At 34.7% G+C, this 144,179-nt stretch overlaps 1 protein-coding gene and 2 pseudogenes across 1 annotated transcript; all 3 read left to right on the top strand.

Moving 5' to 3' along the window:
- Positions 1-13,652: 13,652 nt before the first annotated feature.
- LOC148956756 (phosducin-like protein 3 pseudogene) lies at positions 13,653-13,982 on the top strand (annotated as a pseudogene).
- A 322-nt stretch (positions 13,983-14,304) lies between these two features.
- LOC148956755 (phosducin-like protein 2 pseudogene) lies at positions 14,305-15,118 on the top strand (annotated as a pseudogene).
- Positions 15,119-64,460: 49,342 nt separating this feature from the next.
- On the top strand, positions 64,461-131,713 carry LOC148956754 (mitochondrial tRNA-specific 2-thiouridylase 1). Its single transcript, XM_089096263.1, has 7 exons — positions 64,461-64,608; positions 77,066-77,231; positions 87,788-87,972; positions 91,923-92,149; positions 98,217-98,384; positions 112,381-112,605; positions 131,439-131,713. Exons 1-7 carry the CDS (start codon positions 64,530-64,532, stop codon positions 131,559-131,561), a joined length of 1,173 nt encoding a protein of 390 aa, XP_088952389.1. The 5' UTR covers positions 64,461-64,529; the 3' UTR covers positions 131,562-131,713.
- Positions 131,714-144,179: the final 12,466 nt, after the last annotated feature.

Raw genomic sequence — 144,179 nt, 5'->3', positions numbered from 1 at the left:
ATTAAGAAATACAAGAAGATGGCAAAAATGCAGGCTGATCTTTGTAAATTGAGAAACATTTTACGCATGTTTTATCGGGATCACGAAAAGTATTCAAAATTACAGATTAAAATTCTCTTTGAAAGAGCGGATGCTGTTGAAAAGTCGGCTAGAAATTCCTTGGCAAAGCTTCATAGTAATATCCAAATATAATAAAAAACGACCTCTTGCCTATACTAAATTTTATACGCCACTTAATTATAGTATAGGTTAGTAATTCCACAGATAGCTTGGCACTGAAACATCGTAGAGAGTTGTCTAATGGCTCATTTTAAAGCAAATTAATGGGGTTAAAAACTTTTTGTAGTTATAAAACAAATTATTTTTAAATAGAATCATTTTTCTTACGAAATTACATTAAAAGAAGATCATTACAATAACAAACCATTGCATACATTGGACTTAGTTAGCTACTTGATTGTTTGAGGTTCGTTTCTTGCTATTTCACAGAAGAAAAAGCCGTGGGCTTTTTCCTGTTTGTAATTCGGGTTGCAGTGGTAGCTAGCAACTTAGTCCAGGTTGCAGCGTTACATTAAAGAACGATCTCTCACCAATAGTATCCGGGTTGCAGCGGTAGCTAGCAACCTAGTAAGAGACGATCACGTCCAATGTTAAGAAATATAAAAACCCATAGTGCCTAACAGAGGAGTCAGATCAAAACAAAAAGTACACCATTAGAACCGCCTTGTCCGAAACCCCTGTATAGGAAACTTTCTGTCCCTTGGATTGAACAGCAAGGGGAATATATTGGCTTGAAAATCAAGAAAAGTGGCAGCTACTACAACATTCTGCCTAAACGGGATATTTTTTTCTTTTTTTTTACAATAAAGAACGACCTCTTGCCTATACTAATTACAGTAAAGAACGACATGACCATGCTAACTGAAATAATCCATTTTACATTAAAAGACGATCATTAGAATAATATTTTACATTAAAAGACGATCACTGAAATAACAAACTATTCCATACATTGGACTTAGTTAGCTACTTGATTGTTTGAGTTTCGTCTCTTACTATTGAAAAGAAGAAAAAGCCGTAGGCTTTTTCCTGTTTGTATTTATAGTTAAAAAACGAACTCAAGTTCAAAGAAACTGAACACTGTGGTTCATTCATATTATCTTCATTATTTTAGCTAGAATGTAAATAAACAAGTTTCTTTTTTAAATTTTAATTTGAAAAGATAGTGCTTTTAATTCAACATATTAAAAGTTCTCCCCAACGGGGAATCGAACCCCTTCTCCCAGGTAACAAGTGGGCATACTTACCATTAGACTATCGAAGACTTATAAAATAAAAGTTACATATAAGATATGATAATAATTTTTTAATCCGAGTTACATAAAGGCTCGATCATCGAATTTTCCGGGTTGCAGCGGTATCTAGCAACCTAGTAAGAGACGATCACGTCCAATGTTAAGAAATATAAAAACCCATAGCTCCTAACAGAGGAGTCAGATCAAATTAAAAAGTACACCATTAGAACCGCCTTGTCCGAAACCCCTGTATAAGAAACTTTCTGTCCCTTGGCTTGAACAGCAAGGGAAATATATTGGCATGAAAATCAAGAAAATTGACTTTAACCACGTTATTCTCCCCAAACGGGATATTTTTTTCTTTTTTCTTTTTTCTTTTTCTTTTCCACAGATAGCTTGGCACTGGAACATCGGAGAGGGTTGTTCAATAGCTCATTTTAAAGGACATTAATTGGGTTAAAAACCTTTTGTAACTAAAATAAATTATTTCTAAAAGAGAATAAATTTTTCCACCAAAAACTGCATTTTTGATGTCTTTTCACACTGCAGTCTTTCAAACATAATCGTATAACAGCGGTAAGATTTGAACCAACGCCTCCGAAGAGACTGTTGGCTAACACCAGTGTCTTGGACCACTCGGCCAGGCTGCCTCTCATAAATAAATATATATGTGAATTTGGGTTGCAGCAGTAGCTAGCAACCTAGTAAGAGACGATCAGTCCCATGCTAAGAAATATAACAAAACTCCTAAAAATAGAGTAAGATCAAAACAAAAGTACATCATTAGAACTACCTTGTCTGAAACCCTACTAGATAAATAATGAATGTCGTAGCTTTATATTAGAGCTATGAAGTGAATAGAAAAACACGAAATTATATTGTTGTTTCTGATGACGTCATGAATTAATATCATTGCGCCTTGACGTCAACAATAAAATCATTACGCTGTGACGTCATAATTACTATATAGGAAGCGTCAGAACTGTAAATTTTCACATTCATAATTACATAATGGTTTCAGTCAAGCAAGCTGCACGCAAATTGAAAAAACAGTACTACACAAACAACAGAGATAGTATCTTTAAAAGATAAAATAAAATTTATACAACCTACCAGGCGAATCTATAATTAAAAATTTAGATATAAAAACAAAGGTATTCAACCGACCAGGCTTATCGAGAAGTAATAATTGAGAGAGAAAAACAAAGGTATTCAACCGACCAGGTGCATCGAGAAGTAAAAATTGAGAGAGCAAAACAAAGGTATTCAACCGACCAGGCGTATCGAGAAGTAATAATTGAGAGAGCAAAACAAAACAGCAAGATGTGTTATCACAATTACAGCTAAGAACGATCTCTCGCCAATAGTAACTGATATACGGTGGCTCCTTGGGTAGCTAAATCCGGGTTGCAGCGGTAGCTAGCTACCTAGTCATCCGGGTTGCAGCGGTAGCTAGCAACATAGAAAGAGACGATCACGTCCAATGTTAAGATAGTATAATAAAGAACGACCTCTTGCCTATACTAAATTTTATACGCCACTTAATTATTGTTTAGGTTAGTAATTCAACAGATAGCATGGCATTGGAACATCGTAGAGAATTGTTCAATGGGTCATTTTAAAGGAAATTAATGGGGTTAAAAACTTTTTGTAATTAATATAATAAAGATCGAACTCTTCGCTATACTAACTTGCATACGCAACTTCACTATAGTTAAGATTACAGTATTTATATTTTTACATTAAAAGACGATCACTGAAATAACAAACCATTCCATACATTGGACTTAGTTAGCTACTTGATTGTTTGAGTTTCGTCTCTTACTATTTAAAAGAAGAAAAAGCCGTAGGCTTTTTCCTGTTTGTATTTATAGTTAAAAAACGAATTATAATAAAGATCGAACTCTCGCTAATACTAATTCAAATCTTTAATATATTTTGGGTTGCAATGGTAGTTACATTAAAAGACAATCGTTGGAATATTAGAAATAGAATCGATGCCACCGGGATACAATAACTGATTACAAACGATGTATTTTTTAGCATAAGATTAGCAAGGAGCAATATACATATAATGGTAGCAGTAGTAGCTGCAACCAAGTAAAGATCGAAACACACCCCATACTAACCAAAAGTGGAAAACTGCTTTTTGAGAAAAAATTGCCATTTGACATTGATTCAGGAATGATAACTTTTACTTATATTTCTATTGTTACATTAAAGAACGAATTTTTGTCCATAGTAACTGAAGCTATATTAAAAGACAATCATTAGGAGATCATACATAAGGGATAAATACTTTAAATTAGAATTTTGTAAGTATCATGGGTATGATGGTTTTGTTGATAGCTGAATTACAAACTAAAAGAAATGGACCCCGAGTGGCTTTGAACCACTAGCCACTAGACTAATTAGGATATATTTACTTTAACGGCCAATCGTGCTAGTACTTGCACTATGTCATCATTAATTAAAGTTGTAAAATTAACAATATGATGCAGCGTCATAATCGTTGGTAGTAACCATATATAAAGTAATAAGTGAATGCAATATTAATACGCGGTTTGATTTCGACAAGATAATATAAGACATACATATTGGATCAATATACTTCATTATAAATGGGGAGTATGGAAATCTCAACGCATATTCGGGATGCAGCCGTAGCTAGCAACCTAGTATGAGAGAATCAAGTCCAATATTTAAAGTAAAGAACGAACCTTAGCTCATAGCAACATTCTATTAATAGACTATCATTAGAAGAACAAACCATTGCACACATTGGATTTAGTTATCTGTCTGATTCTTTGAGAGTCGTTTCTTACTACTCCAAAGAACCGGTTTTTAATCAAGGTTTAAATAACCTAGTTTTTTAAACAGTTTGTGGTAATAAACTGTATACTAAGAGTGACTCGTCTCAATAGTAATCATATTAAGGCACGAACTCCAACCCCTAGTAACTGAAGTAATAAAAGGAACCCTTATAATTCCCATACCGGGAATCAAACTTGAGCCAACTGGGTGATAGTCGGCTATCCCAACCACTAGACTATTTAGGATATATTTACATTAAGTAGCAAACTGTAGCCCACAGTAACTGAAGTAATCCGGGTTGCAGCGGTAGCTAGCAATCCGGGTTGCAGCGGTAGCTAGCAACTTAGTAAGAGATAATAAAGAACGACCTCTTACCTATACTAAATTTTATACGCCACTTAATTATAGTATAGGCTAGTACAGTTATATTTAAGACCAATATATTAATATTTTCCATTAAAAGACGACCATTGGAATGAAAACCCATTACATACATTTGATTTAGTTAGCTATTTGATTGCTTAAGGCTAGTCTCTTACTTTAACCAAGAAGAAAAAGCCGTAGGCTTTTTCCCGTTTGTAATCAATTTGAAAGATTTATAATAAAGAATAGACTCTAGCCAATAGTAACTTAAATATTTTATATAAAGATATAATAAAGAACGACCTCTTGCCTATGCTATATTTTATACGCCACTTAACTATAGTATAGGTTAGTAATTCAACAGATAGCATGGCACTGGAACATCGTAGAGAGTTGTTCAATGGCTCATTTTAAAGGAAATTAGTGGGGTTAAAAACCTTTTGTAATTGAAACAAATTATTTTTATTACATTAAGACATTTTAATTATGTTCCTTAAGAAATCATCATAAGTAAAAAATTTCCCATACATTACATTAAAAGACGATCATTGGAATAGCATACCGCTGCATACATTAGACTTAGTTAGCTACTTGATTGCTTGAGGTTCGTCTCTTACTATTTCAAAGAAGAAAAAGCCGTAGGCTTTTTCCTGTTTGTAATGATATAGCATAAAACGGAACCCAAGTTGAAATCCGGGTTGCAGCGGTAGCTAGCAACTTAGTAAGAGACGATCACGTCCAATGTTAAGAAATATAAAAACCCATAGTTCCTAACAGAGGAGTCAGATCAAATTAAAAAGTACACCATTAGAACCGCCTTGTCCGAAACCCCTGTATAAGAAACTTTCTGTCCCTTGGCTTGAACAGCAAGGGAAATATATTGGCATGAAAATCAAGAAAATTGACTTTAACCACGTTATTCTCCCCAAACGGGATATTTTTTTCTTTTTTCTTTTTTCGTTTTCTTTTCCACAGATAGCTTGGCACTGGAACATCGTAGAGGGTTGTTCAATAGCTCATTTTAAAGGAAATTAATTGGGTTAAAAACCTTTTGTAACTAAAATAAATTATTTCTAAAAGAGAATAAATTTTTCCACCAAAAACTGCATTTTTGATGTCTTTTCACACTGCAGTCTTTCAAACATAATCGTATACCAGCGGTAAGATTTGAACCCACTCCTCCGAAGAGACTGGTGGCTAACACCAGTGTCTTGGACCACTCGGCCAGGCTGCCTCTCATAAATAAATATATATGTGAATTTGGGTTGCAGCAGTAGCTAGCAACCTAGTAAGAGACGATCAGTCCCATGCTAAGAAATATAACAAAACTCCTAAAAATAGAGTAAGATCAAAACAAAAGTACATCATTAGAATTACCTTGTCTGAAACCCTACTAGATAAATAATGAATGTCGTAGCTTTATATTAGAGCTATGAAGTGAATAGAAAAACACGAAATTATATTGTTGTTTCTGATGACGTCATGAAATAATATCATTGCGCCTTGACGTCAACAATAAAATCATTACGCTGTGACGTCATAATTACTATATAGGAAGCGTCAGAACTGTAAATTTTCACATTCATAATTACATAATGGTTTCAGTCAAGCAAGCTGCACGCAAATTGAAAAAACAGTACTACACAAACAACAGAGATAGTATCTTGAAAAGAGAAAAGCAAAGGTATTCAACCGACCAGGCGCATCGAGAAGTAAAAATTGAGAGAGCAAAACAAAGGTATTCAACCGACCAGGCGTATCGAGAAGTAATAATTGAGAGAGAAAAACAAAGGTATTCAACCGACCAGGTGCATCGAGAAGTAAAAATTGAGAGAGCAAAACAAAGGTATTCAACCGACCAGGCGTATCGAGAAGTAATAATTGAGAGAGCAAAACAAAACAGCAAGATGTGTTATCACAATGATGAAGATTATAGACATGCAAAAATTGAGACAGCCAAACAAAAGATCAAGGAGAGTTATCACAATGATGAAGATTACCGCATCAAATATAAGAAAAACCAAAAGCAAAGGTATTCAACCGTCCAGGTGTATCGAGAAGTAAAAATTGAGACAGCAAAACAAAAGATCAAGGAGCGTTACTGGGGTGACAAAATCTATAATGAAAAAATTAAATTCTCTGCGATTACATTAAAGAACGAACTTTAGTCCATAGTTTATATTAAAGGACGATCATTAGAAAAGCACACCATTGCATATATTGGATTGAGTTAGTTTTTCAGTTTCATAATAAAGAACGAACGCTTGCCTATATTAAGATGGATATACAACTTAACTATGCTTAATAATTAGACTTTTTTAGCTGCCCGATTCATCTCTTACTATTCCAAATAAAAAAAAGCCATAGGCTTTTTCCTGTTCCGGGTTGCAGCGGTAGCTAGCAACCTAGTAAGAGACGATCACCTCCAATGTCAAGAATTTACAGTAAAGAACGATCTCTCTCCCATAGTAACTGATGTGTTACATTAAAAGACGATCATTGGAATAAAACGTTATTGCATGCATTGGACTTAGTTAGCTACTTGATCGTTTGAGGTTCGTCTCTTACTATTTCAAAGAAGAAAAAGCCGTAGGCTTTTTCCTGTTTGTAATCCGGGTTGCAGCGGTAGCTAGCAACCTAGTAAGAGACGATCACGTCCAATGTTAAGAAATATAAAAACCCATAGTTCCAAAAAAGGGAGTCAGATCAAAACAAAAATTAAACCATTAGAACTGCCTTGTCCGAAACCTCTGTATAGTAAACTTTCTGTCCCTTGGCTTGAACAGCAAGGGAAATATATTTGCTTGAAAATCAAGAAAAGTGGCAGCTACTACTACATTCTGCCTAAACGAGATATTTTTTCTTTGTATCCAGAGATAGCTTGGCACTGGAACATCGAAGATAGTTGTTCAATGGCTCATTTTAAAGGAAATTAATTGGGTTAAAAATCTATAGTAACTAAAATAAATTATTTCTAAAGGAGAATACATTTTTCCACCAAAAACTGCATTTTTAATGTCTTTTCACTCTGCAGTCTTTCAAACATAATCCAGCGGTAAGATTTGAACCCACGCCTCCGAAGAGACTGGTGGCTAACACCAGTGCCTTGGACCACTCGGCCAGGCTGCCTCTCATAAATAAATATATATGTGAATTTGGGTTGCAGCAGTAGCTAGGAACCTAGTAAGAGATGATCAGTCCAATGCTAAGAAATATAAAAACCAAAAACTCCTAAAAATAGAGTCAGATCAAAACAAATCCGGGTTGCAGCGGTAGCTAGCAACCTAGTAAGAGACGATCACCTCCAATGTTAAGAAATATAAAAACCCGTAGCTCCTAAAAAAAGAGTCAGATCAAAACAAAAAGTACACCATTAGAACCGCCTTGTCCAAATCCTCCATAAAGGAAACTTACCGCCCTTTGGCTTGAATAACAAAGAAAATATATTGGCTTGAAAATCAAGAAAATAGACTTTTACCACGTTATTCTCCCCAAACGGGATATTTTTTTCTTTTTTCTTTTCCACAGATAGCTTGGCACTGGAACATCGTAGAGGGTTGTTCAATAGCTCATTTTAAAGGAAATTAATTGGGTTAAAAATCTATAGTAGCTAAAATAAATTATTTCTAAAAGAGAATAAATTTTTCCATTAAAAACTGTATTTTTGATGCAGTGACGTCATAATTACTATATAAGAAACGTCAAAACTGCAAATGGTCTCATTCATGAATACATAATGGTTAGGTCAAAGCAAGCTGCACGCAAGTTAAAAAATCAGTACTAAAAAATCAAGAAATACAATAAAGAACGACACCTTGCCCATGTTAACTAAAACATAAATAGGGATTATGTAATTTCCAATAGTATCATGGCTGTAGAGATGGCTGAAACCTAGTTACAATAAAAAACGATCATTGGAATAACAAAAATTGCATACCTTTGGAATTAGCTAGCTACTTGATTATTTGAGACTCGTCTCTTACTATTTAAAAGAAGAAAAAGCCGTAGGCTTTTTCCTGTGTGTAATCAGTTTATTATCATAGGCAGCGCGCTATCACTGCCTGAGTAAAAAACGATGTTTATAATAAAGAACGAATATTTTACCGATTATCTACTTATAACCATATATGACGTAATAAGTGACATGTCGTAATATCTAAAACCTATTGTGTATTAATAACCATATATGCCTTAATGAGCGACGTGACGTAAAAATTGAAAAAATTAATTTTTATTTTATTTTCGTTTTTAGTTCAGAATCGCTAAAGTTATAAACTGCAAAAATATTTATGGTGTCAGAACAATAGTTTTAATCTTTTAATTTAGACTAGAAAAATACCTGAAAATTTAAAAATTAGTTTAATTTTTTGTTAGGTTCTTTATACTTGATACGTGACATAAAAATTCAACTAATGGTTACATAATGGTTTCAATCAAGCAAGCTACACGCAAGTTAAAAAAAGAGTACTACCAAAAAAACAGAGATAGCATCTTGAAAAGAGAAAAGCAAAGGTATTCAACCGACCAGGCGTATCGAGATGTGAAAATTGATAGTGACAAACAGCGTTATTATAATGATGTAGTTTATAGACATCCGGGTTGCAGCGGTAGCTAGCAACCTAGTAAGAGACGATCACCTCCAATGTCAAGAAATATAAAACCCCCCAACTCCTAAAAAAAGAGTCAGATCAAAACAAAAAGTACACCATTAGAACCGCCTTGTCCGAATCCTCTATAAAGGAAACTTACCTCCCTTTGGCTTGAATAACAAAGAAAATATATTGGCTTGAAAATCAAGAAAATTGACTTTTACCACGTTATTCTCCACAAACGGGATATTTTTTTCTTTCCGCTTTTTCTTTCTGCTCAGCTAGCTGGGCACTGGAAAATCATAGAGAGCTGTATAATAGCTCATTTTAAAGGAAATTGCAACATCTAGTCACTTTTGTATTTAAAAATAAAATACTTTTTAAAGTAGAATCAATTTTGTCAAAAAAATTGCATTTTTGATGTATTTTCATACTGCAGTCTTTTCAAAGATATTTGAATTTTGAAGCAATAAAACAGTCCATGTAATGAACTCTATAGTAATAATAGCTACTTGTCTCAATAGTAACCGAAACTCCTGGAACCAAAATTTTCTTTTTTGGCTTAATCGCTAAAATTATTATGTAAACTGCAAAAATATTTATGATGCCTAATCAGTAATAGTAATTTTTTAATTTAAACAACAAAAATACATGAAAATTCTAAAATTAGTTTTGCTTTTTGTCTCCTGGAAGAAATTTTTTTTTCATCTCAGTTCAAATTTATTATTGTATCCTGTAACCCGTAAAGTACATATCTCCATATTATTGTCTCATAATTGCAATTATTTTAGTTTTCAGTCCAGAATCACTAAACTTATTATTTAAACTGCAAAAATATTTATGGTGTCTAACCAATAATACTAATTTTGTAATTCAAACAAGATAAATACCTGAAAATTTTAAAATTAGTTTTGTTTTATGCTAGGTTTTAGATACTCGACACGGGATTTTGTGTGCTTAATAATTTTAAATCTTGAAAAAATATGGTCTCACGCGAGTGGAAAAAAAGAAAGAATAACCAAAAACAATATCAAAATAGAACAATCCAAATTTCTACTAATAGAAAACTTTACTACACAAAAAATAAAGCTAACATCCTGAAATATAAGAAAAGTTTATTTATATAATAAAGATCGAACTCTTCCCTATACTAACTTGCATACGCAACTTCACTATAGTTAAGATTACAGTATTTATATTATGCATCATTATAAATTATAAAAGGTTCAAATGTTCGAAGATTATAGAGTTATCCCACACCGGGAATCGAACCCAAGCCTGTTAAGTGAAAGTTAACTATCCTAGCCGCTAGACCATATGGAGCCATAAACAAGTATGATTTAAGAGCCATATGCATATTATTAATTCACCATACCAATTATAATAAGGCCAAAACAAAATCGTCGACTTGCAAATTTTCCACTAAAAGACGGTCATTGGAATAAAAACCCAATACATATATTTGATTTAGTTAGCTACTTGATTGTTTGAGGCTATTTTCTTACTATTTCAAAGAAGAAAAAGCCGTCGGCTTTTTCCTGTTTGTAATCAATTAGAAAGAGTTCTACCTTTAAAATGAGTTACGTAGTTTCCGGGTTGCAGCGGTAGTTATAGTAAAGAACGAACTCTTGCCCTTAGTTACCTACTATGTCATGTCAAATTAGCTAATTAATGTCATCTAATTTTGTTTAAAAATAATTCCCACACCGGGTACAATAAAGAACGAACTCTTGCCTATACAAACTTGTATAGTGGGACATAAGGATTGATCATAATTGGTGTTAGTCAAGAGGATCTCATCCGGGTTGCAGCGGTAGCTATCAACCTATTAAGAGACGATCACGTCCAAAGTTAAGAAATATAAAAACCCCTAACTCCTAAGAAAAGAGTCAGATCAAAACAAAAATTACACCATTAGAACCACCTTGTCCAAAACCCCTATTAAGGAAACTTATCACTCTTTGGCTTGAATAACAAAGAAAATATATTGGCTTGAAACTCAAGAAAATTGACTTTAACCAAGTTTATTATAATAAAGAACGACCTGTTGCCTATACTAAATTTTATAAGCCACTTAACTATAGTATAGGCTAGTACAGCTATATTTAAGGTCAAGATATTAAAATTTTTCATTAAAAGACGATCATTGGAATAAAAACCAATTACATACATTTGATTTAGTTAGATACTTGATTGTTAGAGGCTTGTCTCTTACTGTTTCAAAGAACAAAATCCGGGTTGCAGCGGTAGCTAGCAACCTAGTAAGAGACGATCAGGTCCAATGTTAAGAAATATAAAAACCCCTAACTCCTAAAAACAGAGTCAGATCAAAACAAAAAGTACACCATGAGAACCGCCTTGTCCGAAACCCTTATAAAGGAAACTTACCGCCGTGCGGCTTGAATAACAAAGAAAATAGATTGGCTTGATAATCAAGAAAATTGACTTTAACCACGTTATTCTACACCAACGGGATATTTTTTTCTTTCTTTTCCACAAATAGCTTGGCACTGGAACATCGTAGAGAGTTGTTCAATGGCTCATTTTAAAGGAAATCTCTAGATCTAGCGCTATGTGTACTTGATTTTTTTTTAAATTAATTTTTTTTTACGAAAAACTTAATTTTTTATATACAATATTAATCAATGACGTCATAGTCTTTTATAATAAAGATCGAACTCTTCCCTATACTAACTTGCATACGCAACTTCACTATAGTTAAGATTACAGTATTTATAGTTAAGATTACAGTATTTATATTATACATCATTATAGATTATAAAAGGTTCAAATGTTCGAAGATTATAGAGTTAAAAATTTTCCCACACCGGGAATCGAACCCGAGCCTGTTAAATGAAAGTTAACTATCCTAGCCACTAGACCATATGGAACCATAAAGAAGTATGATTTAAGAGCCATATGCATATTATTATTTCACCATACCAATTATAATAAGGTTACAATAAAGAACGAACTCTTGCCTATGCTAGCTTGCATAGGCAACTTAATCCGGGTTACAGCGGTAGCTAGCAACCTAGTAAGAGACGATCACGTCCAATGTTAAGAAATATAAAAACCCATAGTTCCTAAAAAAAGAGTCAGATCAAAACAAAAAGTACACCATTAGAACCGCCTTGTCCGAAACCCCTGTATAGTAAAATTTCTGTCCCTTGGCTTGAACAGCAAGGGAAATATATTGGCTTGAAAATCAAGAAAAGTGGAAGCTACTACAACATTCTGCCTAAACGGGATTTTTTTTTTTTCTTTTTTTATTTTTCTTTTTTCTTTTCCACAGATAGCTTGGCACTGGAACATCGTAGAGGGTTGTTCAATAGCTCATTTTAAAGGAAATTAATTGGGTTAAAAATCCGGGTTGTAGCGGTAGCTAGCAACCTAGTAAGAGACGATCACCTCCAATGTTAAGAAATATAAAACCCCCCAACTCCTAAAAAAAGAGTCAGATCAAAACAAAAAGTACACCATTAGAACCGCCTTGTCCGAATCCTCTATAAAGGAAACTTACCGCCCTTTGGCTTAAATAACAAAGAAAATATATTAGCTTGAAAATCAAGAAAATAGACTTTTACCACGTTATTCTCCACAAACGGGATATTTTTTTCTTTCCACTTTTTTTTTCTGCTCAGCTAGCTGGGCACTTGAAAATCATAGAGAGTTGTATAATAGTTCATTTTAAAGGCAATTGCAACATCTAGTAACTTTTGTAATTAAAAATAAAATAATTTTTAAAGTAGAATCAATTTTGTAAAAAAAATTGCATTTTTGATGTATTTTCATACTGCAGTCTTTTCAAAGATATTTGAATTTTGAAGCAATAAAACAGTTCATGGTAATGAACTCTATAGTAATAATAGCTACTTGTCTCAATATAATAAAGATCAAACTCTTCCCTATACTAACTTGCATACGCAACTTCACTATAGTTAAGATTACAATAAAGAAAGAACTCTTGCCTATACTAAATTGTTTTACAGGAAGGACCAAAATCTATCTCATAGTAACCGATGCAAGGGAGAATCCGGGTTGCAGCGGTAGCTAGCAACCTAGTAAGAGACGTAATAAAGAACAAACTCTTGTCTATACTAAACTGTATTACAGGAAGGACCAAAGTTTATCTCATAGTAACCGATGCAAGGGAGAAAGAATCAAACAGTTCGTGGTAACGAAAAGTATAGTAAGAGCGACTCGTCTCAATAGTAGCCAAAACTCTAAAAAACGGTATTTTGGTACCAATAGATACATAAGAAATCAAATTTTTATGCTGATTCTAACCAATAATAATATTTTTTTAATTCAAACTAGAAAAATACCACAAAATTTTTAAATTAGTTATGTTTTTGTCTCCTGGAACCAAAGTTTTTTCAAACAGTAAAGACCAAAGTCTATCTCATAGTAAGTGATGCAACAAAGAAAAGAAAGAGGTTTGTGGTATATATGGCGTAATACGAGGTTACATTTTTCCAGGTTTCAGAGGTAGGTAGTAACCTAGTAATATAAAGAAGAAGTGAATAATGCAGGGGAAGAAGTCTGGGTGGTTTTGCATCTCTATCAACATAGCGTGCCCCTCTGCAAAATGATGAATCATCATCTAAATACTTTAGCTAAAAAATTTCCTACCACAAAGTTTCTTAAGAGTGTTGCTACAAACTGTATTCCTAACTATCCAGAACGTCATGTCCCAACTATATTTATTTACAACAATGGACAAATGAAAAGACAATTTATTGGACCACAGGAATTTAGAAGAAATAGCATCATCTGTGGTGAGTTGGAATGGCTGCTCTCAGAAGTTGGTGCAGTAAAAACAACCTTGGAGTCGAACCCTAGACCCAAAATACAAGATGCTCTGTTTTCACAGCTAGGAAGAAGTAATAGAAGTGACGAAGACAATAATGATTGGTGAAATACTTTAAAAGTCTCCCGAGAAAGAAAAATTGAGATTTTTTGTGCCTTTATTTCTTTTTGCTTTAGATGTTTTTAAAGTTTGAACTAACCTATTCATTTCTTTCAATAAAAAAAAAAAACAATAACAATTTTTTTTTAATCAAAATTAGAGAAATACCTGAAAATTTTAAGATTAGTTTGGTTTTTGGTTAGGTTTTAGCTACTTGAAACGTGATTGATTTTGTATATTTAAACATTGAAATAATTGCAAAAGTTATTAGAATCACAAAACTGCAAAATTATTTATGGTGGGTAACCAATAACACTGGAAGAGGAATTTTGTTAAGTTAATATTCCAAATAAATAAAAAAGGTAGCCTACCTGAAGTCCGACAAGCCACCCAAAAACAGTATTTACAACCAAAGCAACTGCCTTCTAACCATGCAGGATACAAATCAAGATACTGAGTGGAGTGATGCTCTAAGGAAATATGGTATCATATCTCAGAAAAAGGAGGCTGAAGTCACTGAAGACCAGATTGTCAACTTAATTGACCAAGCAGCATCCAAACATTCAAATGGCCAAAGCAATATGTCTCATTTAGGTTTAGACGAGCTTGACCTTCTTGAAGACGAAGAAGATGAAAGAATACTTTTGGAATATAGGAACAAGAGAATGGCTGAAATCAAAGCATTAATGGCAAAATCAAAGTTTGGTGATGTCAAAGAAATATCTGCACCAGAATATAAAGAAGAAGTGAATAATGCAGGGGAAGAAGTCTGGGTGGTTTTGCATCTCTATTAACATAGCGTGCCCCTCTGCAAAATGATGAATCATCATCTAAATACTTTAGCTAAAAAATTTCCTACCACAAAGTTTCTTAAGAGTGCTGCTACAAACTGTATTCCTAACTATCCAGAACGTCATGTCCCAACTATATTTATTTACAACAATGGACAAATGAAAAGACAATTTATTGGACCACAGGAATTTGGAAGAAATAGCATCATCTGTGGTGAGTTGGAATGGCTGCTCTCAGAAGTTGGTGCAGTAAAAACAACCTTGGAGTCGAACCCTAGACCCAAAATACAAGATGCTCTGTTTTCACAGCTAGGAAGAAGTAATAGAAGTGACGAAGACAATAATGATTGGTGAAATACTTTAAAAGTCTCCCGAGAAAGAAAAATTGAGATTTTTTGTGCCTTTATTTCTTTTTGCTTTAGATGTTTTTAAAGTTTGAACTAACCTAGTCATTTCTTTCAATAAAAAAAAAAACCAATAAAACTTTTTTTTTAATCAAAATTAGAGAAATAACTGAAAATTTTAAGATTAGTTTGGTTTTTGGTTAGGTTTTAGCTACTTGAAACGTGATTGATTTTGTATATTTAAACATTGAAATAATTGCAAAAGTTATTAGAATCACAAAACTGCAAAATTATTTATGGTGGGTAACCAATAACACTGGAAGAGGAATTTTGTTAAGTTAATATTCCAAATAAATAAAAAAGGTAGCCTACCTGAAGTCCGACAAGCCACCCAAAAACAGTATTTACAACCAAAGCAACTGCCTTCTAACCATGCAGGATACAAATCAAGATACTGAGTGGAGTTTACATTAAAAGACGATCACTGAAATAAGAAACCATTCCATACATTGGACTTAGTTAGCTACTTGATTGTTTGAGTTTCGTCTCTTACTATTTAAAAGAAGAAAAAGCCGTAGGCTTTTTCCTGTTTGTATTTATAGTTGAAAAACGAACTCAAGTCCAAAGAAACTGAACACTGTGGTTCATTCATATTATCTTCATTATTTTAGCTAGAATGTAAATAAACAAGTTTCTTTTTTTAATTTTAAATTGAAAAGATAGCGCTTTTAATTCAACATATTAAAAGTTCAACCCGACGGGGAATCGAACCCCCATCTCCCAGGTAACAAGTGGACATACTTACCATTAGACTATCGAAGACTTATAAAATAAAAGTTACATATAAGATATGATAATAATTTTTTAATCCGGGTTACATAAAGGCTCGATCATCGAATCCGGGTTGCAGCGGTAGCTAGCAATCCGGGTTGCAGCGGTAGCTAGCAACCTAGTAAGAGACGATCACGTCCAATGTTAAGAAATATAAAACCCCCCAACTCCTAAAAACAGAGTCAGATCAGAACGAAAAGTACACCATTAGAACCGCCTTGTCCGAAACCCCTATAAAGGAAACTTACCGCCCTGCGGCTTGAATAACAAAGAAAATATATTGGCTTGATAATCAAGAAAATTGACTTTAACCACGTTATTCTCCACAAACGGGATATTTTTTTCTTTCTTTTCCACAGATAGCTTAGCACTGGAACATCGTAGAGAGTTGTTCAATGGCTCATTTTAAAGGAAATCTCTAGATCTAGCGCTATTTGTACTTAATTTTTTTTTTAATTAATTTTTTTACGAAAAACTTAATTTTTTATATACAATATTAAACAATGACGTCATAGTCTTTGGATGTAGTTAGTACATAAAGTCTGGATCATCGAATTAAAGCTGAAACTAAGTAAAGAACAATTATGCCTCCATATATTCACAGTGATCTATAAAATTTCCCATTACATCTATAAACTGTTCCACAGTTGCCAGTTCATACCTTGGAAGCTTTTCATTAAACATGCAACATTTCTTTTGGATATTACTATGAAGTTTTGCGAAAGCATCTCTAGCTGACTTTTCAACAAAATCCATTCTTTCAGAGATAATTTTAATCTTTAATTTTGAATATTTTTTGTAATCCTGGTAAAAAATTCGTAAAATTTTTCTAAATTTACTAAGATCAGCCAGCATTGTTGCCATGTTTTTGGACTTCTGAATATAATTTTTAATTTTGCCCTTATGCGTTCTTTGCAGCTTGTGTAAACTGCAAAATATCCATGGTATCCAAGCAATAGTTTGAATATTTCAATTCAAGCTAGAAAAATACCTGAAAATGTTAAAATTAGTTTTATTTTTAGTTAGGTTCTAACTACCCGATGTGGAATTTGCTATGTATTTTCAGACCAAAAAATTCAATTTTTTAATATATTTCATTTTTCAGTTTAGAATCGCTAAAGTTATTATGTAAACTGCAAAAATATTTATGATATATGAGCAATAATTTTAATCTTTTAATTCAAACTAACAAAATACCTGAAAATTTAAAAATTATTTAAATTTTTTGTTAGGTTATGGGTACATGATACGAGTCTTAAAAAGTTTCAATTAGATAATAATATTATTTCTTGTTTTGTAATAAGATGCGTTCTAATAGAGTTATACGTAATTTAAAAAAACATTACTATACAAAAAACAGAGACAAAATCTTGAAAAGAGAAAAGCAAGGTATTCAACCCACAAGGCGTATCGAGATGCGAAAATTGAGAGAGCCAAACAAAAGAGTAAGGAACGGTATGATAACGATAAAGATTACCGAAACAAACATAAGAAAAAAGTTGCTACCAGAATAATGGGTAGATACTGGGGTGACAAAAGCTATAAGAAAAAATTAAATTCTCTGCGAGGTTGTACCGAAGAACGCATAAGGACAAAGGAAATAATTACATTCAGAAATACAAGAAGATGGCAAAAATGAAGGCTGATCTTTGTAAATTGAGAAACATTTTACGCATGTTTTATCGGGATCATGAAAAGTATTCAAAATTACAGATTAAAATTCTCTTTGAAAGAGCGGATGCTGTTGAAAAGTCGGCTAGAAATTCTTTGGCAAAGCTTCATAGTAATATCCAAAAGAAATGTTGTCAGTTTAACGAAAAGCTTCCAAGGTATGGATTGGCAACTGCGGAACAGTTTATAGATGCAATGGAAAATGTTCGACAACACAGTGAATATACGGAGGCGTACTTCTTAGAAAATTCGTATATTAATTTTGGAAGGAGCAATTGCAGTTTATGTAGCAGCAATAAAAATATATATACAAGCATACCTATCAACAGCGAAGAAAAAGCAATGTTTTTCAATTATGGCGAAAACGAGCCTGTTAGGGTTATTAGTAAATGTGTTTGTAAGACTAATGATTTAGAACAAATTCCTGGAACACCGACTCAAGAAAAAAGCATTTCTAACTGTGTTTTAAACAGTTCGTTTATTTCTACTGAATATTTGTCAAAAAATTATCTGTGTAGTAGAACAAACTGTCCTGAAAAGTACGAGACAACTATTGAAAAATGCTCTAAAACTAGATCTGACAAGGAAATTATGATGGCTGAAGTCACATATAAAAATCTGAGTAAACATTCAAAACCAAAAATTGGGCAGCAGGTTACTTGGCAATGTCACCCTGATATCTGCAAGCTGTATCCGACGGATATTGAATTATGTCAAATTCTTTTTGATATCCTTGAAAATAATATAGCATTAAAATTTTCAACTGACAAAGCGGTTAATTTCTACCTTGGCGGCTTGGATTATTGTGAAATCAATTACAGGGACACAAGAAAGCATGGGCATTCGTTATACTGTAGCCCAAATGAGGGATGTCAGAGCTATTTGCGTTCTCTAAGGGCACTAGCTCCACATTTTCCTGTCTTGAACTGTTTCATTAATAGCGTATATAAGGCAGTATCAAAATGTAAGATTATACAACATATTAATCTACTAAAAGTCGAGGGTTCGTACAAGGAACTAAGTCATTACATAGAAGAAGTGTCAAGTAGACTCTGTCGTAATAATAGTCAAGACTTCATTTACGGTGATAGCAATATTAGAGTTTCTGTGGATGAAAATACAAAAATAAAACTATTTGGTGAGAGCCTTGATAAGTTAGCTAACATCAGGGATGTATACCCCACAATGCATTGTGACAGTTGTGAGCAGATAAAGACAAAATACCAATTGAAGAGTCTAAGATCCCTTTCAAATAGGAAAGGTTTTGATGTAATGATGGCCACGATTTTAGAACACCTACAACAGGACATACCCAAAGATGACAGAGAACAACTAATTCAATGTACAGGTTGGAAAGAGGACGTCATAGATTCATTCTTTGTCTGTGACTACTGTGCTGGGAAAATGTTGAAAAGTCAGGAGAATGTCCGATCAGTATTAAATAACCTTCATATAGACTGTACACCGGAATGTATAAAGTGTTTAAATAATTTTGAAATGGCAATGATTTGATTTGTAATGCCTTGTCTTACGATCGTCAGATTAGGGCAAGTAACTGCATTGAAGAGACCTAGAACTGAACTTGTTGACGCTCTTAAGGGGAGAATAGTATATCTACCTGTTCATGTGCAAGCAAATGCAGATATTCAGCCTGAAAAACTTCTTAACATTGATAGTTTTGTAGTCATTGTCAATGGTCAGCCTACTTACAACAAGAATGTTTGGACTGCACTAATAGATCTGAGAAAAGTCCATGAAGCACTGTTGTGGTTAAGAGAGAACAACAGTCTCTATAAAACAATACATGCATACACCCTAGAAGATTTAAATAAAATACTCGAAGAACGTCTTGCTGAAAAAGCGGTTGGTGTTGATAATTTACCTGAAATACCGGAAACTGCAATCCTTCAGAAACTGACAGAAAGCGCAAAATCTACATTGGTTGAACATTTTTCTGTCCAGCCTCTCAATTCAGCGATTCCAAAAGACTTCATTGAAGATTTTAAGCAGATGAAAGATCTTGGTACTGACCAATTTCAAATCAAGAAACTAAAAGGTGAGAGCGAAGACTTATTTCAGGAAGAACTTGATCTAAAAGTGTTTCCAAATCTTTTCCCGAAAGGCAAATATGGCTTGCGTGACAAGGCAAGACCATTTCGGATTAGGAATGCAGAATATTTTAAATCAAGGCTTCTTAGCAGACATACTAAGTTTCGTCTTGACAAACAGTTTCTTTTTCACAGCATCCAATTGCAAGAATTCTCTTCCATGTGTAATAGCCTCGGTCATATGTTGTGGACTGTGAAACCAAATCAAAATGCTCGCCAATTTATAGACAGGCTTCAATCCCGTGATGGAGAGATGGAAGCGACTTTGTTTTCTGTTCAATCAAAAATCAGAGGATCTCAGCAGTATTTTCAATCTCTTTCCTATAAAGTAAAGTCAATGATTGAGCAATTGGGTCCACCGACTTTGTTTCTGACAGTTTCATGTGCTGAGTGGTACTCTCCTGAATTTATTGACTATTTACGGACTGTCCATAAGAACTTACCTGGTGTGGCAAAAATGACCCCAGCAGAGTTGACGTGTCTAGATCCAATTGCAGTTTCCATGCACTTTGACAAAAAATGGACACCTATATTTAATGAGCTGATTTGTTCAAAGACAAATCCTTTGTTTGGTAAAATTAAGGATCATTTCTGGCGTATCGAGTATCAGAAACGAGGTACGCCTCATGTACACTGTGTGTTGTGGATTGAAGATGCTCCTATTATTGGGAAATCAACAGCGTCTGAAGTGATTAAGTATATCAATAGTATTATAACTTGTGAAATACCAAATAGATAGACTAGTCCAACTCTTCACAAACTGGTCAAAGACCATCAAGTGCACCGCTGTAATAAATACTGTCAAAGAAAGTATAAGAGAAAAAGAGGAAGGTGGGTTACGTATTGTAAGTTTGGCTTTCCTCGTCCTACAAAGGAACGAACAGAATTATATGACATCCTTGACTGCTTGGCTCATGGTACAAACCGTAAAAAGCCAAGGAAAAGAATATATCATCTGCTTCGAAGAGATGACGAGCGTTATATAAATGACTATTCTCCTGCGTTACTTATTGCTAATCAAGCAAACATTGATGTTCAATATATTGGCCATTTGGGCTCTAAATTACCGTATTACATTACCGATTACATGACAAAAGCAGAGAGTGTCGAAATAGAAGCAATGTGGGAGGAAGTGAATAATGCATGCAAAAGTCTTGGTCAACGAACTATGTCCTACTTGTTGAAGTCCATAAAAACCCGTCAAGTTGGAGCAGTTGAAGCTGCTGATAGGCTTCTTGGTACTAAATTGTATAGTATTTCTAGGCAATTTAGATATATTGACCTTGCGAAAAAGAGCGAGGTGAAGAGGACACTGAGAAGGTATGAGGAGCTTGAAAAGCTTGCTAAAAACGATCCACAGAGTAGTGATTTGTACATTGCCCATTGGGTTATTGATATCTACCCTAAAAGACCGGAACATATGGAAAATATCAGTCTTTTTCAGTTATTGTCTTGGTATGAACGGGAGCGTAATGATACTGATGATAATATGGTATTAACTGAAGGGTCCTTCTACCTCAGAAAAAGGCTTTTTAAACCGTATATCATACAGCACAGAAAGGTAAACCCATTTGAAACTGACGAGAAGAAAAATGCTTACTATGGAGATCTTTTAAAATTGTTTAAACCTTGGAGAAATGAAAATGAACTAGTAGTAAGTGGAAATAGCAACTACGAAACCTACTGTGTTGAAAGTGTAAACTATCCCGACATGGTAGCTTACCATGAAAAATTTGTTGTTAAGAGGAAAAGCGATATAGAATTTGAAGAAAGGGTCCGAGAACGTGCAAAAGAAATTCTGAAGGCAGAAAATATTGATGAAAACATTGAAGATGACCCAGAAAATGCAATTCAGGGAGGAGTCATTGACAGAGCAGCAGATGCTATGGAGGATTTGTTAGACGCAAACAAACAGATTTTAAATGATGACACCGAAGACAGGTTGAAAAATGATTATGAGTCGCTCAATATTGATCAAAAGAGAGTTGTTGACAAAATTTTATACTCAGTTACCAAGCGCAATGGTGCAACATCTTTGAAGTTGATTGTATCTGGATGTGGGGGTACAGGAAAATCTAGGGTTATCAGTGTCGTGAGAAGACTACTTTGCAACAAGTTCAAGAATGAAGATTGTCCCGTTGTAGTTATGGCACCTACTGGTATTACTGCACATAGCATAAATGGTTTAACAATACATAGTTGTTTAAGTTTAGCTATTGATCAGGAAAACACCACAAAATACACACCTCTCTCCACTGAAAAACTTCTCACTTTGAGAAAGACACTTAAGGAGACAAGAGTTTTTATTATTGATGAAATTAGTATGGCTTCGTCTCTTCTTTTAACCTACATTCATTTAATATTAGAAAAAAGATTGGCAGGTGATTTACCTATGTGCAATGCTAAATATCTGTTTCTGTAAGATTTTCTTGAATTAAGACAAGTAAGTTGCAATCCTCCTTATATACCTCTCAGACAACTAGAAGTAAGAAACAGGATCGGGTCAGTTGGTATGTTTAACCTCTGGCATCTATTTGAGTATGAGGAACAAAGCATAAATGTGAGACAAAAGATGGATAAGAGTTATGCTAATACACTTTCTGAAATTAGACAAGGGTTTTGCACTGGTGAAAATTTGAATAGTCTTTACAAGAGAAAAATTGGGAGCTCCTACAGAGCTTCAAATGACAAAATAATAGATCTTTACTCAAAATTGTATGAAGAGGGAAATAGACCTGTCATTCTTATGCCCACCAATGAAAATTGTATGGTAGCTAACGATTTACTTCTTACAAAAAGCTGCTCAGACTACGTTAAACTTTCTGCAGTTGATCGACTCTCTTCAGTTGTTGACGACAAACGAATCGAACATAAAGCAGCAAACACTGTTTTAAACTTTGGCAACGACAGAAAAAGAACAGCCGGTTCTTTCATGAGCTTTTTGCTTGCAGTAGGTGCACATGTAATACTCCAAAGAAATATTTGTGTTGCTAAGGGGCTAGTAAATGGATCAATTGGAACAGTAACAAGCTTCAAGTTGCTACCAAACGGAGAAATAATTTGAGTTTTTGTAAAATTTGATGGACTGGAACTTCCGGTTGAAATTGGCAGAGAAACCGTGCGCTTTGAAGTTTTGAAGCAAGTCTTTTTACGCGAAGACAGTTTCCTCTTCAACTGGCCTTTGCCATTACAATACACAAGTCCCAAGGACTAAGTTTACAGTGTGCAATTGTTGACGCAGGTAATCGTTGCTTCGGTCCAGGTATGTTGTACGTTGCTCTTTCCCGTGTGACCACTAGTGCTGGTTTACATCTAGTAGAATTTGATAAGACAAAGATTTATTGCGATGTTGATGCTTTAATTGAGTACAACCGTTTGAGACAAATTTATAGAACAGATCTTCCATTGTTTGAGTTCCCAGAAAGGCAACTCAGAGGTACACCAGATGAAGTAAGTATAACAAATGAAGTAAACTCTAAAGGATAACAGACTCAAGGAAAAAAAATTTCCATTGTTGAAGGTCCCAGAAAAAGAATGAGAAGCCCTTCAGTTGAAGAACCCTTATTAATAGAAATTTATCCCAAAAATAGGAAAAGGATAACTAGTGTCGGACCGGTGGTGTCAATAAAAGAGAAAAAATTAGATATTAATGCGAAACTTGATAATAGTGATATATTTCGTGTCATTCAACCGGTCCAAGATCGTCAAGAACAACACAAAAATGCTAATAATGCAAATGCACCAGCAAGTGCATATGTTACTCTTGATAGTAATAGAAAGGTATCAAGAATTTATAATAAGGAACGAACTCTTTCCTATACTAAATAAGCCACTATTTTTATTAAGGTTATATGACTTTTAGGGGTTGCTTCCCCCTTTTTTCGGTGATGGTATAATAAAGAACGACCTCTTGCCTATACTAAATTTATAGACCACTGAACTATAGTATAGGTTAGAAAGGTTTACATAAACGACTGATCCGGGTTGCAGCGGTAGCTAGAAACCTAGTAAGAGATATAAAAACCCATAATTCCTAAAAAAGGAGTCAGATCAAAACAAAATGTACACCATTAGAACTGCCTTGTCCGAAACCTCTACAAAGGAAACTTACCGCCCTTTGGCTTGAATAACAAAGAAAATATATTGGCTTGAAAATCAAGAAAAATGGCAGCTACTATAACATTCTGCCTAAACGGGGTATATTTTTCTTTTTTCTTTCTTTTCCAGGGATAGCTTTGCACTGGAACATCGTAGATAGTTGTTCAGTGGCTCATTGTAAAGGAAATTAATTGGGTTAAAAATCTATAGTAACTAAAATAAATTATTTCTAAAAGAGAATAAATTTTTCCACCAAAAACTGCATTTTTGATGTCTTTCCTTACTGCAGTCTTTCAAACATATCAGGGTTGCAGCGGTAGCTAGCAACCTAGTAAGAGACGATCACATCCAATGTTAAGAAATATAAAAACCCCTAACTCCTAAGAAAAGAGTCAGATTAAAACACAAATTACACCATTAGAACCACCTTGTCTGAAACTTCCTTATAGTTAAATTTCTATCCCTTGGCTTGAATAACAAAGAAAATATATTGGCTTGAAAATCAAGAAAAATGGCAGCTACTACAACATTCTGCCTAAACGGGATATTTTTTTCTTTCCGCTTGATTTTCCTCCTCAAATAGCTGGGCACTGGAAAATCATAGAGAGCTGTATAATAGCTCATTTTAAAGGATATTGCAACATCTAGTCACTTTTGTAATTAAAAATAAAATAATTTTTAAAGTAGAATCAATTTTGTCAAAAAAATTGCATTTTTGATGTATTTTCATACTGCAGTCATTTCAAAGATATTTGAATTTTGAAGCAATCAAACAGTTCATGGTAATGAAATCTATAGTAATAATAACTATTTGTCTCAATAGTAACCGACACTCTAAAGAACAAAATTTTGATTGTCTCAATAGTAACCGAAACTCTAAAGAACGAAATTTTGGTACCAATAGATACATAAAAGCAAACAGTTCGTTATAACGAACTATATGTTGTATAGTAAAAGCGACTCGTCTCAATAGTAAAACTTGCTACATCTAGTACCTTCTGTGATTAAAGATAAAATATTTTTTAATAGTTCCGGTTTGCAGCGGTAGCTAGGAACCTAATTAAAAGAGATCATTCGAAGAACATACCATTGTATATATTAAACTTAGTTAGCTGCTCGATTCCTTGAAGAAAAAAATCTTATTTGTCAACTGAAACTAGAATAATTCCTGAAAATTTAAAAAAATATAATTTTATTTAGCTGCAAAGTGCAAAAATACTCGTATTTACGGTGTCTGAACAATAATTTCCATTTTTTAATTCAAACCAGAAAAAAACCTGAAAATTTAAAAATTAGTTTGGTTTTCCTTTTGCTTCAATTGACTCGCTACACCATTTTATACGCCATTAATTTTATATCATCTTAGTTCAAATTATTTGGCTTAACCCGTAAATTACGTATCTCTGTATTGTTGTCCTATATTTTTAATGAGAAATATTAATTTTTTTTATTTTAGTTTTGAGTTCAGAATCTCTTAAGTTATTATGTAAACTGCAAAAAATATTTATTATGTCTAACCAATAATACTAATTTTTTAATTCAAACTAGAGCAATACCTGACAATTTTTAATTAGTTTTGTTTTTTGTCTCCTGGAACCAAAATTTTCTTTTTTGGCTTAATCGCTAAAGTTATTATGTAAACTGCAAAAATAATTATGATGTCTAACCAGTAATAGTAATTTCTTAATTTAAACTACAAAAATACATGAGAATTTTATAATTAGTTTTACTTTTTGTCTCCTGGAACCAAAATTTTTTTCATCTAAGTTCAAAGTTATTATTGTATCCTGGAACCAAATTTTTTTTTGGTTTGTAACCCGTAAAGTACGTATCTCAATATTATTGTCTTATAATCTGGGCTGCAGCGGTAGCTAGCAATCCGGGTTGCAGCAGTAGCTAGCAACCTAGTAAGAGACGATCACCTCCAATGTTAAGAAATATAAAAACCCCTAAATCCTAAGAAAAGAGTCAGATCAAAACAAAAATTACACCATTAGAACCACCTTGTCTGAAACTTCCCTATAGTTAACTTTCTGTCCCTTGGCTTGAATAACAAAGAAATTATATTGGCTTGAAAATCAAGAAAAATGGCAGCTACTACAACATTCTGCCTAAACGGGAAATTTTTTTCTTTCTGCTTGATTTTCCTCCTCAACTAGCTGGGCACTGGAAAATCATAGAGAGCTTCATAATAGCTCATTTTAAAGGAAATTGCAACATCTAGTCACTTTTGTAATTATAAATAAAATACTTTTTAAAGTAGAATCAATTTTGTCAAAAAAATTGCATTTTTAATGTATTTTCATACTACAGTCTTTTCAAAGATATTTGAATTTTGAAGCAATCAAACAGTTCATGGTAATGAAATCTACAGTAATAATAGCTACTTGTCTCAATAGTAACCGACACTCTAAAGAACAAAATTTTGATTGTCTCAATAGTAACCGAAACTCTAAAGAACGAAATTTTGGTACCAATAGATACATCAAAGCAAACAGTTCGTGATAACGAACTATATTTTGTATAGTAAGAGTGAAACCACAAATCAGCATCGATAAATAAATGAAACCCAAAACGAACAGAAATTACAATAAATAACCCAGTCAAACTCAAAACGAGCAGAAAAGGCCAGAACATAGCCCAAAGGATTTCCAAGGCCAGAACATAATTTGCCCTTTACTGAAAAAACTACAAATCAAGGTGCATTGTCAGTTTAATATACATATACTGATATTTAGTAATCAAAATGCAATTTTGTTTGATTTATTAAAGTCCTAAGAGTAAAAACATTTTAAAACGGTAAATTCCGTTTTTTTCTGCTGACTTGTGGACCTGCTACGTATAGGATTGCTAGGAAGAAAAGATTTCCTTGTAAACCCATTAATATTCTGCTTAGGAGCAACAAGTTATGTGCACAGGAAATAAAACTGAGATCCAGACGCTCTTGAAAAAAAATGTCCCTCGTCCCTCGTAAGAGTCTATATTATGGAATGATTTCCAGAGTTGAAGTTGATGGGGCTTAGAGCAGACCCTTGCCGAACTTTCTTGAAAAGCTCAGTGGGTTCAGAAAAATTTTACTTACAGTGTCAACCGATTATTTCCCATCCCAAAACAAGGCGGATATGGTTGTAGGAGCACCAATCATGGAGAACCTGGATAATGTGTTGGTTCACGCAAAAAGTGGCTTATCGACCATAGATGTAGTTATTATTATTGTTTTTAGCAGCTGATAGGTTTGCCCACAGCCCAATACATCCAGAAATCAAGTTTGTTGTCTCCCATTAAAGCATATGAGATAATAAGGGACAGCAATACCTTCTCAAATACCTTTCTGATAATCGACAAAATGGTGATTGGCCTGTAGCTTCTCCAAAGCACTGAATTTCGATACTTCTTCTGGATGTTGTGTGCGGCAACTGTGACAGTTGGTGGGTGCATTCGAAGTCCCTGCTCACTGTACACTTGGATTAGCAATGCTAATTACTCAATCATCTATTAATGTCTCGGAGTAGCCCCATCAAACCACGGAGATTTTTGTTTTCAGTGTCTTCAATTTTAGATCAATCTGCCATTTAAAAATATTGATAGTAGTGTGGTGGGATAGGTTATGTAAATAAAGCATTTCAAAACGTAAGTTTTATAGATAAATCTTTGTAGGAAACTTCTTTATGAAAATTGACCTGTGCAATAGGAAGTCACAAATGAGACCATGGGACCCGCTACTTATCACAGCGACTCCATGGATATGAATATTTTGAACCTCTTTCTATCATAGACAGCCCAAGGGGTTTCGGTGATGGTTTTTGAAAGATGATGTAAGTGTTGTTTTCGCTAAAGACTAAATTTACTTTTGTTTAGTAAGAATAAAAAGTGAAATGTTTGTGTTAGATCCCCCTTCCTAACAGCCCTTCCATTTCTAATCGGCTCGGTAATCAAGTTTGTATCACTTGTATAATTGCTTGTTTTGGCATTTCAATTGTGTCTAACCTTCAATTGACTCGTTTGGCTCTTGTTCAGTATTTTCTCGAAAAGTCCGGTTTTACTTCCACGCCTTTATTGTTTTTTTTTGTTATAAACAAGAGGCTTAAAAAGGTCGGTTAAAAACGTCCTTCAAAAAAGGGCTTAATAACTTTATTTTTCCAAACCCTACGACTCCGTGGATATGAATAAGCGTTGTTTTTGCTAATGACTTTATTTGTTATCACCTTTTCTGAGACATTTTCATTCAAAATATAATTAGAGAATGGTCATATGATTAAATACTATCAAACAGTTCGTGGTAACGAACTGTAAGTAAGGAGCGACCCGGCTCAATGGTAACCGAAACTCTAGAAAACGGGTTTTTGATACCAATAGATATATCAAAAGAATCAGATTTCAATACTGATTTCAAATATATAACTTTCATCAAGTTTAGTACTACCCATCAAAAGTCACGTGCCTGAGAAAATTTGGCTGATTTTTGAAAAAAAGGGGCAAAGACCTCCTACAAGCTATAGAACCTTAATAAAAATCACACCATCATATTCAGCGTATCAGAGAACCCTACTGTAGAGGTTTCAAGCTCCTATCTACAAAAATGTAGAATTTTGCATTTTTTGCCAGAAGAAAGATCACGGATGCGTGTTTATTTGTTTGTTTGTTTGTTTGTTTGTTTTTTCCCCCAGGGGTGATCGTATCGACCCAGTGGTCCTAGAATATCATGGGAGTGCTCATTGGAACGGAAATTAAAAGTTCTAGTGCCCTTTTTAAGTGACAAAAAAATGGAGGGCAACTAGGCCCCCTCCCACGCTTATTTTTTTCCCAAAGTCACCATCCAAATTTTGAGATAGCCATTTTGTTCAGCACGGTCGAAAATATGATAAATATGTCTTTTAGGATGACTTAATTCCCCAAAGTTCCCAGAGGGAGGGCTAAAAGTTATGAACTTTACCCAATGTTAACATATTGTATTGGTTATTCGGAAGTATACAGAAGTTTTCAGGAGGTTTTTTTCTGGTAGTGGGAGGGAAGAGTGGGTCGGGGGCTATGTTGGAGGATCTGTTCATGAAGGAAGTTTTCATGGGGGAAGGGAAATTGCCATGAAGGGGGCACCGGAATTGCCAGCATTATTTATTGGTTATTGGGAAGTATACAACCATTTTCAGGAAGGATTTTTTCTTGAGGGAGGGGGGCTAGAGGAGGGGGTTACTCTGGAGAGTATTTCCGTTGAGGATGTTTCTTTGGGGTGAGGGACATTTCTATGAAGGGGGCGCCGGATTCCCAAGCATTATTTAAAAAACGATCAGAAATTAAATATAAAAAACAAGTTTTTTCAACTGAAATGTAAGAAGGAATATTAGAACTTAAAACGAACAGAAATTATAACTAATGTGAGGGGGTTCTCCCCCAAGTCAATACCTCGCTCTTTACGCTACAGTTTTTTTTAGTGCTTTTAAAAGAGCTATCTATTCTAATTAAACGGCCGTTGTGATTCAGGGGTTTGTGAATCAAATTTTTTTTTTAGTTTTAACGTAAAGAGCGTGGTATTGACTAAGGGGAGAACCCCCTCATATACGTAATAACATATACGTAATAAAAAAAAATAAAAAAAAAACAAGCGATACGGCTCAATAGTAATCGAAACTTTTAAAAACCGAATTTGATGTCAATAAATGTATCAAAAGAATGGGTTTATAATGCTGATTCTAAATATATAAATTTTAGTAAGTTTAGTATTACTCATCAAAGGCTACGAACCTGAAAAAATTTACTCGATTTTTGAAAGAGGGGGGAAAAATCCCTACAAGTGAAAGAATCTTAATGAAAATCACACCATCAGATTCAGCGTATCAGAAAACCCTATTACAAAGGTTTCAAGCTCATATCTACAAAAATCTGCAACTTCGTATTTTTTGCCAGAAGAAAAATATACGAATATAGAAGTTAGTTACGTAAGTTAATTTGTAAAGACATCCATTTAGCAAAAGAAAAATAAAATTTTTATGCAAATAAAAGCTGCATTAACTAAAAACGATCAGAAATTAAATAAAAAAACAAGTTTTTTAAACTGAAAGTAAGGAGCGACATTAAAACTTAAAGCGAACAGAAATTATTCCGTATATGAAAGGGGCTGTCCCCTCCTCAACACCTCGCTCTTTACGCTAAAGTTTGACTCTGTCTCACAACTTTATTTTTTTAAACAATAAAAAACTTTAGCGTAAAGAGCGAGGCGTTGAGGAGGGGACAGCCCCTTTCATATACGGAATAATTTCTGTTCGTTTTAAGTTTTAATGTCGCTCCTTACTTTCAGTTTAAAAAACTTTATTTATTTCATTACAAGGCAATTACATTAATAATTTGACAACAGTATAACTTAAGGGATTTTAGCGTTACAGCAAGTATTGAACCCACAAAAGAATTTTTTTATATTCGCAGAAAGGATTCAGCTCTGCTACTACCATAAATCCTCCGATGGTAGGCGTTTTTCCCTCTAGAAAATGCCAAGTTTGTTTCCGGTTGACTATTATAACTTTAAAGTGAAAGATGAGATATAACTCGTTGAATAAATCAAATTATTGAATTTTTATTTTGAAGTTTTCAGGTATTTTTCTACTTTGAATTAAAAAATTAATATTATTGCTGAGACGCTATATATATTTATGTAGTTTGCATAATAGCCTTAGCAAATCTAAAGGGAAAATATGTAAAAATATAATGATGTAATTATCAATTAGTAAAACTGAACTTTTGTTAAAACATTATATTAAACGAGTTTTTACTTTCATATATTTTATTTGAAAAACTAAAAGTTTCCATGCATTCGACATTTAAGCATAAATAGCAAAAATATTTCGGTAAAAAGTTGCTTAGTAGACAACTTCCTAAGAAACATAGCTAAACTGTTAGTATTTTAACAGTAGCTTAGAATATTATTGCTCAGGTACAACCCATTGATCGCTTAAAACTGCTTTAAAGATGTCTAAATAGAATAAAACCATTTTTAGTAATTATATATGGCAGTTAGTACAGGTTAGAGTTTGTTCACACGTCAAGTAGTTGAAACCTAACAAAAAACAAAATAAATTAAAAAATTTTCAGGCATTTTTCTAGTTTGAATTAAAAAATGAAAATTATAACTCAGACATCATGAATATTTTTGCAGTTTACATAATTACCTTAACGATTATGAACTGAAAATTAAAATAAGAAAATGAATATCTTTTTTATGAAAATATATCAAAAGAAATACGCATTTTAGAAGTTGAGCCAAAATATAGTTTGTTTGCAGGACCTAATAAGAGATGAACGCATCCCATAGTAACGAAACATTAACCCATAATTCCAGATAATGGGATAACTTTTATAATTCTATACAAAATGAAAAACTCTAAGATCATTTAGTTCTCAGATACGAATCTTTAAAGCTATTAGTAAACTGCATAAATATTTATGGTGTCTAAATAGCAATTTAATGTTTTGAATTGAAAGTAGAAACATTACGAAACATTTTTAAATAAGTTTGAATATATTTGTGGTTTAAGTGACTTGTTCCATCATTCTATGACTTGAATCCGTACAATTTCTTAATAATGCTGTATAAAGTAAATATTCTTTACGGAAAACTTGCCATTAGGAGCCAGCCAACATTTGTTAAAGTGAAAGTTGGAAAACGAAAATATACAACTGAATCAGGCACTGATCCTGAAAAACCAATATACGAAACGGAACTGATAATTGAATTAACATCTGAAGACAGAAAAATCAAGTTCCAATTAAGAGAATCAAGCAATTTCACTCGCTGGGGAGGTGGAAAACTTGGGAATAGTAGAAAAGTTAGCTTAAAAGAACTGTGTTTGTCCAAGAATATCCTAAATGAAATTAAGATCTATAAAAAACATCAGATTACAGGTAGTATCTTTGTGAATATAATACCTTTTTTGTATCTTTGTGGTGATAATAGTGGTAGAAGTTGTAAATTAAATATGAACTTAAAGCCTAACAAACCAAAAAAAGAGACAGTTCTCAACCATCAGAGCAAATCAGAAGGGCTGAAGTTTAAAGCCGCAATAACTGGCGGGTTTCAGAGAAACAATGATGCGAAAGAACATGGAGTTTCTACAAACAATGACAGCTCACCTTTTGGAAACAAAGATACACTGAATGCACAAAAGAATAAAAAAAGCTTTTGGGGAAAGTTTAAATGTTTCTTTAAGCAAAAGAAAAAAAATAAAAAGCCGAATGCAGAAGAAACAGAAAAACACTGCTCAGACTCGTACTACAGAAAAGAATTATTTTATGCTGTGACGGAGAATCAATTAGACTTGACTAAATATCTATTAGAGAATGGAGCTGACCCAAATGCAAAGTGTGACAACAAGCAAGAAACAGTCTTACATTGTGCTGTCAGGAAAGGCAATTATGACATATGTCAACTACTAGTTTTAAGTGGTGCAGATATAAATGAGTTAGATTCAGATTGCAGAACAGCTTCAACGGATTCAACGGATGATTCAACGGAGAATCAATCAGACGGAGAATCTTCAGATTGCAGAACACGTTTCTTGCTTGATAACAAGCAAGAAACAGTCTTACATTGTGCTGTCAGAAAAGGCAATTATGACATATGTCAACTACTAGTTTTAAGTGGTGCAGATATAAATGAGTTAGATTCAGATTGCAGAACAGCTTTATCTTACGCTGTGACTGAGAATCAAATAGACTTAGCTAGATATCTCTTAGAGAAAGGAGCCAACCCAAATAAAGGAAGCGGAAAGCCACTCTTACATTATGCAGTTAAGACAGGGAATTATGAAATCTGTCAACTATTAGTTTCAAACGGCTCGTCTATAGATGCCAAGGATAAGAAAGAAAGAACAGCTTTATTCTACGCTGTGACTAGGAATCAAACAGACTTAGCTAGGTATTTATTAGAGAATAGAGCTGACCCAAATGCAAAGTGTGACAACAAGCAAGAAAGAGTCTTACATTGGGCTGTTAGGAAAGGCAATTATGACATGTGTCAACTACTAGTTTTAAATAGTGCAGATATAGACAAGTTAGATTCAGATAACAGAACAGCTTTATCTTACGCTGTGACTGAGAATCAAATAGACCTAGTTAGATATCTGTTGGAGAATCGAGCCAACCCAAACGCAATATATAGAAGGAGTAAAGATACAGTCTTACATTTCGCTGCTAGTAGAGGCAATTTGAAAATTTGTCAACTACTAGTTTCAAAAGGTGCCTGTATAGATACGTTAGATTCGTATGATAGAACAGCCTTATCTTATGCTGTGGAAAAGAATCAATTAGACTTAACTAAATATCTATTAAAGAATGGAGCCGATCCAAATGTTAAAGTTGGCCATGTTCAAAACACAGTCTTACATCGTGCTGTTTGGGAAGGCAATTATGAAATCTGTCAACTATTAGTTTCAGAGGGTGCTTCTATAAATGTTTTAGACAGATTTAATACGACAGCTTTATTGGAAGCTGTGACTAGGAATGAAACAGACTTAGCTAGATATCTATTGGATAATGGAGCCAACCCAAATGAAGGGTTCACACGAAAAACAGGGGCATTTGATTACGATTACGAGGGTGATTTCGAGGGTGATCACGATTACGAGGGTGATTACGAGCGAGATACACCCTTGCACTGTGCTGTTAGGAAAGGTAATTATGAAATGTGTCAACTATTAGTTTCAAATGGTGCATATATAGATGCCTTAGATTCGAACCAAAGAACAGCCTTATATTATGCTGTGTCTGAGAGCCAATTACTCTTGACTAGATATCTGTTAGAGAATGGAGCAAACCCAAATGCAAAATGTAACGTTTGGCAAGGCAAATACTTTATTCAAGAATCAATGATACGTATTGCTGCTAGGAAAGGCAATTCGGACATTTTCCAATTAATATTTTCAATGGGAGCCAATATAAATTTTTTCACTTTAAATAGCGAGGAAGCTTTGTTGATAGCTTTGGAAAATATTATTTCGTCTACAAATCACTGTCCATCCAATTCAGTCATAGCTGAATACTTTTTGAAAAATAAAATATTTTATAATTCCAAATTAACAAAAGATATCAAAGATAAATATAAGGAAGTATTCAAGCAAGTTGTGAGTTCAAAGCACGACTTTCAAAAATTAGAACCGATCAGTAAATGGTATCCAACAATGTGTAAACTTACCTCCGTAGAATCAGACCACTCACTTAAATCAATTTGCCGGGATATAATTTGGGAAAAAATAGATAATGCAAAAATAACTGACATTACTAATGCATTTAATATACCAGAATGTTTGAGAAGATACTTGATTTACGCGGAGGAATTGAGTTTTTTTTTCAAAGATCAAAGATCTATGTCACGCTATGTCTAGGAATAGAATAGAATTGATTAGATATCTATTAGGAAGAGGGGGGGGGGGGTAAGTTTGCCAAAAATGGCTGTTTTTCTTAGGCTCAAAACTCAATAAACCCTTTTGATACCCTTTTTATGTTAGAACTTTTAATATCCGTTTAAATGAGCCCTCTCATGACATTTTAGAACACTGGGTCGATGCAATCACCCCTTGAAAAAAGGCAAATAAACACGCATTCGTGATATTTCCTCTGGCAAGAAGTATCATTGCTCACATTTTTGAAGATAGGAGCTTGAAACCTCTACAATGAAGTTCTCTGATACGCTGATACTGATGGTGTGATTTTTATTAAGATTCTACGAATTTTGATGGGTATGATCATATATATATAGGAAATATAGGGAAAATTTTCCTGGGCTCGTAAGTAGTACCATCATAGGCACTTTAAAGGGCCAAATAGGGATTTTAACATGGAAATTAGTTTTGGATTTCAAAAGGCCAAATAGGGAAATTAACACAGGATTTTTGGATGTTGTTCGATGGTTAAGTTGTTATGTTGATGCTTATGTTGTTAGATGTTATGTTGTCTTTATGTTTTTTCATGGTTATAATATTTTTTGGTTATGATATCTGTTTCTTGGCTATATTGTTGTTTGTTGGTTATGCTGATGTTGGTTATGTTATGTTGATGTTATGTTATGTTGTTACGTCATGTTAATGTTGTTTGATAGTTATTGTTGGCTATGTTATGTTATGTTGATGTTTTCTTGATTGTGTTGTTAGTTATGTTATGTTAAGTTGTTTGATTGTTATTTCTGTTATGTTGATGGTTATATTGTTAGATGTTATGTTATATTGATGTTATGTTTGTTATGTTATGTTGATTTTGTTTGATTGTTATAGTTGTTATAATATGTTGATGCTGTTTTATGGTTAGTTAATGTTGGTTATCTTATGTTGGTTATGTTATGTTGATGTTGTTTGATGGTTATGTTGTTATGTAGATGGTTAACTATAAGGAAGGGACTAACTTAAGGGACTATAAAACAGTTCACTCCCCTTAAGGGACTGTTCTGATATGGGTGTGGGGTTAGCCGACACCCCAGCTAGCTGGTTTGCCTATTAACCGACTCTCAAGGCTTTTGAGTTGTTAGTAAGGAATGCCCGCTTTGCGGGAGGGATGATGTTTATGAATGAAGTAGGAAGTATAGACGGATGAGAGTTCTGCTCGGACACTTTTCCCTAGGCGTAGCTTAGGTTGCGGCCTGGGGACAAATGATAACGCACAAAATAGGCAAATGCCTCGTCATCTAATTAGTGACGCGCACGAATGGATTAACGAGATTCCCACTGTCCCTATACCCATACCATACCAGCAAGGTTTGCTGGTATGGGTATTAGGGGTTTTCTTATAGGGATGACTAGGTTTTTCATGGGCAAAAATTCTTCAAAATCTTCCTCTTCGCTATGGTTCTCAAAGTAGTTTTGTTTGAAATTAAAGGGTTTTAACTCAGCTAACCTTGACTTGGGGAACTCATTTTCCATGTTTGATGAATCTGAAGATGAGGGTCCGGGTGCCCACTTAACGGGGTATTTGGTTCCTTTTATACGGCTAACATGTGCCTTATATGTTCTTCCGTTGTCTGGGTTTATCATTTTAAAAGTAAAATCATTGTCGTATTTTTTGATTATTCTGTAGGGTCCCGAATATTTATTGGAAAGTTTTTCGTCTTCTAGGTTTGCCTCATTTTTTAGATATACACAATCTCCTACTTTAAAAGTTATGTTTCGTTTGATTTTGGACTCATTTCTTAACTCTTGGTTCATCTTACATTTTTCTAACTCTTGTCTAACTATTTTATAGGTTTTTCTCATCTTATTTATAAAATCTTGCTTGAAGTCTTCTGTATTGTTTTAATACTGTCTTGATTCTATAATTTCTTGATAAGGTATTTTAAAATCACGTCCGAACAAAAGAAAAAATGGACTTTCTTTATTCGTTTCTGAATATGCCATATTAATTACATTAGTTAAGTAAGGTAGATATTGATCCCAATCGTTTCGATTGTCCTTTGTATAAATACTCAAGACGTTGGAGAATATTTTGTGCCTATTTTCTATTTTTCCATTAGCTTGGGGATGGTAGGGGGAGGTTAATAATTTCTCGATTTTAATGAAACTAATCAGATCTTTTGTTACTTTAGAAACGAAGTTAGTTCCGTTGTCGCTAATAACTTGGTGAGGAAAACCAAATTTTAAAAATATTTTTGCTAAAGCCTTACTTGTGGCGTATGCGCCTTGATTTTTCAATGCTTTGGCAAAAGTGTAGCCGGTAAAATGGTCTATTACTGAAAGAACGCAAGTATGGCCTCTAGAAGAAACAGGTAATCCTCCAATCGTACCATATAGGTCGAATGAAACGATATCGAAAGGAAATCTCGCTACTGGTATTCTTCCCATCGGGGGATTAGTGTACGTTTGGGGATTTTTCCATAAATTACACGCTTCACATGTATTTATAAAATCCTTAAGTTTTGTTAACGCTGATGGTATATAAAAATATTGTCTTAACTTGTGAAATGTTTTGGCTATTCCCAAATTTCCACCTATCTCAGAATGGAAATATTCAAAGGCAGGTATTATTAAGCGTTGAGGTAGTAGTGGGATTATTAAGGTTTGATTTCTATTTGTTTCGCCTGTTACTATCCTGCAAAGGAGTTCTTCGTCTAAGTCATAATAAAAATTGTCTATTTCCCGTCTCAGGGCTTTCGACTTATCAGGGAGATTATCAGAATTCACAAAATAATTAATGAGAGTCGAACACATTTCATCCTTAACTTGGTTTCTTTTAATGTTAGCTAGGGATAAGGGGCTACGAGTAATTTCGTCCTCTTCTGTTAGGATTTTAGGTTTGTTCTTCTTGTGTTTTCGTTTACTGGAATTAATGGCATTTATTTGTTTAGTTTCAACGTCTGATGAGTTATTCTCAGGTTATCTACTCAGGTAATCGCAGGGAGCATTTTGTTTACCGGTCACATGTTCAAATTCGTAATCCAGATCTTGGATTTTCATTATCCATCTCGCTAAAATTTCGGTTGGATTTTTGAATGTGCTTAGGTACTGTAAGCTTTTATGGTCCCTGCGCAATTTAAATTTTCGGCCTATTATTACAATAAAGAACGACCTCTAATTACATTTTGTAATCATGAAATATAAATATAGTAATATAAAATATTACTAAATAACCATATATGACGTAATGAGCGACTTGACGTAAAAATTTAAAAAATAAATTTTTATTTTATTTTCGTTTTCAGTTCAGAATCGGTAAAGTTATGAACTGCAGAAATACTTATGGTATCTGAGCAATAGTTTTAATCTTTTAATTTAGACTAGAAAAAAACCTAAAAATTTTAAAATTAGTTGAATTTTTGTTAGGTTCTTGGTACTTGATACGTGACTTAAACATTCAGCTAACATTCAAACATTTAACCAATGCGTTTTGAAAACTTTATAATAAAGAACGAACATTTTACCGATTATCTACTAATAACCATATATGACGTAATAAGTGACATGACGTAATATCTAAAACCTATTGTGTACTAATAACCATATATGAATTAATTACCGACGTGACGTAAAAATTGAAAAATTTTATTTTATTTTATTTTCGTTTTTAGTTCAGAATCGCTAAAGTTATAAATTGCAAAAATATTTATGGTGTCTGAACAATAGTTTTAATCTTTTAATTTAGACTAGAAAAATACCTGAAAATTTAAAATTTAGTTTAATTTTTTGTTAGGTTCTTGATACTTGATACGTGACATAAACATTCAACTAATGGTCTAAGTCATTATATACTAATAAAGGATAAAAGATAGTAAAGGATAGACTAATAGAGCAGGAAATTCAAAGGTGGCAGAATCAGAAATCATCCTCGGCGTCTCTGGGGCTGTATGGGCTGGCAAAGGAGGTTTGGGGGGAGGAAGTTTACTTTAAAGCGGGGATGAGTAGTGAGGATTTAAGATGGGTAATTTCGGTTCGTGGTAATTTTTGGGTATTGGAGAAAGGAGGAAATATATTGGGAATTTTAGGATTAAAAATGGTCCTTACCAGTGTCCTATGTGTGGAGAGGAGGAAAATATCATCCATTTTATGGGTACATGCCAGGAGTTAAGAAATTTGAGGAGGGAAGTGTTTTCAACAGATTTTGGAGGGGTGGATTGGCTTTAAAATTTTTTAAAAAGTAGAAATTTTGATGATTTTAGAAGGTTGGGTGAATTTGCAAGAGTGGGTATGGCACATAGAGAAACTTTTTTGATGAACTGTGAGTAATTTATTGTGTTTTTTTTGTATTTATTTTTGTTTTTGTTATTTTGCCATGGCCCGAAAAGGCTTTTGTTGCAATAAATATCTATCTATATCTATCTATAGAAGAAGTGTCAAGTAGACTCTGTCGTAATAATAGTCAAGACTTCATTTACGGTGATAGCAATATTAGAGTTTCTGTGGATGAAAATAAAATAATAAAATTATTTGGTGAGAGCCTTGATAAGGTAGCTAACATCAGGGATGTATACCCCAAAATGCATTGTGACAGTTGTGAGCATATAAAGACAAAATACCAATTGAAGAGTCTAATATCCATTTCTAATAAGAAAGGTTTTTATGTAATGATGGCCACGATTTTAGAACACCTACAACAGGACATACCCAAAGATGACAGAGAACAACTAATTCAATGTACAGGTTGGAAAGAGGATGTCATAGATTCATTCTTTGTCTGTGATTACTGTGCTGGGAAAATGTTGAAAAGTCAGGAGAATGTCCGATCAGTATTAAATAACCTTCATATAGACTGTACACCGGAATGTATAAAGTGTTTAAATAATTCTGAAATGGCAATGATTCGATTTGTAATGCCTTGTATTACAATCGTCAGATTAGGGCAAGTAACTGCATTGAAGAGACCTAAAACAGAACTTGTTGACGCTCTTAAGGGGAGAATAGTATACCTACCTGTTGATGTGCAAGCAAATGCAGATATTCAGCCTGAAAAACTTCTTAACATTGATAGTTTTGTAGTCATTGTCAATGGTCAACCTACTTACAACAAGAATGTTTGGACTGCACTAATAGATCTGAGAAAAGTCCATGAAGCACTGTTGTGGTTAAGAGAGAACAACAGTCTCTATAAAACAATACATGCATACACCCTAGAAGATTTAAATAAAATACTTGAAGCACGTCTTTCTGAAAAAGCGGTTGGTGTTGATAATTTACCTGAAATACCGGAAGCTGCAATCCTTCAGAAACTGACAGAAAGCGCAAAATCTACATTGGTTGAACATTTTTCTGTCCAGCCTCTCAATTCAGCGGTTCCAAAAGACTTCATTGAAGATTTTAAGCAGATGAAAGATCTTGGTACTGACCAATTTCAAATCAAGAAACTAAAAGGTGAGAGCGAAGACTTATTTCAGGAAGAACTTGATCTAAAAGTGTTTCCAAATCTTTTCGCGAAAGGCAAATATGGCTTGCGTGACAAGGCAAGACCATTTCGGATTAGGAATACAGAATATTTTAAATCAAGGCTTCTTAGCAGACATACTAAGTTTCGTCTTGACAAACAGTTTCTTTTTCACAGCATCCAATTGCAAGAATTCTCTTACATGTGTAATAGCCTCGGTCATATGTTGCGGACTGTGAAACCAAATCAAAATGCTCGCCAATTTATAGACAGGCTTCATTCCCGTGATGGAGCGATGGAAGCGACTTTGTTTTCTGTTCAATCAAAAATCAGAGGATCTCAGCAGTATTTTCAATCTCTTACCTATAAAGTAAAGTCAATGATTGAGCAATTGGGTCCACCGACTTTGTTTCTGACAGTTTCATGTGCTGAGTGGTACTCTCCTGAATTTATTGACTATTTACGGACTGTCCATAAGAACTTACCTGGTGTGGCAAAAATGACCCCAGCAGAGTTGACGTGTCTAGATCCAATTGCTGTTTCCATGCACTTTGACAAAAAATGGACACCTATATTTAATGAGCTAATTTGTTCAAATATAATAAAGAACGACCTCTTGCCTATACTAAATTTTATACGCCACTTAATTGTAGTATAGGTTAGTAATTCAACAGATAGCATGGTACTGGAACATCGTAGAGAGTTGCTCAATGGCTCATTTTAAATATAATAAAGAACAAAACCTAGCCCATGTTAACTGAAAGCTTTTTCTTTCTCCTCAGCTAGCTGGGCACTCAAAAATCATAGAGAGCTGTATAATAGCTTATTTTAAAGGAAATTGCTACATCTAGTGCTTTTTGTAATTAAAAATGAAATAGTTTTTAAAGTAGAATAATTTTGTCAAAAAACTGAATTTTTGATGTATTTTGATACTGCATTGTTTTCAAAGATATTTGAATTTTTTACATTAAGGGACGATCATTGCAATAACAAACCATTGCAGACTTTTGACTTAATTAGCTACTTGATTGTTTGAGGTTCGTCTCTTACTATTTCAAAGAAGGAAAAGCCTTAGGCTTTTTCCTGTTTGTAATCATATAGCATAGAATCTGGTTTGCAGCGGTAGCTAGCATTACATATTACATAAAGGACCGATATAGTTAATCATAATCCGGGTTGCAGCGGTAGCTAGAAACCTAGTAAGAGACGATCACGTCCAATGTTAAGAAATATAAAAACCCCAAACTCCTTAAAAAAGAGTCAGATCAAAACAAAAAGTACACCATTAGAACCGCCTTGTCTGAAACCCCTGTATAGGAAACTTACCGCTCTTTGGCTTGAATAATAAAGAAAATATATTGGCTTGAAAATAAAAAAAAATGACTTTAACCACGTTATTCTCCACAAACGGGAAATTTTTTTCTTTCTTCATCTTCTTCTTTTCCACAGATAGCTTGGCATTACAATAAGGGACGATCATTGCAATAACAAACCGTTGCAGACTTTTGACTTAGTTAGCAACTTGATTGTTTGAGGTTCGTCTCTTACTATTTCAAAGAAGAAAAAGCCGTAGGCTTTTTCCTGTTTGTAATCATATAGCATAGAATCTGGTTTACAGCGACAGCTAGCATTAGATATTACATAAAGGACCGATATAGTTAATCGTAATCCGGGTTGCAGCGGTGGCTATCAACCTAGTAAGAGACGATCACGTCCAATGTTAAGAATTATAAAAACCCCTAACTCCTAAAAACAGAGTTAGATCAAAACAAAAAGTACACAATTAGAACCGCCTTGTCCGAAACCCCTATAAAGAAAACTTACCGCCTTTTGGCTTGAATAACAAAGAAAATATATTGGCTTGAAAATCAAGAAAATTGACTTTAACCATGTTATTCTCAACAAACGGGATATTTTTTTCTTACTTTCTTTTCCACAGATAGCTTGGCACTGGAACATCGTAGAGAGTTGTTCAATGGCTCATTTTAAAGGAAATCTCTAGATCTAGCGCTATTTGTACTTAATTTTTTTTATTAATTAATTTTTACGAAAAACTTAATTTTTTATATACATTATTGATCTTCTGCCAGCAACATGCTTAGCTCGACTTTCAAATCTTTCCTTCTCCTTCAGTTTCTTGTTTCTTACTTGTAAAACCATTAAAATAAATTATTTTCTTATGGGAATAAATATTATCATACAGTTTTTGTTTAAGTCACGTATCGAGTACCACGAACCTAGCAAAAAATAAAACTAATTTAAAAATTCTACGGTATTTGTCTAGTTTGAATTAAAAGATCAAAATTATTTCTCAGATACCATAAATATTTTTGCTGTTTATAACTTGAATGATTCTGAACTGAAACTAAAATAAAATAATTATAATAAAGATCGAACTCTTCCCTATACTAACTTGCATACACAACTTCACTATAGTTAAGATTACAGTATTTATATTATACAAAGGTTCAAATGTTTCGAAGATTATAGAGTTAAAAATTTTCCCACACCAGGAATCGAACCCGAGCCTGTTAAGTGATCCGGGTTGCAGCGGTAGCTAGCAACCTAGTAAGAGACGATCACCTCCAATGTTAAGAAATATAAAACCCCCCCACTCCTAAAAAAAGAGTCAGATCAAAACAAAAAGTACACCATTAGAACCGCCTTGTCCGAATCCTCTATAAAGGAAACTTACCGCCCTTTGGCTTGAATAACAAAGAAAATATATTGGCTTGAAAATCAAGAAAATAGACTTTTACCACGTTATTCTCCACAAACGGGATATTTTTTTCTTTCCGCTTTTTTTTTCTGCTCAGCTAGCTGGGCACTGTAAAATCATAGAGAGTTGTATAATAGCTCATTTTAAAGGTAATTGCAACATCTAGTCACTTTTGTAATTAAAAATAAAATACTTTTTAAAGTAGAATCAATTTTGTCAAAAAAATTGCCTTTTTGATGTATTTTCATACTGCAGTCTTTTCAAAGATATTTGAATTTTGAAGCAATAAAACAGTTCATGGTAATGAACTCTATAGTAATAATAGCTACTTGTCTCAATAGTAACCGAAACTCCTGGAACCAAAATTTTCTTTTTTGGCTTAATTATAATAAAGATCAAACTCTTCCCTATACTAACTTGCATACGCAACTTCACTATAGTTAAGATTACAGTATTTATATTATACATCATTATAAATTATAAAAGGTTCAAATGTTCGAAGATTATAGAGTTAAAAATTTTTCCACACCGGGAATCGAACCGGGGCCTGTTAAGTGAAAGTTAACTATCCTAGCCACTAGACCATATGGGACCATAAAGTAGTATGATTTAAGAGCCATATGCATATTATTATTTCACCATACCAATTATAATAAGGCCAAAACAAAATCGCCGACTTGCAACCTTACTTTTGACACATTAGTTAAATCTTCATCAGACTTAAAAAATGTTTTGCTAGTTTTACATGTAAGAACGAACCTTAGCCCATAGTAGCAGAAATAAGAAATCAGGGTTGCAGCGGTAGCTAGCAACCTAGTAAGAGACGATCACGTCCAATGTTAAGAAATGTAAAAACCCATAGTTCCTAACAAAGGAGTCAGATCAAAACAAAAAGTACACCATTAGAACCGCCTTGTCCGAAACCCCTGTAAAGGAAACTTTCTGTCAGTTGGCTTGAACGGCAAGGGAAATATATTGGCTTGAAAATCAAGAAAAGTGGCAGCTACTACAACATTCTGCCTAAACGGGATATTTTTTTCTTTCTTTTTATCCAGAGATAGTTTTGCACTGGAACATCGTAGAAAGTTGTTGAATGGCTCATTTTAAAGGAAATTAATTTGGTTAAAAACATTTTGTAACTAAAACAAATTAAAACAGGATAAATGTTTCTACTAAAAACTGTATTTTTGATGTCTTTCCATACTGCTGTCTTTTCAAAGACATTTGATTTTTGTTTTTGAAGCAATCAAACAGTTCGTGGTAAGGTTGTATTTTAAACTTTATATTCCATAGATAGCTTAGCACTAGAACATCGTAAAGAGTTGTTCAATGGATCATTTTAAATCCGGGTTGCAGCGGTAGCTAGCAACCTAGTAAGAGACGATCACGTCCAATGTTAAGAAATATAAAAACCCATAGTTCCTAACAAAGGAGTCAGATCAAATTCAAAAGTACACCATTAGAACCGCTTTGTCCGAAACCCCTATATAGGAAACTTTCTGTCCCTTGGCTTGAACAGTAAGGGAAATATATTGGCTTGAAAATCAAGAAAAGTGGCAGCTACTACAACATTCTGCCTAAACGGGATATTTTTTTTTTTTTCTTTTTACATAAAAAGACGAAATTCATAATGAACATATACAAGTTTAAGAAATATAAACCCACATTAGAAAACACCCCCATTCCATAGAGTATTGACTTAGTTAGCTGCCTGATTCTTTGAGGTTCGTCTTATATTATTCAAAAGAAGAAAAAGCCTTAGGATTTTTCAGGTTTGCAACCAGGGTTTTTATAAAAAAGTTCCTGGTAAAGAACTGTATTGTAACAGCAGTTCGTGTCAATAGTAACCAAAACTCTAAAAAACAGAATTTTTATATTATTGTGATGATTTTAAACATGTAATAACCATATATGAAGTATTGAGTGATTACGTTAAAATTGAAAAAATCTACTTATATTTTATTTTAGTTTTAGATGAGAATCGATAAAGTCAAAAACTGTAAAAAATTTTATGGTATCTGAGTAATAATTTTAATCTTGTAATTTAAACTGGTATTAAACCTAAAAATTTCAAAATTAGTTTTATTTTTCGATAGGTTTTTTATATTCGATGCGTTACCTAAACACAAAAGGTTAGAAGAAAATTATTTATTGTAATGGTTTCACACGTAAGAACAAGGGAAATTAAGAATAAAGACGAGGCCCTCTTAAAACAGATTAAAGGAAACATGAATTTGAATATTTGCCAAAAACTTCTTAACATTGGAGCCAACCCGAATCTGAAGGACTATGAAGAAAAAACACCTTTACATTATGCTGCTGAAAAAGGTGCACTAGATATTTGTAAGCTACTAGTTTCAAATGGTGCCATGGTAAATGCCCTAGATATTGATAGGACAAGCCCTCTACATTTGGCCCTATCTAAAAATCAAATTGATGTGATTGAATATCTTCTAAAAAACGGAGCTGACTTAAATTTGAAAGTTGGCTTAAGCAACAAAAGACCTCTCCATTATGCTACTGAAAAAAACAAACTGGATATTTGTCAACTGTTGCTTATTAATGGATCTGACACACATGCGAACGGTACCTTGTTTTATAACACAGCTCTCCATATGTCTTCTACATCTTTTATACTGGATATTATTCTTCTGCTGCTTATCTATACATCAGATCATAATGAGACTTACAGCTTTCAGAATAGAACAACTCTCCATGATGCTGATGCCCATGGTCAACTGGATATTTGTCAACTGCTGCTTAGTAATGGAGCCGACCCACATGTCATAAGCACCTATCACAACGAAACAGCTTTGCATGCTGCTGCTGAAAATAGGAAACTAGATATATGTCAGCTACTGCTGAGCAATGGAGCCGACCCAAATGTAATGCGTACAATTCCCACATTTCACATTACAGAAGATGGGCTAAGAAGGATAACTTACAAATGTGAGACAGCCTTAATCATTGCGTTAGAAAACAGTTCATTCGAAGAACATTTTGCATTTTGAACAATTCCTAGAAAACGAGAGAGTTTATCATTCCAAGTTACCATTAGTTGTTAAGAAGAAATACCAGAAATAATCAAGCAATTAGTAAAAAACAGTAATACTTCAGAACTAACACCAAAGAAAAAATGGTTTTGGAAACTCTATAAACTCGCCTTCAATGACTCTGACGGGTCACTCCAGTCATTGTGCCGGGATGTGATCAGGGATCATTTAGATTATAATGATATGGTCAATAAGGTTAAAAGAATAAACATACCAGAAACTTTAAGACAATATCTAATCCCCACCCATTTAATTTAACCACCTAAACAATACAAATTTTATTTCACTCAAGCCCTGCTTAACTTGACCTACATGTAACTCAGCTTCTATTGACTCAACAGCTAATCCAATCAGCCCTAATCAGTTTAAAACTCTTTAGACATACGATATAACGAAAAAACATATTTCAGCCCGCTGTCTCAGAATTAATAAAACTAGCCACAAAATTGATGATGTTTACTCGTAAATCATTATGCTTGTTCTTTGCTGCGTAAATGTTTTGTTTGTTCTTTTTACAGTAAAGAACGATCACTCTCCCATACTAACTGAAATATCGTGGTTCCAGGTATAGTTATAAAAAGGACGAATATAGCTAATCATAAATGGTGTTTATCAATTATTCTGGTTGCAGCGGTAGCTAGCAACCTAGTCCGGATTGCAGCGGTAGTACAATAAAGAGCGTCACCATGCTCATGTTAACTGACACGTAAAGGGGGATTATGTAATTTCTAATAGTATCATGGCTGTAGAGATGGTTCAAAACTAGTAAAAAACAAATCCGGGTTGCAGCGGTAGCTAGCAACCTCGTAAGAGTTACAGTAAAGGTCATTTCATGTTAAAGATTGATCAACGATATCATAATCATAGTTTGTAGCCAGGTCGTCTCTTACTATTCGAATTAAGAAAAAGCTATAGGCTTTTTCCTGTTTGTAATTTAACATCAAACAAAGAAGGGATCAGATTAGACCAAGAATTACATTAAAAGACGATCACTGGAATAACAAGCAATTGCATTCATTGGAATTAGTTAGCTACTTGATTGTTTTAGGTTCGTCTCTTACTATTTCAAAGAAGAAAAAGCCGTAGGCTTTTTCCTGTTTGTAATCAGTTTATTATCCAGGTTGGAGCGGTAGCTAGCAACTTACATAAAGGACCGGTATAGTTCATCGTAAATGGTATTTGTCAATTAGGTTTTATTTATATTATCCGGGTTGCAGTGGTAGCTAGCAACCTAGTAAGAGACGATCACGCCCCATTGTAAAAATAAAGTAACCCATAACTCCTGAGAAATAGATTCAGATTAAAATTAAATCAAAGAACAAACTGTAGTCCATAGTAATTACATTAAAAGACGATCATTGGAATAAAAACCATTGCATAAATTGGACTTAGTTTAATAGTTAAGTACAGCTAAAAAAGTTTATTTCAAGCAAAAATATAGTTTATTCTAAACAAATGGTACCCACAAATGGGTTTATACATACTTAGTTTAGAGGTCTGGCTATCTCTTAATGGCTAAGGACAGCTAAAAATATTTATTTCTACCAAAAAATATAGTTTATCCTAAGCATAGGATACCCACATATGTGTTTTTGGATACTTAATTAGAAGTCAGGCTAACTCATAATGGCTACGGACAGCTAAAAACTTGTATTTATAGTAGAAATTACAATTCATTCTAAACAAATGGTACGCAAAAATGGGTTTATAGATCCTTAATTTACAGGTTTGCACTTTGAATGTGAATATTCACCATGAAGATAAAGAGTTCCACTCTAATTCAGAGTTTTCTCAAAGAAGTGAAGAAAAGTTCAAGTTTTCTTTTGAATTTTCTCAAAGAAAAAAAGCTATACTATGATTGTGAATATTTGCCATGAAGATATATAGTTCCACTTTATTTATGAGTTTTCTCAAAGAAGTGAAGAAAAGTTCAAGTTCTCTTCTGAAGATAAAAAGTTCTACTTTATTTCTGAGTTTTTTCAATAAAGTGAAGAAGAGTTCAAGTTCTCTTCTGAATTTTTACAAAGAAAAAAATAAGTTACAGATCAATTCTAATTTTTCTAGAGAAATGAAAAAGGTTCCACTTCAGTTCTGATTTTTCTCAAAGAGGTAAAAAAATTAAAGTTCTGCTCTAAATTTCTCGTGAAAGATAGAAAAAAGCTATACTTTGGTTGAGAATATTCGACATGAACATTAAGAGTTCCACTTTAAATTTTCTCAAAGAAGTTCAAAAATGTTCAAGTTTTCTTCTGAATTTTCTTAAAGAAGAGAAAAAAGTTAGTTCAATTCTAAATTTTACTGAAGAAGAGAAAAAATTTCCACTTCAGTTCTGAATTTTTTCAAATACGAAAAAAAATATAAATTTCTGTGCTAAATTTATCTGTAGAAGATGAAAAAGAAGTTACAGTTGAATTCTGTATATTCTCCATGAAGATAGAAAAGGTTCCACTTTGATTCTGAGTTTTCTCAGAGAGGTGAAGAAAACTAGAAGTTCTCTCTTCTGAAGATAAATAGTTCCACTTTTAATTCTGATTTTTCTAGAAGAAGTGAAGAAAAGTTCAAGTTCTCTTCAGAAGATGAAAAGTTCCACTTTAATTCTGAGTTTTCTCAATAAAGCGAAGCGAAGTTCAAGTTTTCTTTGGAATTTTCACAAAGAAAGAAATAAGTTGCAGATCAATTCTAATTTTTTCTGGAGAGAATAAAAAGGTTCCACTTCAGTTCTGATTTTTCTCAAAAATGTGAAAAAATTTTTAAAGTTCTGTTCTAAATTTCTTGTGAAAGATAGAAAAAAGTTATACTTTGATTGCGAATATTCGCCATGAAGATAAAGAGTTCCACTTTAATTCAGAGTTTTCTCAAAGAAGTGGAAAAAAGTTCAAGTTCTCTTCTGAATTTCCTTAAAGAAGAGAAAAAAAGTTAGCTCAATTCTAAATTTTACCAAAGAAGAGAAAAAAAAGTTTCACTTCAATTCTGAATTTTCTACTATGATTGTGAAAATTCTCCATGAAGATAAAAAGTTCCTAGCAAAAATGTTCAAGTTCTCATCTGAATTTTCTTAAAGAGGAGAAAAAGTTAGCTCATTTCTGAATTTTACCAAAGAAGAGTTACAGTTCAAATCTAATTTTTCCAATTAGTATAGACTAGGTTACGTGCGTGCACGATCAAAGTATATCTTTTATCTATCTTCTGCGAGAAATTTGGAGCAGAACTTTAAATTTTTTCATCTTTTTGAGAAAAATCTGAACTGAAGTGGAACCTTTTTATTTTCTCTTGAAAAAATAGAATTGATACGTAACTTATTTCTTTTTCATAGAGAAAATTCAGAAGAGAACTTGAACTTTTCTTCACTTCGATGAGAAAACTTTGAATTAAAGTGGAACTTTTTATCTTCATGAAAAATATCCACAATCATAGTATAATTTTTCGTAAATTCTATGGAAAAATTTAGAACAGAGCTTTAAATTTTTTTATGTCTTTGGGAAAAAACAGAACTGAGGTGGAACCTTAGTATTTCTTAGAAAAAATTAGAATTGATCTGTAATTGATTTCTTTTCATTGAGAAAATTCAAAAGAGAACTTGAACATTTTTGCATTTCATTGAGAAAATTTAGAATTAAAGTGGAGCTCCTTATCTTTATTGCGAATATTCACAATCAAGGTATAACTTTTTTCTATCTTCTACGAAACATTTGGAACAAAACTTTAAATTTTTCATCTCTTTGAGAAAAATCAGAACTAAAGTGGAACCTTTTTATTTTCTTTGGAAAAAAATTAGAATTGATCTGTAACTTTTTTCTTTTTCATTGACAAAATTCAGAAGAGAACTTGAACTTTTCTTCACTTCGTTGAAAAAATTTAGAATTAAAGTGGAGCCCCTTATCTTCATTGTGAATATTCACAATCATAGTATAACATTTTCTATCTTCTACGGTAAAATTTAGAACAGAACTTTCTTTTCTTTCTTCTATGGAGAAATTTAGAATAGAAATTAAAAATTTTTGCATATCTGAGAAAGTTCAAAAATAAAGTGGAAATTTTTTCTCCTCTCTGATAATAATTCATAATTGAATGGTAACTTTTTTTATTTGATAAAATTCAGAACGGAAATTGAACTTTCTTCACTTCCTTTAGAAAACTCAGAATTAAAAGTGGAACTATTTATCTTCAGTAGAGAGAACTTGTACTTTTCTTCACCTCTCTGACAAAACTCAGGATTAAAGTGGAACTTTTTCTATCTTCATGGAGAATATACAGAATTCAACTGTAACTTCTTTTCTATCTTCTATGATGAAATTTAGATCAGAAATTTTAAATTTTTTTCATATCTGAGAAAATTCAGAAATGAAGAGGACATTTTTCTCTTCTTTGGTAAAATTCAGAATTGAGCTAACTTTTTTTCTCTTCTTTAAGAAAATTCAGAAGAGAACTTGAACATTTTTGCACTTCTTTGAGAAAAATCTGAATTAAAGTGGAACTATTTATCTTCATGGCGAATATTCACAATAAAGTATAACTTTTTTCTATCTTTTACGATAAATTTAGAACAGAACTTCAAATTTTTTTCACCTCTTTGAGAAAAATCAGAACTGAAGTGGAACCTTTTTATTTTCTCTAGAAAAAATTAGAATTGATCTGTAACTTATTTTTTTCTTTGTGAATTTTCAGCAGAGAACTTGAACTTTTCTTTACTTTATTGTGAAAACTCAGAATTAAAGTGGAACTTTTTTATCTTCAGAAGAGAACTTGAGCTTTTTTGCCTTTCTTTGAGAAAACTCTGAATTAAAGTAGAACTCTTTATCTTCATGGTGAATTTTCGCGACGATAATATGACTTTTTTTTATCTTTTACGATACATTTATAACAAAACTTTAAATTTGTTTCACGTCTTTGAGAGAAAAGGGAAGTGAAGTGAAGCCTCTATATGTACTCGAGAAAAAATTAGAACCGGTTATTAGCTTATTTTTTTCATTGAAAAATTTTAGAATTGAACTTGAACTTTTCTTCACTTATTGAGAAAACTCAGAATTAAAGTGGAACTTTTTATCTTCAGAAGAGAACTTGAACTTTTCTTCACTTGTTTGATAAAACTCAGAATTAAAGTGGAACTATTTATCTTCATAGCGAATAGTCACAATCATAGTATAACTGTTTTCTTTTTTCTTTGAGAAAATTCAGAAGAGAACTTGAAATTTTCTCCACTTCTTTGAGAATACTCTGAATTAAAGTGAAACTCTTTTTCTGCGTGGCGAATATTCACAATCAAAGTGCAGACCTGTAAACTAAGGATCTATAAAACCATTTTTGCGTATTATTTATTAAGAATTAATTATATTTTATGCAACAAATAAACATTTTCAGCTGTCCTTACCCGTTATGAGTTAGCCCGACTTCTAATTAATTATCTATAAACACATATGTGGGTATCATTTGCTTAGAATAAACTATATTTTTTGGCAAAAATAAATATTTTTTAGCTGTCCTTAGCCATTACGAGAAGGCCAGACCTCTAAACTAAGTATATATAAACCCATGTGTGGGTACCATTTGTTTAGAATAAGCTATATTTTTTGCTAGAAATAAACATTTTTAGCAGTCCTTAACCATTACGAGATAGCCAGATCTGTAAATTAGGGGTAAACCCATTTTTGCCTAGCATTTATTTAGAATAAACTTAATTTTTTACTAGAAATAACTATTTTTAGCTGTCCTTAACCATTACGAGATAGCCAGACCTGTAAATTAAGGATCTATAAACCCATTTGTTGGTACCATTTGTTCAGAATTAGCTATATTATTTTGGCAGAAATAAACATTTTTAGCAGTCCTTAGCTATTACGAGAAAGCCAGACGTCTAAATTAAGGATCTATAAACCCATTTTGGCGTAACATTTATTTAGAATAAACTATATTTTTTGCTAGAAATAAACATTTTTAGCTGTCCTTCCCCATTACGAGATTGCCAGACCTGTGAATTAAGTATCTATAAACCCCTATTTCCATACCGTTTATTTAGAATAAACTCTATTTCCTACTAGAACTCAACATTTTTACTGTCCTTAGCCATTAAGATATATCCAGACCTGTAAGTTAAGTATCTGCAAACCCATTTTGGGTACAATTTATTTAGAATTAACTATATTATTTTTGTAGAAATAAACATTTTTAGCAGTCCTTTGCCATTACGTGATAGCCAGACCTGTAAATTATGGATATATTAAACCATTTTTGCGTACCATTTATTTAAAATAAACTATATTTTTTGCTAGAAATAAACATTTTTAGCAGTCCTTACTCATTACATGACAGCCAAACTTTTAAATTAAGGATCAAAAAATCCCTTTGTGGTATATATTGTCTCAGAATTAAATATATTTTTTGCTAAAAGTATACATTGTCATCTGTTCTTATCCATTATAAGATAGAAAAACCTATAAATTAAATATCTATAAACCAATTTTTGGAAAACAGTAGTTCATAATTAACTATAGTATTATGGTAGGAATATACATTTTTAACAATCCTTAGCCATTACGAGATAGCCAGACCTGTGAATTAACGATCTAGAAACCCATTTTTGCGTACCATTTATTTAGAATTAACTATTTTTTTTGCTAGAAATAAATATTTTTAGCTGTCCTTAACCATTACGAGATAGCGAGACCTGTAAGTTAAGTATCTATAAACCCATATTTGCGTATCATTTATTTAGAATTAACTATATTTGCTACTATAAATAAACATTTTTACTGTCTTTAGCCATTACGAAATATCCAGACATGTAAGTTATGTATCTGCAAACACATTTTGTGTAGCATTTATTTAGTATTAACAATATTATTTTTGTAGGAACAAACATTTTTAGTAGTCTTTTACCAATAGGTGATAGCAAAAACTAAAAGTTAAGGATCTATAAACCCATTTTTGCGTACCATTTATTTAGAATAAACTATGTTTTTGGCTAAATATAAACATTTTTAGCTATCCTTACCCATTACGAGATAGCCAGACCTGTAAATTAAGTATCTATAAACCCATTTGTGGGTACCATTTGTTCAGAATTAACTATATTTTTTGCTAGAAATAAACATTTTTAGCTGTCCTTAACCATTACGAGATAGCCAGACCTGTAAATTATATATCTATAAACCCATTTGTGGGTACCATTTGTTCAGAATTAACTATAGTATTTTGGTAGAAATAAACATTTTTAACAATCCTTAGACATTACAAGAGAGCCAGACCTATGAATTAACGATCTAGAAACACATTTTTGCGTAGCATTTATTCAGAATAAACTATTTTTTTTACTAGGAATAGACATTTGTAGCTGTCCTTACTCATTATGACATAGCCAGACCAGTGAATTAAGTATCTATAAACCCATATTTGCGTACCATTTATTTAGAATTAACTATATTTCCTACTAGAAATTAACATTTTTACTGTCTTTAGCCATTACGAGATATCCAGACATGTAAGTTAAGTATCTGTAAACCCATTTTGGGTAGCATTTATTTAGAATTAATTATATTATTTTTGTAGAAATAAACATTTTTAGCAGTCCTTTGCCATTACGTGATAGCCAGACCTGTAAATTAAGGATATATAAACCCATTTTTGCGTACCATTTATTTAGAATAAACTATGTTTTTTGCTATAAATAAACATTTTTAGCTATCCTTACCCATTACAAGATAGCCAGACCTGTAAATTAAGTATCAATAAATCCATTAGTGGGTAACAGTGTTTCAGAATGAACTGTATTTTTTGCTAGAAATAAACATTTTTAGCTGTTGTTAACCATTACGAGACAGCCAGACATATAAATTATATATCTATAAACCCATTTGTGGATACCATTTGTTCATAATTAACTATAGTATTTTGGTAGAAATAAACATTTTTAACAGTCCTTAGACATTACAAGATAGCCAAACCCATGAATTAACGATATAGAAACCCATCTTTGCGTAGCGTTTATTTAGAATGAAATTTATTTTTTGCTAGAAATGAATATTTTTAGCTGTTCTCAGCCATTATGAGATAGCCAGAACCGGGAAATAAAGTATCTATAAACCCATTTTTGCTTACCATTTATTTAGTATGAACTCTAGTTTTTGCTAGAAATAAATATTTTTAGCTCTCCTTATCCATTACGAAATATTCACACCTGTAAATTAAGTATGTATAAACCCATTTTTGCGTACCATTCCTTTAGAATAAACTATATTTCTTGGTAGAAATAAACATTTTTAGCTGTCCTTAGCGATTATGAGATAGTCAGAAAAGTAAATCAAGTATCTATAAACCAATTTTGCGTACCATTTATTTAGAATAAACTATATTTGCTGCTAGAATCAAACATTTTTACTGTCCTTTTCCATTACGAGATATCCTAACCTTTAAATTAAGTATCTACAAACCAATTTGGGGGTACCATTTGTTCAGAATTAACTATATTATTCATATTAGCATTTGAATGAAAGCAAAGGGAAAAAAAAGGCCTACTCTTCTACTTATATCATAAACCATGTGTTGTCTACGTGCCGGAACTGTTACTTGTGTGAAAATAATGTGATAATAGATAGTGAAATAGAAGGAAAAATAAAAAGGGCATTGGCAGATAATATCACTAAGGAATATAAAGATGAATCAATGAAAAACAAAGAGACAACAAACGTTATTAGCATTATTGACAATACAATCAACGAATCTAATAATAGCAAAGATGAAACACATATTTAACCTGTCGGTGACACACCAGTAAAAATCGTGTATGACTCAAAATGGAAAAATGATTTTTCTACTGATTACGAGCTAAGAGAAGACAATAGCTATGTTATTTATTTGTACGTTTTAAATGCAATTTATCAGGATTTTAAGGGGCCGATACCTCAAATTATATCTCGGGTAGGGCCGGGTATGATTTGGAAAACAGCCAGAATTTTTAAAAATACAGAGTAGTTATATTCATTTTTAAACTATTTTTAAACTTGTTCTCTGCTTTAGTTGAAAAACCTTTTCTATTTTTAATTTGTATGTCTCAAGCGTGCTACTTAGGAAAAATAATATTCAACGTCTCATAAACGATTTTTAAACCGTATCTAGCTAGTATACATTTAATTTAACAGATCAGTCAAAAATGTCCTTGAAAATAGATGTTTTTGTCGTTTCTTAATTTTGAAAATGCCGGTAATTTCTTTTCATATGGATTTTATTGGTGAATGTTTGCATAAATAGCTGATTCGCTAAGGTTGGTAAATAGAAAAGTCATCATGAGGAAACATTTAGGACATGGGGGGACTTTAAAAAAAAGATAACATTCTAAATGACATATTTGATAATGCTAGGCAAAAAGTATCAGAATTTGATGTTCAAAGCATTAGCTTGTCTAAGTCCCGAAAGATGAGGTCAGAAATGACGTTCTGATAACTCTTTTCTTACATATTTTTAACATTGAAGGGAGTTTCTATATTGAAAATTGGGGGGATGACAAAAAAAAGTTGGAAGGAAGGGAGGCTCCTTGGAGGCTGGGGAAATGGGACTCTTGGAGGTTGAGTTCATGGAGGAAGGAGCCCCTAGGAGGTTTATACTCATAATCGTCTCACTAGTTGATTTCTAAGGATTAATCTGAATTTCCTTATTAAAATTCATTTCTTGGCATCTACATATTTATAAGTATCAACTTTTAATATTGACAACACTGCTTAAATGGTACTTGTGCATTATACAGAACACAGTCGAGAATCACCCAAATAAAAAAAATAATATGTATCTCTTAATAGAGTTAGCATTCCCTGAGATGCCTTACCTATTTCGTTTCTACTTTCAAATCCCCTAAGATGTCAATTAATCTCTGACTTTTCCTATGTTCTGGCAACTGTGCACAGATGCATTTTAAATTCCCATGAAACCGGTCAAATTTATAAACATGTCTCAAGGTGGAATTGTGTCAAACAGAAATTACGTAAATTCATACTAATGAATTTTCCAGAAGTCTGCTCTGATGTCACCTTGTTATCCCAGTATTTCTAACCGGTGATTGGTCTAGAAAGCGGCACGTGATATTGTTCGTACACGGATTCTAGTCCTCTGATTGCCTGTGATCTTGTTCGTACAGAAATAGTTACCCTCTCCCTACTAATCCTAACGAGCCAAAATGAAAGTGAAGAGCAAAGAAATATGCGGTTAAAAATAAGCAGCAGCGAAAATTACAACAAGTCCAAAACCAAAGTGGAGAACATAGAAGCATGTGGTTACAAGATATGTGTCAAAGAATATCATAGCTAATCCAGTATGAAATTGAAGAGCAAAGAAGGTGTTTTAAGCAGTTTCATAATACCTAAAGAAATAAACGTAGCAATCGCTCAAAATGAACAAAATGAACCATCAACTGAGAAAAGATCAAGAGGAAGACCCGAGAAATGTAAATTCAATGGTAAAAATGAGCAGCCTAGACTGTCAAAAATGACAAGATCAATCAGAGCTGCTAAGATAAAGGACATTGAAAAAGTTTCTGAAGTAAAGATAAACAAAAACGAAGAACAAAGAAATGTGTGGTTAGAAAACTTGTGGTAAAAAAAAAACCAATTACACCGAGTCAAAAATAAAATTGAACAACAAAAAAATATGTGGTTAAGAGATAAGCGACAGCTTAATCTCTAACTAACATGTTTCTCAAAAAAAATTCATAACTTGAACTGATATTTTCTTTGGCTCCATTCAAAGTAAACGATGATATAACCATGAATAGTCATGATATTTTAAGGTTCAAAGTAGCTGGACAAATTTATCACAGAATCAATTTTACGGCACATCCACCACAAACCCTTGCAGGTTATTTTGAACCATCTTCACATAGCTAAATATACTTTTTAGGCCAGACAAAGCTGTTGAAGAACGCCTTGCACATCCTTTTAATTATGGGATGTCTTGTGACCTAATGGATATACGTGAATCATGGCTGCCCAAAGAATGACCTAGGGTTTCTGGTGCAACCAAAAAACCCTAGGACATAGTAAGCAGAAATTTAAAAACGTGTTTAAAAAAAAAACTAATCAAGCGAGGAAGAATCACTATTTGAACCTGATTCAGGAATAGTAAGTATTTTCTCGATTATTTTTAATGATTAAGGTTCATTGCAAAAACAAATCTATGAGAGTTTCAAAAAAACAGGCTAAAACCCTACAACAGAGGCGTCACATCGAAATGAAAACTATAGCATTTGAATTTTGAATAAATCGACGAATGATTTTTATTGCCCATGAAAAAATGAACAGATTTACAAACATGGAGCATGAAGAGAAAAAGAACGAAATAAAAGTAAACATACAACACTAGAAACAAAAGAAAATAGATACTTCGAACAACACAGAACATCAAACTTAGTGTGTCAATAGTAGAGTACTACGGCGCGACACATAGCGTGGTATGGATCTAATGTGAACTTGAATCTGCTAATTCTATTGCTAACCACTACAAAAGGGTCCACTATTTTATATTTTACTTAGACACGCTTGTTCTTCATCCCATAAGGGAGATTCAAAAGGTTTTTTCATACTCGAAGAAGGTTGATCAGGTTGTGCATTTGTCCTTTTCAATCAGAATAATCCAAAAGGAGACACTGTCGTAACATGATGCATTACAAGCGTGACAAAGGCTTGCAAGGACAAGATGATTGTACTATAAACCAGAGTACCTAACCCTTTGTGAATTTCCTCAGAGAAATGCAAGATCAGTAATCTGCGCGTAGAAATGTCATCAGACGAAATCGGTAAGCCAAGATATTTAAGCTGTTCAGCAGAAACAAACTCTGTATCACCAAAACAGCGGTAACCGAAAACGGATCTCTAGCTTTACAGCTAAATACTATAAGATTGCTGTTTGATCCGCTGAAGGCTATGCCAACCGGCTCATTATTCTATGATCAAAATATTAGAATCATCTTCAATTTGCGACACATACCTGCTAATATTAAAGGTTCCGTAGCATAATTTAAGAGCGAGATGCTTATGCATTTTAAAGATGACTATTCTGGTTCAATGTTTCTGTTATTATGTGGTGGGGTGATATAATTGCTCCTTGCAGTATACCCTTACGTAGAGGAATCACTTAGAAACGTAGACACTTTTAAACCTGGACTTCGCGGTACCTTAAATTTTACTGACAGATTCCTATACATCTTTCTAAAAATATTAATTATAGAATTTATGCGTGAGTACCCCAAGCCAAGCACTCATCGATCATCATTTCCCGCAAAATAAAATGTTTTATCCGATTCATAAGAATTAAGAAGAATATTTGCAATAAGGCAATACACATGTTCACGGTTAACAACCTTTTTAAAACCTAACTGAAAATCTAGTGGGCTACAAGTATAAGCAATCCGGTCATTAATAAGAAACTCAAGGAGTTTACAGAAAATCGGTGCAACAGTTTTGGGCTGTCATGAAGAACGGGCAGTGAGATATTTCCCCTTTTTAACCATAGGTGTTATTAGACAACACAGAATACATCGAGCCCTAAACCACCATTAAATATCATCTGATATAACAAGGTCAGGTGTTTGATAAAAAAAATCACTGCCAAAAACTAGGTTCAAGATCACTGCCCATCGAATTTTTCTTTTTCAATTTTTGTACTAAATACCACATCTGCAAAACCAAAACAACAAAGCCTGTATCGCTTGAAGTTCACAGTAATCGGGAACCTAGTTATTGCTCAATTTTATATTCTAGCTCTTGTTTTGGTGGAAAAAATTTGACGCCGAAGCACAAGTTCCACTTACCTTCCGAGGTCTGTTTTCTTCCTGTTTACAATTCTCACTCATTCCCTTATTGATAAACTTCCACACTCTCCATGGGTTGTATTTGAGAATTTGAAAATAATTATCAATTAGATCAGCTCGGTGTTTTGATAAATATTTCGCAAATTTGTGCTTAGTTTCCAGTCTAATAGTATTTATTATACCTTGGCGGGGACGTCCACATTGGTTCCGAATTCGCAACTTTGCAAGATTGCATGCTGCAACCAGATCAGAAATCTGTGTCCAGTTGGGAATCTCACAACATAATCTCACTTGATGGATCGGAACAGCAGCATTTTCAGTGCATCACAGAGCGTGAGTTATTTTTTGCACACTGAGTATTAGGCACAATTTGTATTTAACTTTCTGGAATCGTCAAAGGCTGCATAAAAATACAGCAAAGGAGTTTTGTTTTGTTTAAGATACTATAAAAGACTGACCTGTAAAGCTGGAGATTATTTTTTGGCCAAGTCTGTTTTAACTTTCGAATATGTGTCTAACTCGGGAGCATGGTTTGTAATTTTGGTTATATCCAGAGTGTTCGAGATAGAAAGGTGGTGAGAGACATTTATACTGGTAATGACATAACACGGAATTCTCGTAGCCACACCCGCAGAAGACAAACAATGGGCTTCCACAAATCTTGGTGGTTACAGTTCATATATCCAGCTATAATACAAGATAGATTTGACTTCTGGCAGTTATCAACCATAAACGATAGCTGACTGCAAGCTGTATTGAACTTCTTTTCAGGTTTGAATGTCCCTACAATCAGTTGAAAAGCAAAAAGAGAAAAAATAAAACTGAATCGGCTATTTTAATGCTAATAAAAAGTCCAACTGCTTATAAAGACAGACATTTAAACGACTGCTTGCGAGTATGGTAATTCCACTAGATTGGCCTGTTTCTACCTGTCAGCTTGGCAGGTATACTAAACATACTTGTGACATCATGTAACTGAGGCCGATAAAGGAGCCCTTAATAAGCCTTCTGCTGTCAGGAAGTGTTATTGGAGATAAACTATGTCAAAATCAGACGTCAACTATTCGATACCGCTATTTATATTCCACAAAATAATCTTTAGAACAGGATTTGTCATGAATAGTTAATGACTTTTCGTGCTGCAGAATATTTAAAGCTGTAACAGGGATGCACGCTAGGTGTGCGCATTTTAATAGTCTCTGGCACGGCTTGTCCTTAGTACAAATTTTCCTCATACACAGTATTAGGCAAGCTTCTTATTATACTAAAGAATGATGGTTCACTTATTCTGCCTTTAACTGACGAGTTGACACTCCTAATAGCCTGTGCGATAGACTTGGCTCCGTCTCGATCACTAACAACAAATTTTCATTTACCCTTTTGTTTTTTCAGTTCATCAATATTGATAGACCTGCTCCCATACATTTTAGTTGGATCTTCTATACAGGAGTCTGAATCACTAAGTCCTTTTTGTGGGTTTGTTAGTATAACTGCATATGCTGGAGGGGCTGGGGAATCAACGGGGAAGGCAAAAGTTAATCGTGGCTGGCCCTCTAATTAGATGAAGCTGTCAAACTTGGCTGTAAGTTAGTTATCCGACAGTCTAAACTTTACCGGGAATCGCTGGTACTTCTTTCGATGCAAATATCACGAAGCAAGGCTGAGAAATTTTCTTTTCGCCATATAATTTGACATCTTTTATAATATCAGCCAAATTGTGAGTACCTTTGTTAGGTTGAGACGGCATCATTAACTGGTCAGCCTCGGAACAGATGAGCTTCTTAGCAAGCCAAATATCATATGCATCGAAAATGATACAGCTTTATTCGTAATATCACCACTCTCTTTTTCTGACTTAGGAGCTCACACTGAAAAGTTTAACGCTGCTTTTTGAATTGACTTTTCTTAAGCTCCACTCTCCACGCTTCCCATCATTTTTACAACGCAAGATCCAGATTCACATTCTAGCAAATCAGTCCATGGGTGGATCCAGATTGTAAGATAAACGTCACAGTTCGTAAGAATATTTAAAGTGCTTAGACACCAATAAGCAAGGGGGTCAAACCCCTTCACTCCCCCTACCCCTGAATACGGCCTTGCCACGCGTCAGAGCCCCCGTTGTTCAAGCTGATTAAGTTGCTGCTCTGCTATTGTGGAAGATTTAACTAAAGTCTCTGGAAACCCAGTTTCAGCTTTACAAACGAGTTTATCACAATAGATGCAAATGTTGTCTGAGGGAATGAATGGTAACATAGAGGTAATTAGAAACCAGAGTTGAAAGTATTGGACTTGCATCACAGTTGAAGTGCCACCCCACTAAAATGGAGCAAATAATTCATGACACTCTAAAGATAAAAACAAACACCATAAGAATAAAAATTGGCCACCAAGTTTAGTTTAAGAAAATTAGTACATGACGAAAAGAATAGGGTAAAGCGGAATTCTACCCCTATTAGTTACCGCATCTCTATGACTACGGATGACAGCGTATCTGCACGAACTACTTATGGTCCGTGCAAAGCCAGATGTCTGTTCTTAAATGTGAAACGACTTCCTACCGCTCTCCCTTTTACGATCGAATCAAGGATGACAGGATTTGAGTGAAAAATTTCTAAAATTAATGGAAGAAAAATGAAGCTCATTTTTTAAATATAAGGAACTACGGGTAGATTTCATCGTCTACAGTCTCAGGTAGTGAGATTATACTTTTGTAAAAGCCTGAAATGCTGTTTTAACCCATTATTTACATTTAATGGACCAATATTAAACAAAAATTGGATTTTTAGAAAATATACTTCGATATAATACGTTTTTAAACGTTGAAGATCCAATATTAAAATTAACCCAAAGTCATATTTTTTTAACAGAATTTTAAATTTTTGATCTAATTTCCAGATTTTCAATTCTTCCGTAAATGAATTGCCTAAATAATTTATCCGTAATACCAATCGCTTCGAAGACACTTATAGTCAGGAAAAGAATTTGTTTCTAAAAGTAGAAAAAAGCCACTTACAAATTTTAAGGACAGCCGTTGATACTTTATAAGAAAATGTTTTCTAGTCTCCTATTGTAATTTAATTATCCCATTGGCTCTTCAGTTTAGTTTTTAAAGTAAAATTGTCTGTGCTTAGAGGTCCCTTTGGTGCATGACACTTGCTCTGTAAAGAAAATCCTATTTTGGAAGTTATAATACTTGTAACTTCCAAAGTTATAATAGGGGACAATACTACTGATTAATTTGAGTACAAAACTAATATAATTAAAAGAAAAACCTAAAACTTTAAAATTCGTCCACTCAAAAATAGCTGTGGGCGAATTTTGTAGTGTATAGTCTTACGCAACGTGATTAGACCTTTTCAAAAGTCAGAAATACTGTTTTAGACCTGTTTATGTTTTATTACCTAATTAGTACGTTTTTCACCCAATTATTATTTGCCATAAATTATTGGTGGTAAATTTCAATAGTTAATATTTCTGTTTCCACAAGCTAACAAAAAAAGCTATTGGAAACATTTGGGAGAGCAGAGAACAGGTTTCTTATGGTGGTTTTAAACCACTAATCCGCAACAAAAACTACTTGAATATTGACTAACGGATCTGTGGGTCTTATCACTGCGGTCCTAAAGGATCTGTGGTCCTAGTTCTCATGATTTTAAAAATAGAGCACATAAGTCACAGTATAATAATGTTCTTTGGTGCATTGCTAGTTGCTGTTCAAATAGCTTTTGGACAAAAAAGAAGAAAAACATTTTCTAAACTACTAAAAGAAATTTTATTGGAGTCTTGAAGAAATCTTTGAATAAAAACTTCAACTGTTTGTTATCGGAAAAAATATTACTATTTGTAGATTCCCAACTCCTACCGTATAGACTCCTTCAGTGCCCCGTTACAAACTTAATGATTGTGATGGCATTTTTAAGACACTAATTGATGTAAAATTTTGTATATGTGTTACCTAAACTCTTGGCACATAAAGAATAAAAAAGCTCGTAAGGTTTTGATTCATATTTTTTTCTTTCTCGGTAATGCTATTTTCCAAGTTACTACATTCATTAATAGACAATCTTTCCTTGAGCTAAAATATTAAGTAAATTATTTAAACTAAAACCGATAAATATTTTACAGAATGAATCTGGGAGCATAGAACCACAAAAAGACTAGGGATATTCAAAATAACTGTAAAACCTATTATAGAAATGTGACTCTAGGATAAAAAAACAAGCAGCTGCCAAATACCAGGCCGTAGGCTGTAGCAAGTGGAAGGACTCGATCTCACACCATATTTTAAAGGATTACAAACCGGGGCCCGCTATTTGCAAAAGCCCAAGCGAGCAGAAAAAAGTAGCACGAAGCAAAGGCTTTTTTTAATACCGAACCATAAATACCATTTTTTTTTTATCTTTACTTATTAACTATACTTTCAAAAAAATAAAGCAATCTACTAACTGGATCAGAACTTGCTCTATTAGCACGTTCTGATTGTTCCAAATGTAAATTAACAAAGCAGACCGGCAAGGCAGATTCCTTTATACAATAAATTAAGTCTTAATGTAAAAAGTGACACATGCTCTTGATTAAACTACATTAGGATGATTCCAAAAATAAGGTCTCTGTTCAAAATTCAATAAAAAAAACAAGTTTTTTTCTAACTGAAAGTAAAGAGCGACATTAAAACTTAAAAGGCACAGAAATTATTCCGTATATGAAAGGGGCAGTCCCCTCCTCAATGCCTCGCTCTTTACACTAAAATTTGACTCTATCTCACAAGTTTATTTTTTAAAACAATAAAAACAAGTGTAAAGAGCGAGGCGTTGAGGAGGGGACAACCCTTTTCATATAGGAGTAATTTCTGTTTGTTTTAAGTTTTAATGTCGCTCCTTACTTTCAGTTAAAAAATCTTGTTTTTATTTAATTTCTGAACGTTTTTGAATTAACGCAGCTTTGATTTTGGCCCACGGTAAATGAATAATTAAAACAAAATTTGCTTATTAATTTTACTTTATTTTGGCTAAATGGCTTTCTCGAAATTTTGTTCTGACGTAACTAGCGAATTAGTTTACGTAGCAAACTTCTATATTCATATGTTTTTATTACGTATATTAACAAGTTTGCCCCATAGTCGATACCTCGCTCTTTGCACTAAAGTTCGAATTTTGTTCGAATCACAAATCCTTGAATCACAAAGGCCGGTCAATTAAAATAGATAGCTCTTTTGACAGTTATAAAAAAAAACATTAGCGAAAAGGGCGAGGTGTTGACTAGGGGTTGATCCCCCTCAAATACGTGATAATTTCTGTTCGTTTTAAGTTTTAATTTTGCTCCTTACTTTCAGTTGAAAAAGTTTTTTTTTTTTAATTAATTTCTGATCGTCTTTTTAAATAAGGCTGGGAAATCCGGCACCCCTTCATACAAATGTCCCTTTCCCCAAGGAAAAATCATCTATGGAAGGATACTCCCCTGTAACACCCTCCTCCAACCCCCCTCCACCAGAAAAAATTCGTCCTGAAACGTCTTTATACTTCCCATTAACCAATACTATATGTAAACAAAGGGCAAAGTTCATAACCTCCAGCCCTCCCCCCAGGAACTGTGGGGATTAAATCTTCCTCAAAGACATATTTAATAGATTTTAGACTATGTTGAACAAAATGGCTATCTCAAAATTTTGATTGGGTGACTTTGTGAAAAAAATGAGCTTGGGAGAGTGCCAAGTTGCCCTCCAACTTTTTGTTCCCTTCAAAAGGGCAATAGAACTTTTAATTTCCGATCAAATGAGCCCTCTTACGATATTTTAGGACTACTGGATCAATACGATCACCCCTGGGGAAAAAAATTTAAATAAACACGCATCCGTGATCTTTCTTCTGGCAAAACGTCAGTTTAAAAAAGGTAAATGGCTAAAAAAAGCTGTTGATAAAAGGTAGGTGGCTGAAAGAGTTGAAAATAAACAGCTTAAATGACAGAATAAAAGTCAAACAAGAAGCAATTATCATAATATCTTGGAAAGATTTAGCTCTAATCTAAGAAGATTAATGCTGAAGCTTATTGATGATTTTTGGTGATTACTTATTAATAAAGATTTCACAGGTATGATAGAATTCCTCCTTTCCCCCCTTCCCTTCATCACAGAATCGCTTCCCCCCCCTAGACAAGAAGCTTCATACGCCCATGGTTCTGGCAGATTCGGTTGAGCTCCGTATTTAGCCAATTTATTTGCCACACACACAATTCTTAACAGGCACTGACAATTTTTGAACAATTTTGAATCCAAGACATATGTCTGATAACCTAAATGCTTACACAACCTCTGATCAAGCTAATTACATTGATTGACCATGAAAATAAAGAGAGTTGTTTGTGCAATTTCAGGAGGTGTAGATAGTGCTGCTTCAGCTTTTCTCCTAAAAAGCAGAGGTAAAAAGCCACGCAAAATATCAGTGTAAGGCAATGCCTAGATAAGCCCCAGGCTATAGTCTATGGATTGTTATTGTCAAATTGGGATTATGATCCAACTTTTGATGAGGATATCAGTTTTGTATTCTAAATTTCTTGAAGGAAGCACTAAAGAATTCTGAGTAGCCTACTTCAAAACATTCTAAAATACTAAGGCTAGTCTAAGACTAAGTCATTCCTAACTATTGACATAAAATTTGGTAAATATGCATTTTTCAACATAATTTAGCTCTTTCATAATTCAATAATAACTTCAGTAAAATTCTAGTTTAGCTACTTTTCACAAGGCCTATCTTAGAAAGGGGTTAGGTTAGGAAAATTAAACTTTCCAGGATAAGTGTGCAGTATAAGTTTAGAATTGTGGCTCTTGATAAGGAGACATGTTAAGAAAACAATTCTTACTTTAAAATATGTATATTGATCCTAGTTAACATATTATCCAAGGTGAGAACCTTTATCATTAAGTCTTTCCTCTATAAATCCTTCTTTTTCCAGCTTAAAAGAAATAAATTACAGTATTCTCCATTCTAAAAGAGAATGCTTAATTATTTTGAAATTGCTGCTGTGAGTTGCCAAATAAGTTATTCTATAGCCTAGATAGCATTCTTATTCTGTTTTTTTTTTTTTTTTTTTTAATGAGCATTGGCAAAAATACCCTTTTTTTTAATGAGCAGTGGCAAAAATATGAGCCTGTGATGGCTGGGATAGTGCTATCTATAAAACAATTTGTTTAGGAATTTCTAGCAGCAATTTCAAAAGATTTATGCATTGGATCTCTGCATGGTGGTTTATTGTAAAGTTTTTCTTTTAAGTTGGAAAAAGAAGGATTTTTAGTGGAAAGACTTGATGATAAAGGTTCTCCCCTTGGATAATATGTTAACTAGGATCATTATACACATTTTAAAGTAAGAATTGTTTCCCTAAGAATTATCGGTCGTGCAGACACAGCAGAGAATATCAAGTCAATCCAACTGGACCTTGATACATTCACTCACTGGACTAATATTTGGAGGCTTGAATTCAACACATCAAAATGCAAGACTCTCCACCTTGGGAAGAAAAACCCACACACTCAGTACCATATGGATTGTAGGGATGGGTCCCAAAATGCCATTTCCAGCAGCCATATAGAGAGAGATCTTGGTGTCCTGGTAGACGACGAATTGAAATTTCATATTCATGCACAAGCGACTATTGTGAAGGCTAATCTGACTCTTGGCTTAATCAAAAGAACGTTCACTAGCAGATCTCCAACTGTTATGACCAAGCTATACAAGAGTCTAGTTTAACCAAGACTAGAGTTTGGAATGTGTATTACATGCCCAATCAATTAGACAGACCAAGCAGCTTTAGAATCAGTCCAGAGGAGGACAACGAAATGTATTAGAGACCTCTATGATGTCCCTTATCCATCCCGTCTCCCTAAGCTTAGAATACCATCTCTAACATATTGTCGCAAATAAGGCAATGTGATAACAGCATACAAGCTTCTAAATGCTGAGGATACCATTCCTGGCCTTTTCCAACTAGACAATTCAAACAGAACTTGTGGTCATTCTCAAAAGCTTTTCCAAAAACGAGCCAACACCAGACTAAGGAACAAGTTCTTCTCAAATAGAGTTGTCAGCTTGTGGAACTCCCTTAGTGAAAAAACAGTAACCTCTACCAGTGTGGATGCGTTCAAGTCATGAGTGGATAGGGAGTGGCTCAACAAACCGTGGTGCACCATTTGGGACACACAGATGATGATTAACTATCATCACTGAAGCTGGCGGACACAGGATTTGTCCTATTGCTAGCAAGTGCGATTTAAGGTAATAAGGTAATTTTAAGGTAATTAACATGTCTCCTTATCAAGAGCCACAATTCTAAATTTTTACCATGTCTGCAAACTAAAGTATGGGGTAAGGTTTATAATAACAAACTAATCAGATGGATGAAAAAAAAACATACAACTAGCATCAGAATTTCCTCCTGAGTCCAAATATAACACTCATTTCTGTTGCAAATTATTTTCAAAATTACTTCTAAGGTTCTTTAAGTTTCTTTAATTTTCCTGTTTTTTTCATAGAAATGTTGTGGCAGCAATTCAATTTGAAAAATACAAAATTTTGCTGAAAGCTATGATTTGAATTGAAATATACTAAATCTTGTTGAGTGGTGATTTGACTTCACCCATTGTTTACATACAGTATTGGTTATTGGGTAGTATACAGATGTTTTCAGAGGGATTTTTTCTGGTAAGGGGGGTCCTCCCCCCCCCCTTCCCCCTCACCAGAAAAAATCCCTCTGAAAACATCTGTATACTTCCCAATAACCAATACTGTTCTAAGACATAGTTATCAAATTTTTCAACTATGCTGAAAAAAATGGCTATCTCAATATTTTGATCAGCTGACTTTGGGAAAAAATGAACATGGGAGGGGGCCTAGTTGCCATCAAATTTTCTTGGTTACTTAAAACAGGCACTATAACTTTTAATTTCTGTTTAAATGAGTGCTGTTGCAATATTCTAGGACTACTGACAATCACCCCTGACAAAAAAAAAAATTAAATGTGCATCTATGATCTTTCTGAAGACCAAAAAGAGAAAATTTTGCAGCTATTCAGTATCCAATAGAAAAAGGAGTTTCTTGCATCAGGCCAGGATTAAGCCTCATCAAATCCTGATATTTATAAATCACTTTCTGTTGGATTATTGGGACCATCAAATGGTTATTGAGGAACTCCAGATAAAGTAAAAAAACAAGTATTGACTGGAGGTCCTTTTTGCTCAGAAGTTCTGATGGCTTGGAAAGGAAACCAAGAACCTATAGGAGGGCAGGGTGTTGAAGTTGAAATCAATGAAACTTTAATGGCAAGAAGAAAGTACAACAGGGGAAGCATTTCATGGCAACTTTGGGTATTTGGTGGAATAGAGAGAGAGCAAAAGAAAAATTATTGTACCCCTGACTGAGGGCCAAGAAGACCTCCAAAGAAACAAGGAAACTTTAATTCCTGTTATTAAAAAATATATTAAGCCTGGAAGCACTATTTACACTGATAAATAGGGAGCTTATAATACATTGTCCAGCCATGGATATACTCATTACCAAATCAATCATGGCTGATCCACAGGACTGTTCCATTCATACTCAAAATATAGAAAGTCTGTGAAGATGCTTCAAAAAGCACTCTAAAAGACCAGGGATGCAAAAAGCATACATGGAGCAGTATGTGTTAAACTTCTTATTTCTGCAAAATTTTGAGTAAAAGACCATCTTCATAATTTTTTGATTGAAGCTGCAAAGCTCTATCCACCCTGGAATCAATAGGGCCCCTAGAGCACCAGACAGTAACAGTGGCCAGTGTTTACCCCCCTAAGCTCAGCCATACATTTTGAGAAAATTTCAATTTTTCACAAATTTTTAAAATTTTTTTGGTCACTTGCCAGAGACTCTGGGCGGCTGGGAGCCCCCAAATATTGTCCTAAATTCCTCTCTCAATTTATCACTTGTTCACAGATGCCCACTTTCTCAATAGTATCCATTTATTGCCTCAGCTCAGTTCAGCAATCTGAGCAAATTTCAAGTTTTGGTTCACTTGCCTGAGACTCTGAGCAGGCGGGCGCTTCGAGATATTGTCCTAAATTCCTCTCTTGCCTTAGAACTTATTCATGGATTCCTAAAGCAGTGAATGGTTAGACTGTTTCCCTAGCGGTAACCATGTGTGTTGCAGATGGTTAGCACTTGAGCAACAGTCTAACCATTCACTACCTAAAGCTTCTGTTAACCACTGCTAAGGTGAGAGAAGAATTTGGGACAATTTTTTGGGTGCCCACCTTCCCAGAGTCTTGGGCAAGTGACCCAAAACTTGAAAAATTGAAATTTGCTCAGATTGCAGGGCCAAGCCTAGACAATGCATAGGTACTATTTGGAAGATGATTGGAGAGAGACTAGGCAAAGAGAAGCAAAATAAAAGGGTACAATTATAGAACGCAAAAAATTGGGCTTGTATAATGGAAGCAGCAAATGTGGGCTAGATTGGGACCCCATGTGAAAATGAAAAAATATTGTTGATGTGTGTGCAGTGCATAGTTACCACCTGAGCATTTGTCTAGCCGTTTGTGACTATAAGCTCAGTCCAGCATTCTGAACAAATTTCATTTTTCACTATTTTCAATGCATAGTGACCCCCTCATATGAGGTCTGTGGATTATCGTCAGGGGTTTAGGATGCAAATTTTTAATTAATTATTGGACATTTTTTAGCATTCAGTGTTCAGATTGGAGCGTTGAGGTCTGACTATCTGGGCTTTATTTCTTAAGGCCTGAATGCTAAGGGATGGACACGGGCTAGATTTGGACCCCATGTGAAAATGAAAAAAAATATTGTTGGTATGTGTGTAGCGCATGCAAGGTTACTGCTAGGGAAACAGGCTAGCCGTTCATGGCTTTAGGCATCCGTGAATAAGTTCTAAGGCGAGAGAGGAATTTAGGACAACTTTTGGAGGCGCCCACCAGCCCAGAGTCTCAGGGAAGTGACCCAAAACTTGAAAAAGTTGAAATTTGCTTAGATTACTGAACTGAGCTGGGGCAATGAATAGATGCTATTGGGGAGTGATTGGAGATGGTGGGTATCTGTGAACAAGTTCTAAATTGAGAGAAGAATTTGGAACAATATTTGGGGGCTCCCACCCACTCAGAGTCTACAGCAAGTGAGCCAAAAATTTCAAAAACTGAAATTTTTTCAGAATGTGGGGCTGAACTTAGGAGGGTGTTCACCTAGAACCAACAGTGACACCTCTAGTGCATCAGAAAGTGATGATGAAGAGTTAGATATGTTTGATTAGTTTGTTTACATTAAGTGCTATTTATCTGATATTTATAAAACTATATATGTAGCTGCCATAAAGTGTTTGGATGAAAGAAGTTTTGCTGTTTTTAAAGAAGCTTAGAAGAAATTTTGAAATTAATTTGCAACAGAAATGAATGTCATATTTGGATTCAGGATGAAATTCTGAAGCTAGTGGTAAATTTTTCCAAAAAAAATTAATAATTCAAACTGTTTAGTATTTCTCAAATCAAATCAATGCTCAACAAGATTTAGTATTTTTCATATCAAATCACCGCTCAACAAGATTTAGTATTTTTCAAATTGAATTGCCGCCATGACATTTCTGTGAAAAAAGCAGGAAAATTGAAGAAACTTAAAGAAGCTTAGAAGTAATTTTGAAAATAATTTGCGACAGAAATGAGTGTTATATTTGGACTCAGGATGAAATTCTAATGCTAGTGGTATGTTTTTTTTATCTATCTGATTAGTCTGTTAATATAAACCTTACCCAAAGTATGTCCCAGGAAAGTATTTTGAAGTATATGCCTTGGTAAAAATTTACAATTGTGGCCTTTGATAAAGAGACATGTTAAGAAAACAATTCTTACTTTAAAATCTGTTTAATGATCCCAGTTAACATATTATCCAAAGGGAGAACCTTTATCCTCAAATCTTTCCTCTTTTTTCTTTCTATTTCCAACTTAAAAGAAAAAAAATTAAAATTTTTGCCATGCTTTCAAGAAAATGTTTAAATCTTTTGAAATTGTTGCTATTAGTTTGTTTTTATAGATGACATTGAATCCTGTTATTAAGTTCCATTATTTTAAACAAGATTTTAAAATACACTTTTAAGACATTAAAGAATATCTTAGAACCTATATATTAACAGAATATATACTCCACCCCCTAGTGTGCAAATATATACCCAAAATTACATTTTGAGTCTAAGTATAATCTTCATTTGCATCACATATGAATTTTATCCCCACCTCCATGATGTGAAAATATATACCCTGGTTTGGATATATCTTGGGGTTGAGGTTAAGTTCATTTGGTTGTATTTAGATTCAGAATGAGTTTTTGGGTATAAGTTTGCACATTAGGGGGGTGGGGGTATATATTCTGTTAGTATATAGGTTCTGAGATGCTCTTCAATGTCTTAGAAGTGTATTTTGTAATTTTGTTTTAAAAAATTAATTTAATAACAGGATTCAACATCATCTATATGAACAAATTTATAGCAACAATTTCAAAAGATTTACACATTGCATTGAGAGCATGCAAAAATAGAAATTCCTTTTCTTTTAAGTTTGAAAAAGAAGGAAAAAAGGGTAAAGACTTGAGGATAAAGGTTCTCCCCTTGGAGAATATTTTAACTAGGATTATTATACATATTTTAAAGTAAGAATTGTTTTCATAACATGTCTCTTTATCATAGGCCACAATTGTAAATTTTTACCCATGCCTCCACTCCTTCTGTCTCTTGAGGGCAGTGACTTTTGATGACCTTTAAAAGTCTTTGTTTTATAATAATAAAACATTACAAAATAGATCTTTTGCTTAAATGAATACATAAAAACTGTTTTCAGCTTCACAACTTTGTTGAATCCCAATTTATGAGGTTTCAAAGATCTTCAAATACATTTCCTAAATTTAGAAAAAAAACCATTGATATAGCTTAAAATTTTATTCAAATAACAAGAATTGCATTTTCAGAATGAAAACCAGAGAAAAAGAAACTGGAGATTAAGGTAAAATGTTATTTTGTCAAAATTTCAATAGGTGACCTATCAAGTAGGCAAATTTCTAAGACTTAGAAATCAGAAGAGGGTTAACATGGAAGTTTGGCCATACCTTCCCAGGGTATGTTTTTGGCCCTGGGTTCTTTGCTTAAAGTTTCATTTTCCTAACCCTTTCCAAGATAGCCAAAAGTAGCCAAACTAGAATATTATCATAACTTCTATGGGAAATTACATTTTGAGCACTCAATAAGGCCCTAGTAACCAATAGTTTGAAATGTATTTCTAAAAAATCGCTAGTGAGAAAAAATATCCATTTTTAAGTGATTCAGGGATTGCAATTATTATTTTCACTGATTTTAATAAAAAATATTATTATGAAAACAAATTTGCAGAAACATTAAAAAAGCCATATAACCTTTGAAAATGGAATCTGTTTTGCTTTGATACTTTCTAGCACTTCAAGAATTAGGGTATTTTTTAGCTTCTTTAAGGGCTCAAAATGTAAATTCTTCCCAAAAGGGATTATTGATACGTGAAAGGGCATAAAAAAGGCATCAAGTGTTGAACCCATATTGCAAATCTACTAAATCCAGGTACCAAAATGTACCATGTGAAGGTATTTCTGAGCTACCATATCTACTCTTCTGTTATTTATTGGGTTTAGAAGATTGCAGGGCCTACATGACATGGCTAAGCTTTACCTTATAACAACACATTTTACCTTATTTTTAGTTTTCAATCTCTTTTTTTGTTAGCTCTGGTTTTTTAAAATTCTATTCCTGTTATTTCTATCAAATATTAAACCATATCATGGCTTAAAAATCCTGAATTATAGGTTACTTGAACATACAAGTCTGAGTTCAGTTTTCTCTCTACCCCTCTCCAGTAGCACCAAGGGACACACCCAGAAACTACAAGTCCCCAGAAGCCAATTATGTGTGCATCAGAGCTTCTTCATTGTTTGCTTTGTGCCCTTACTAAATAGTCTCTCAGATGCTACTGTTCAATCCAAGACTGTGCTGAATCCTTCAAGACTGTTGTTAATTAGGACTAGACAAATGTGGAATAAAAGCTAACTTGGGATGCTACCTGATCTTGATGAAGTTAACAGAATCAGCAAGATTTTCTACAGGAGGTTCAACACTGCCTTATCTTGCTAGTCAATGTGATTTAAGGTAGTTCAAGGATATCAAGGTTTTTTTTCTAAATTTAACAGATATATTTACACATCTTTAAAATCTTATAAATTTGGCCATAGCAAAGTATGAGTACTGTTTAATCCAAGACTGCTGAATGATTCAAGACTGCTATTGATTGGGACTGGACAAATGTGGAAAAGAAGCTAACTTGAGATGCTGCCTAATCTTTTTGAAATTCACATCCTCAGCAAGATTCTCTACAGGAGTTCAACTCTACCTTATCTTGCTGGTTACTGTGATTTAAGTTAATTTAGGGCTATCAAGTTTTTTTTCTAAATTTAACAAATATATTTACACATTTTTAAAATCTTATAAATTTGGTCTAAGCAAAGTATAAGGCTGAAAAATACTTTTCTTGTGCCTCATTTGAGCAGAAGATCTGTTGTATAAGGAAAATTGTTGCAAGGGCTAAAATATTGATAAAGGTCATCAAAGGTCAAAGCCCTTTGGAGGAGGAATAGTGGAGGTAGATTCTTCAAAATATCATCCCAGCAAACTATTAAGGCTCAGGATGTATTCCAGAGAGATGCATCCACCTAGTTCAATTACTTACCAATATATCAAAAAGCCTTTAAACTAGAATGTACTAGAAAGAGTCTTAAACAGCAAATACAGCTAATAACAACAGTAATACTACAGAGCTATGGTACTTCTGAAGGAAACATCTTAATAAAATAAAAGTAGCAGCATTGGATTCCTTATTTTATGCTGCTTTCAACATAATAGTTTTTACTTGATAATGCACCACCTCCTCTCCATGCGCCATAGTATTGAAAAATTCAAATGGCAAGTATTGACTTAATAATAAAAAATATAAATGAATATCATGCAGTATAAGTGAAGAATCATTATTCTAATGGTAAATGTCATTAATTAAGGGAAGCAAACTTGTCTAAAGCAATATTATAGTCAAAGTGTTTGGATTTTTCTGGTTGGGTTGCAGTGACTAATAAATCACTAAGCTGCTCATCAATCATAGTTGTTTGGGGCTACATTTTAACCCTCTTAAGCATTGAAAAAAATTGTTCATTTGAGGCAGATGAAACTGGTAATGCTGTGGTAATGTTAAAGGCCTACAAGATGATAGTGAAGGCATCTTTGTTCATACATAGGTAAGCAGGAGATTTGTACAGGACTTTTGGTTCAAGCTCTGTAAATAGTTTTACCAAGGTTAGTTTTAAATAAAGGGTCAACTTGTTGACTGTAAGTGCAGGAAAATCATATAAACGTCTTGAATTAGGTGTGCATTTAAGAACTTTGGCAAGTTTGAGTTGAAGGGTTCCAAGCCTTGAATTACCAAGAAGTTTTCTCCAAACCTTTGTCTCAGATCTGAAGTTACTTAGTTTAGAATGTCCAACTTATGAGTTTGAAAAATGTCACTATTCTTGTTCAATTCTTGTCCAATCTCTTGCTCTGGCACCAATAGTGGTTTCAATGCAAAATTGAGGATATGTCTGCTTATAGCTACCAAACATCTTTGCTTTACTATTTTGATTGGATGCTGCTCATGTAAGCATTAGCCATCTTAAAGTGCTGCTCTTTGGATCAGATCTTAAGAACCTGCTGTCCAACTACCCAAAGCAAAGAGTAAATGCTGAAAAGAACTTGGTTTTTGGACTAGAATTTGCTAGATACAATATCTATTGGACCAAGGATACTGCCCATTATTATTATTATCATTTATTGAAAACCCCTCTTCATACAAAAAGGAAATGATATAAAAGAAGAGAAAGAAAAGAAAAATAAGTCAAAAGCAAAAGAGCACATACAACTATGATAGTGTAAATAGTGTAGAAGGAGTTGGTTTCAAGAATATTTTGAAATCTATTGGTTGTGTTTTTCAATAAGTTTAACAACACCTATAGTAGGATCTGCTTTAGAAGACTATTGATGAGCTTTGAAAAGTATGTCCTAATTGGATATTTCACTAGGTATTTTGCAAAATGGAATAAAGTGGAGTGGATTTTTAATTTATCAGCATTTGTAAGAATCTTCCATAAGGGTGAAGTGAAGAGGATCTGGGTAAGAGCAGCAGTATTGTACAGCCATGACAGATAACAACAATTAAAAAATGATGTGAAAATTGAATTTTTTTTTATAAATTACATTCTTTGCCCTGGTAGCTTTGAGGGGCATTGCAACTATAGAGGAATAATTGCTAGATCTTTTGACAATTTTAAACAAAATAGAATTTCCAAATTTTATGAGTGCTCATGGAGGCGTCCAAAAAGGCAAGATGGAGGGTTGGTTGCCCCCCATCACTCTTCAACATGCCTCAATATTCTCAAATGAATACCATCAGCTGTTCTTTAGATATTGTTCTTACATTCTTTTGGCAATAATCTTAATCATTTTGCATATAGTATGTGTGATTTTGTTCATATTGGCAAATGATTTGTTTTATGGTTGTTAGGTATTTGGTTTTAATTCGTATAATTATTGGCATTTATTAAATTTTATTCTTCTTTTAATTTTTTGGTTTTATCATTGGCTTTTTTTTTTTTTTTTACATTGACTTTCCACGTTTGTTTTGTTGATTTTTCTTCGGCACTTTCCTTGAATATATTATTTCGTTTTGCGCTGAAGAAGAGAGGCGGTTGTCCTCCCGAAATTTATCTTTGATCAGATACGTTTGGGAGATGAGCATGGAAGGAGGGCTGTTTATATTCCAATCACTTTTGGCTCTTTAGAAGGGCATTAGAACTTTCAATTTTCAATTGAATGAGCCTGTTTCAAAGTCTAAAACCACTCCTTCTCCATGAAAGGGACTCTCAGGGAAAAAACAGCAATAAAGAAGAACATGTTGAAACCTTATGGCTCTACTCTAGGTAATACTTGAGCTTTGTCTCTAATGTTGTGAAAACTAAGACGTTGAAGCCTTATAGCTTAACTCTAGGTAATGCTTGAGCTTTGCCTCTGGTGTGGTGGAAACTAAAGAAGAATCACCAAAATGTAAAATCCAGGAACAGATCAATATGGAGAGCACTATTACCAAAAGGCTAATGCTGTTGATATTCATATACAAAACAAAATTAGGAAATATAATTCAGGGTTGGAATTATTTTAAGCTCATCTAATCATCCATCCTTATTCAACCTGTTTAACTAGTACAGTGGTTCCCAACTTTTCTTAAATCCTGTACCCCTTAAAAAAAATGTTCATCATGGAGTACCAACTAAAAAAAAACAAACAAAAAAAAACACTGAAAACAATACTAAACCTAACTTAGATACGCTTTTTTTTTAACATAGTCTCAGATTAACCGAACATTTTCCATTGTTATTTTTTAAACTTTTATAAGCACTTATGAACAGAAAACTTAATACTTCCATGTAAACCTTGCCAAGAAATTGATTCTGCCATTAATGATTTTTTTTCATGTACTTTTATTGTAAAAACAAACTTTTGTACTAAAAATCATATCCTGCAATTTTTGTAATCTAAATTTAAAAATTGCCTTCTCTAAGCTCGGTTTTCAAACTTCTTGTGTTCTTCAAAATTGTGTAAAGGTACAGCCAAAGCTTTATGATTAAAATGTCTGTGCTTGCTGAAGACTGGCTTTTGAATTTTGGCTCTTTAGGTGGATATAAACAGTGGGCTAGCAAGAGTCTGATATCCTATTGCAGCGTTCTGGCACTTTTGGATTGATTCCAGCTCCATGATGAAATTCTAACTGATTTTAGTCTTTAAAACTAAGACCTATTGCCTCCCTTGAAATGTTTAGAATCTCTAAAGTGGTGAAAGAGTGCAAGTGGAGACAGCCCATACACTTTCAATACATTCATTAGTTACCCTCTTTCTCCAGCACACAACTAGAGATAGACCACCTCTGATCTGCAAAAAGCTTTATTTTTTGAAAAGTGATTCATTTGTATATTAAAAGTCCATCATCCTCTCTTGAAAGAAATCAAATACATCCACTCTGCTCAGGATAGAAAAGTTGCCAGTGAAGCATCAGTCAAACTTCTTAGTGAATGATTCAAGTTCTGAAGGTGACTTTGTGTAGCCTGGATTCAGTTGTGACTGATGAATGGTGAGTTTTGGCTTTGCTATCACAACAGAGATTCTCAAAGATTTCTCAAGGACTTACCAATTTTTGGACTTCTTTGGGAATAATTTTTAGTAGAAGAACAGTCAAAAGCAGGATCATTTGAATAAAAATTTTTCATTCCTGGAAAATTTAAATTAACAAGAAGCTTCAGGTCCGAATACTGCTGCAATAATTCTTTTCTGTTTTATCTAAGAGCGTTGCTTTAAAACAGTTAAGTTTGTTGTTAAAAGCTGCTCTAAAAGGAAATTGGTTTCCTCTGCAAAAAAAGAAATTATTTATATGTTTTTGAGGAAAAGTCAAGTCTGCTGGATGAAATTCCTTTCTTTTTTGCCACATATTTTGTACGTATTGTGTTGTTTTTAATGATAGGTTATGATTTTGAGTAATTGGTCTCTCTAAACTTCTCCCATATGATATTCTGGCTCCAACATTGCCCACATGCTTTTGCAAAAACCCATTTTTGAGGATTTAAATATCTTTTCTTTTCATTATTAAACGTAAGTGAGGGAGTTTAAAATTTTGATTTTATTCTTAATACTTTATTGCCATGATAAGTGTAGTCACTGGAATTTATGTCATCTCTTATGATAAATAGATTTTACTCTGTTTTAGGGTATGAAGTTATTGGAGTTTTTATGAAGAATTGGGACATGGCTGATGAAAAAGGCCATTGTACATTGACTGAAGATGCTGAAGATGCCTATAATGTCTGTAGAAAACTCAGTATTCCTTTTAAGGAAGTTTCTTTTGTTAAAGAGTATTGGAATGACGTTTTTCTGTAAGTTTGCTCTACTAATTTGTATATATATATATATATATATATATATATATATATATATATATATATATATATATATATATATATATATATATATATATATATATATATATATATATATATATATATATATATATATATATATATGTATATATATATATATATATGTATATATAAATATGTGATGTAGTCTTTCTAATGTCTCCCTTCTTAAGTTTGATTTTGACTGTTCAATATTTTGCCTAGGGATTATTTGTTCAGTATTTCTAATTTGGCTAATAGGCAGCTTTGCTTTGTTTTTGTTATTATATCTATTGCTTTTATGGGATTTGATTTTGTCATTTCCAATACCCACGTATCAATCCTAATCCAATTCTATATATGCATGTATATACAGTACTGGGAGCCTGGGCTTTGCCCAGGCCCTTGCACTCAGCTTGCGGCAGGCTTGAAGGATATATATTTGATTCTCTAATCTTTAATTGCATAATCTAAGAAATTCTGGGATGAAGTTAATTCCTCCTACCTGTTAATGCATCAAAGAATTATCCATTTTATAGGATTTGTTTTCTTCTCAGACTTGTTGTGATTCTCAATGTTGCTTCTCTTCTAACCATGAATTTCATTTACGATTCCATGTGGTCATCCCTGTGGCTTTTCTTGTAACTACAGATTTTGTTACCCATTATTTTCATTATAGATTCGCAGTAATGCTTGTTGTCACATGTCCTCTAGCTGCAGATCTCATTTACATTTGATTCTCGTGCATCATAACATCATACATTTTCTGATAATTTTTTGCTTTAGCTGTTTGGATTCATTGAAAATCGTTTTCAAAAAAAAAAAAATTATGCCTACATACATACATAAATAAATACACAGTTGATTGTTTAAAGAGAGTATATATATTCTTTAAAATGGGTGCCTGGAGAAATCTGGAGAAGGTAAGCAGGAAGGGAGTGCGAAAGCACAAGATGGCTGGTCCCATCCCCCCATTGTACTTCCTGGGTGAAGGGCCTTGAGACGGAGATCAGCATCGCCGGTTTGGATTTTAAGAGTTTAGTGCCCTATCCTTTACCTTATAGATAGATAGAACGATAGATACATTTTATTTTATAACAAGACAATATGCACACAACAATTCATGAAAAATAAAGAAATAACCAACAGAACAAATTACAAGGTACACATAAGTCTAATACATAACAAACAAATACTTAATGGTAATCGAGCGAGAAAATAATTGTAATTCTATATAATAATTAATTATATAAAGTTTTCCTTCTTTCTAAGCTTTTATCTATGTATTCATCAACACAAAATATTGTGGTTGGATTACTACTTTGTAAAATACCAGGCGCTTCCGGAGAAAATAGTCCAGACCTTCCCCCTCATCTTTACAAAGAGGACACATACTGATCTTCAGGATCAACTATCTTTTTGTCGAACACTTTCTGCCTGTTCTGGATTGGAAGGCAATTCGCTTTAAACTGAATCCATCGACATAAAATCATAGCCGGTAAATTAAATTTAAAATAAATTTCCTCGCCAAAACTAGGTTTAGCCTGATTATATTGTTTCAATGCTGTAGAATTTAACACCAACCCCTGCCAATACTGAATTTCCTGACCCTCTAAGATAAATTGTACATGACTTTTTAAATCTGCTGGTAGATCACGGGAACCAAGATCATCATTCCATAAGTGAGGTATTCCCACTATTTCTAGTAATGACTTAATTTGGGACGGCCACGACGTTTTCAAACAATAATTCAACATCAGATAATAAGCTGCTCTTACTAGTGTACCTTCATTACACCTAATGAGCTTCAACCAAAATCTAAGCATCACAATAGACCTACGTAGTTTTAACGAAAACAGGCCCATATCACCTTTCAGAATCTGTGAATGAGTTGTCAGATTTAACCAAAACAGTCTTTTATAATACTGGAGCTGGACGGACTCCAACTTCTGTGCCGCTTCTCCACCCCAAATCTCTGCTCCATACTCCATAACTGGTAAAACTTTTGTATTAAATATTCTTTTATGCATTTCTAGGTTTTTAATTCCCATTATCGTTGGGATTCTAAAAACTGCCGACGTGGCCACTTTGCCTCTATTAAAATGTTTCATCAACACGACTCTTTAAACTTCCATTTTCCGATAAAACAAATCCTAAATATTTTATTCTTTTACTTACATTCAGTTCCTTATTATTAAATTTAAATCTATAATTATCTTCACCACTTTCTTTCCTTTTTTTTAATAAAAATAACAACATATCTCTTTTCAATATTCAGCCTTAATTTTTTCCTCTGCAAATATTCTTCTATGAGACTCAGAAGCGTCTGCCGATCTTGCGGTGTACTAGCCACCAAAGCAATATGATCTGTAAATAATAAAAATGATAGTTTATGGGTTCCTAGACTAACTTTTGAAGCCCATCTATTATCTAGAAAATCAACAACATCACTAATAAAAATATTAAACAATTTAGGAGAAAGAGTGCTGCCCTGTTTTACTCCCAGCTTAATATTAAAAAGTATAGAAAACCTGTTACCAACTAACAAGATTCCACTTACACAAATATACATACTCACTATCAACCTCACAAACAAATGTGGGAGACCAATTCTAAACAGGGCATCCTTCAATAGCTGTCTGTTGACACTATCGAACGTCTTGTGGAGGTCCAGAAATCCCACATAAAGACAAGTTTTCCCTTTCCATTCTTATCAATTAATGCCTTTAAAATAAATGCTGTATCTACCGTCCCATACACTGTCCTAAAACCTCCTTGTTCTTCATGCATTATATTATTTTTATTGAACCATTTAGAAAGTCTAGTATCTAATATTTTCTCCATTACCTTACTTAAAGCAGGGACAAGCGCTATTAAACAATAAACTCATGCACCTTGGGGTTTCCTCTCTTAAAAAACGGCATAAGCAATGATCTCTTCCAATCACATGGCATTTGTCCAGAAGTTAACACCTTATTACAAAGAAAAACATTTATCAACACAAAAATTTAAGGAAAATTCTTAACTAACGTTATTGGTACACCATCAACACCTGCAGCCGAACCTCCTTTTAAATTCTTGAATACCAGCTTAATCTCATCATTATTCACCATCTCTGGGGTGTGTGCTACCTCTTGTATTTCTACACAATCATCTTCCAAGGTTTCTAGGTAATCAGACCATGAATTTGTGTCTGAAACAACCTGGTTATTTCCATTTCCACTATCCTTCCTTATATAACCCCAAAACTTCTGAAAATCTTTATTTCTAATATCATCTGCAATATCCAGTTTCTTCTTTTTCTCAAACTTTTTTTTTCTTTTTATTAATCTTTTATACTCTCTTCTTTTGTCTTTATATTTGGCCAATCTTAAACTTTGATCTTCAGCGCTATCACATTCTTTTAAACGACTCAATAAATATCACATTTTTTCTTTCATGAACTAACATTCCAGGTCAAAATATTGCTCATTCTTTCTTTCTTTTTTTTTGTCAGGTTACACACACGATTCTGCACAACTGCCCATTATTTCATTTAACTCCATAATTATTCCATGTATACCTTTTCAATCCTCTTCTAACGCTTTCAACTTGTTTGTTACATGCAACTTCTGAAGCTCCCTTTTAAATAGTTCAAAATCATTATCTGTTAAATCATTTCTAATTCGTTTTCCTAAGCCATCTGATCTAAGATCCATAGTACTTAAATTTCTAACTCGAGGACCACCGTCCTGAAACTGCCCAGTCTTCACCTCAAGCTTAAAAGCTCTATGATCAGATCCAACTAAATCTAGTCCGTCCATATTAAACGATTCAGGTGCTAATTGCGTATTAATAAGTGCATAATCCACAACACTTAGAGTTGGGCCCGAAAAGCAAGTAAACTCGCCCCTACCCTTATCATTTCCAAACCTTCCATTCGCAATCATCAGACCATGTTCCTCGGAAAGCGCCAGGAGCTTTCTTCCCCAAACATTTATTTTTCTCTTTTCATCCTCGTTACACCGCCGTATTCTGAAACAAATTGTGACCAAATCTCCCAAATCTGGGATTAATAAATCTGGAATCTCAACCTAAACACCGGTATAAGCATTAAAATCACCCATCAAAACGCACTCCAGACCACTATAACTTTCTTGTGTTAGCGACAATTCATCATCTAAAATTTCCCAAGTATTTTCTCGACTATACAAACTATTCTGTGAAGGGATATACACAACGGTTCTAGGCGTTTACACCCCCTGCGATTACCCCCCGGAAAATACCCTCCCCCTGGAAAATACCCCCCCCCCCCAGATAATCCCCCCTCTCCGTGGAAATTAAGGCTTTCCAAATTTGAGAATTTTATTTGAGTGTTATTTTTTTTATTTCCGTAGGAAGAACGAATTTTGGTACTTGTGCATTATGCGCCACTCACTCAAGTTTACGCTGTGTAAAATTCGAGAACATACCAGTTTTTTCGTTATTTTTTTTCGTTACTTTAGAAATGAATTTGGGCTATAGATTTGCATATAGGGGGAGGGGGGTAAAGTATAGCGGGTCTGCATGCAAAATGTGTTTGGTACAATGATTCCTCATATTAGATAGATGGATAGAGAAGTGTATTTTAAAGCCAAATATACGGCCATGAACATAGTAAAATAACAAATGAAAGGCACAAATAACATAAACTTTGATCAGCGATTATCGTAAAACACTTAAATGAAACACTAGATTGACCTAATAATAGCACTTAATGCTTAGAAAATCGGTCATTGAAAAAAAAAAAACACTTAATGCTTGGAAAAAAACCCTTAAATGAAACCTTACATTTACTTTATACTGGGATTTTTTTTTTTTTTTTTTTTTTTTTTTTTTTTTTTTAGTTAAAAAAAATCCAGATACCTCGCTATTCTTCTGTAATTTTTTAGTGGTAATACCTAGAAGGAATTGTTTTCTGACCTCAAACTGTCCAAATACTTTACCCCCCCCTCCCCTTATGTGCAAATATATAGCCCAAATTATATATTTCCTGTCTATTCTGTCACTTGTCTTTGTCTTGTCTCATTCATTTTATAGGATTTATTTTCTTTTGGTATTTTTTGTGATTCTCACTTTTGCTTCTCTTTAAACCACATATTTCATTTACGATTTGATGTATTCTTTATGATGCTGGCTGACACTTTTCTTCTAGCTGCAGATCTGTCTACGCTTCATTTTCCTGCATCATTACCTCTGACTTTTTACCATGCATTTTACTCTAGCTGCTCGGATTCATTCGAAACAATGTGTAATTTTGCTGATATCATAGTTATCAAAAAAAACTTCTTTTCCAGCTTTTTCCCAGTCGTCATGGTTTTGCTTTAATTCAGTGTTATATAATTCAGTAACAACCAGGAATGTCCCTGTTCAGAGTCATTTATCATCTTTTGTGAACTTGCACATGTCATAGATGCTAAATTTTTATTCCTCCTTCCTGTTTACTGACCATAAACTCACACAAGCTAAACTAAGGCATTTCAATATTCTATTGTAATTTTGCTTTGTCTTCTAACCACACTGAACTAACACATTGCTTTATTCTATTATAATTTTGCTTTGTCTTCTAACAGGATATTTCATTGTGCAACGTTTTTTGTGATTTTTGAACTCAACTCAATGTGATTTTTGGTGCTTCTTGTTCCATGTCTTCTTTTAGCTGTTCAGTGTCATTTGTCATCTTGTTTAATTTTGCAACCTTCATAGATACTAAAAACGATAAGACCATCCCTGGGGGAAAAATGATGAAATTTATGGTCTTGAAATGTATATAAGTATGACATTATTCCCATAATTTTTTTTCCCTCCAAAATTAAGACTCTAAACGATTTTTGTCGAACTCGTAATCAATCTTGATCTTTTTTCAGGCCAGAAAATCTCAGAGTGCTAATTTTTTAAAATACGATATGGAGCCGTTTTCAAGAAAAATTTATACATAAATAAATGAGTGCATATACAGTTGCTTGTTAAAAGGTATAGTACCAGCCACGGCACGGATACGTGACAGGCTTGTATATATTGATTCTCGTTGTCGCTCTTTTTCTAATGGCAGACAATTTGAACTTCTTCTTTATATCATGGCGTCTCCATCGGTTCGATACAACCACCTTGGCAAAAATACGAATTCTTTCTTTAAGTTGTGACTAATTTAGATTGTTTTTGTGGCCAGAAATGTCAAAATGCCTATTTTGTCTAAAGACAGAACTATATAGCCGATTTCAAGGCCGGCCATGGCACTCAGAAAACGGCAGGCTTATATATATTGGTTCTCGTTGCTGCTTGGCTTTTAACGATTTCGAGGCCGGCCCCGGTACTCAGCACACGGCAGGCTTGTATATATTGGTTCTCGTTGTTGCATATCTTCTAACGATTTCGAGGCCGGCCCCGGCACTCAGCTCGCGGCAGGCTTGTATATATTGGTTCTTGTTGTCACTTGTCTTCTAAATGCAGATAATGTGAACTTCTTCTTGATGTTATGGTGTCACGTCTGGTTCGATGCTACCAGCATGGGAAAAAAATACTAAGAATGCATATAATTCTAACAAAAAAGTGTGTTAAATAAATACACATTTGTTCGTTTAAAGGGAGTATATATATTCGTTATTTTTCCGATTTAGGTCATGAGGTGTCGAATAAGCAATAACGATTGAGTTTGAAAAGTCTGGCGTGAATTCAGTTCCCTTTTCCTGTTAATGCATCATAGAATTATCCATTTTATAGGTTTTGTTTTCTTCTGGGAGTCATTTTGATTCTCATCGTTGCTTCTCTTCTATTCTAACCACAGATTTTATTTACGATTTCATGTATTCGTTGTGATACTGTTTGTCAAAAATCTTCTAGCCGCAGATCTCGTTTGTGCTTCATTTTTGGGCATCAGTACCTTCGGCTTTTTTCCATGCCTTTTGCTTTAGCTGTTCAAATTCATTCAAAATTATGTGTTCTGATCCTATGACCTCTGAAATATCCAAAATAAGCATTCGCATAATCATCGTTTTATTCTTTAGTTCCAAGTAACAGGATGGCAAATGAGCAATTTCAGTTGGATTAAGAAGTTATGTTGTGAATTCAATTCCTCCTTCCTGCATATCCTTTATAGACGCTAAAATAAAACATTCTTTATTCAATCATAATTGTTTGAAATATCTAAACTCCACATTAGTATAACTATCGTGTTATTCTTTAGTTTTGTAGATACGTCATATTCTTATTTGGTTAGCATTCTTATATTTACATGTTATTCTTAGCCTCATCGATACTAAAAACGATACGACCATTGGGCGGAAATGATGTAATTTATGCTCTTGAAATGTGGTCATAAATATGACATGTCTTATATGGCTCTAGGTGTTTACCCCCCCCCTCCCGGAAAATTCCCCCTCCCCCCTCCCTCCGAGGAAAATACCCCACCCCCGTGGAAAATAAGTACCAAAATTCCTTCCCCTACGGAAAAAACTAATAAATTCCTCAATTTTGGAAAGCCTTATTTTTTATGGGGAAGGGGGGGGTATTTTCTGCGGGGAGGGGGGAGTAAACGCCGGCCACCGTCTTATAGGATTTTTTATTCAGAATTAAGGCTAAACGAATTTTCTCAGACTCCTAACCTATCTAGATTGTTTTTTTTTTCAGGCCAGAGGATCTAAGGGTGCCAGTTAAAAAAAAAAAAAAAAAAAAAAAAAAAAAAAAAAAAAAAAAAAATATGGAGCTGTTTTCGAAAAAAAATTTATAACTAAATAAATACACAATTTATGCTCGTTTAAAAATATAAGTACAAGAATACCGGCGGCTTCGCCGCCGGTCCTTGGCACGTCTACGCGGCAGGCTTTTATATATTGATTATCATTGTCCCTCGTCTTCTAATCGAGGCTGTTGTCTCAGTGAATCAGTAGGTTGATTTACATCATCCTCGAGTTCTCGCATTTTCATGTAACCTTTGGCATAGTTGTTTTTGTCTCGCAATATTTCTTCTAAGAGATCCATTGGGTTACGAGAGATCCATACTTTAAAGGATGTGCGAGGCGTTCTCCAACATCTTTATTGGGTCTAAAAGACACATTTGGCTCTATTAAGGTGGTTCAAAATTACTTTCAGGGTTTTGTGATGGATGTGGTGCTAAATTGATTTTGTAATAAAGTTGTCCAGCTACTTTGAAGCTGAAAACATTACTGCTATTGAGGGTTTGATCATCGCTTACGTTGAATGAAGCTAAAGCAAAACATGAGCTCAAGTTTTGGATTTGTTTGTTGAGCTTTTTAGAGAGCAAGTGACATCCTATAAAAGGCTGAACCAATTCATTTGGGAGTTCTGGAAGTGGCAGTGCAATTCAATTCAACCAAGAAAGCAGTAACTGTCCAATGAATCACCTTTGTTGGATATTCTTTACTCGGAAACATGGAGGACTCCACAGTGAATACATACAACCTTGGAGGGTCGCTGTCACTTGTAGTTCTTGCTGCTGCTTATCTTTTAACCGCATATGTCTTTGTCCTCTTTGTCGCATATCTTCTAACCCAATTGTCGTTTTCGCAAGTATTTTAACCATATATTTCTTTGTTCTTCATTTTTGTTTACATTTCTTCAGACATTTTTTTAATACCCTTTACATTAGCTGCTCAGATTAGTTTTGTCACATTTGATGGTCTAGTTTGTTCATTTTCAACCGTGAATTTATATTTTTCAGGTCGTCCTCTTGATCTTGTCTCATTTGGTGGTCCAGTTTGTTTATTTTGATGAATTGTTAATTTACATTCTTGTCCTCTAGGTGTTTTGAAACTACTTAAAACGGCTTTTTTTTTCTTTAATTCTATTTTTAATTCGTTCTGATCCTCTTAATGTATATATTTTTTCTTGAAAACGGCTCTACATCTTTTTGGAAAATTGACCTTCTGGGATTTTCTGGCCTTAAAAATCGATCTATATAGGTTAGGGATTTGAGAAAGTTCGTAAAGAGACTTAATGTTTGGAAAAAATCCCGTGAGTGGCGTTATATATATGAGCACATTACTTGAGCTTACATACGCCATTTTTGCCTCAGGAATGGCTTTACCGTTATTAGTGTCTAAGACGCAGAAAAAATTACGCAAGAAACGAAGCCAAGTGAAAAATACCAAGTGTAATGAGTCTGTTTGCAAAAGGTGTTTTCATCAGTTTCATAATACCCAAAGGACAAACCAAACCATGAAGAACAGGTAAATATACGGTTTGGATACTTGCGATAACGACTAGTACAATGAGTCAAAATTGAAAGTGACAAGAAAAGATATATGCATTTGGGAGATAAGTGACAGCGAGAATTAAAACGAGTCAAAAACAAAAGTGAAGAACAAAGAAATATGTGATTATATGACAAGTTATGTCAAAAATGGAGTGACAAACAAAAAATTGTGCTGTTAGAAGACAAGCGACAGCAAAAATAAGAACGATTCAAAAATGAAAGTGAAGAAGAAAGAAAGATTACGTTAGAAGAACAAAGCCATCACAATCTTTAACGCCAATAAAATTTGGCGCAGGCTGCCGCTTGTGCCACAAATTGCAACAAAAGGCTACAGTGACTGCTGTTTTTCATTTTTGTCAAGTGTAACAGAAACGCAGGGACCGGATTTAACAGAGTAAACCATAATGTATGACAACTAACAACAATATCCCGTTATGCAGAATAGTGCAAATCTGTTAATGTTTGAAGGTGCCTCTATCTCATAGTTTAGAGGTTGTTAACTGACCTAATTGAATGGTCATATAAAAATTGCGTATATAAACAGTGTAAACTTTAGTGTAGGATCTGATTATTTTTTTTTCTGGCATATGTGTTGCTAGGAAAAAGAAAACAGTTCATAATCAAATTTTCAGTTTTCAGTTTTTTCACATACTTTCCTTATATTCTCTTAATGAAGGTTTCTTTGAGTTAGGAGAGAATTTCAAGCCTGTTAATGTTTGAAGGTACCTCAACTCTAGGCTTTAGTGACGAATCACTGACCTATTTAAATGGTTGTATAAAAAGGTCATATATGAACACAGTGTAAACTTTGAGGTAGGATCTGCAATTCTTTTCTGAAATCAGCTGTTCATAATCAAATTTTCAGAGTTTTCTGTATTTGAAGATACTTTTTTCAGATTCTGTTAAGGGAAATTTCTCGGACTGTGTGAGACTCATGAGGGGGACGGACTCCAAACCGTATAATATTTGAGAGTTCCTCTACCTCTTAGTTTAGAGGCTAATCACTGACCTAGTTGGTTAGTTGTATAAAAAGGTCACATACGAGCAGAGTTAAAAGGGTAGGATCAGGATAAGATCTGAAAAGCTTTTCTTGTTTGAAGGTACCCAGAAAAAAAGAGAAAGGAAAACAATTATTATTAAATTTTCAGAATTTTTGTTTTTCTGCATATTTTTCTCAGATTCTTTTGAGGGCGGCTTTTTTAACTATCTCAGACTCTTAGGGTGAGGGGAATCCAGATGATAATCAAAATTTTGTGCTCAATTGACCTTCTAGTTTTATTTTTCTGACTTATTTTCTTCTTTCTAGCAATTTCATTAAGGAATATCAGGCAGGCTGGACACCAAATCCCGATGTTTTGTGCAATAAAAGGATCAAATTCAAGGCTTTTTTTGAGCACTGCCAAGATAAAATCGGTTTTGATGCCGTGGCCACAGGGCACTATGCTAAAACTTCTTTTGGCGAAGAATTAGAAACTTTTGATGCTTCAAAGGGTACCAACAACTTATTGTTTTTTAAATAGAATCTCGCTTTTAGCAAAGACTTATTGTATAATAAGTAGTAATGTATCCGTGAATACTACTACTGCTAACAGCTCAAGCCCCCGGAGGCCAATCTATCCTAATCTATTCAAAGCCACTCTTTACGCCCTCCCAGGAAGTTCCCATTTCTCTTAAATCTTTCCTTGCGACATCCTCCCGTCCCAACCAAGGAAAAACTGTTTTCTGTTTAGCCCTAGACGGTTGGCTGAAAAGAGCAGTCTTTGGTAATCTGTCCTCCTTCATCTGTAGAACGTGCCCAAGCCATCTCAAACTTTCTTTCATTATAGCCCTAGAAAGCGGAATTGAACCACACTTTTCGTACAGCCTACTGTTTTGAATTTCCCATTAAATACGGCTTGAGAGTGTATAGTCTCAAACCAAAGGCAATTTAAAGAAATATTTTGAGCTAAATGTGGCTGAACTTTTCAGGAAACTAATAAGCTTATACTAAGCCTTCCTAAACATTGGAAGGATTATCAATACCATGTGATCCGTACCTATGTCAAAAGTTTGATTTCTATATATTACATAGAAATAATTTCACCACTGTTAATTGCTACCAATTATTTCTATCATGATGAATCTCCTACACAATTCAAAAGGAGCTATGTGTCGTTTATTCACTATAGTTTATTTATTAATTTGTTTATTTAATTAGTAATTTATTTGTTTATTTGGCATTAATGTCACATATATGACCTATAATTATGGCATTTTAGTCAAAAAGCTACATGTGACAAAGATTTACACTCCATTCCCTTAAGCAGATCAAGCTCTACTGACTGATTCAATTCATTTTCTTGTTTCGTGCTTGGCTCTTAAGATGTTTAAATATTTCTCATCTTTCCCGAGTTTATTTTTTTTCTCATTCGCAGAAATTCGTAGTTAGAATTTCTTAGGTGATGAAAGAAAAATCAACTTTCCAGACAATTACTTACTTACTTACTTAATCCTCATGCCGGGGTGGCGTTGAGAGCGTCTTCAGTCTTCTCCACATGGGACAGTCTGCAGCAAGGGCCTCTGCATCAGACAGCAAATTTCCAGCTGGGTCCAGGAAATTCCTGAGACTATCCCTCCACTGGAACTTGGGTCTTCCTCTGGGACGCTTCCAGCCACTACTGGATGGTAATAAGTAATTATTAACTGTAAAAAGAGAAACCAACATTGACAAGCAGTAAAAAAATATTTTTTCTGCTGTAAAATTTCTCCTTGTAAGATGCTGCCTTTTGAATCACCTGTTTGAAGCATCAAGTACTGTTCTCCAAACTTTAAGGACTCAAAAACTTCTAGCTTCAAGGACAGCTCCAAACGGGAAGGGTAGAGACAATGTATTGGAACACAGAAATACAAAGCAAAAAAGTTTTAATTTGACAGACAATCTAAAAGAGCAAGAAAGAAGAACTAGCTGTCAAGTGAGGCCTGAGACCTATTTTTCAAATAGGTTACTTAACTGTGAATTTACTAAACTCTCGCTTTGTTCAATTTTAATCAGTTTTTATTTGCATTTCAACTTCACTTTGAATTGTGCTCTGAATTTGTTTCAACCAACAATTTCAAAGGAAAAGGAAACAAAATGACTAGCTAGTAGAAGTAAATGTCAAAAATTCATCCTTAGCTCCAACTAGGCGTCTTTTCAAGAGTGCCCACCAGGAGCTTTTCCCAGGTGGAGGGGCAAGTTCTACCAAAACTTTCGATTTTACTATTACATAAATTGTTTTTTCTCATTCTCCTCTTTTGATTGGCCGACATTTTAACTGTCTTCGTGTTTCTCAAGGGGATGGGGCATCGTCTTTTGCCCTCTGGCATTTCCTGATAGCACCTAAGGTCTTCACTGTGCTAAAGGAGAATAATATTAACGTTCTTCATAAACTGGAATTATTTTCCATTAAAATCACTGATTTGTGCTGCAGAAGTTCTAAACGAGTAAAAACACAAATATGTTTTAAGTATGGTTAAGTGTTTTACCAAAAGTTCTTACGACAGTCGCCAATTGCCAGTTTGTAGAAGTGCTAGTACACTACATTTATGTATTTGTTTTTATATTTTCTTAAAAAAAAAAAACAACCTTTTGAAAATTTCTTTTCTTAAGTTTTTATAATTTTATGCCTTCCAGCCCACTATGTCACTTAGTATTTTACTTTGTATATATCTAGGTTGAAAAGTGTTGGTTTGAATTTTAGTGCTAACTAATTTACCACTCGGCTTATAATAAAACCTCAGGAAAGATGAGAATACAAGCAACGCCAAAAGGGTGACTGAATAAAAAATTCAAGATTAAATGGCTATTTAGAATTTCAAAAGGGAATTCATTTTATATATGTTTTTTTTGAACGCTAAACACTTACCAGGTGTGGTATAATCTATGATCCTATTAAGCGGCGGAATGTGATTTTGTGGAAAAAATAGTACCAAAGATTGGAATTAATAAGTTCACAGTAAATGGAACTTGACAATTTTTTGCTGTACTACTATTAAGGGCAAATTTCTGTGAATATGCCCCTTGATTTCAACTGCCTCCGTGGAAATTTGCACGAGACCTCTAATGGAGTTAATAATGGAGATTTTATCAAACAAAAATGATGTGATGTGGATTATCATAGACATGTTTAGCCAAGACAGAATCAGAACTCTCGGTCCTTTGGCGTAGCTTCTTGGCTTTTTTTTTTTTTGAAGATTTGTGTTCAAATGGCCTCTCTTCTAAGGATTGGATCGGATCCTTCAGGGAACCGGCTGAGGCACTCACCTTTTTATCACTTTTTCATGCTAAGTCACTTCTGACTCTTTTCACAAACTCTTGAAGCAAGAACTGGGTACAGCACTGCTCTCTGGGTTCCACTCTGAATTTTCAGTCTCATTTTGGTCTATCTTACAGCATTTACTGGCAAGCTGCTGCCCAGATTAACCGATGATATATTTAAAAATAAAACCCTTCTAGCTTAAAAATTGTCTGTAATTTTAATTGGAGAAACATACTGGAGAAACAATCAGATTTCAAAAGAGAGACCCATTTGGGTCTCCAAAAATTGCGTTTCCTTGTCACCCTTGATTTTTAATTCAGCATATTCAATTATTTACTACCCAATTAGTTGTTACATTCATTTGGTGACTAGTCGTAGGCAGTACGGTATGAAATGTAAAGTATGAAGCTTACAAAAGCTAAAGTTTTGTGGAGAAAAAAGTTGACGCACCAGGGAAAGAAGGAGGGGGTCCAGTGCCCCCCCCCCAAACAAAAAAAAACTGTTATTACACATCTTGCTTGCTTCAGATATTCTACCATTGAAGTATAAAACTAAACAAAATATTCGCTAAGTGAAGACAAATCCAATTTCTTCCACCGGAATTACTTACGATTGAAGCACTTGGCCTTGGATACGGAATTCTTCGTATTATCCACCCACCATTTTGTTATTAGCATCATTGAAAATGCCTCATCCCCCTCCCTGCCCTTTTTAATTGGGTCTGGTGGAAAACTCCCTGCCCTTTTAATTATAGTCATACGGAAAACTTCTATATTTAAAAATGAAATAAATTCTATTTAAAAGAGCTTATACTTTTTTTTTCTCTCAACATTTTAAGAAATTCTATTAAGTTTTAAAGTTATTTCTCTGATAGTATAAAAGCACTTTTGAGCTTTTGAGTTTTGTCATCATGTAGATAAAAAAAACATGTTTGTTTTCATCTCCCTGCCCTTTTGAATTGGGTCTAGTGTATAGTCATATGGAAAACTTTTATATTTAAAAATGAAGAGAGCTTATACTTTTTTTTCTCTTAACATTTTAAGAGATTCTATTAACTTTTAAAGTTATTCTTCTGATAGTATACAAGCACTTTTGAGCTTTTGAGTTTTGTCATCATGTAAATTAAAAAAAAAAATGGTGGTTTTGAAGTTACTTTAATTTTAGGAGTTCGACTTTTGAAGTCTTTTGACCAATCAAAGGATCAGACATTTTTCTTGTCACAGATACCCCAAGACGCCCTTCAGTTCACAATGTTTCCTGTTGGTGGAATGACTAAGAATATTGTTAAAGAAATAGCAAACTCTGCAGGATTTAGCAAGATTTCCCAGAAAAAAGAAAGCACTGGAATATGTTTTGTTGGCAAAAGGCACTTTCAGGATTTTATTGCAGATGTAATTTATATCCATTTTTTTTCGCTTTTTTTGTTTGAGTATTTCTTGTGTTATTGCTCTGCCTTTGCGTTGAACGTGAGAGAAACAAAGGAATTTCACTTCTTAATGTTAGAGTTTGTAGCTCTGAAATTTGTAACACCGAGAACACGAGAAATATAATCAGGTTCTACTCTTCAAAGTTCTTTGCACTAACTAATATTTGTTCACATAATATGCATAATACAGACTTAGTAGTGAAGTCTTTTACCAGTGTTTGATAACTCTTGTAAGTCTCATCAAAATTCCACTGTGCAAGTTGATGTGTTTTTTTTTTTTTTTTTTTTTTTTTTTTTTTTTTTTTTTTTTGACGAAAATTGCTACAGTTGTTTACTGTAAGGTTGGAAGTAATTCCGTAAAAATCCTGGAGGGGGGCAACTTTGGAATTGATTTTTCAAACTCAAGTGATAATGAGCAGTTTCATATCAAAAATAAAAACAAACAAACATAGAGATTTTTCACTTCAAATTTACAAATTTTTTCACTGCACGATTGACGTTAAGCTTCTTCACCTTTTTGGGCGGGGTAATAATGACCAAAAGGTTACTTAGTCTGTCATCTGCCATAGACGTGTGAAGATATGTTTTTGTGCGTTTCATACAAGAAAAGAATCGTTCGTTTGATGCTAGGAAGTGATAAAATTAGGTCAAACGCATTAAGGACGGTCATAAGCCCTGTTTACTTTTGTTAAAATAAACAGAGCGTCTTGGTTGCTGAACTCTGACACTTCTCTTTATAACAGTTAATACAATCGTTTCCCAGTTGTCATCTGACCTCAGCAGCTGCAGATGCTCCTCAAGAGAATTCAAAAAATCTTTCACTTCCAGATACATGAAAGAATCAGACTGCAGTTGTTTTGAGGCACAATCAGTTGGACCAAGCATCTTAGTCATCGTCTCAAAAATTAGCAGAAACTCGGTGTCTAAAGCAGTGAGCAACCCGAATGCTTTTCTTCTGTCGTCTGCTGTTCCTTCGCCTGATACGGCCAGCAAAGTGTCCATGATCGCTCTTAGTCTTAAAGCAATTGTCTCTGCAGAATTATACCAATAATATCACTTTGTTTCGACGTTCCGCCCTAGTTCTAACGGTTTTTCACCACACTTTTGCTGGACCTTGACAAATAGTTCATTACGCGGCCCGCTTCTTGGCAGGAATACGTAGATGGCTTGACAAGTTGAGAAAAAAGTCTCTGACGTTAAGCTAGTCAGTAATGGACTGAACTAGTACTAGGTTCAAGCAATGGGCACGACAATGAATGTACCTTGCTTGTGGTGCAAATTCCTTCACCAAAGCTTGAGCTCCATTTCAGGCTCCAGTCATGCCGCTGGCTTCCGTCAAAATATTATAATACTTGGCTACACAGTTCTCCCAAGCTAGATCGTGTTTCTTGATTAAAGCCCGAATGGTGGAAGCGAGGCTGCTTGTATTAAGCTTTTCGAAGTATACGCTGTTGAGTGACTCTTTACACACTTCCTCTACACACACTCGACCTTTGGTAAAGGGGTAGCTTGGCAGTTTAGGCCAAAAAGTGGCATCAGTTCTGCCCAATGAAAGGTCCACCTCTGGAGTCGAAGCTGGTAGCCAAGACAGTATCTGTTGTCATCGAGACAGTTGAAACGCTTGGGGCTGCTTAGTCCTAAAAAAAAGAAGTCAAATAATTTATCAAACCATTGAGCGCTTTTTACTGTGCTGTGGAGCAACACTACAGGTATCGTAATTATTTTTTTCTCGTGATCAACGGTCTATAGCTTGGAACAGTAAGAAAAAAAAAACCTTTAAAAACAAAGACAAAAATTCCTGGGGAGCTGCGCAAAATTTCCAGTAGTTTAATCAGAAAGTAATAAAAATCATTTTTTCCTCTTCTACTAAAAACGTTCTATTGTGACAAAAAGAAGCTGTCCTAGCTCCGAAAGTAAACTTCTTAGAGATCAGGTAATGTTGGAATCATGTAAAACATTATCTCTTCGAGAACTTGGGATCTAAATTTTCTATCTCTTCTAGATTTCCGAGAAATAACTGGAAAAGTCGCCACTTTCAATTTTTTTTTTTTTACTTTTTTTCTTCGATTTTCGATTTTAAAGCCTATTGTATTTTTATTTTATCAACTAATACTATGAAAAGTAAACAAAAAGACCTGAACTCTGTAATATACGAAAATGCATCCTAGAATTAGAAATAATTTCTAAAGTTGGTTCCTCGCATCAGTTCTCTTTGACCATCTAGAGGTATTATTTTTTTCTTGAAAAGATTTTTTTTAAGACACATAGAAAGTCTTGTTATTCTAACAACTGGCTTGCATTAGTTTTCCCGAAATAAAATTTCTTTTGTGCTTTTTTCCATTTTGAAATTTTGGTTTTGCGAATTTGTACATTTTGTCTAAGTAAAGCGTTGTTGCTTCGAACGTATCTTTGTAGCTCCCAGATGAGCTCTTCTACAGTTTTGGGAAATAATATCGGAAATCCTGATTTCGAAATACTCATTTCTGATTTTTTGGGTAATATTTTGACTTTAGTGCAAATAATATTTTATCCAAATATTTTATCTTATGAAAAGAAAGCAATGAAAAGAATGAACTCTTCAATATGAGAAAATGAAGCATACAATTAAAAATAAATTCTTTAGTTGTCATAGCTTACACCTAGAAATAATTTATCGAGTTGTCATCCTGCATCTACTGTCTTTGGCATCCCAGAAGTAAGCTTTTTCTGGACATACTAGAATTTTTCTGACAACGGAAATAGAAGAGCATTTAATAGTACAATGAAAACTAAGCAAGACGTAATGAACTTTGCTATATGCTAAATTGCTTCGCTAAGTTATAAATAACAATTTCTGAATTTGTCATTTTGCACCGGTTTTCTCTGACTTACTAGAGCTGACATTTTTTCTAGATAAGCTGTATTTTTTTTTCAGTCCCGATACACAGTTGTTCATCTCCTAAGAACAGGAGTTTACATTAGTTTTCTCGAAATCAGAGATTTTTTTCTATTTCGGTATTCTGATGTTGCAAATTTGCTACATTTTGTTAAAGTAAAAAATATAGCTTTGAAGAATAACCTTTTAAAGACCAAGTTCAGCAAAAATTCCATACCTGGAAAATTTCTGAAAGAGAACATCAGAAATTCTGATTTCGGAAAATCAAGTTATGATTTTTCTTTGTTTTTTTTCAAAACTGTCAATTTTAATGTTTATTATATTTTCGAGTAATACTGAGGAAAGTAAACAGGAAGACGTGAGCTCCTCTTTATGCAAAAATGAAGCGTACATTCTAAAATAATTTCCAAGGTTGTCATCGCACATCAATGGATAAAATGGCATAATTACAAAATTAAGTCTGCCTGTCTGACAACCGCGCCTCGAATTCTGGCGCTTCTAAACATGCAATGGAACATACAAGTTTGTATCTCGTCAGACTAAGACGCATGTTTGGCTCCAAAACTATGACCCTGGGTCAAACGTGTTCCAACATTTCGCCATGTCTTGGCACCGAAGGTCTAGTTCCATTCGTTTTCCTGTTTTACATATCAGCGTTAAAAGACAATTCATAGCGTTGCTGCAGTTTTGCAGATTCCTACCAGAAAAGGTTTTTTTGTCTCCGGTTTTATATTTAACTTCTTTAAACGGCAAATCTCGTATGCGTTTTACGGCACTGAAACACGCTCCCTACTTGTTTTTTGTCGAAGAAAACAAAAAACAAAACACTTCAGTACCGTAAAAGTGGTACAGAAGGTGCTGTCTTACGGTGGTCAAAACAAGGCTTTATCAATCAGAATTTAGTATTTACTTATCTTTGAACAGACACCGTCTTCCTCGGCCCAGAAGCTTTTGCTACTTCGCTGCTTGTCTTAAAAAAAAAATCGGATATTTTTGCTCATCTTCGTTTAAATTGATGCAACACCAAGGGGTATACTGCACTAGGGCCTCATCCGGAAATTCGGTCTGGGGTGGGGCTAGACTGCAACAAAATTGAATGTCAATTAATAGATATGATTTTATTCATCATTACCTAACCATAATTCTTTGGCCTAATACTGATCAAGAATTAGGTTTGGTTTGAAATTTCAGACAAAACCTAAACATTAATCTCCCAAACAGCTTGTTTCTTCAATTGAGTCTACTGAGGCCGTAATGGGTTCAAACGTTGGCCTTGGCCGAATGGTGCGGGCAGGTTAGAATACTGTCATTAACACAGGCAGATTCGGTGGTCTTACAAGTAGTTTGTTGAACACTTCCTATTGGAAGTTTCTTGAAGTGTCTTCGAAGTGCTCCCTAGAGGGTGACCAGACATAAAGCCGAAAAACTAAAACGTAAAAAACAAGTTTTTTTTAACTGAATGTAAGGAGTTAAATTTTAATTTAAAGCAAACATAAATTATTATATAATTAATATATTATATTTTATATTATAATTAATATAATTAATATAAATTATTATATAATTAATATATTATATTTTATATTATAATTAATATAAATTATTATATTAATTTATAATTAATATCATATATTATTATATAATAAATTATTATATAAATTATCCTTCCTTAATCCTCGCTCCTTTTGCTAAAGTTTGACTTTTTGCCATAATTCTCTAAGAAAGACTGCTCCAACATAAGGGCCGTGTAGCTTCAAGGAGAAGTATTTGTATTAACTTTAAAACTTCAGCGTAAAGAGTTAGGGCTGAGGAAGGGGTAGTGCCCCTTTTACATGGAATAATTTCATTTCGTTTTAAGTTTTAAGGGGGCTCCTTACTAGCAGTTGATTTTTTTTTCATCTAGCAGCGATTCGAACGTGTGTCGCAATTTCTTTGTCAGCATGAATTAGGAAAATTATCTTAGAACATTTATAAAATAGCTATTATCCTCCCTTGTAATTTATATATAATATGTGACCCTCCCTGCCTAGGCTCAGTTTTTTAAATGAGAAAAACTGAAGTTTTGAAATAGCTAAAAAGTAAACAATAATTATAAACTAGAATAAAAATTTCGGAACAACAATGACAGAAAAACAATAAAAGCATCATCAACTAGATGCTAAACAAGAATTTTATCCAATGATATGCTATATTTCCTGGTACTTTTATCGCGGTCTGACCAAAAGAACAATTTTATATAGTTTACTTGGCATAACAAACTAATTGACAAATTATTTGCATGTGAGATTATATAGAACAGTCGAACCTACTCTAAAGGTGTGAAAACGGTTGTTTTAATGCGGAAATCAATTGGAATATTGCTATATTAATGAGAGAAAGTAATCTATTCAAGAGTATTATGCGCATGTCATATCGCTAATAAAGTTTCAAGGCTTTTGTGTTCCCATAATACAATAAAGGAAAAGGTATACAAAAGAAAATTGACCTGTTCCTTTTTATACTTGAATTTTGTAGATCTTTCTTAGTTTTGACGAGATTTCCGAAGACGCTAAATTTTGGCTGGGGGGGGGAGTGGAGACTGGTGGACAGATGCCTGTAAAGCTTTCCTAGGCTGTTCGGATATGTCGCTATAGCTTTCCAACATATTCTGAAGTTATGCTTACATTTAATGTTATTTCGCCTGGTTAGCTGTCATCTAGTTTGATCTGAAAACAAACAATTATATTTAGAATAGTGATATTGTAAATTGAGGATTTCTTTAACACGCTCAAAAATTTGGCACAACACTGAAAAATGTAAAAGTAATGTGATCCTATTCATGGACATTTTTGTGAAAGAATTATAGGAATTTGTAGTATAATTCAATGAACTACTTATTATCGAGATTCGATTCAACGCTGGCTTAAAACTAAGAGTACTGACGTTACCGTAAGTCGTATCCCATTTTTCTTTGGGCCTTCGGGTAGTAGTTGTGTAATATGGATGCATTCTCTTACCAAATACATCCGTCTAAAGACCTCCCTATCCTAGAAAAATGGTGTGTAAAGGAAGCTGAAACTAAAAATAAATTTACATTTTGCCTGAAAGATCCTTCCGGAAAAACTGTCTTATACCGTGTTAAATTTTCAATTGTTTCATTCATTCTTTGTCTTTTCAGTACATTTTACCCAATCCTGGTCCCTTTGTCCACATAGAAACCAAGGAAGTAATGGCTCAGCATCAGGGAATCCATAATTGGACTATTGGACAGCGTTGTCATATTGGTGGGGAGAAGGTTAGACACTTCGTAGTGGAAAAGGATCCTGCAACAAAATCAATTTTCGTCGTAAGTACTCGAATGTCCTAGCTTTACAAACAAAGCTGTTAGTTGCCAAAAGTAAAATATGCAATGCCTTTTTTTTCCATTTTTTTCCATTTTAGTCATGTTTTCTTACATGACTAGTCTGCTAATCTAGTTAGTAGGAATAAAAAAGGTAAAAAATGCCTATTAATTATTTGACAATGCGTCGTATAACTTTTCACTGTTGTATAACTTAGAACTTTATTTTATGCAATCTAATGAAGAAAATTTTGTCCCTAACGTAGGCAGTTCTAAGTAAATCAAATTGTATTGGAAAAGCCAAATGCCATAAATCAGTAGGAGCAGTAAATAGAATTTCTGGATGAGAAATCAATAAACTTGAAAATAAATTAGTAAATTTTTCATAGAAAGCGTTTCAAGCGTGATCAGAGCTTGAGTCTCCATCTCTGTTCGGGACTTAATAATTTTGAATAGTTTGTTTACAGTGATTGTGATGATTTTAGACCATGATAATCACGGTTTTTTGAATTTTTGCGTCAACCTACAGAGATTAAAATTAATGTTCCTAATGGTGTAGATTTAATGACCGGCATTCTTGTGATGGAAGCGAAGTCTTGAAACTTAAAAAAATCGATCTTGGTGGCTATGGATCGATACATAAAACCCAATAAATGAATACAAAAAGTTTGGGAGTTTTAAGATTTATGTTCCCTTTGAAACACTGCCGAGACAAGCTTGCCATTGTGAGAATAAGTCAGGCAACTGTTCATTATTTTCAAATTTATATTTTAAATTTATCTTTATAAACCTACAAAATACCTGAATAAGAAAAGCATAATTCAATGTAAGGGGTGGTGCTTTTTTGTCATCATCAGTTTTCTTTTTCAATGGTAGGCTCATCTGTTGTAGCAGCCAGTCGAAGACAGTTGTTCAAATGCTCATCTGTCAACCGCTTCCTGTATTTGATTTGATGTATTTCATGCTAAAATTACTCACAAGTATGTTGAGCTGAACATTAGCTTCACTCGCAACCTGGACCATAATTGAATATTTCTGCTTAAGAACAAAAGGGCGAATATTTTCATTGCTTTAAGTGACGGGTTTTAATGAAATGTCACTTTGAAATAAATCAATTCCACCTCCACTGTAGTGTCGCCTTCTTCAAAATTTTGCATGAAACAAGTAGATAATTCTAGATGAGATGAACACACAGTCGAAGTATTTTTGTAGTCTTGATAGCGTTAATGGAATTGATTTTCAAGTATGAAAGAATTGTAATATGTTCTTTGTTGCCATAAGAGGGCTGTGAAGGTCCTTGTTATGCTTCAAACAAGCGAAGTGTTTGTTTTCACCCCGGTTAAGATTTTTTCCCAAAAGAAAGATTATTTTTTTTATGAATGAGATCATATTTGAAATGGTTCCACCCATTTCTTCATCTTTGCTTTGAAATTGCAAGTTAATAGTATTTAGCGTTTCGTTTGTGTCTACAAGAACTACAGAATCTCGCAATCAAAGCGGATCTTCTAGCTTAGGGAATGATTCATTTCGTTCTTAAAAAAATTCTTCCAAAGCAGGAAGTAACTTTTTGAAACGTTACTAAACCCTGCCCCTGGTAAGGCAGCGAACGTCTGTGTGTAGCAGTAGATCATCACTGGCATTGTAATTGTTCAATTAGAGCCGTTTTCTTTGTGAAATATGAATATCACACAAAATGTTAATCTCGAAACCACTCACAGGGAATGTGCTATAAAATGAAAAGGACGAAGCTTACAAAAACGAAAGTGTTTTTAAAAGATCAAAAACACGGATCATAGCTGCAACACAGTAGCAGCTTCATTGGTAGATTAGACCTGCTTCTTCAAGAGATCTAAAAGTCTTTGGCAACACTAAATTATAGCTTCAATAATGACTTTCTTGCGACATGTCGCTTTAAATTCAGCAATACGTATAGAATAGAATTAATAATAGTGTAAACTCATATAAATGAAATTGCAATAACGTTGATTTTATTCGTATCTGTTTTGGCGTCAAAACAGGTAAAATTTGGTTCTGTTAATCCAGCATCCGGTATCTTGCTTTCCCTAAAGTTATTTTTCTTAAGCCAAAGTTTTCAAGCCAATACGCTATTTGGGGAATTAAGCAAGATTCCTTTATTATTTATTTCTGGCTGAAGCCAGACGTTCTGTGTGAAAACTCAAAATTACCGACTTAGAGAAATTTTGGATTAATAGTGCTATATTTTATAACAAGTACTAATTGCAAATCCGCAGTTGCTGTTAAATAAGTATGAATAAAAAAAAGCAGAAGAGCGACAGTTGCCTGCTGCAAGCGCCGGCGTACCTGCCAGGAGTTTTCTCCTTTAAATTGTAGGGAATAGGTGAGCAGGAACTGACGCTTCCCTTTTAATTATTCACCAAGATTTTTCTGCTGAAACAAGTAGTGTGAGATAATAAGCGACCGATATGCTACATTAAGAAGCGAAAGGTACTACAGCTTAGTGAGAAACGTGATATAACGAACGTAATTATACATATTAATATCCACTAAGGATACGGATTTGTACATAGTGAAATTTTATAAATTTGAATGTTTTACCCAACGTTTTTATCCTGCTGACTGAAATTTAAATTTCAATTTTTACCCAACGTTTTTTTTTATCCTGCTGAACAAATTTCTGCCGCTTTCCACTTTTTAAGGTTGACACTGGCCCATTGAAAGACCAAGACGGCCCCCCTTTTGTCCCTAGTGCATAGCCAATTCACCCCATTAAAACCCTTTACACATCTAGTCGACCATCTGGCCCGAACATAGAAATATGGTGAGGAAAGTGGTAAAAACATCTGGGACTCCTAACTTTTCTCATCTCTGCAAGAAAAAAGTGACTACGAACTCTACGCAATGCTGCGAGTGTGAGAAATCCAAAAAATTTGCCGCTCTAGCTCTTTCACAAGTTTGAGTTTTTAGAGGTTGAATTTGAGGTTGAGGCAAAAAATCTTGACTGAGTAAATACCAGCAAATGTGATTAGATGTAATTTTGTACGCTCTTTTTTTTTCTGATGAACATGAAACTAAATGTTTAAAGTCAAAAGAATTGTTTGGGGCTTAAAGCTTTGTGAGAGAGTGAGGTTGGGAGAAAGGTTCTGCAGGTGTATATTAAACCTGACCTATGGCAAAATATTTGCAGCCTCGCGCCTTGGTACCAACCAAGATTGGGTCTAGGTAAAGTCCAGTATGCCTGGTACCTCAGTTTTGTGAAAGTGAGTAAGAATGAGGAGTAGGTGGGGAAGTTGAAACGTATATTTGGCAACAACAAAAAAAAACGTTCTTTCAAAGAGCTTCCCTTAGCTGAGACGAAACACTAGTTCTAGGTAAGAGATCAATATACTCGGATATAATGCAACACAGAGATCAATTTATATAAGGCAGATAAAAATCACAGTAACACAGAGATTCATTGGATAGTGGCAAAGCTATTCAAAAATTTGGTGTTCTTCTTTGCTACCATCGTCTTCAAGGTTTTTAGCACCAACTGTTTTGCAGTTAGAACAGCTTGTTCCTTTACAATTGCCACAAGCCCAGGTAAATCTTAAGTCATGCTTTTTGCAAGATTATTGCAGCGTCGAACATTCGCTCTAGCAATTACAGTGAGACACTGAGAGAAGGGAAGGCGCTGCCGGTGATCTATCTGAATGCAAAGGTCGTAATTTTCCTTTCTGTACAATCCAGCCAAACTCCAAAGGATCCAGTCGAAACTCAATATTTTTCCACGCTTGTACTTCGCAGTATGCTCGAAGCGAAAATCTTAAAATTGGTTTTTTAATGTTAGATAAAATCAACTCGTTAAGTGATTAAGCTTACAGGTTTGAACGCAGCCAGCTATATAATGTCAGTAGGAAGGACCAAAAAACGAAAACTTGCAATTACTACAAATGATGATTCTCTAATTCGACAAGAGATTACAATAACTCAAAAACCTTATAAAAGAAAACCAAAAGTATGAAGCTTAGTAGAAATTAAGTTCAGTTCAGAATTGTTAAGGTTATTAAGTAAACTGCAAAAATATTTACGGTACGTGAGCAATAATTTTAATGTTTTAATTCAATTTGTTCTTTAGTTTCAGTTCTGTCCAAGATTGATAGGATAGATAGATAGATAGATATTTATTGGCAAAAGAATTATCTCAAACCCTGGTGGGCCGAATTCGCATTTCTTAGTAAAAAAATACAATATAAAAAATAATACAATAACAACACATAGTTACCACTGTAACGAAAACACAACAGGTAACAGTCAGAAAATACAAAATACAAAAGTCATAAATATAGGTTATAATTATAAAATATTTTATAGGTCATAATATAAAAAGGGTATCAAATAAAATAACCAAATATTCAAAAATGAAAAAATAATATATAAAAAACAGTTTAAATTTTTGACAAACTTACGGGTTGTGATTTTGGTTGATTTTATTTGTACAAAAGGGAAGAAAAGTTTTTTTTATAACGTAAGGTAGAAAAGGGTATGGGAGAAAGGATGGGGATGGGTTAGGACACTATACGGGGCTGGCGATTTCTTATGGGTGAGTGGCGGCTAGGAAAGAGGTTTTCAGTACGGGGGTTTATTTATGCTGACTTCCCAAAGCGGAGGCATAAATCTTTTCTTCTGGACTCGAGGGTAAAGTTTTGAAGTTTCGAGGAAGTAGGAATATGGGACCTTACCTTCTTTATTGATAATCCTCAGGGCTCTTAGTTGAATATTTTCGATTTTTTGGTTGCTTCAATTGAGAGGCCCGGATGCCAGACAGGACAAGCGTACTCGACCAAAGGACGTACAAAAAGAAATATATACCTTTAGTAACTGAGATAGGGGGCAACTAAGTTTATTCAGAAGTTTCAGAAGAAACAGAGACAAGTTTACTTGATGAAAGATGTTATTTATATGTGTGTTTCTCTTTAAATCAGAAAATATGGTAACACCTAAGAGCTTAAAGGAAGTAGCTGAAAGCTCAAAGGAAATAGGAAGACGGACAAGAGGAGGGAACTTGAGGAGACTGATAGATACTATGGTGGAAATTGAATGAAATTCAGCAAATTCTGAATATCTCTAAAAATATATCACCTCCTTTGGTAGCCTCTATAACTTAAGTTTACCTAGGTGTATTTTCTTTATTACTTTGATATTTTACAGCATTTAAGCTTGAAATATGACGCGCTTTTTCCCCTCATTTTCTCCCACAATTTAATTCAATTCTTTTTCAACCATCGTTTAATTCAAACTCCATTTAACTCAACCTCCATCATATCAAGAGAAGAAGCCTCGCCTGCAATATCATGGAAGATACCCATTGGATTACTATAAATATTTTTATAACACGTCTCTACAACTGTTAGGTCGTCGACAAATTTCCACCTGTCAGAGCAATCCATTGAAAGGCTGTTGATCATGACGGAAAACTGGAGGGGGCAAAGTATAGTATCTTGGGGAATACCATTGTGAATACGAAGGTGGATGGAATAGCAATCTTGATATTTGACTACCTGTGATCTGTTAGAAAGAAATGAGGCAACAAGCTTTACTGAAAATGTTTCAACCATGGAATTTTTCGATAAGTTTTTCTATCAAGATATTATGGTTAACCAGGTCGAAAGCGTTTTGTAGGTCAACAGAAATTAGGCTTAGCCAGGTGTTTGGTCTCTCAAGTAGTTTCCCCATGGAATTAACGAGGTGGATAAGGTAATGTGAGGTTGATGTAGATTTGAGATTTCCAAACTGCCTAGGATCAATAAGGGGATGGACTTGTCCCTAAGCCAGTCAGCAAGAAAGCTTCATATAATTATGAAAAATAAAAGTCAGAAAGATATGACGAATGCCATCAAAGCCAGGCTTACCGCTTTTTTTTTTTATTGGAGTTATGAAACCTTGTTTTCAAAGGGAAGGGAACAGTCCAGATTGAGTGTATTGATTGAAAAGAATAGAAAGGAGTTTTGAGAAGTAATCACTGAAGGCTTTAATAAGTGGGACAGGAATATCCAGTGGGCAAGTGCTTGTTTTTTTTAATTTTTCAATTTTTTTTACCATGTCAAATGGGGTGATGATAGGAAAATTAAAGGGGATTATCGAATGGAATAGCCCATTCACCCCATTAATACCCTTTACACATCTAGTCGGCCATCTGGCCCGAAAATAGAAATATGGTGAGGAGAGTGGTTAAGACATCTGGGACTCCTAACTTCTGTCCAGAAAAATGTGACTTCGAACTCTATGCAATGCTGCGAGTGCGAGAAATACGTTCACGCAGCATGTTGTGACATGAAAATAAAGGACCGACTGGCTGATATAAAAAAAAACGACTTAAGTGTAGGAAAATTGTGAAAAAAGGGGGTCTACCTCAAACAAATCGCTATACAAATGATTCTTTCACTACCCGAACAAAAAATATGTGCTGATTCCTGATCCGAAAAATTTGCTGCTCTGGCTTTTTCACAGGTTTGAGTTTTTTTAGGTTGAGGCAAAAAATCTTGATTGAGTAAATACCAGCAAATGTGATTAAATATGTCATTTCTACGACTTTTTTTTTTGATGAGCATGAAACTAAATGTTTACAGTCAAAGGAATTGTTTGGGGCTTAAAGCTTTGAGAGAGTGAGGTTGGGGGCAAGGTTCAACCTGCAGGTGTATATTAAGCCTGACCTAAGGCAAAATATTTGCTGCCTCGGGCCTTGGTAAGAACCAAAACTGGGTCTAGGTAAAGTCCAGTATGCCTGGAACCTTAGTTTTGTGAAAGTGAGCAAGAATGAGGAGAGCAAGAAGGAGGGGAAGTTGAAACGCAGATTTGTCAACAACAACAAAAAACATTATGCCAAAGAGCTTCCCTTAGCTGAGACGAAACATTAGTTCTAAATAAGAGATCAATATACTCAGATATAATGCAACACAGAGATCAATTTACACAAGGCAGATAAAAATCACAGTTTCATTGGATAGTGAGCGAAGTGAGAGATTCATTGGATAGTGGCGAGTTATAAAAATATTTATAGCAATCCAATGGGTATCCTCCATGACATTGCAGGCTTCTTCTCTTGATATGACGGTTAATCCTTGTAAATCCACCAAATTATCTATCAGTTTCCTAAAGTTCCCTCCTCTTTTCGTTCATCCTATTCCTCCCGAGATTTCAGCTTCTTCCTTTAAACTCTTAGGTGTTATCATATCTTCTGATTTGAAGTGGGACACCCATGTAAATAACATCCTCCATGAAGCAAACTTGTCATTTTTTCCTTCTGAATCTTCTTATTACATTTAGTTGCTCCCCATCTCAGTTATTAAAAGTATATATTTCTTTTGTATGTCCTTTGGTCGAGCATGCTTGTCCTTTCTTGCGTCAGGGCTTCTTATTTAAAGTAACCAAAAAATTGAAAATGTTCAAAAAAGAGCCCACAGGGTTATTGATAAAGAAGGCAAGGTCCCATATTCCTACTTCCTCGAAACTTCAAAACTTTACCCTCGAGTCCAGAAGAAAAGATTTATGCCTCCGCTTTGGGAAGTCAGCACAAATAAACCCCCGTACTGAAAACCTCTTTCCTAGCCGCCACTCACCCATAAGAAATCACCACACTGTATAGTGTCCCAACCCATCCCCATCCTTTCTCCCATACCCTTTTCTACCTTACGTTATAAAAAAAACTTTTATTCCCTTTTTTACAAATAAAATCACAACCCGTAGGTCTGCTAAAATTAAACTATTTTGTATATATTACTTTTTCATTTTTGAATATTTGGTTATTTTATTTGTTACCCTTTTTATATTATGACCTATAAAATATTTTATTATTATGACCTATGTATTTTCTGACTGTTACCTGTTGTGTTTTCGTTACAGTGGTAACTATGTGTTGTTATTGTATTATTTTTTATATTGCAATTTTTCTAAGAAATGCGAATTCGGCCCACCAGGGTTTGTGATAATTCTTTTGCCAATAAAGATCTATCAATCTATCTATCTATCTATCCAATCAATCTTGGACAGAACTGAAACTAAAGAACAAATTGAACTAGAGCATTAAAATTATTGCTCAGGCACCGTAAATATTTTTGCAGTTTACTTAATAACCTTAACGATTCTGAACTGAACTTAATTTCTACTAAGCTTCATACTTTTGGTTTTCTTTTATAAGGTTTTTGAGTTGTTGTAATCCCTTGTCGAAATAGAGAATCATCATTTGTAATAATTACGAGTTTTCGTTTTTGTTGTTTTTTTTGGTGGTGGTTTTATTGGTTTTTAGTTTTATCTTGTTTTTTTTTTTATATTTTTATTCTTTTGTTTTTTTTGTTCTAAATACGCCTTTTTTGTATAAATTCAAAGAATCAACGTTGGTTTGTTTATGTTGTTTTCTTTTCTCTCCACTGGCCACAGTCTCGTTTTTTTTTGTTTTTTTTAGAGATTTTTCTCTTTGTTGGTTTTTTAAGAATGCAAATCAGCAAATCAAAGCAAAGCTTACCGAATGGGTCTGATGAAACAAAAATAGCTTGTGAAAGAAATGGCCACAGCAATCCCAAATTGCTTTAGCTTATTTGTAGTTATTTTTTTTTTATCCCTTCTTGTTTTTATTTATGTAACACTAGAGACAAATATTTATATAGACACTAGCAAGTAATAAATAGACTTGATATTTCGTAGAACTAACCGAGAGACACTGTCCTTATCCGTCCGGAGGACAAGGCTAAACACAAATTTCGTAAAAAAAATAAAAATAAAATGGTTATAGGATGAGCGCGATTAAAAAAAAAGCAAAAAAACACTATTCTAAAAATAGGTAAAAAGAAATGAAATTCTCTAAATTCGAAATAGAAAAGCAGCCAACAACATGAGCTGTTATAATTGAACCAACTAAAAATAGCCATATTAAAATGGGATGAAAAGGAAAGAAATTTTGTAATCTCAAAAATGTTTTAAAACAAAGGTCGAGTGTTCTCTCCTTATCCACTCTCTGCTTACACACATCTGTCTACTCTTAGACCTCAGGCCACAGTTGCGATGTGAGGTAATCATTTATAAATATTGTCTTACAATAGGTTTTATAAAAAAAATATTATTTTCCTGCTAAAAAAGAAAGAGTCTACCTCAAAATTTAGTAAAATTAAGTCCCGTTTTCCCTTCCCATACCCCCATGGAGTTTTAACTTCCATGAAAAAATGGCATGAAATGGCTCATGCCATTTCATGCCATGAGCATGAAATTCCATTACACAAACAGGGCATACTTGCAAAATTAAGTTTAAAACTCGCCCCTATAATGAGATTAAATAAAAAAAAAACAAGTTTTTCTTAACTGGAAGTAAGGAGCAACATTAAAACTTAAAATGAACAGAAATTTTATTGTTTTAAAATAAAGAGTTGTGAGAAAGAGTGAAACTTTATCATAAAGAGCAAGACGTTGAGCAGGGAACAGCCCCTTTCATATACGGAATAATTTCTGTTCGTTTTAAGTTTTAATGTTGCTCCTTACTTTCAGTTTAAAAAAACTTGTTTTTTTTTATTTCTGAACTTTTTGAATTAATGCAGGTTTTTGAATTTTTCTCACAGTACATGAATAATTAAAACGAAATTTGCACATTAATTTTACTTTTTTTAACTGATAATAATCTTATAATAACCTAAGTTTGATTTTTGTTCTAGTTGTTTAAGAATGACTCCTGAATCACAAAGGCTGTTTAATTAGAAAAATAACCTCTTAAAAGTTGAAAAATAAACTCTAGCGTTAGAGCGAGCTATTGAGGAGAGGCAACCTATCTCATATACGTAATATTTTCTGTTTCTGTTAAGTTTTAATGTTGCTTCTTACTTTCCATTGAAGAGACTTGTTTTCTATTTAATTGCTGATCGTTTTTTGAATAATGTCAGAAAATCAAGATCCCCCGCCATGGAAAATCCCCTCCCCCCCACGAGAAATTCTCTCCATAGAAAGATTCTCCCGCGCAACTTAAATTAGCGATATTTGCGGAACTAATATTGTAATGCATAGTAACAAAACGACCAAAGAGGTCAAAACTATTTTTATGAAAATGAAAGTCACAAGTGGAGCAATTCTTAAATCACTGAAATGAATGAAAGAAAAATCTTTAAAAGATATACGTAATAATTTATGTTCATTTTAAGTTTTAATGTTATTCCTTACTTTCAGTTAGAAGAAAATTTTTTTTTTATTTATTTAATAACAACCACCAGCTTAAGATATACAATTTATTATCAAATAAAAATCGTAGTTATGAAGCTTCTTGAGGTAAAATTAAATGCTAAGATGGGCCGGAAAATAACACAAGCAAATTATTACTTATATCGGCCATTATTTAACAAAATTCGAACTGTAGCGCAAAGAGCGAGGTATTGACGAGGGGGTGAAATTCAGCATATAAGAAATGCGGGGTTCGCCCCCTCGTCAATACCTCGCTCTTTACACTAATGTGCAAATTTTGCTCCAATTACTTAAGAATGAACCCTGAATCACAAAGGCCGTTTAATTAGAATAAATAACCCTTTTGAGATTACTAAAAATATTTTAGCATAAAGAGCGAGATATTGGCGAGGGGAAGAACACCCTCATACATGTAATAATTTCTGTTGGTTTTAAGTTTTAATGTTACTCCTTACTTTCAGTTTTTTAAATAATACAGGGTAACCCAGCATCCCCTTCATGGAAATTCTCTTCCCCGTGAAAAGTTCTTCCATGGAAAGATCCTCCCACGTAACCCAATACCCCCCCCAGAAAAAAATCCTCCCCTGAAAACGTCTGTATACTTACCAATAACCAACACTATATATAAACAATGGGCAAAGTTCATAACTTGCAGCCTTTCCCCTGGGGACTGTGGGGGATTAAGTTATCTTCAAAGACATAGTTATTAGATGTTTCAACTATGCTGAACAAAATGGTTATCTCGAGATTTTGATCCCGGGACTTTGGGAAAAAATGAGCTTGGGAGGAGGCCTAGCTGCCCTCCAATTTTCTTGGTCACCTAAAAAGGGCACTAGAACTTTTAATTTCCGTTCGAATGAGCCCTCTCACGAAATTCTAGGACCACTTGTATAATAGAACCGCTTTGTTATATACTTCCAAAGTATATAATAAAGCATGAAACCTCATTCAGCAGCTAAACCAATAGCTGATCTTGAATCGTTTTAAACTTTTCAAATACTTGAAAAATTTTAAACGATTCAAGATCAGCTATTGGTTTAGCTGCTGAATTAGGTTTCATGCTTTATTATATACTTTGGAAAGGGATTTCAATAAAGAAATAAAAGTTGACATCCATAGTGACGGATAGAAATAAGCATAAGACTGAATTCAGCAATGGAAGAGGATTTAATATTGACACTGAAAAATTGTGCTAAAACTTTCTTAAAGTTCTAGAGCTTCTGCGTACCTTCATTATAACCAGATTGGAACGTTCTAAAGATTGGTAATTCTCAATAAGAATACTGAAGAATCGAACGCAACCGTCTTTAGTTCAACTAATAGCACCATTTGGCTGATGGATTTCTGATAACCGAGGAAAACCTAAGAAATGCGCGAGAAAAAAAAATTCACTTACCTAATGTTCACGCAGTCAGGTGCGTTGCAGAATTCGCAATGCGGTGCGTATTCCGCACCCAATCATCACAGCGGTGAAACCGGAGATTCTGTTTGCATAAAAAATTTAGAAAGGCAATGAATTTAAATTTGAGAAATGCTGGTGATTCCATTCAACCGTACACTCGGAAGTCTTTTGGTGTTACGAAGAAGAAGAGAGTAAATTAACAAAAATTAAAATATTTTCTTTTTAACCTATCTAAAAATATCGCAAGGTTAAAAGACCAACTAAAAAATAAACAGTAAATTTTGGGAGTATTAGACCATAACGAGATAGCTAAGAGATAAAAATACCATTCGATTCAGAATTCAATCCTTTATCAGAATATAACAGTCGTATCCGGTGGAAATTAATTCCAGTAATTTTGAAAATTCTAGAATTTCCAGATTCTGGGATTGTAAAAACCTAGTTTCAGTTTTGTTTTTGGCTCACTCAGTATTCAGGGTCTAGGCCACCCTACCTACAATCCAGAAGCTTACCCCCGAATGCCTTTGTATCCCCATAAAAGCTTGATTTCTAGAATCTAGTGGATGCGTTTACATAGGAAATGATTGCTATATTTGGATTCAGCATTGAGTTCTGAGTTGAATGGTATGTTTATTTCTCAGATATCTCATTATAATCTTATATATTGGATCGGTCATAATTAGACGAGCGGTCCTAATTAAATTGGATCTGTTATGCTCAGAATGGCTTTTGTAATATATTATTTGACGAAATTTAACAGCTAAAATCAGCCTTTCAATTGCCTCCCTGTTCTTTCTTCCGCAAGCGTTTTAACAGCATGCGTTGGATTTTTTCAACGCATGGCTCTTGCGGAAAACCGCAAGAATGAGCGGCAAGAGACGCATGCGTTCCGCCGCAAAACGCAAACCGCAGAAGTTTTTCACAGATCCGTGCTCTGTCTGAATATAAGGTTAGAAGAATATTATAACCAATTCACAACCGAATCAGTCGATTAGTTTGGAAAGATCACCATCATTTTGTGGCCTGTTTACAGATAATAAGTATGTATTGCGATTAATAGTGGTTTATGTCATGCATGATGTGCTTTTTTGTGTGTTTTATTTTGTGCTAATGTCCACAGGGACTTGTATGCAACTTGTTTAGATAAAAAGTCGAAAAAACAAATCCGCCAAAACAATGTCTTTGCCAGGGAAAGCTGTGGCAAATGCGAAAACTTTTGAAGTGTTCAAGATATTGAAAATTAGGCTCTAATAAAGTTTTTGGAGTTGACATGAACGTTAACAGTAAGATTTAGCTGCACTTCTTTTCCGGTTATATATATATATATATATATATATATATATATATATATATATATATATATATATATATATATATATATATATATATATATATATATATATATATATATTTTATATATATATTTTAATATATAATTTTTTTTTTTTTTTTTTTTTTTTTTTTTTTTTTTTTTTGGCCAAGTAATTACCTCTTAAACATAATATATATATATATATATTTTGGACGAACAGTCTGATATTTCACCATTTGTATTGAGTTGTGTAACTCTTTGAACGAACAGTTAGGTATTTCTCCATTTTTATTTAATTATGTAAGTATTTGGACCAGCAGTCAGGTATTTCGTTTCCCCCTCCCTTTATTCCTAAAATCCTGCTTACAACTATGTTTGTGTGATTAGTTACATAGCCTTCCACATCTTATTCGGAATGCAATAAAAGTTCTGTCTATATTTTTAGACATAAGAAGTCGCTTGTATGAGACGCTTCCGCTCGCACTTACTTAAAGAGGGAAAGGGGTGCATTCAAATTTTTAAAAAGCAACAAAACAGTTGACTGTATTAGACACTTGTGTAATTGTAATCGACACGCATGAAAAAATGTTAAAATGATGATACCTTGAAGGAGCACAGTTCCGGGGTCACCACTTGATCTGTACACTACTTTTGTCTTTTTTGTATTTTAAACACTACAATAGCCTACGTGTCTGTGTCTAAAGTCGCTTTGCCTTAAATAATGTTTTTCCAGTTACAGTATTTGACAGTCAACAGGTGAACCAAGTAAATGTATTGTCAGTTTATGTTGTAAAGATTAAATTGTACGAGTAAATTTTTGTCACACAATCAAATTTTCATCAATTCCCTTTCTGTAGCTGTTTTTTTTTTTCGTTTTTATACGGTCTTATTTCCAGGCCCCTGGAACCGATCATTCTATGCAATACGTGTCCCTGTTGAAAGTCACTTTGCCTTAAATAATGTTTTTCTAGTTATAGCATTTGATAGTCAACAGCTGAACCAAGTAAATGTATTGTCAGATTATGTAGTGTAGATTAAATTGTACGAGTAATTTTTTGTCACACAATCAAATTCTTATCAATTCCCTTCTTGTAGCTGTTTTTTTTTATTTCCAGGCCCCTGGAACCGATCATCCATCTTTATATAGATCAACATTCTTTACGGATCGACCACATTGGATTCATAGTTGGCCCAGAGATCTAATGGAAACACAGATGACTACTGTAAAGTTTAGGTTCCAGCACACCAAGCCCCTCATAGATGCTGTACTTACACTAACTGGAAATAATCAACTGATAGTCAGTCTGGCACAGCCAACGAGGGCGCTCACTCCTGGACAGGTATGTTAATGCAATGAACTCCCGATAATTTATGGCAATTATAGGGAGATGTGTTGCAGATCACTCAAAATCGCGGCAAAAAGCGATATTACGAGCACGGTCAAAAGCAGTCCATTTTTTGGACTGCATTTGACAGTGAAAAACAGTGAAAAATGTTCTTATTTCGAAACAAAAATCAAAAGTATTATTTACTGCAATGTGAATTCACATCCGCCCATTTTTCCCCATGGCCTGACTCTCAGAAATCCTCGTACAAAACAGACCGGTGATACTGACAGAAGGTCAAAGTTTCCTTTTATCGTTTTCAAATAACTGAAAGGACATCGTCATCATAAGTGATAAATTCAGCGTTATCAGCTGTTTACAAGAATAGGGGGGTTTTAATTGACCTAATCAGTAGACGTTTTAGGCCTCCTAATCTGGCAGGGGTAAGGTAAACCATAGGAGTGTAAAAATATAAACGAAAGGAATTTTGTCAGACGTCAGAAAAACTGGGCTACAGCTGCCTCCCTGTCCAAGCATAGAACCACTAGACCTATCGGTTGTTTTTTGGGTTTTTTAGGATTCCGCAGCTGTAACAATGATACTTATGTCGAATATACTCATATAACTAAATACATATAAATAAATATACTCATATAACTCATATAACCAAGCGGATCCCGATTCTTTGCATGGGTATAACAGTGGCCTTTTCTCAGTATATCAAAGAAATAGGCAAAGAAATAATTAGAATGAATGTTATTTGTTTGGTAGACCTTTAGACTCTTAGGTTCCGAGATTTCTTGTTGCTATAGGAAGGAGCTTGGGTACTTGTTGACACTTCACTAAAACTTTATTAAACATTAAAACTTAAACATTTAACATTAAACACATTTAAACATTAAAACATTAAAAACATTAAAAACATTTAACATTTAAACATTAAAACTACCCAACTTATTTGCAAAGAAACCTCAAGTGTTTGGCTCCCAAAAAGTATTTTGGTAATTTCTTCCTTATGCTTCTCAATTGCAAATTTTTCTTTGCTACAAATTTATCGTTGTTGGTCACATTTTTTTTACTCTCAATTTTAACGTAGTTCTCTTTCAATTTTGGTATTTTCAGATGCAAGGTGATTGTTTTCATTGACCTAATTAAGACAAAACACATGGATTGGAACTAAATAAGACAATAATGGAATAGTTAATAAACATAAAAAAATGACGAAAAGAAAAGAAAAAAGGAGTGAAACAAAGTGTGTTTTGAAGACTTTTTTTGCCATGAAACTCTTGTTTCTTTTCTTTATCGTAGTTTTTTAATTCGACTTTATATCATCTGTAGTTAATAAAAATTCTATCTCCTAAATAATTAAACTCTCAGCCAAAAAGGTATGGATAACTTGTGAGAGTGGAAACTAGCGGTATTATGGTGAAAAAATCATCAACACCATCTAGTGTATGGTGCTAGGTGGGGATATTTTTTTTTTTTTAAAATAAACTAAAAGGGATCAATAATCAAGGTGACCTAACTTGTGAAAATACAGTAAAAAGGATCATGACATATTTGTTAGTTCAAAAGGTATTTTTTTAACTACTGTGTTTTTTTTTCATTTTGAGACACAAGAAAGGTATTTATTTATTTTTTAAGCAGATAAATTATTCGAGGGGTAAATTTTGAGGAGTGACAAACTGCAGTACTATAGTACATATTAAGAAAAAAACTAGTTCAAATTGTAAGGTAAGGGAGGGAATTGTTAGTGACAATTGGCTCTTATGATTTGTTAATCTTTACGATGAGGGGTGGGCATCTTTTGCCAGTTGTTGTACCTTTTATTTGCTTCAGGTGTATTTGAGAATAACGAAGAACTAGAGAGTGTAGAGAAAGGGGAAGATGCAACATAGTATATGTACTAGAATACAGTCATCCTTTTGATTAAGGGGTTAGAAGCTTCTGTAAATTAGTTCCCCAGGCCACTCAGCGCGTCCCCAGGTGGCGGATAGGAGAAAGTCCATTAGATATGCAGGGCACCTCCCGGTAGGGAGGCGCGGACCAAGGGTCCGCGGTCTCTAGGGGATTTGAAATACAGCCATCGGCGGATGGCTACGTCCCGCCAGTCACAAACCTTCTCCCAGCAATGGGGAAATTGTAGGTAATGCAGGACGCCAGAAGGGCGCGTTATCGATAGTAGATATAGCCGGCCCCTGCTAGGGTTGGAGAGGAGTGGCTTACCGCCGTCCTGAAATTAGCCAAGAAACCTTCTTTCTTATTAAAAATTATGGAGTTCAAACGATCAAGAACAAGAACTAATACTACCGTGTCCGGGGCAACCGACGAAGTTACCGCGTCTGGGGCAACCGACGATCTGACGACCGAGAATTTCGCGAATGGAGACCCTTTAACAACGTTAACGACTCTGACCCCGGAGGCTATGCTTTCCTCTAAATATGCTTTTCTCTGATTTTATCTATTGGAACCCTGAACGTTAGGACGCTTGCTAAACAAGGCAAAATAGATCTTGTCCTAAATGAACTAAACTGATATAAACGGGATATTGCGAGACTTTCAAAAACACACCTCCCTACCACTGGCGAAGAAAGGATCGGCAACACTAGTCTGATAGTGTCTGTGAGAACCGATGGCGTCCATCGCCAAGGTGTTGGCTTTTTGATGTCGAGTAAGGCACGAAGATCCCTGGTTTCCGTAACGCCTGTGTCAGAACGGTTGATTATGATATGAATGAAAGGATCACCGATCAACATCACGATAATACAAGTCTACGCTCCTGACTGCAGCAAATCAGATGAAGAGTCTGACAATTTCTACCTTCAACTGCAAAGCCTAATTGACGCAGTTCCCAAAAAAAGACCTTGTTGTTGTCATGGGTAACTTCAATGCTATTGTTGGTAACGGTTGTCCTGGAAACGAAGATGTTATGGGTAAATTTGGCTTTGGACGACTTAACAAGAGGGGAGAACGCCTCATTGAATTTTGCAGAGACAGCAATCTAGCCATTACCAATACTCTCTTCAAACACAGAGAACGTCGTAAGGCGACATGGATCTCGCCGGATGGGAAAACCCGTAATCTTATTGATTACGTGCTCGTCTCTAGGCAGTGGAAATCGTCTGTGCTAGATACTGTCACCCTCGCAGGTGGCAATTTTGAAAGCGACTATTCCCTGGTCATGTCTGCACTAAAGATACGCCTGAAATCCTCCGCAAAGCTGAATAAGAGCCCCGCTCGTTTCAACACATATCTTCTCAAAGACCCTCAAACCCGCCAAACCTACATCGATGAACTGTCTACTCAAATATCGGATCTTCTTTCTGATATTCCTATAACTCTATCTAAAGAGAATATCAATAAACTAGTCACAGACTCCTCTAAGATCATCATCGAAATAGCGATGTCCGCCCTAGGAACCAAAAAGGGCGATAAAAAGCCTCGGATAACCAACGAAATTACTTTATTATGTGCTGAGTAACGAACACAATAACAGGTCAGGCAGAGAGAGCAGGGACAGATATAAGCAGTTGAAGCATGCTGTAGAAAAAGCCACCCATAGAGCCCATCGCACCTACATTATAGACAATTTCGAGCAGTGTGAGTCTGATTTTAAGAAAGGCGACTCACACTTTATGTATAAGAGAGTTCGTGAGCTAACAAGCAAGAAAAGTCTCAGTTCTTGTGCACTGCTAGATAAAAACGGCTCCCAGATGCAAAGCACAGAAGGTATCCGATCGAGATGGATGGAGCATTTAAAAAAAAAGCTTAATCCTCGTATCCTTCCAAACCCTGCTGTCCTGGACCTGTTTCTCGTTACTGTCTCAGACCCCAGCCCACCTCTCCGTTCTAAGGTCGAAGATCCCATCCAAGTGCAGAATACTAACAAGGCCCCTGGCCCGGACGGAATACAGACAGAACTGCTGAAAGTCCGGTGTGAACCACTTATATATCTTTTCCACAAGATTGTATCCGCCGCCTGGCAAGAGGGTCATTTCCCAACTTCTTGGTGCGAAGCCACAATTGTTCAGCTACATAAGAAGGGGTCGAAGGCGATATGTGATAATTACCGTCCTATTAGCATAACAAGTCAAACTGCCAAGATCTTTACCTGAATTATAGTCCAAGGATCAGAGCCGTGTCGCCCTTAGTCATCCAAGAATACCAAGCCGGTTTTTGCCCTGGGAAATCGACCGTTGACCAAATTTTCACTGTTCGCCAGATTTTTGAGAAACATCTGGAATTCGGTCGCGACCTGTATCAGCTCTTTATCGACTTTAGGCAAGCATTTGACCTTATTTGGAGAAATGGCCTATGGCATATCTTCCTCCATTACGGAATCCCACGAAGCCTAGTTGACCTTATCAAAGATAAGTACTCCAAATTTGGGAGTCGCGTCATGACTAGTGAAGGTCTCACTGACGGCTTCCAGACATCCGCAGGTGTCCTTCAAGGATGCCTCTGGTCTCCGGAGCTGTTCAACCTCTTCCTCACAGCAGTCTTATCCTTGGTGGAAACAACTTGCGGCGCACATATAGGGGGTGTTCAGACAGATAAGCTAGCCTACGCCGACGATATCGACTAAATGGCTGAAACACCCGAGGATCCACTAGCCGTTGCTAAAGACGTCAACGAAGCCACTAGTTCTTTTGGAAGGATCATAAATGTATCAAAAACAAAGGCTATGTGCTGCTCACGAAAACTGCAGTTAAGCCAGACCTGAAACTTAATGGAGAGAGTATCCAGTGAGTCAACGACCTCCCTTACCTCGGTAGTTTGATCACCAGCGACAACAGTCACTCAAAAGACATTAAAAGACGTCTCGCCCTCGCGAGTTCCAGTTTCAAAGGTCTTATGCCCATATGGTGAAGCAAGGATTTGTCTCTGCGGCTTAAGACACGATTTTTCGATACCCTGATCATCCCCATCGCAATATACTCATGTGAAACATGGACGCTGAAGGTGGATGACAATCGTCGACATGCAGCATTTGAAACTAAGTGCCTCCGCCGCTTCGCCAGCATCACTTACCTTGATAGAATCTCAAATGCCGAATTTCTCGAGTGCCTTAAAATACAACAAATAATTCTCATGAAGATCCAGCTCCAGCAACTTCGATGGCTCGGTCACGTACAATGGATGAGTCAGTCCCGTCTCCCGAATATCACCTTTGAAGGCCAAATTCACGGTTCTCGTCCTCGTGGTCGTCCCCCGAAAATGTGAAAGGAAAAATTTGCACCTCACCGCCTCTCGGACCTTCTTCGCCTAGCAGAAGACCGTGAAGCATACAAAAGACACATCCACACCATTACGAAGAAAGAGGCCCCAAGACGACCTTCAAGGAAGGACGGGGCTTAAGTCAAGTAAGTTATTTGTAAAACAGAACTCAAAGGCAAGTGAGGAAGTTTAATTTATTGACATATTATTTTGACGCCTGGGGAAGAGAATTTTACAACTATGAAGCCAAACAGAAACAAATATCACAGGTAGCGCAATAGTACTGTCTAAGTAAAGGGCGAAGTTGGCTTTATGTATTATTGTTTGGTTCTGTTTTCCCCCAAGGGTTGTCGCATCGAACCAATTTTCATAGAAACTTCGGGGGGAGGGGGGGGGTTCTAGTTCAATTAAAAATTGAAACCTCTATTCCCCTTTTGAAAAAAATTGATTGGAAGACAGCCCTCCTCCCTCAACCCTAGACATCTGACCAAAGACAACCAATGAACTCTGAGATAGCCATTTAGTTCCAAATGGTTAAAAGGTCCAATAGCTATGCCTCCAGAAACAACATACCCCTTCAGCCCTTGGGGCAAGGGCTGTAAATAAGAAAATTAACGTTACGTGTGGAATATCAAATGAATTATAAATGATAAAAAAAAACTTGTGTAGACATATATATTTCTTTGCATCTAGCCTGAGTTGTTCAAGGGCGTTAAAAAAGGGGGGGGGCTCAGAATTGAACAGAGTTATACATTGGATGAATATAAGTCCAGAATAAAAGAAAACATACCAAGATCTTTTTAATCAATACCTGAAAATCAGGATGCTCTCCGATTTTTCTTCTGCTCTAAGTTCATAAGCCACGCGCAAAGTGTCACCAGCGCTGCCTCGCTGAACCGTGAAAAAAAAAATAGAAACTATTTTGGTAAATTTAAAAACAGTTTTTGTTCGTATTTTGGTCAGAAACTGTATTTTATTTTAGTACTATTACTTTCACCCAAGCTGATCATTAAATTATTATATCAATTAAACAAGCAAGTAAGGCTACAAATAAGCTGCAAGTAAGGAGTGAGTGCTGGCAGCTCAATAGCAAGGATTCAAAACTCGACGTTTATTGAGAGCCGCCGCTTTCTCATAGTACTTGTGTCTGTTTTTCGCACTCGTTTTGACAGCGTTCTTGTGTTAGTCGTAGTGCTCTTTTTCTGTCAACTACTTGTTTAACTCAACTTCTATATTTTTCTTTCTCTCTAAATTTCTTCCTTCGATCGTGTGACACCATCTTCTCTCTAGTTTTTCTCTTTCCCAATTCAATTTTTGCGGTATAATCTGTTAACAACGGAGAAGTTGTATAAATTAAGGCCCTTGCTCCTACGTTGCATGGGTTAATGGCAACAATCATTGTTGCCGCAGTATGTGCAACCTCATAAAGAAAGAACCACAGCCCAAAGTAAAAAAAAAAAAAAAAAAAAAAAAAAATAAACGTTAGAATAAAAACTGGCCAGTGAAGAGAATTGCCTTTATAGCTGATTCAGAAAAAGGTAACTATTTTCTTCACTAGTCCTAATTGTAAAATCCATCGCTCTTAACAATAGAAGATACCTTTCTTTGGCAATGCTTGGAAAAAAGCATTTAGGTGTATTTGCAGTTGAAAATAAATTAGAATTGTCCCGAGTAAGAGGAAGGCTCTCACTTCTATTAAGCCTGAACGTTTTAGTCCATCTCTTTATCACGATGCTTCGGTATTTAAAAACCACTGTATTTGAAATAAAAGGGGTCTTTTTATTCCCTTAGCACCCACGTCGTGTGTTGAGTCGTTATATATTTCTCTAGATGGGGAGTGGTTAGGGGTTAAATACCAGGGGAGAATCTCCAGCATTTTTATTGGAGGGGCAAGAGGGATCCATATCTGAATAGGCAAAGGGCATGAGATGTATAATATTTTTTCTCCACATTATGGGGGGGGGGGCAGCTGCCCCCGCCCCCTAGCCACCCCCAAATGACGCCCCTGTTAAATACCACGTCTCCTCTGTTTTATCTGAAGCACCTCTAATGGAAAATCGGAAAACTTGGACTTTTAAAATGCGCTTTTCTGCCCCCCCCCCCCCCAAATTTGCACACACCCAAGAAGATTGAAAAATATCTATTCTAATAGTTTAGGTTTGAATATGATTTAGGATATAATTTGGTTATAGGTTATAGACTATAAGTTATAGGTTATACATGATAAAGAGTATAGGTTAGAACATGATTTAGGTTATAAGCTGGCTGTAGATTATAAGTAAAAAGATATACATACTATTTATCTAGGATATAGAGTGAATTTACCATTTGGCAGCTTTAAGGGGCCTTTCCCAGGCCACTCAGTGTGTCCCCAGGTGGCGATAGTGGAACGCCCTACAGATATGTAGGGTACCTCCATAGGAGACACGGACCAAGGGAGGACCTTTTCCCTGGAGGTCCATAATAGAAACTGGCGCACCCTCGCCCCGGGCCATAAATACAGTCGAAGGAGGAAGAAGGCCCCTCAAATTTACACTCAATAGGGCCCACCGGTGGGTCCACACGTCCCATGAGTTACAAACCTTCTCCCAGTAATGGGTTAAATTGCAAGGTAATACAGAACACAATCTCGAGAAGATCCTCTATAGGAGGACAACTGTGGCAGGGCGTAAGGTCCAGATCTAAGGACAACGGTCTCTACAAAGGGCTGTCTCGACCCTTTTGGGGTACGTGCAAGACTGGGGACCTTGCGATCAGCTCTATTCCCACTTAAGGAGTGGCTCCCCTCGAGGGAATTATAGCCTATTAAACGACACAGTATTCGTACGGGATTCTTTTTAATTGACCATTCTTCTGGGCTTGGTCTGTTTTGACAGGCGTTTTTGGGTTGAAAAATGTCTTCCTAGCTAATTTATCTACTACAGGCTGCCTCCCCGTAGTAGCATAATATTTGTAGATATGAATAAATAATGAGTCGGAGGTGATAGGCTTGAGATTGTCTGTGCAGGATTTCGACTCTTGTTAATAGAAGAGTATTGACAAGCGCTGGAAACCATGTTGTGTGACCAAGATGGCCCTGGATCGCACAAAACCTCGATTCATGCTGGAGGTCCCAGGGACCTCTTGCTGCCTGGTTCTAAGCCGGCTTAAACACTTCGGTGTAGATTTGAGAAGATATTTGATCCTGGTCCTGTACTGGTATGCGGGATCATTGCTTTTCCTGAGGCCAAAATAATTTCAATGATTTAAAGAATATGAAAGTCGAAACTTGGAATGTTACTACGTTAAAAAATGACTATCGTATCGACTTCTTGACTGACAAATTCAGACGATTCAAACTGAAATTATTTGGAGTTTCAGAAACTCATATCCCAGGGGTAGGAAGCATGAAATTAGGTGATATAGAATTTGTTTACTCAGGCAGGAAGGATGGGGTACATAAACAGGGAGTATGGCTCCTGATGAATAAGGAAGTTGCTAAGTCTTATTTAGGCTGGGAAGGTATTAATAATAGAATACTAATCGCTCATTTTATGACTAAAAAGTTCAGGGTATCAGTTATATAAGTATATTCCCCCGTATAACCGATTGATGGAGATACTAGTGACTCAGATGAATTTTACTTACACTTACGGGAGGAAATAGACAGGAGCCTAGGTAGAAATATGATGTTTTTACTGAAAGATTTTTACGCCCAGGTCGGTAGAAATAGGGATAGATGATATCCTAGCCTAGGTAAATTTGGTGTAGGAAAAGAAAACAGTAATGGATACAGGCAATTTTGTAGGTATAACAATCTAGTTATAACCAATACAGTGCTTGGTCATAAAATGGCTCATAAGTTAACATGTCACGTGATGATAAGACTGCAAACCCTAATAATTATTTTAAAGTAAACGGAAGACTGACAGGATCAATAAAAGGCACTAGGGTATATAGGAGAACTGTTATTGATGTTAAAAGTAAAGATCACCATCTAGTAGTGTCTAGGGTTAATTTAAAGCTGAAATTTTGGAAGGGTAACTACCTCCCGGGATATTATGATGTTGGTAGACTCCAGGATGTGAATTCGAGAGAAAATTTACCAGGAACAGTTGAATACTAAACTTGAGAGTTTAAAATTTGACAGTGTGGAAGATCGTTGGAATAATTTTAGAAAATAATTTGTGCAGTTACTGAAGGTGTCTTAGGGAAGAAAGCTAGGACTGCAGCTAAGAATATTAGTGAAAAGATTTATATTTAATCGAAAGGAGAAGGGACTTGTACAAGAATTATCTGAATGATAGATCATAAGAAAACAAAAGGAATGTAAAGAAAGTCTAGGAAGCATTAAAATATGAACTAAGGAGGTGTGAATTGGAGGCCATGGATAAAATTGCCGAGGATCTGGAAGAAGCAGCTAGACCGCATAATAGTAAAATATTGTACTGTTATGTTAATAGAATGAAAGGGAGTAGTCAATCCGGACTTGTCCAAGTTAAAAATAGGAACGGGGCCACAGTTAGTGATAAGGAAAGAGTTAAATAGAGATGGGCAGAATATTTTGAGAATTTGTTAAACCGAGATAGAGTTGCAGGAAAAGATATAGAGGAAAATGAAAAATTTTGTGATACCCTGGATGTGAAGGAATAATTAGCGACAGTTCTTAAAGGATTAAAATTAATAAGGCCCCAGAGCTACTGAAGATTTAAATATGATTTTTGAAAATGGGGAAGTACTTAACGATTTTAGGAAAACCTTAATTAAACCACTCTATAAAAAAGGTGATAAGAGTGAGTGTGGTAATTGTTGAGGCATTAGTCTGATCTCTGTAGGTAGCAAATTGCTTAGTAATATGATACTTTTTCGACTGAGAGATGCTGTAGACAAAGTTTTAAGAGAAAAACAATGTGGTTTTAGAAAAGGCAGAGGATGCGTCGACCAAATTTTCACTCTTAGGTTAATAATAGAGAAGTGCCTGAGTTGTCAAACACCTTTGGTCCTCAATTTTATAGATTTTGAGCAAGCGTTCGATTCTGTTGATAGGGTTTTATCCTTCTATGGTATACCAGACAAACACATTAAAGTGATTAGCGCGCTATGTACGAGAATAACACTGTTGCGGTTAAGGTAGGAAATAAGATTAGCAGCTGGTTTTGCATTAAATCAGGAGTTAAGCAGGGTTGTGTTCTATCCCCATTTAAATGGATCATTTTGATGGACTTTGTCTTAAGGAGTAGAGGAAAGGCAATGAAGGAACACGGAATCAAATGGGGAGGAAAACTTTCCTGGACTTAGATTATCTGATGATTTAAGCATCCTAGATGAAAGTGCGAGCAAAATGAATGAACTTTAAGGGAGTTTGCGAGTTCAGGGTCCTATAATAGGTTGAAAAGAAGATGTTGAGAAGACTAACTAACTAAGGGTAGAATTGAGTGAAGATTAAAAGGTGACGTTGGGTAACGAAAAGATTGATCAGATGGGCAGCTTTACTTACATTGGTAGTATTATTAGTAAAGACGGTGGGAGCAGTGAAGATGTTAAAAGTAGAATAGCCAAGGCTCAGGGTGTTTTTTCACAGTTAAAAAAAAGTTTGGAAGAATAGGAAGATAAGTCTGCAAACGAAGATTATAATATTAGAAGCTACAGTGATGACAGTGGTCAAATATGGCTCTGAAGCATGGGCACTCCGAAAAGCGGATGAAGATTTGCTTGGTGTTTCCAGAGAAATTGCTGACAGATTGTTCTGGGTACCTGGCTGACTGACCGTATTCCAAGCAGTAGGCTCTACGAAAAATGTGGTTCAACACCGCTTTCTAGGGCTATAATGAAAGAAAGGTTGAGGTGGCTAGGGCACGTTGTGCGGATGAAGGATGACAGATTGCCAAAGATTGGCCTTTTGGGCCAATTGTCAAGGGCTAAATTGAGAGCAGGTCGTCCTCGTCTGGGTTGGGAGGACGTCATAAAGAAAGATATAAAGGAAATAGGAAAATAGATGACTTCCTGGGAGGGTGGAAAAGGGAGGCTTTGAATAGATTGGGATGGAGGATGAGCGTGCGTAGCTGTGATGGCCTCAGGTGGCTTGGTGCTGCGGTGAGTTGTTAGTATTAGTATAGTAGTAGATATAAATGTTCTGTATAATCATACACTGTGATTTCTTTTTCAGCATAATGTCTAACTTATTGTATATACGAATATAGTTTATTCTATAAATATTTAATGAGTTATTGTAAATCAGCTACAAATTTTCGTAAATTTTGTAGAAAATATCTTATGTTTGGACGGGTTTCTTAATGGTATAGAGGACAAAGACAATGTGCTGATATTCACGCTCATTCAGAAGAACCTGAACCCCTCTAAAGTAATGCAATTCTCATTGTTTTCTCTATATTTTTCAGTATTCATTGTACATTTCACCTCCTTTGGTGTTTCAACCCTACCCCCCCCCCCCAAAAAAAAAAAATATTTTCCCTATTTGAAATAAATTTATGCTGACATGCCTATTCCTTTTTTAATGCTCAATAGTTTTAAAGGAGGAATCAGTTATGGAGCAAATACATGAAGTCTGCCTATGACACCCTTACGTCCATTGAATAAATTCAAAAACTGAGGTTTTTCAAGCGAAAAGTATAGATTGTCATTAAAACTTAAAGAGAAGTTGTGTATATACGAGGATGGCAGCCAGTTCACAATACACTCCCACCCCTTCGCTATTTACGGGTAATTTTGACTAGTGATTTCCTATGAGCTATTAGAATGCAACACATATTGCTAGGTGGTGATTGCAAGTTGTTTGGTGTTTATTAACTGACTGCCGAATAAATAACCTTAATTTATTATCGAAGTATAATAATATAATGAAAACATCATCATATTACTCTTATTAGATTATTCATTCATATTGCACTGTAATAAAAAAAAAGAGTTAAACTTTAGTGAACTAAGATGGGACGAAGGTCCACATCATATGTTGGTTTATTTCTGTTTAGTATAATTTTTAATAACCCTCTTCGTTTTTATTTGAAAAAAATTATTTCATATTAAATTCATGTTCGTTTTGTGTACTTTTGATGATAAAAAACAAAAAAAATCCGTACAGTGTTCTATAAGTTTGCAAAATATCTGCCTAGCCTTACCCCCCCCCCCTGGCGAAGAAACCGCCAGATTTCAGTACGTTACGGATTCGATGACCCATTCGTTGTGATCGCGACCAGGAGGGATCGCGACCAGGCTCAGTACGGTATAATTCTTGCTAAAAAATATTGCAAAATATTTTTTTTTTTCCGTATAATTTTTGTGCGGTAACTCGATTATATTGTTACTTTTTGTGTGATATTTTTTTTGTCTCAGGGCTGACTGGAGTTGATTTTTTTACGGAAAAAAAGAGCGAAGTTAAAGCAAACCAAAGCGAAACTTAAAACAAACCAAAATGATTGCTTCGCAAATTACTCTGCGCAAAGATATATCTACGCTACAAAACTAGCTTAAAAAACTGGCTCGTGATATTTTGCCGTATCTGTAGAATTCTAAGAACCAGCGCTTTACTGAAAACACTAAATTGACATAAAAAAAACAGGTTGTTCTCTTTTGATAATAAACCTCCATGAATATCCAGCAGAAAAACAAAATACTAATTTATAATTCTTAATAGTATGCCTCCGACCATGATACGATAACTTTTAGAATACAATTATAATTCTATAAAAAAAAAACTTTTTATCAAGCTCAGTTTTCAATAAAATGGTAGTTTTTAAATTCTGTATATTTTCGAACATTTCACGAGTCAGTTTAATTAAGCTATTTATGTAGACATTTTGCGTAATCTGCGAAGCAATAATTTTTGTTAAGTGTTAGCTTCACTGTTTATAAAACTTCCGTTAGAACCACTTTTTTTTAATTAAGTTTACAAGTTTTCTTTTTTGAAACATATACATTAGACCTTACCAAAAGATCTTCTTTGGATTTAGAGGATGAAACTCAAGAATTCAATATGATTTCTTGCTAAAATACGGCATTAAACATTGATTTTACTTCCTATCTTCTTTAAATTTACCGACACGATGTGCCCAACTTTGTCACATAAGGAAAGGGCCGAAGGGGAATGTTGTCACCAGCATCTTTGAGAGTTCGCACATAACAAATCCAATGATTTTCACTTAAACATAAATAAATAAATGACATTTTTTTCATTTGCCTCAGGACCTCAATGGGAGGTGGATCGTGCTCCCCTTGAACTGAAAGTACATTTTGGTCTACACAACAAGATGCCATGGAAAAACAAACTTATACACCAACTTGAACATTAACTAGCAACGCCACTATGACCAGCCCCTTGGGTAAATGCGAAATATCATATTTATGTAAACAAGGGCTGGAAATCCCTGCTACAGGGTATCCTGACACGTTGAACCTGATGATTTAATTTTCTTCAAGCTTATACCAGATTTGAGGGTGTCTCTCCTTATTCTAAAAGTTTGTGAATTTTTTTTCGTTCATAATTTTTGATGGGTATTTTATGCTTAATAAATTTTGCCTATTTATACCTAGAAAAATTTGTTTTCTTTGTTTCATTAGTTGTTATCGAGTTTAGTTTTTTTTTTTAGTTTCAAATTCTATTGTCAAGAACTGCTCTTTATGTACAGTTCATTATCACAGACGTCTCTTCGTCCACATACACACCCTTTCCCTTAAGCAATAAGTGTAGTTTCATTTTGCTTATAGCTATTTAACAAATTAGTTGTCAAAGAGCTTTTGCTGAACTAAATTCAATTAAAATAAGGCTAAAAACAGTTAGTCGAAAAACTGTTCATTAAAATGTTCAAAACGTTTATGCTAATGTCGTGTGAGCGATAGTTGCTTGATAAAATGAAGTTCGAAAAGGATTTAAAAAATGTAAAGACAAATATATTGGCACCGGCTATATAAAGTCATATTAGTTGTTCAATTGGTCCCGTAAGAAATTTCAACTGTTGAAAAATCGCTTACCAAATACTTTGCTCTCTGCCAGCTACTCAATCTATCCATAAAGATATGCTGTAGAGCTTTCTTGTCAGCTCGTTGGAAATAAAAGTGAAGGAAGGTTTATTTAGCAATGAGGAGTTAGAGACGGTGCTAAAAGAATAGAAGAATAATAGGGCTTTGGGTGCCATTAGTAAATGAGTTCAAAATACGGGGGTTTTGAAGTTAGAGATAAGGTTCTAAAGATTTGCATATAATTTTTGATAAAGGGTAAATACCTAGTGACTTGAGGCAAGCTTTAATTAAGTCCTTATATAAGAAAGGGGTTAAGAGTGAGTGTAGTTATTATAACAACAATAGATTGATTTCTCTAAAAAATAAATTACTTTTCATGATGATATTTTTCTGACTAAAAGAGGTTGTAAATGAAGTTTGAAATTACTAAGGACAATGATATTATATCTAATTGTTTGAATTGTTAATTAGGAACTTACTCAACCATACATATCTTAAAGGATTAGATAACTTAGGAACCAATTTTAATTGAAATAGATCCCTATATGCAGTGTTGCAGTGGTGGTTACTTGTGCCCAATAAAAAAACTTGGCTGAAAAATTAGCAAGAAATTAGCCAAAAACAAATGACACCAAACAACCTAGAAGTTGTATCTTCCCTTTGAAGGTGTAGATGTCTTTGGGAATCAACAGAATTTTAACTTTTGGACTTTTCCTGGCGAAGAATGTTGTCAAATTTTGCTAGTTAGTTTTGCATATATGTTTTCATGGGCCAGGGTCTCAACTTTGATGGAAAATTGGTACTGTCCAAAAGCTCACGATTTTCAATCATCAGGTATAAGAAGAATCTTGGAAAATCTCAGTTTTCAGACGTGAAATACGATGGATCCAGGGAGAAAAAGCCATTTTTATTTTGATGTCATTGGAATTTTAAGGGAAAAACAGGGCAGGGATTTTATGCACTGGCGTAATTTTGTCAAAATCCCGGGGGGGGGGGGGTGCAAAGTTGGAATGAATTTTCCCAAATCAAGTGAAAATGACAGTGAAAATTGAAAAATGAGTGATATATTATCATAAAGGCAAAAATATCATAGGCAGCACGCTAGCGCTGCCTTAGTAAAGAATGATGTGGGCACAATGTGTTTTTTCTCTAACCGGGCACGTCGTATCGAAGGAGTTGTCGTAGAAACTTCGAAAAGTGCTCGTTCGATTGGAAATGGGAGTGGCTGGTGCCCTTTTTAATAGTCAAAAGTGATTGGAGGGCATCTAGCCCCCCATGCCCATCATTCCCCCAAACGCATTCAATCAAAATTTTGAGATAACCATTTTGTTCAGCGCAGTTGATTTCCAAATAGAAAAATATGTTTTTTAGGAGGACAATCCCCCACACACCTCAGGGCAAGGGTTTTAAGTTATGCCCTGGGGGCATAAAGGTTTTTATAGAAGGTGTTGTCGTAGAAACTTCAAAACAGGCTCATTCGATTGGGAATTCAAAGAGCTAATACCCTTTTTAATAGTCGAAAGTGATTGGAGGGCTACTACCCCCCCCCATGCCCATCATTCCCCCAAACACATCCAATCAAAATTTTGAGATAGCCATTTTGTTCAGCGCAGTTGATTTCCAGATAGAAAAAATGTTTTTGAGGAGGACACTCCCCCACAACCCTCAGGGCAAGGGTTTTGAGTTATGCCCTGGGGGCATTTAAGGTTTTTATAGAAGACATTGTCGTAGAAACTTCAAAACATGCTCATTCGATTGGAAATTCAAAGGGCTAGTGCCCTTTTTAATAGTCGAAAGTGATTGGAGGGCAACTAGCCCCCCCCCCCTACGCCCATAATTCCACCAAACACATCCAATAAAAATTTTGATATAGCAATTTTCTTCAACGTAATTGATTTCCACATTGAAAATATGTTTTTGAGGAGGACACTCCCCCACAACCCTCAGGGCAAGGATTATAAGTTATGCCCTGGGGGCATATAAGGTTTTTATTATAATCTTTGTCGTAGAAACTTGAAAAAGGGCTCAATCGATTTGAAATTCAAAGGGATAGTACCCTTTTTAATAGCCAAAAGTGATTTGAGGGCAACTGAACCCCCCTCTCACGCCCATTTTTTCCCCAAACACATCCAATCAAAATTTTTAGATAGCCATTTTATTCAACGTAGTTGAAAGTTTTGGAAATTAGTTCTTTAAGAATGACAACCTCTCCCCCCACAGCCCTCAGGGCAAGGGTTGTAAGTTATGCCCTGGCGCATATAAAATTTTTATTAAAGCGTTGTCGTAGATACTTCAAAAGGGCTCATTCAATTCGAAATAGAAAGGGCTAGTTCCTTTTCTAATAGTTGAAAGTGATTGGATAGCGACTAATGCCCCTCTCACGCCCACCATTTTCCAAAACACATCCAATCAAAATTTGGGATATCTATTTTCTTCAACGTAGTTGAACTTTCTGGAAATCCGGTCTTTTAGGATGATAACCCCCTCAGAGCCCTCAGTGCAAGGGTTGTAAGTTATGCCCTGGGGGCATATAAGGTTTATATAGAAAGTTGTTCTATAAATCATAGGCAGCACGATTGTGCTACCTAAGTAAAGAACTGGGACACTTGAGAATGAGACAAGAAACGGGGAATCATTTCCTTTAGAGCTGGGCACTTCATATGGAAGGGGCTGTCGTAGAAACTTCAAAAGGGGCTCATTCGATTGGAAATTGAGAGTTCTAGTGCCCTTTTTAATAGTTGAAAGTGAATGGAGGACAAATAGCCCCCACCACGCCCACCAGTCCCACAAACACATTCATTAAAAATTTTGAGATAGTCATTTTGTTCAGCGTTGTTGATTTACAGATAGAAAATCTGTTTTTGAGGAGGAGACTCCCCAACAACACTCAGGGTAAGGATTTTAAGTTATGCCCTGGGGGCATATTAGGTTTTGATAGAAGGCGTTGTCGTAAAAACTTCAAAAAAGGTTCATTCGATAGGAAATTTGAAGGGCTAGTACCCTTTTCAATTTTCGAAAGTGATTGGAGGGCAACTAGCCCCCCTCACGCCCATCATTCCCCCAAACACATCCAATCAAAATTTTGAGATAGCCATTAACGTAGTTGAAATTTCCCACACCCACCCTCCCATTTGACTTTATGTTTAAAAACTAAATGTTGCCATAAGATTAAATCAAAATGCACTGTGTTAATTCTAAATCCCAATAAGGCATCTCATCAGTATACCAAAAACGACCGAGGGTATTATATTCAAACTTTCGGGGCTCCTTCTGCTCTTAAAATTTAACCAAATCAAAATAGCGTAAGTGTATGCAAGCTATAAAAGAAAGTAACCAGATTTGTTTGCGAATGGTATCAAGTTTTCCATTTCAGGTCACCTAGAGGAGATATGAAACTAAATTGAACACTACTATTTGTGTCCAGATTTTTAAGAGGATTCGTGTTGTTAAAAATTGCTGAAAATTTTTCTCGAGCATACAAATAGCAGGCCAAACTATAAATTCTCAAAAAAACGAAAAGATTTAAAGTATTATTTTCTTTTTCTCTGAAAAGACTATGTCAATATAAAACGAACAGAAATTAATTAAAAAAACTTTTTCCACAAAATAAGTTTTTCAAAGAAAAGTAAAGAACTCCATTAAACAAAAAATGAGTAAAAATAAAATCAAATAATCTACCAAGCGTGAAACTACCACAAATCAGCATCGATAAATAATTGAAACCCAAAACGAACAGAAATTACAATAAATAACCGAGTCAAACTCAAAACGAGCAGAAATTAATATAATTTGGGCTCAAAACCCCTATGCCTCCCCAAGGCCAGAACATAATTTGCACTTTACTGAAAAAATATAAATGCAAATGAATGTGCATTGTCAGTTTAATATACATATACTGATATTTAGTAATCAAAATGTTAAGATTATTTGATTTATTAAAGTTATAAAAGTAAAAACATTTATAAATTATGTTCTGGCCTTGGGAAGGAATAGGGGTTTTGAGCCCAACTTATGTTAATTTCTGCTCGTTTTGAGTTTGACTCGGTTTTTTATTGTAATTTCTGTTCGTTTGGGGTTTCAATTATTTATCGATGCTGATTTGTGGTAGTTTCACGCTTGGAAGATTATTTGATTTTATTTTTGCTCTTTTTTTGTTTAATGGAGTTCTTTACTTTTCTTTTAAACCTATTTTGTGGAAAAAGTTTTTTTTAATTAATACTAAACAAAACTGGCCTGTTTCTCTGGATACTTGAATTATGCAGGCTTATCTTAATTTTGACAAGATTTTTTTACAGAAACTAAATTTCAGCTGGGGGACAAAATGAGGTCTGGAAGGGGCAGTTTCCCCTCCAAACAGAAATCAGGGCCCTCTCGATTAGGATAGGAAGAGGTCATCAGAAAGAATTATGCACATCTGTATTTTCCTCAGTAGGCTTAGTGCTCCAATGAGCTGTTAGTAGTAGTAGCAGAGCTCAACAATCCTGTTTGTGAACCTTGGATGTGTTTTTTGAACTTTAACATACCAAACAAAAGCTGATAGGCTTTTATTTATTTTGTGAATTTTTCAGGCCTCCTCTCTCCTAAAAATGTAACTTTTATACATGTGTAAAACATCCCTCTAAAGTTTATGGTCCTAATCAGGCTCTGGTTCAATTTTTATACAGTTCTTGTTTTTTCAGTATGCCGTATTCTATCAAGGTGAAGAATGCCTTGGAAGTGCAAGAATTGTTAAACTTGGCCCCTCGGAATATGATATGAACTACAAAAAAATTCAGCATAATATAGTCGAAGCAAATTCTTGATGATTGATCTGTTTGGTTATATAGCCGACATGCTACCAAAAATGAAGTTAAAAAAGAAACCGGTTTCGTGTCAAGATTGCGTAGCTGTTTTGTTACAGCGACTAGTAACTACGTTTTAGTTAAAAGATGTTGAAATAAATATTTTTACTGTTTATGGATTACTTTTTATACAAAGTCCTAATTCAGGGCATAATTTAGACGGGTATTTACGCATGAAAAAAAGGTGAGACTTTTGAAAATAATTCGATAACATACTGGGGCGAATCCAGGGGATAGTTTCAGAAGCTCGTGGCCTCCCACCTCCAGGATGTCAAAATTTGCTCTATTTGCAGAGCGATAAATATTAATGTGGGCAAGGGCGTAGCTCCAACATTTTATTGGAGGGGGGGGGGGGGCAAGAGGGGTCTACATCTGGAGAGTCAATGGGTACGGATTATATAATATGTTTTCTTCCAAACTATTGGGGGGAGTTCCCTATTTCCCCCCACCAAACGACGCCCCTGGATGCGGATGCCATATTTTATCGGTGCTCCTCCGAACATTTATTGTGCTTCTATACCTGATAACATGGACCCCATTAAGCTCGAGCCAATTGACTATTTAATGTGAATTATATAGTTGTAAGAAGAAAGTAACGGATAAGATGTCGAAAATAATTTGGTAACTTTAACTGTTTATTTCAAGTCAACTAAAAACAAGTAAATTTTTTCTGTCCTCGGTTAATTTGCTAACTAAAATACGAACATACCGTTCGATGCTCCTTTTAACGCTCTTTCCGAATATACTAGTCATTCAGTGGTTCTATACAGTTTCAGATTGGTTTTATTGAGTACTATTAACCAAAATTTGATGAGAAAGATAATGGCTAATAAGCTCGAAAGATAGGCCTAATGGCAAACCCAACAAAGTCTTGTAAATAGCCTAGGCTAAATCTGGACCCGTTAGTGCGGGAGCGAAATTGCGACGGCAGCGATTACTGTATTTGAAAAGAGCATTGAATGGTGAATTCAATGATGTATTTCTTTTTCAATGTCTGATTTCTTCCCTAGGCTATAATAAACCTTAAATCCTACGCAAATCAGCCCCCAACAAAACTCGGTTCAATGCACCTCAATTATTCAACCTTAGCCTTGCTTTATCTATGCCCCATTACTCGCCCTCATGTAGTTCCAACTCACGCCTCAACTCATTTTCAAAGTAACTCCATTCTGCAAAACCTCATTCAACCCCATCTGATGCAACTACACACAACTCAACTCAGCCTCGTGAAAGTCGATGTCAGTCAACTCGACTCATATTCATTAAATTTGATAGTTTAATCTATTCATCACACCAAAAAACTTTTTTTTCCGATTGGCTTGTAACTTATACCCCAAATCTCTTAATGCAGCGTAAAATAAGGAAAATTCATAATATAATTAAATAACGAATAAAAATTATCCCCTGCAACAGAACATACGACATTCAGTTATAATAGGTTTGAGCTAAACAGAGTCGATTCAGTTGGACGTTGCATTAGAAAGAGTTGAATTCAATTTTGGGGCTTGAACTACAGTGGGCTGAGTTAACTGGGGTTAATGTTAAAGGAACTTGAGCTGAATAGCATTGTCTTAAATGGGATTGAACTATTTGGGGTTGAATCAAACGAGGTTTGAGTTGAATGGGCTTTAGATACAATGGAACCTATATTTCAAGTTCATTAAGTTTAGGGAAGATTTGTTTTCAGCTGAATCAGAAGGCTTCTAACCTGTGTGAAAAAACTTTTAGGAATGGATTCAAATGCCCTAATTTGGGCTTGGTAAGCTGTTGTCAACCTCCTATCCTTCCCCGCCCCCGAATCGGATCGTAAACTTCTCATGAGATTGAAAGTGCTGTGAACAGAACTTGCAGACAAAACTGAAAGCTAAATTTTGCTTTTGCCTGGTGTTCTCAGGCTAGAGCTGCTAAGATTTCCGAGTCCAAAGTGTCAATTTAACCACGAGCTCTGACTCGCGACGCTCCTTATTTCATCCCCTGTGGTGTGTTAACGTGATGTAGCAGACCATTTAACTTGCCGTGTGGAGGCTATCACAAACTTATTCCTATGTCCAATATCCCTATATATTTCCAATATTTTCAGTCTAAAAAACTTGTAAATAAAAGAATGGTTTAAAACTTAAATTTTAAGTACATTAGTACCTTATTATCTGCAATAAGAAATCTTAGTATTTTGATTCAAATTAGGTGATCCTTCGAAACATTTCCCATTCTGCTATTTGCACAAAAGTGCAATTCGAACAACGCATTAAATTTGCGAACTAATTTGTGAATAAAACGCATAACCTACTTGAAAAATTGCAAGCATAATACAAACAAAAAAATCGCAACTACCTCAACCTTATCTTTCAGAAGATGGTTTTCAATCCACTTATTGCTATCAAACTTCTATTATTACTCCGAGAAGGTAAAAGAATCATAATTTACATATCATAGCCTGTAAACAATTCATGAGCACGCTTCCTTGCATGCGATGGAAAATTTCACCATATGGAGGCTTTCCGCTGTTTCTCAAAAGGGTAAAACTATTCCAGTTTTCCGCAAAATGCGGTTTATTTGAAGTACAGGCTAAACCAAGCTGTTTTATTTTTTAAATCTTCACGGTTTTCCGTATCATGTAATTGCATCATGAAAGCAGAAAATCCAGAAAGATTTTGGAGCTTAGGAATTTTTACGACTATTCTCACACAAATATGGGAAAAGTGGTTATTATTCATCGAAACATTTATGTGTACATCTAATCGGTTATGCTACAGATGGAATTTCCCATGACAAGATAATTGTTACATTTTTCAAAAAATAACAAGTGAACATCACGGATTCTGTACGTAGAAGACGACCAACATTCTCCATCAAACAAAGAGCACGTAATGAATAAAAGAGGTATAATTATTTCTTCAGCCTGCGCCAAAAACAGAAATGGTTTGTTGCAAATATCTAACCTGAAGGTTTTGCACTTCTGTCTCAACTCGGCCAGATTGGCGTTCAATTTGAACGCCAATGCCAATTCAAACGGTTCAAATCGTCGGTTGAAAGTCGGCTCCTAGACTCCTAGTCTAGCTAGACACTTGTTCTAAAGCTGGTATAAACTGTCAGAGTTGTAGAGAATCAGTGATGGTATCGGTGGTACAATTATACCAAATTCAGTACACTTTCTTCCGACCTGTACATCTTTTTCTTTAAGTTGTGCTGTACAATTTTGCCAAACTGGTACAAATTCAGTACATTTGCAACAAAATTCAGCGATTTTTTTCGATAGCCGGAATTAGGACTCTCAGTGTTCATTGTTATAAAAATACTGATCTCTCGCGACTTGTCTTTCTCTTCTTGTGACTTTGAAGGGACTTTAGGTTCTTTGTGAACGTACGTTTTCAATTGTTCTACTACTACTACTACTAACAACTCACCGCAAAACCAAGCCGCCTGAAGCCAACACAGCTACGCACGCTCCTCCTCCATCCCAATCAATTCAAAGCCTCCCTTTTTACACCCGCCCACGAAGTTACCATTTCCTTTAAATATTTCTTTATGACGTCCTCCCACCCCAGACGAGGACGACCTGCTTTCCGTTTAGCCCCAGACGGTTGGCCGAAAAGAACAATCTTTAGCAATCTGTCATCCTTCATCCGCACAACATGCCCTAACCACCTCAATCTTTCTTTCATTATAGACCTAGAAAGCGGTATTGAACCACATTTTTCGTATAGCCTATTGTTTGAAATACGGTCAGTCAGCCGGGTACCCAGAACAATCCTTAAGCAATTTCTCTGGAAAACATCTAGCAAATCTTCATCCGCTTTTCGGAGCGTCCATGCTTCAGAGCCATATTTGACCACTGTCATCACTGTAGCTTCTAAGATTCTAATCTTGGTTTGCAGACTTATCTTCCTATTCTTCCAGACTTTTTTTAACTGTGAAAAAACACCCTGAGCCTTGGCTATTCTATTTTTAACATCTTCACTGCTCCCACCATCTTTACTAATAATACTACCAAGGTAAGTGAAACTGCCCACCTGATCAGTCTTTTCATAACCCAACGTCACTTTTTCATCTTCACTTATTCCTAGCCTTAGTGACTTACTCTTCTTAACATTAATTTTCAAACCTATACTAGCCCCCTGAACTCGCAAAACCTCTAAAACTTCATTCATTTTGCTCACACTTTCATCTAGGATGCTTAAATCATCAGCATAAACCAAGTCTAGCAGACTTTTTCCTCCCCATTTGATTCCGTGGTCTCCCATTGCCTTTCCTGTGCTCCTTAAAACAAAGTCCATCAAAATAATCCATATAAAGGGGGATAGAACACAACCCTGCTTAACTCCTGATTTAATACAAAACCAAAAAAAATAATCTAACAAAAAAAAAAGATATAAAAAAAGACTGCGACGAGAAAAAACACAGGATAAAACCATTCATAAAAAGTAGAATCCACTCCAACCAGCCCTTCGGACAAAAATCCTCAAATAAAAATAACCACATGACGGGAGTTACAGCGACAAAATTACATAGAAGTAAAACATATCTTGCAATAAGTTTTAAGCCACAATTTATTCAATAATGCTTGTAAAAAAAGAAGCTTGGCTCAAAATCTTACTCAAACCCTGGGAAACAAGTACTAAAAGCCAAAAAAAAAAAGGATTTCAGCCAAACCTCGATTTTTTTTTCTAAGTTAAGGTGGGTGGGCACATGCACAGTAAAAGATTTTGGAGGTCCCCCCCCCACTCCCAAAAAATCTTTAAATTTTCTTTAATATTATGAATATTTGCTATACAATGCGCCGTTCTATCTACAAACTTGAGGCTTTATCGCAATTGCCTCCCTGTTCTTTCTTCCGCAAGCGTTTTAACAGCATGCGTTGGATTTTTTCAATGCATGGCTCTTGCAGAAAACCATAAGGATGAGCGGATATAAATTCTATATATCCGCACATGTAACATCTGCACATGTAAAATTGAGTCGGTAAGCCGGATACGCTGAATCTAATGATGTTATTTTCATTGACTTTGGGGGGTGTACCCCCTTCTTTCGAAAATCAGGGAAATTTTCTCATGTGCGTTGCTTTTGATGGGTCAATTAAACTTGATGAATTTTGTATACTTTAAGTAAACATAAAAAATTGATTTTTTTTTATATGTTCATGGTTATCAATACTGTTTCTTTCAGTTTCGATTACTTATGAGATTTGTGGCTATTTCTTATCTTATGGGGGAAAATGTTTGGCTGTAATTAAAAAAAAATTGTCACGGAAGAAATCGCTCAGTTCATGTGCGAGTACATTCCGGACAATATCTTATGGTTGTTGCTTTAAATTGCTCTTTCTCAAGTTTAAGAAAAATTTTAGCAAAAATAAAACATCAAAAATTACGGAAGACATTGACAATGTCTTTAAAAATTTATAAATTATTCGATTCTATTTACTATCCTTGAGACAGTAGGGATCGAACCTGAGCGCTTTCTGTCAAGCGGCGCAGTCGTATCCACTATGCTGTCCCAAGGTATTTTGATTTAGGATTTATTCACAAATTGACTTATAATCAATTTCAACTGCTGATTTCAGTTGAAATTACGTCATTGACAGCGGCATATTTTAAATCAAAATCATAAGTTAATCATCAGGTTTTTTTCCAAATTAAACACCGTTTTACCAAAGTTTTGATTAAATTAAAGACAATTAGGAAAATCCCCATAAACCTTTATTGTCACTGTAAGCCTTTATTGACTAGAGTCCTTTGATAAAGGGTTTTCTGGGAGCCAGCCTCCCCCCCGCCCCGGAAATACCCCCGTGAAAAATATCTGATATAAATTATTAAAAACGTGCCTGAAGACAGGCATGACTGTGGTAGTGTAAATTGACTGCTATTGTGACTGCTATACTGCTGTATGTCTAACATGACTTATCTAGATTAGGCAGACTGAGGCCCTATTTCCAACAAAATTCACCGTTAACGTATTCAAACACTTAGAAAAAAGGCTTTAGGAAAGTTTTGCTGGTGGCACGTTAGAGAAAAGCGCAACTAGCTTACAGAAACACATCGCTTTCTTTGTCCCAGCATATGTCTTTGAGATATTTTAGTACCAACCTTAAGACTAATGGGGGGAGGCAGAGGGATTAGTTTCCCGGGGCGCAGAAATTTTAGGGGATGCAAAATTTCAAATAAATAATCTAAAGGTAATAATCATTTTGTAATTTTTCAAATCCTATTTTTGTTGAAATAAATTAGAGCGCAGATAACAATTACAAATAATTAGTAAATGATTAATTAATTATAAAAATAATTAAATGCTGATAATTAATAATAATTAAATAATTTAAATAATAAATAGAAGAAATCATTATTTAATTAATAAACTGAAAATAATTTTGTTACTAGAAGAAAGTTTTGCTAAAATTTGGCCTGAAAATTGTGTGGGAGATAGTGGGGGGGGGGGGTGTTGCGGTAATCAATATTTTGCTCCTGGCACAAGAGAGGCCAAAACCGCCATGGGGGGAGGGAGGTTTACTTCAATTTTGGGCTGAATAGAGAAGATTTGAAAAATAGTTGTTGGTGAGTAGGGATAGTTAGGATTTAGAAGAGAGAAGAAAATTTTTTGCGAAAGTTTATGTTGGCCCCCAGCCCCTACTTTCCACTAATGTGTGCACATGTGTACTAATGTTTGGCACAAATATAAACCTTGTTATCTTTTTTTTTCTTGGTGTGTATTGTTTAAAGTTGTAGTTTGTTTTTCGGGCTTTGTTTGTATTTGTATTTCGTGTTTCTATGGCCCCCGTGCTCTTGCAATTAAATCTTATTTTATCCTGACTGTAGTCTTTTGTGAATGAATGGATGTGTATCCAGGTTATCAAAAAGTTGTATCTGTAATATCTTAGGAACGGGCAAGGGTTTTAAATTGAAATTTTCAGGGGCACTACTACTGCAACCGCTAACTGGATAACGTAACTGCGATGACTTGTGACTGGTATTGCGACTAAGATTATTTGCAACAGTGACTACTAGCGACTGTAACTACTCGCGACATCAATTACGACTAATTGTGAATCGTGGCAATGACTGCGACTACTTCTGACTCTGACTGCTTTTACTTGCTGTTACTTTCAGGAAATGTTGAGGGGGAGTTGAACCAAATCTAAACATACTATGTGCATGCTGGCTGTCGAAAGAGCGTATCAGCAATATCTCAGACAGGGTTGAGTGTATTAAGTTGAAACTTTTAGAGTATGTCAAGGGGGATGTTCGAAAGTAACCGAAGGGCAGTCAGCCCCCTCCCCGCTCGCCCCTTTTTAGATGTCCCCTCCCTGACATTGACTGAAATTTTGGAAACTAATTTTTTTTTTTCAAAATAGTCCGAAGGTGTAGTAACTAGGCTTCTGGGAATGCCAAGCCACCAACAGTCCCCGGGGCACGGGTTGTAAGTTATGCAATTTGCCTGTTGTTAACATAGAGGATTTAGCATTGGGGAAGGTTGAATTTTTGATCCTGGGTGTGTCCGAAAAAGTCAAGGGTGTTAAAATGAAACTTTGAGAATTTTGAGGGGGATGCTGAACTAAATCAAAAGACACTGTGTGCATCTAGACTATCCAAAGGGGAATTATCAATATCTTCGGAACGGCAAAGGGTATTAACTGGAAACTTTTGGTGCCACTGCTACTACTATTTCTGTGGCTGTAACTGCGACTAGTTGTGACTGCAACTGCATGCGATCGCTACCACGACAACTTGTAACTCTGACAGCGACTGAAACTACTTCTACGTGCGATTGTTTTCCGGAAATGTTGAGAGGGATGATGAACGAATTCAAAACACAGTAAGTGTACGCTGGTGGTTAAAAGCGTAAATCACCAATATCTCTCAAACGGCTAAGGGCATTTAGTTTCAACGTTCTGGGCATGTTAAAAAGTGCTTGGAGGGTGAAAGGCCTCCCGGCTCTTCTTAGATGCCCCTCTTATGACTAATAAAAATTCCAAAATAGCCACTTTGTTCAAAAAAGTGTAAATGTCCAATAACTATGCCTTTGGGGATGCCATTCCCCCAGCAGCTTCAGGGAAAAGGCTGTAAATTATGTAATCCGTCCATTGTTTACATACTGGATTTATGTGGGGGAAAGGGGAGAGGGAATGTTTGATCCTGTGTTGTGTGTCAAAAAAGGAATTAAGATGAAACTTCAAGGAATTTTGAGGTTGTGTTAAATTAGATCAAAATGTACTATATGCATCCGGGCTATCTAAAGGGCGTATATGCAATATCTTAGGAGTGGCTAAGGGTATGAACTTGAACCTTTCAGGACCACTATTGCTGCTAATACTACTGTTACTGTAAATGCCACTACTTGTGACTGAGACTGCGTCAATTTGCGCTGCAGCTATTGTGGATAATGCGATTCGTACTACTTGTGATTATGACAACTTGTGACTGCAACTGCAACTACTTGCTACTTTGAGTGCGACTACTTGCGACTGCGAGTGTGACAACTTGCAACTTCAAATGTGACAACTCGTGACTGCAGCTTCTACTACTTGCGACTCTTGCTACTACTATTAGTTCTGCTACTACTAATGCGATTGGGACTCTGATTGAAAATACTACTGCAACTTTGTCTATAACAACTAAAACTATTGAACTAAATCAAAAGAGTATAACCGCATACTGCTTGTCAAAATGGCAGAGTGCATCCAGGCTGTCAAAGGGCTTGGGCTTAGCTGCAATATCTCAGGAATGGCTGATAAGTTTTCAGGGAATGTTCAGGAGGATGTTGCACTAATCAAAAGATACTGCGTGCATCCAAGTTGTCAAAAGGACTTATCTGACGCATCTATATTGATCCCTGAAATGGCAAAGGGTATTAATCTGAAAGTTTCGAGGAATTCTAGGGGGGAGGTTGTTTAAACAAAATCCAAAGACATTATATGCAGCCAGATTGTCAAAACGGTATATATTAAATTTTTAAGGTACAGTTAAGGAAGGATGTCAATATGGGTGTCCGGTGTTAACCCCCCCGAAGAATACCCCCACGGAAAATACCCCCCCCCCCCCATGGAAAATACCCCCCCCCCCAAAAAAAAAAAAAACCTTGGAAAATGAGGCTTTCCAAATTTGACAATTTTATTTGAGTTTATTGTTTTTAATTTCCGTAGGGGGAAGGGATTTTGATACTTGTGTATATAGCGCCACTCACTCAAGTTTTCGCTGTGTAAAATTCGAGAACACACCGGTTTTTTTTTGTTAGTTTCTTCGTTACTTTAGAAATAAATTTACGCTATAGATTTGCACATTAGAGGGGGGGGGGTTGGAGAGGGGTTAAGCATAACGGGTCTGCATGCAAAATGTGTTTGGTACAATTATTCTGCATATTAGATAGATAGACAAATAAGTGTATTTTAAAGACAAATAAACGGCCATGAACACATTAAAATAGCATAAATAAATATAGTAAATGGGGGGGGGGGGTTTAACCGCCCAAAAAATGCCCTCCCCCACTAAAAATCCCCCCCCCCCCTCCTTCGGAAATACACGTGGGGATGTTAAGGGTAATTGTCCGGGGTAACTCTTCGCCAGAATTGAATTGTGCAGAGGATATTTCTATGGGTAGGGGTATTTTTCGTGGGGGAGTGCATTTTTGGGGGGTTAAACCCCCCCCCCCCCATTCACTATATTCATTTGTTATTTTACTGTGTTCATGGCAGTATATTTGGCTTTAAAATACACTTGCTTGTCTATCTATCTAATATGCAGAATAATTGTACCAAACACATTTTGCATGCAGACCCTTTTTGCTTATCCCCCCCCCCCTAACGTGCAAATTTATTTCTAAAGTAACGAAGAAACGAACAAAAACACCGGTGTGTTTTCGAATTTTACACAGCGTAAACTTGAGTGAGTGGCGCATAATACACAAGTAACAAAATTCCTTCTCCCTATGGAAATTAAAAAAATAAAAATCAAATGAAACTCTCAAATTTGAAAAGCCTTATTTTCCACGGGGGTTTTTTTTTTTTTGGGGGGGGGGGGGGTATTTTCCGCGGGGGGGGGGGTATTTTCCGGGGGGGGGGGGTATTCGCCTAGAACCGTCAATATGAAATGTTCAGAAAATAGTAAGTGGGATGTCGAAGATAAAGATGCTATGTGAATCCCACTAGTCAAGGTCACTAGTCACTAGTCAAGCTAAAATATTTCAGGAACAGCAAAGATTATTAAGTTGAAGCTCCGAGGGAATGTCAATTGGGATGTTGAACTAAATCAAAAGACACTTTATGCATTCATAGGGTGTTAAAAGGGATCTTGAATTTAATCTAAATACAAGCATTTGTCAAAAGAGCGCATCTGTCATACCTCAGGATTGATCAATGGTATATAGTCAAAACTTACAGGTCATTAAACTCGGTCATTACACTCTTTGTCAAGAGGATTTGCGTAATTTCAAAAGTTCAGTGTCTTTTTTTTTAGTGGTAAACCAGAAAACCGATGACTCTTTTTACCCGCCAATTAATTTACGTTGGTTAAACTTCCGATGGTTAAGAAAGCGTAACAGGTAATTAAAGTATGAGAAATGGGATGCTATAATTAGAATGATTTTAAGTTGAAACATTGTGACGTAAAAATAAATCAGTTATTTGCTTGCGTGTATAGGAATTCCCATGTTATTTGCTTGCTTGTATTTTGTGTTAAAATAAGTAGTTTTTATATCTTTTAATAGAGTTTTAAGGGGTTTGAGAGACTCATGGGATGCTATAATTAGAATGATTTTAAGTTGAAACATTGTGACGTAAAAATAACTCACTTATTTGCTTGCGTGTATAGGAATTCCCATGTTATTTGCTTGCTTGTATTTTGTGTTAAAATAAGTATTTTTTATATCTTTTAAAAGAGCTTTAAGGGGTTTGAGAGACTCAGTTGCCTAATTCTGCGTAATGTTAAATTTCCGATGGTTAAGAAAGAGTAACAGGTAATTAAATTATGAGAAATGGGATGCTATAATTAGAATGATTTTAAGTTGAAACATTGTGACGTAAAAATAACTCAATTATTTGCTTGCGTGTATAGGAATTCCCATGTTATTTGCTTGCTTGTATTTTGTGTTAAAATAAGTAGTTTTTATATCTTTTAAAAGAGCTTTAAGGGGTTTGAGAGACTCAGTTGCCTAATTCCTTGTTATTTTTCTTTACTTGATTGTCATTAAACAAGTTATTTTTGTTTAAAATAATTAGTTTTTTTATCTTTTAAAATAGATTTAAGGGGTTTGAGAGACTCAGTTGCCTAATTCAGTGTGATTTTTCCTTACTTGATGGTCATTAAAAACGAAATTTTTGTGTTAAATAAGTAGTTTTTGTATCTTTTAAAAGAGCTTTAAGGGGTTTGAGAGACTCAGTTGCCTAATTCCGTGTGGTTTTTCTTTACTTGTTGTTAATTAAAAACTAAATTTTTTTTTTTATTTATTATTTTTTTTATATTTTAAAAGAGCTTTAACGGGTTTGAGAGACTCAGTTTCCTGATTCCGTGTTATTTTGCTTTACTTGATGTTAATTAAAAAAGAAATTTTTTTTATATATAATGAGTTTTGTATCTATTAAAAGAGCTTTACGGGGATTGAGAGACTCAGTTGCATAATTCGGTGTGATTTTTCTTTACTTGATGGTCATTAAAAACGAAATTTTTGTGTTAAATAAGTAGTTTTTGTATCTTTTAAAAGAGCTTTACGGGGATTGAGAGACTCAGTTGCCGGATTCCATGTGATTTTTCTTTACTTGGTGGTCATTTTTTGTATCATTTAAAAAAGCTTTACAGAGTTTTAGAGACTCAGTTGCCTAATTCCGTGTGATTTTTCTTTACTTGATGGTCATTAAAAACGAATTTTTTGTGTTAAATAAGTAGTTTTTGTATCTTTTAAAAGAGCTTTAAGGGGTTTGAGAGACTCAGTTGCCTGATTCCGTGTGGTTTTTCTTTACATGATGGTCATTAAAAAAGAAATTTTTGTGTTAAATAAGTAGTTTTTGTATCTTTTAAAAGAGCTTTAAGGGGTTTGAGAGACTCAGTTGCCTGATTCCGTGTGGTTTTTCTTTATTTGGTGGTCATTAAAAACGAAATTTTTGTGTTAAATAAGTAGTTTTTGTATCTTTTAAAAGAGCTTTACGGGGATTGAGAGACTCAGTTGCCGGATTCCATGTGGTTTTTCTTTACTTGATTGTCATTAAAAACGAAATTTTTGTGTTAAATAAGTAGTTTTTGTATCTTTTAAAAGAGCTTTACGTGGATTGAGAGACTCAGTTGCCTAATTCCGTGTGATTTTTCTTTACTTGGTTGTCAATTAATACGAAATTTTTGTGTTAAATTAGTAGTTTTTGTATCTTTTAAAAGAGCTTTCCGGGGATTGAGAGACTCAGTTTCCTTATTCCGTGTGATTTTTCTATACTTGGTGGTAATTAAAAACTAAATTTTTGTGTTAAATAAGTAGTTTTTGTATCTTTTAAAAGAGCTTTACGGGTATTGAGAGACTCAGTTGCCGGATTCCATGTGGTTTTTCTTTACTTGATGGTCATTAAAAACGAAATTTTTGTGTTAAATAAGTAGTTTTTGTATATTTTAAAAG

Source organism: Artemia sp. Qi Xiang Cuo, chromosome 1, assembly GCF_049724085.1.
Source record: "Artemia sp. Qi Xiang Cuo chromosome 1, ASM4972408v1, whole genome shotgun sequence".
NCBI classification, from domain to species: Eukaryota; Metazoa; Arthropoda; class Branchiopoda; order Anostraca; family Artemiidae; genus Artemia; species Artemia sp. Qi Xiang Cuo.
This window is presented reverse-complemented; position numbering and strand designations above follow the sequence as displayed.

What these genes read in the sequence shown, in the direction of transcription:
- LOC148956754 (XM_089096263.1), top strand. Translation starts at nt 64,530, where the DNA reads ATGAAAATAAAGAGAGTTGTTTGTGCAATTTCAGGAGGTGTAGATAGT. An exon ending in TTTTCTCCTAAAAAGCAGAG is followed by an intron (nt 64,609 to 77,065) that starts GTAAAAAGCCAC and finishes ACTCTGTTTTAG; the next exon opens with GGTATGAAGTTATTGGAGTT. An exon ending in TTCAGGATTTTATTGCAGAT is followed by an intron (nt 92,150 to 98,216) that starts GTAATTTATATC and finishes TTGTCTTTTCAG; the next exon opens with TACATTTTACCCAATCCTGG.